This window comes from Gopherus evgoodei, chromosome 2 (genome assembly GCF_007399415.2).
Source record: "Gopherus evgoodei ecotype Sinaloan lineage chromosome 2, rGopEvg1_v1.p, whole genome shotgun sequence".
NCBI classification, from domain to species: domain Eukaryota; kingdom Metazoa; phylum Chordata; order Testudines; family Testudinidae; genus Gopherus; species Gopherus evgoodei.
This window is the reverse complement of record NC_044323.1, coordinates 169,507,092-169,651,270: the sequence shown is the minus strand read 5'-3', so window position 1 is coordinate 169,651,270 and position 144,179 is coordinate 169,507,092. Positions and strand designations below refer to the sequence as shown.

The window sequence follows — 144,179 nt, the reverse complement described above, 5'->3', positions numbered from 1 at the left end:
TGGAAGACTAATTATACAGTACTTACTATGTTTAAAACACCCAATTGTACTTTATAGTCTTTGTAGGAAAGTATCTTGCATTGTACTAAGTTAATGGCAGAATTGGATCTGGCTTATTTCTTCTGCAAGAAACCTCCAAGGAAAACCCAGTACTGCAGAAAATGAATTGGTAAGTTGGTCAATTAGTAAGATGCACTCTTCCTCTAAATCAATCTCTCTCTTCTTCTCTGCCTTTTAAATAATTTCTGAGCCAATGTGCCAGAATGGTATTAGGATGTATAGTACTGCTGGAAGCAGTAGCTTTCAGATGCAATGTAAAACCAAGGTTCTGATCACTTGCTGTCTCTAGGGATCCCTGAGTACTTTTCATGAGGACAGGGGTAATTGTGTAGTATTCTGACAAAATTCTAGCAGGATAAATGAGAGAACTGAGCACATAGAAACATTTTCATAAATGTTTGCTTAAATTCTAAAACAAATTGAGACAATTATGCTCACAATCCCTACAGGTTTGCTTTCCACAAATATTTGTGTGGTTAAGGTTCACTAGCTCAAATACACCTGAAAAGTGAAAATCTTCTGAAAAGCGAAATTTAAGCTTGAGTTTTGCCAATGGCAAATTTTGATTACATTCAATTCTAAAATTTGTGATAGGCTGATTAGTTATGGAAACGAATTAACTGAGGAAGAATAACTATACCACGTGACTCATGTAACGTACCAAAACAGCATGAATTATGAATTTTACAATTTGCAAATAGTAAATGAGCTGCAGGCCAAGAGCTATTCATTGGACATTTGTGTGTGCTTTGCCTAATAAATAAGAGTATTTTGTGATCTGTTCACAGACATTCACAAGCCAAAGGAATCGTGAAGTACATATTTTCTCTTACAAAAAGCATAAGAATGAAACTCAAACACTGGCAGCCATTTCTAACCCTAAACTTTTATGGGGCAGCTGGGGATGGGTGACCCACAAGCAAAGTTTTAACTCCAAAAATGGAGACGTGCCAGAGACTCCATGAAGTCCACTAGAGACTTTGCTGTTGCATAGAAGGTGTTCAGATATTATAGTGATGAGTAGCAGTATAAAACCCAAATATAGATATATTATTTGTTGTTATTCATTTACTCAGTTCTAGTAAGTACATTATTCCTGACTAAATTTGCCTCTAATGGATGTGATACTCCAGACCAATATGGTCTTTTCCATCTCTAAACTGTTGCATAGTGTTTCTGTGTACTGGCAGCACCTCTTGACATTTCTCTCACTATTTTGGTAGTGTGTGCCCACTTTGACACCCTCTCAATCTTCACTTCCTACATTTTCCCAGCATGTGCACTGTTCTCTCTGTGCTTTTCCTCTATCTTGCTGATGTTCACTGAAGATCCAGGTTACTCTGGGACATTAGGAAGGATGGAGTTGTTGGCTGTAGTCATAGTGATCAGTAAGTGATGATTTGGAGATATTTAGTCACTGCTCCTTTCCTCTTACCTTGTGAATAGACTGTTGGAATTTTAAATTCTGTGCTCTGCTTCTCCCTCATCAAAGGCAAAAATCTTCACTCAGATCCACATGGTAAATCTTAAATCCAATATTCTGTTCTCTGTACATTTGGAGAGCACCCCTGGATATCAGTGGGAGATCTATGCATGTAAGGAGGAGCAGAATAACAGAGTCACGATCTGCCTTGTAGCTCTGACAGAAACACATTACTCTCAGTCTCTCTCAAGTGAACTGGGCAGAAAACAAAAGCTATTAACCCTGAGATCTCTCTAGCTGAATATCCTGTTTCATAAACTGCCCCATCTGCTGACCCATGCATAACCCCAGACAGTAAAATTAGGCGAACAGGCTAATATTTGCCTTTGGGGGATTTTCAAGTTCAAGGAATACAATATTGAAGCGATAGGTGAACCTCTGAGTTCAGATCTACCATTTCCCCACTCCTATAAAAATAACCCCCTCCATGTGACTCCCAGGACTCCCCCCCTCCGCAGTGCAACCTTAAAAGAACACTCTTTACTATAAGATGCTGCCCAGTAGTTTGTAGCCTTGCATTCCATGCTCTGAAAACTGAAACTGCACCATGTTCTTATTAAGTGGTGTGTCACACCAGAAGCACTCCATATGCTGAGATCTGCCCGGACTTCCAGGGAGTTTCCAGTGGAGTTTAAGGTTGATTAGAAATTTGTAGGTTGGAAAATTACAAGTAAAAATTTTGAATTACCTGAGAAATCTTCTCTCTGCCTGGTTCAGTGGTGACTCCTAAGGGTTGTTATACACAGGAAGGAGTTGCTTTCAAGGTGTTCCCTGGGAGGAATCCTTGAGTTTGTAATTCACAACCCCATTGGTCTCCTGCAACAAAAATCTGCTAACCTTCTAGACACTCTTCAGAGACCATCTTCTTTCTCAGCCTTTCGGGGAAGTGGTAGATTTGGAGGGAGTAATTTTTGTGTTATTATAGTATTAGCTGGTGGGTATGCATTTTTGTGTCAAGGAGTACCCAGATCGGCGGGTGGTGATTGATCTATCAAGGATCAATTTATTGCATCTAGTGTAGAAGATAAATCAATCCCCAGTCGCTCTGCCATCGACTCCAGAACTCCACCACAGTGGGAGCCGTAAGCGGAGTTTGACAGGGGAGCAGTGGCCGTCTAACCCATGCCGCTGGGATGCGAAGTGATTCTAAGTTGATCTAAGATACGTTGACTTCAGCTATACTATTCTCGTAGCTGAAGTTGAGTATCTTAGATCAATTCCCTCTCATCCCCCCCAGTGTATACTAGGACAAGGTGTGGTAAACAGTTCTTTATTTCGTACTGCATGTTTTGATCTGTAGATTGGATGCCCAGAATGAGCACCTATTGGGAGTTTTATGTACCTAAATATACATATAAATAATTTGCAAATTGGGTATTTAAAAGTTGGATCCTGTAGCTGAATCTGCATGGGCAAGTGCATAGGGATTTATGTGGATGCAGAAGTCCTCATGCCTTGACTCAGCTGTACAATCTGACCCTAATTGTATCACTTCCTTCTTTATGTAGGCAAATCTCTATTTGTATGCTCTGTACTACAGACACAAAAGTAGAGGATGGTTTTGATGCTGGCTGAAAATGAGGGACTGTTTTAAGCCAAATATATAAAGTACACTCTATTCCTCTTTTTCACTTCATTATAATAGAGGGAAATTTGAAGCCAAATAACAGGCTTTTAAATTTACCAGGCAAAGTAGGTTGTTTTTATTACTAGAGTTGGGCCCAAAACAAAATTCTGGCTCTGAACCCTCCCAAACTAGGGAAGGCCCAGATCCAGATCCAAAATTGCAGCAGGCCTCTAGGGATATGTCTACACTGCAATTAACACCCCTGGCTGGCCTGTGTCAGGTGCTTAATTGCATTGTAGACATTTAGGCTCAGGCTAGCCCTCTGGCTCGCATGAGGAGGGAGGGCCCCAGAGCACAGGCTCCAGCCATGATTTCTACACCACAGTTAAAGAGCCCCATAGCCCAAACCCAAGTCAGCTGACATGGACCAGACAGGGGTGTTAATTGCAGTGTAGACATACCCTTGGTCTACAAAGATCAATATGAAAACCCCAGGTACTCCTCCTCCTGAATTTAGGGAGTGATTGCATCCCATTTTGGATCAACAATTCCTAATATAGGTGGTTCTCTAATAATCCCTCAGGAGGACTTTAGTGGTACTTACAGATAATCTGAAGTGTGAAGCATCATTCTTAGCTCCTTTATTGTCCCAACATGATATACTCATGATTTGAAGTGCCAGCAATTTAAAACACTGCTCTCTCTCTCTCGTGTTAAGAGGTTGGTAAAAATGGGTGTTTTGCTGCCACTAACAGGTAGAAATAAATATCTTATAACTAACTCTGTTCTTTTTCAGAGTTTAGGAAGGAACAGTGCATTCCTGAGCAAGTGGTTTGTGAACCATTTCCCAATTATGAATCTGCTAATCTTTGTGTGTGTGAAAGTGAGAGAAAAACTGTTCATTAGGTCAGCTATTGATATGACAGGCTTAGCAAGCAATAGCAAAATTCACACCAGTAATTTATCTGTGTTATAACCTTATTCCCAGATTTGGACCTTAGCGTCCAAAATATGGGGGTTAGCATGAAAACCTCCAAGCTTAGTTACCAGCTTGGACCTGGTACCTGCTGCCACCACCCAAAAAATTAGAGTGTTTTGGGGCACTCTGGTCCCCCTGAAAAACCTTCCCTGGGAACCCCAAGACCCAAATCCCTTGAGTCTCACAACAAAGGGAAATAATCCTTTCCCCTTCCCCCCTCCAGGTGCTCCTGGAGAGATACACAGACACAAGCTCTGTGAAACTACGCAGAGTGATTCCCCCTTTCCGTTCCCAATCCTGGAACAAAAGCACTTTCCTCTTCACCCAGAGGAAATGCAAAATCAGGCTAGCAATCCAACACACAGCTCTCCCCTTGATTTCTTCCTCCCACCAATTCCCTGGTGAGTACAGACTCAATTTCCCTGAAGTAAAGAAAAACTCCAACAGGTCTTAAAAAAAAGCTTTATATAAAAAAAGAAAGAAAAAATACAAATGCTCTCTCTGTATTAAGATGATACAACACAGGGTCAATTGCTTAAAAGAATATTGAATAAACAGCCTTATTCAAAAAGAATACAAATCAAAGCCCTCCAGCACTTACATTCATGCAAATACCAAAGAAAAGAAACCATAGAACTTACTATCTGATCTCTTTGTCCTTACACTTAGAAAACAGAAGACTAGAAAATAGAACTACTTCTCCAAAGCTCAGAGGAAACAGGCAGACAGACAAAAGACTCAGAGACACACTTCCCTCCACCCCAAAGTTGAAAAAATCCGGTTTCCTGATTGGTTCTCTGGTCAGGTGTTTCAGGTGAAAGAGACATTAACCCTTAGCTATCTGTTTATGACACGCCCCCCAAATTGCAGACAGTGGGGAAGCTCACTGGCGGCAATTTTCTTCTAGAACTTGAAAATAAACAGATTAATACAACACATGCACCTTTACATATACTACTAAGTATATAACTAACAGACTTTTACATTTTAAGAACACTTTTTAACTACTGGATTCTGGGAAACTCTCACGGGAGAGTGCATCAGCAACTTTGTTAGAAGCTCCTGTGATGTGTTGAATTTCAAAATCAAAATCTTGGAGAGCTAAACTCCAACGAAGAAGTTTCTTGTTGTTCCCCTTGGCAGTATGAAGCCACTTTAGTGCAGCATGGTCAGTTTGTAGTTGGAACCGCCGTCCCCAAACATATGGGCGTAGCTTTTCCAGGGCGTACACAATGGCATAGCATTCCTTTTCACTGACTGACCAGTGACTTTCCCTGTCAGACAGTTTCTTGCTGAGAAACACGACAGGATGGAAGTTGTGATCTGTTGCTTCCTGCATGAGTACTGCTCCTATACCACGCTCAGATGCATCCGTGGTTACTAGGAATGGCTTGTCAAAGTCCGGGGCCCTGAGCACAGGGTCAGACATGAGTGTTGCCTTAAGTTGGGTAAAGGCCTTTTGACACTCATCAGTCCACTTAACTGCATTTGGCTGGGTCTTTTTGGTCAGGTCGGTCAATGGGGCAGCGATTTGGCTGTAGTGTGGTACAAATCGCCTGTAGTATCCGGCCAAGCCTAAGAAGGATTGGACCTGTTTTTGGACCGTGGGACAGGCCACTTTTGGATAGCATCCACCTTGGCCTGTAGGGGGTTTATGGTTCCTCGACCCACCTGGTGCCCCAGGTAAGTCACTCTGTTTTGGCCTATTTGACACTTTTTGGCCTTAACAGTTAGTCCTGCCTGCCTGATGCGCTCAAAGACCTTTTCCAGGTGGAGTAGGTGTTCGGGCCAGGAGTCTGAAAAAATGGCCACATCATCGAGGTAGGCAACTGCAAATTCTCCCAGTCCAGCTAGTAGACCGTCTACCAGCCTCTGGAAGGTGGCGGGTGCATTTCGAAGGCCGAAAGGAAGGACATTGAATTCATACACCCCCGTATGGGTGACGAATGCTGACCTCTCCTTGGCAGGTTCATCTAGCGGTACTTGCCAGTACCCCTTGGTTAAGTCTATGGTAGAGATGAACTGGGCACGTCCCAACTTTTCCAATAGCTCATCAGTACGTGGCATTGGATAGTTGTCCGGACGAGTTACAGCATTTAGCTTACGGTAGTCCACGCAGAAGCGTATTTCCCCATCTGGTTTGGGTACCAGAACCACTGGAGATGCCCATGCACTGGTAGATGAGCGGATTATACCCATCTGTAGCATGTTCTGGATCTCCCGTTCTATAGCAGCTTGGGCATGAGGAGACACTCGGTAGGGTGGGGTTCTGATTGGGTGAGCATTACCTGTATCAATGGAGTGGTATGCCCGTTTAGTCCGTCCTGGGGTGGCTGAGAACAATGGGGCGAAGCTAGTGCACAGCTCCTTGATTTGTTGCCGCTGCAGACGTTCCAGGGTGGTTGAGAGGTTCACCTCTTCCACGCCACCGTCTTTTTTTCCGTCGTAGTAGACACCGTCAGGCCACTCAGCATCATCTCCCTGGACTGTAAACTGACAAACCTGTAAGTCTCTGGAATAGAAAGGCTTGAGAGAATTAACATGGTACACTTTAGGCTTTAGTGAGGAATTGGGAAATGCTATGAGATAGTTTACAGTTCCCAGGCGCTCTTGGACCGTGAATGGCCCTTCCCATGATGCTTCCATTTTATGGGCCTGTTGCGCCTTCAAGACCATAACCTGGTCTCCTACCTTGAAGGAACGTTCTCTGGCATGTCTGTCATACCAGGCCTTTTGCTCTTCTTGAGCATCCTTTAGGTTCTCTCTAGCAAGGGCTAAAGAGTGTCGGAGGGTGCTTTGTAGGTTGCTTACAAAGTCCAGAATGTTAGTTCCTGGAGAAGGCGTAAACCCCTCCCATTGCTGCTTCACCAACTGTAATGGCCCCTTAACCTCGTGACCATACACAAGTTCAAACGGTGAAAACCCTAAACTGGGATGTGGTACAGCCCTGTAGGCAAACAGCAACTGCTGCAACACTAGGTCCCAATTATTGGAGAATTCGTTGATGAATTTTCTTATCATGGCCCCCAAAGTTCCATTGAACCTTTCCACCAGGCCATTGGTTTGATGGTGGTACGGGGTGGCAACCAAGTGATTCACCCCATGAGTTTCCCACAGTTTTTCCATGGTCCCTGCCAGGAAATTAGACCCTGAATCTGTAAGGATGTCAGAGGGCCAACCTACCCTGGCAAAGATGTCTGTTAGGGCCAGGCACACAGTGTTAGCCCTGGTGTTGCCTAGAGCTACTGCTTCTGGCCATCGGGTAGCAAAGTCCACTAAAGTCAGTACGTACTGCTTTCCTCTGGGCGTCTTTTTTGGGAAAGGGCCCAGAATATCCACAGCTACTCGCTGAAATGGGACCTCAATTATGGGGAGTGGCTGGAGAGGGGCCTTGACCTGGTCTTGAGGCTTTACCCACTCTTTGGCATACCTCACAAGACCGGACATACTTGGCAACGTCCTTGCCCATCCCCTCCAGTGGAAGGACTTCCCCAACCGGTCCTTGGTTCTGTTCACCCCAGCATGGCCACTGGGATGATCATGGGCTAAGCTTAAGAGCTTCTCCCGGTACTTAGTTGGAACCACCAACTGTTTTTGCGGCTGCCATTCTTCCCGGTGTCCACCAGAAAGAATTTCCTTGTATAAAAGTCCTTGGTCTATAACAAACCGGGATCGATTAGAAGAGCTGAGAGGCGGTGGGGTGCTCCGTGCCGCCGCCCAAGCTTTCTGAAGGCTGTCATCTGCTTTCTGCTCAGCCTGGAACTGTTCCCTTGAGGCTGGGGACACCAGTTCTTCCTCAGACTGTGGACTTGGGCTTGGTCCCTCTGGAAGCGATGTAGGTGATGGGGTTGTTTCCGTTGCTGGTGAACCGCTCTCCGCTGGTGCACCTGAGGGTATTTCAGGCTCTGGCTGAGCCTTTTGGGTATGGCTGTCGTGCGCTTCTGCCAGTTCTGGCTCGCTGGCGCCCCCTGGCGTTGAGTTTGAAGATGTGGTTGCACTTGCTGGTGCTGGTTGTTGTTCCAGTTCCGGGCCTGGGACTGGAGATGCTGTGGCTGTTTCAGTGGTAGGCATGGAATCCGGGTCCACTACCTCTGTCTGGGTCTCTGGTAACACAGACGGGGCCTCTGTGGACAGCTCAGGAACAGGAATGGGTCTGGAAGCTTGCCTGGTTTGGCTACGGGTAACCATTCCCACTCTCTTGGCCCGCCTCACCTGGTTGGCCAAGTCTTCCCCCAGTAGCATGGGGATAGGATAATTGTCATAGACTGCAAAAGTCCACATTCCTGACCAGCCTTTGTACTGGACAGGCAGTTGAGCTGTAGGCAAGTGTACAGCTTGTGACATGAAGGGGTAAATTGTAACTTTGGCCTTTGGGTTGATGAATTTGGGGTCAACGAAGGATTGGTGGATAGCTGACACTTGTGCCCCCGTGTCTCTCCACGCAGTAACCTTCTTTCCGCCCACTCTCAAATTTTCCCTTCGCTCCAAGGGTATTTGAGAGGCATCTGGGCCTGGGGATCTTTGGGGTGATGGTGGTGTAATGAATTGCACTCGCATGGTGTTCTTGGGACAGTTGGCCTTGATATGTCCCGGTTCATTACACTTAAAGCATCTTCCATCTGATGGGTCACTGGGCCGAGGTGAGTTACTGGAGACTGGTGAGGTTGAAGAGTAGGGTATCTGTGGCTTTACTTGGGTGGTATGTAGGGTCTTTGGCTGTCCTCGGTTGTAGGGTTTATGGTCTGTGTGCCCCCTGGGGTAATCGTTCCCCTTGACAGTAGCTTTTTTGCTTTCTGCCAGTTCCATCCATTTGGCTCCAATCTCCCCCGCCTCAGCGATAGTTTTGGGATTTCTATCTTGTATGTACCGTGTGATGTCTTCAGGAACACCATCCAAGAACTGCTCCATTTGTATGAGGAGGTTCACTTCTTCCAAGGTTTGAATGTTGTTTCCTGTTAACCAGGCCTCATAGTTTTTTGCAATGTAGTAGGCGTGTTTGGGAAATGACACCTCTGGTTTCCATTTTTGGGTTCTGAAGCGCCGACGGGCATGATCTGGGGTTATCCCCATCCTGTATCTGGCCTTGGTTTGAAAAAGTTTATAGTCATTCATTTGCGGCTTGGGCATTTCAGCTGCCACCTCTGCTAAAGGTCCACTGAGGTGTGGCCTTAATTCTACCATGTACTGGTCTTCGGGGATGCTGTACCCAAGACAGGCTCTTTCAAAATTTTCCAAGAAGGCCTCGGTGTCATCACCTGCCTTGTAGGTGGGAAATTTCCTGTGCTGTGGAGCAATAATTGGCGCCGGGTTGTTAGGGTTGGCTGGCACATGCAGCCCAGCTTTTGCCATCTCCAGTTCATGTTTTCTCTGTTTTTCCTTCTCTTCATTCTCTTTTTGTTGTTTTTCCATTTCTTTTTGTTGTTTTTCCATTTCTCGGCGGTGGGCCACCTCTTCTTCTTCTAGTTTTCTTTTGTGTGCTGCCTCTTGGGCTGCCTGTTCTCTTTGGAAGGCTGCCAGTTTGAGGCTTTCTTCCTTTTCTTTTATCTCCATCTCTTTTTGTTTCATTTCCAGTTGTCGCCTGTGTTCAGCGTCTTTGATTTGTTCTTCGGCGTCAATCCTTGCCTTAGAAGTCATGGTTCCTGTTTTCTTGTGTTGGGGTGCCCTCCGGTGTTTATCTTCTGAACTGCAGGCTCTCTGTTGCCTCCTGAAGTCTGCCTAGCAACAGTGCTTTTTTCCTTTTCTCTCTCTAGCTAATGTTCAATTAAGGGAAACCAGAAAAACCACTTAATTTGCATGCATATAAGTGCTGGTACTTGCCACCTAATGGGAGGGCTATTGCATGACAAAAGACCCTTAACAGTCTTCTCGCTTAATATGCAAACCACAAACTGCTAGAGAGAGCAGAAAAAAAAAAATTCTCTCTGGTTCCCTTTTAAAACCAAACTGTTTCTCTCTGCTAAAAAGCCCTTAGCAAAGAAAAATATAATATTCCTACTGGCTTCTGGATTCTGTCTATATCCCGCCGCTGCACACCATGTTATAACCTTATTCCCAGATTTGGACCTTAGCGTCCAAAATATGGGGGTTAGCATGAAAACCTCCAAGCTTAGTTTCCAGCTTGGACCTGGTACCTGCTGCCACCACCCAAAAAATTAGAGTGTCTTGGGGCACTCTGGTCCCCCTGAAAAACCTTCCCTGGGAACCCCAAGACCCAAATCCCTTGAGTCTCACAACAAAGGGAAATAATCCTTTCCCCTTCCCCCCTCCAGGTGCTCCTGGAGAGATACACAGACACAAGCTCTGTGAAACTACGCAGAGTGATTCCCCCTCTCCGTTCCCAATCCTGGAACAAAAGCACTTTCCTCTTCACCCAGAGGAAATGCAAAATCAGGCTAGCAATCCAACACACAGCTCTCCCCTTGATTTCTTCCTCCCACCAATTCCCTGGTGAGTACAGACTCAATTTCCCTGAAGTAAAGAAAAACTCCAACAGGTCTTAAAAAAAAGCTTTATATAAAAAAAGAAAGAAAAAATACAAATGCTCTCTCTGTATTAAGATGATACAACACAGGGTCAATTGCTTAAAAGAATATTGAATAAACAGCCTTATTCAAAAAGAATACAAATCAAAGCCCTCCAGCACTTACATTCATGCAAATACCAAAGAAAAGAAACCATAGAACTTACTATCTGATCTCTTTGTCCTTACACTTAGAAAACAGAAGACTAGAAAATAGAACTACTTCTCCAAAGCTCAGAGGAAACAGGCAGACAGACAAAAGACTCAGAGACACACTTCCCTCCACCCCAAAGTTGAAAAAATCCGGTTTCCTGATTGGTTCTCTGGTCAGGTGTTTCAGGTGAAAGAGACATTAACCCTTAGCTATCTGTTTATGACAATCTGCATGGGTCAATCACTATTGACTGCTTCAAAAGAAGGATCAATAATAATGATAGATTTCATTGCCATTGCTATGAACATATATTAATAAACACCGCAGAGAAGTAATTTTGACCCTATAGAGCATGGGTAATCAATATTCCTCTGTCCTTGCCCAGACTGAATTCTCTACTTGGATTATGCTAATTAAAGACTAAACAAAGTGCTGATTTTTTTGTATAATTAAGAGATGGAGAATAAGAAGGCAATAAGTGGCTTTTGTGGATGATTTAACGCTGAAGCAAAGCTGAGATGCTTGAGAACTTCAACAAATGCTTTTGGCAAGCATAATCTTCTACCCCATGCATTATTTCTGTTGTAATGTGCTGAACCTGTACAATGTAAACAGAGCTTTAAAATGTTTATTTTTTAGCTTGTGAGAATTTAAAACTTCTGTGTTACTGCTTTCTTCATAGAGGCGGCCCAAGCCTCAAAACTGGACCCAAATCAAATATCCATGTCTGAGCCAACCACTGTTTCTTGGACTTTAGTGGCAACACTTCAGCAATAGGGCAGAGATGAAAATTACACAAAAGTGAGGCTAACAACTGCAGTTTACCATGCTGACCAGTACTGTCTCATTGTTTCCTTGTAGTGCCCCATCTGTCTATATCCATCTGTTATCTTTTGTCTTATACTTAGATAGTAAGCTTTTTGGGACAGAGACTGTCATTGTACAGTATCTAGCACAACAGGGTCCTGGTCCATAATTGAGGCTGCTAGAGCACCACTGCAGTACGAATGATAAATAATACTTTTCTAGGGAATAATCTGTGTTGAAGTTAAATGGTGGGTTACATAATTATATAACTTGCCTCAAGTATTGTGGATGCAATTCATGACCACAATTCAATGTAGGCAGAAAGTGGCAGGAACTATTATTTTCTCCCTCCCTTCCACCCATTTAGATACCTTTTTGATTGGTGGATGAAATTGGGTAGTCAAGCATCTAAAAAGAGGGGCAGGTGCAAATAACTGCATCCACGATTTTGTACCTGCAAATTTTGGAGGCTGTTTTTGAAAAAGGATACTACAATGTAGAATGGTTTTCCAGGAGGTTATCATACAAGACCATATTAGATCTGGAAGAATCCATCAATGCTCTTGGTAAAGGGAACATATTCAGACTACTTCCCTGAACCAACAGACTCATGGTCTTGATTTGCCTACAGCTACCAGAACTGCAATGGAATGCTGTGGAGAGATTTGTGACTATACATGTTTTGGCTATAAGTTTTTCTGCTATTTTCAAAGTAAACTTGCAAATGATAAAAGATCTGATTTTTTTTTTAAAGGACTTGCCTAATTCAATGTCACCTTTTAAGGCCCTTCACAGCTCACTCCCAACCTGCCTATCATCTCTAATACATTAGAGTGCCATCAATATGAACCTCCATCCTGCCAAGGAAGTCAGCCTTCATTGCCAATTAGTCAAATTTTCCCTCAAACTCCTTCATGCTTTCAGTCATGCTGCTCCTTCTGCATGGGAGGAGCTCTTCATTAACATTTGTAAAGCCAGTATCTTTTTCAAATCCCTCTTTTGTACTTTCCCCTTTGGAGCTTGCCAATTCCTTAACAGCACAATTTAGATCATGGTTTTGCAATAGCGGAATCATGTGTTACTATGTTATCACCTTTGGCCCTGATTCAGCAGAGCCTTTAACTGTGCTCTTAGATTTAAGTATGTGTAAGTGTTTTGCTGAAATGCGGCCTTTGTACTTAAAAGAATTTAAAATCTTCAGATGTGGATTTTGTTGTTGCTTGTTTCTTTTTAGATACTACTTTCTTATGACAAGCCCAAGACACCTCTCAAAAGGTAGAATTTTAAAATCTCAGGCAACATTGCTTTTATGCAAGAAACTGCAATGTGTCGTTTGCCATGTAACTACCAGGAGGACGGAGAGAATCCAGGCCTGATTCTCCACAGCCTTTGTCATAAACAGATAGCTAAGGGTTAATGTCTCTTTCACCTGAAGCACCTGACCAGAGGACCAATCAGGAAACCAGATTTTTTCAACTTTGGGTGGAGGGAATTTTGTGTCTGAGGTCTTTGTTTTCTGTCTGCCTGCTTTCTCTGAGCTTTGGAGAAGTAGTTTCTGCTTTCTACTCTTCTGTTTCTAAGTGTAAGGACCAAGAGATCAGATAGTAAGTTATATGGTTTCTTTTCTTTGGTATTTGCATGAATATAAGTGCTGGAGTGCTTTGATTTGTATTCTTTTTGAATAAGGCTGTTTATTCAATATTCTTTTAAGCAATTGACCCTGTATTTTGTCACCTTAATACAGAGAGACCATTTGTATGTATTTTCTTTCTTTTTATATAAAGCTTTCTTTTTGAGACCTGTTGGAGTTTTCTTTACTGGGAAATTTCAGGGAAATTGAGTCTGTACTCACCAGGGAATTGGTGGGAGGAAGAAATCAGGGGGAGATCTGTGTGTGTTGGATTTGCTAGCCTGATTTTGCATTCCCTCTGGGTGAAGAGGAAAGTGCTTTTGTTTCCAGGACTGGAAACAGAGAGGGGGAGTCACTCTGTTTGGATTCACAGAGCTTGTGTCTGTGTATCTCTCCAGGAGCACCTGGAGGGGGGAAGGGAAAAAGGATTATTTCCCTTTGTTGTGAGACTCAAGGGATTTGGGTCTTGGGGTCCCCAGGGAAGGTTTTTCAGGGGGACCAGAGTGCCCCAAAACACTCTAATTTTTTGGGTGATGGCAGCAAGTACCAGGTCCAAGCTGGTAACTAAGCTTGGAGGTTTTCATGCTAACCCCCATATTTTGGACGCTAAGGTCCAAATCTGGGACTAAAGTTATGACAGCCTTGCATGTTGCAGAGTCATTTACATTTGTCCAGAAGGTTACCAAATCAATATTTCCTACTGATTTACCCTGGTGGTACCACTTTATTACTGCTTTGCACATAAGTGTAAATTACTGTGCAAGGTACAGGACAGCAGAGATTTAGGCTCTAAGTGTATTTATTTATTCTTTGTATATCAAATGCTGCTGCAATTTGTGTACAGAGTTAAACAGAAAACCTACCTCTTTAGAAGTTCTTGATACTCTGAAGGATAAACAAGCAGAAAAATGCCAAGAAAATCTAAAGGATAAACCAATTAATATTTACAGTCAGCAACAGGCAAGTTTATTTTTTTTCAAATGTGCTTGGTCACATGGTTGACTGATTACATGGCCAGCAATATGAATAGAGTGTGTGATTTTATCTACATTCTTCTCTTGACAGCTCTAAACCAAATTCTGATTCATTAGCCCCCATTACTAAATTCATAAAAGTGTAATACAAGAATTTAATTTAATAGACATCTGGAGATACAGACGCTCTGGGGAATGTGACTATTATTTTTACTCTCATCCTCATAAAACCTATTTAAGAATTGATTAATTTTTCAGAAGCCGCAACATAGGCCTAGAAACTGGTAGCATGAACTCATGATGAAAGCTTGATCCACAATAACATCACTAAACAATGCAGATTTAATAATCTCTTAATAATCTCCTAACGACAACCAATAACAGTTGAATTAAAAATTACCTAGAGCTGATAGAACAGCTCTCCTGAAATTTCTCATACAAGAAGGTGGAATACACTGAAAGTTGTGATATGAGGCCGTCTATTCTGTACTCCATAGAAAAGAATTTGAAACTACAGAAACAAGATCAGTTTTCCAAATAAAATCTATTAACTGAGAGAATCAAGGAGAAAGCTAATCCGGCTATTGATTGAGAGGCCAATACATGAGCGGAGGCTAACAAAGAAGGCTCACAATGAGAGGTTGAAAAGCTTAATACATTTTTACTCATCAATTTCAGGCTGAAATACAAAACACACACAAGCTATTTACAAACAACTGAAATAAAAAAAATAATTGATTACTATTATACTGCAACTATTTTTTTAAGCAGCATAGTCTGTATTATTGATTTAAGATATATCATGGTATACTTTTTTAAAATGAAATAAAAAGATAAATAATAAAGAATTTCAATATATACATACACACACAATACCAAGCCTATACTTTATGCATCCTTGACATAAGGTATAACCAACAAAACAAGCAAAGTGACCTCCCCTTGATTTGCAATGGGACATAGATTCCTAAGGACTAGATTCTTAAAGGTATTCAGGTGCTTAAAGATGCATATATGCGCCTAGTTGGCATTTCAAAAGAGTCTAGGCATGTAGGGTCAGATTTTTAAAAGGATTTTAGGCACTTAACTCCCAAAATACCTTTAAAAATCTTGCCCTGAACTCCTGTTGATTTCAATGGGAGTCAGGCATCTAGTAGGATTTTCAAAAGCACCTAGGCACCTAAAGATGCAGAAATACCTTTAACAATCTGGCCTAGGAGCTTAAGTCACTTTAGCAATTTAAAAAAATTGAGCCCATAAGCTCTTACTCGTCAAGCATGGCTTCTTGCTATATCACTTCATGCTGCTCCAGCTTCAATCAGATTTAATTTTAGATCTCTTTACTCCCTGCTGGTTAGGGGTTATGCTGCTGTGTTTTCACCCTCTCTTTTATCCGTGGGTGTTAATTATATTTTATGTTGGTATTGAGATTAATAAGTGTATATACTTAACTATGTCGCTCTATGTATTTATATGTCCACTATTGGTGTAGCATCAGAGCATTTCAAGTATTTTAAATTGCTAATGAAATGATCTCTCCATATCTCCCCTAGCCTGTGGGAGAAATAGCTCAATTCACTGTTTGTTTAGTTTCTGTGTGTTCATTGTGCACACATGAGAGAGAACGAGAAGGCTTATAGTGAAAGCTTTAGTCAGAGAGAGGAGTTTGCATAGAATGCTTTCGGATAGTTCATCCTGTGCTCCCCAGTGCAACTGCTATGGTTGACAGTCCAGTGCAGAGGGAGGAATAGGCCATGAATCCATTTCCCCTCTGCTCTTTCTGGGGACAAATGTGTCCCCCACCACATCTCCGGGGCTATAGTTTTCCCTAGTCCTGGCATTGGATTCAAAATCTGAGTGCAGTGATGGAACACTTACTCTGTCTTCCTTCCTGTGTGATCATGCTTGGTCCAAGGCTAGTCTTCCCCACCGGATACAGTGGGATCACACCAGAATAAAAAAGTGTCTTCTGGGAGAAGATAAAGCAAATGTTTAAAAATAGTCAACCATCAGTTGAATGTTTTCAACTCATTACTACAAGTTAACAATGACACTCAAGATTAACAAACAAAAACAAACAAACAAAGGTAGCTCCTCTTGCTAGGTTTTTCCTGGTAGCAGCCTACTTTTCCATTGTGGAAGGTTGGAAACTCCATATGGATCCACTTTGGGATGCTGGTTCAACAAACTCTGGAGTATACTTGTCCTGGAGGAAATTACAAGCCTGAGACATAACAAAAATATGCAATATTTTGCCATCTGGTGACCCTTTATTAATTTCTCTGAGTTTAATAAGCCAACCTGCCTAATGTTCTAATAAGCCAACCTGCCTAACCACCATGGATGTTAACATGCAGTTACACTCTGTTTAAACTTTAAATTATACCATGAAGTTCCATGTTTCCTGAATCCGATGCCTCCTTATAAAGTGTGCTCTCATTATTAGAAAAATGATGCTTTCTTAAATTGTCAGCCATGGTTGCTGAACCTGGGATATGAATCAAACTGGGTTGTTTCTGGGTTGCATTTCATCACTAGTGAGAGAGCTTCTGCAGCCCAAATTTTGCCCGCAGTAACATCTATGTTATCCTGTAATAGTAGCTGCTGGACCCGGTGGACACTGCACATTTGTCACGAGACCCTAATCACAACAAACAAATACGGAACAATTAATTGGATGTATAACTTGCCAACCAAACAGGATGCAAAATATATCCCTAAGAGTTTGATGAGATGTTTAACATACTGGGGTGCATTAAAGGTGTAATACATCATATTGGTATAGATCTCAGTAAGCTGACAAAAATACAAGTGCCTCATAAAGTCTCATTGGCACTAAGAAATAAAGTAAAAGCTGAAGTTGGCCATATGGTAAATTAGACATTATGTATTAAGCACATGCAGATTTCATTATCTGAGGCTATGTCTACAGTGGCAATTGAACGACAAAAGTTTCATCTTTCAGAAGACAAAAGATGAAAGTTTTGCTGCGGCAAGTGCTAGTGTGAACAGCACATTGTCGGCAGGAGCACTTTCCTGCCAACAACGCAAATGTTGGTCATTGCGGGTAGAAGGGTTTTGTCAGCAGGAGAGCAGACAAACAGTGGCAACACTGCACGACTATTAGCATCATGGCTGTGGTGATGCAGCCATGTTGTCAAAAACTCTAATGTAGACATCGCCCTAGATACAGGATATCATCAATTAGAGCAAGTCTGCACAACATGTGGCCCTCGGAGACTCACTGTGCAGCCTGCTGTCAGGAATCAAAGGGCTCTGGGATGCAGAGCTCTTTAAATCTCAGCCACAGCCGGGATTCATAGGGCTCTGGGCTAGCCACAGCCGCGGGGAGCCCAGAGCCCTTTAAATCCCAGCCATGGCCTGGATTCAAAAGGCTCTGAGCTGCCTGCAGCTGCGGGGAGCCCAGAGCCCTTTAAATCCCAGCCGCCAGGGCCGGCTTTAGGCCAATTCAACCAATTCCCCTGAATTGGCCCCACCCCTAAGAGGGCCCCATGCCCAAGCCCCAGTATGGTGTACCGGCAAAAGCCAGTGCGCTGTACCAGGGTGGCCCAGCTTCCCCAGGGGGCAATTTAAAAGGCCTGGGGCTCCCAGCAGGGATTGGAGCCCCAGGCCCTTTAAATTGCCACCAGAGCACCACTGCTGGAGCCCTGGGGTAGGGCTGTGGGGCTCTAGGGGCTATTTAAGAAGTCCAGGGCTCCATTCGCTTCTACTGCCCCAGCCCTTTAAATAGCCACCGGAGCTCCACTGCTTCCCCAGGGTTCCCATGGCTATTTAAAGGGCTGGGGCGGTAGAAGAAGGGAAGCCCCAGGCCCTTTAAATACCCCCAGGGGCTCTGGGGACTATTTAAAGGCCGGGGCTCCAGCTGCCTCTGCTGCCTCGGTCCTTTAAATAGCCGCCGAAGCCACACCACTTCCCCAGGGCTTCCTCAGCTATTTAAAGGGCTGGGGCAGTAGAAGCAGGGGAGCCCCAGGCTCTTTAAATAGCCCCAGAACCCGGGGTAGCAGGGGGTGGGCTCCAGCTGCCTCTGCCACCCCGGTCCTTTAAATAGCCCCTGGAGCCCCGCCACTTCCCCAGGGCTCCCGCAGCTATTTACAGGGCTGGGGCAATGGAAGCAGAGGAGCCCCAGTCCCTTTAAATAGTCCCTGAGCCCCGGGCTGCTGCTGCTACCCTCGTGGGGGAGGAAGGAGGAGGGGACACTCACCATACAGGATGGACTGTACCCCCTGTACCTGCACCAGCTGCCCGCAGCCAACCCCTACTGCATACCCTGCCTGCACCAGCCCTGCACCCCCTGCCCTGCCTGCACTAATTCTTGTCTCCAGCCAGCCCTGCACCCGCTGCCCGGCCCACACCAGCCCATCTCCAGCCAGCCCTGCACCCCCTGCCCTGTCTCCAGCCAGCCCCTGACAGACCCCCCTGCCTGAAGCCAGCCAGCCCCGCACTCCTTTGTCTCCAGCCCTGCCAACCCATGCCACACCCCGCGTGGCCCTGCCTGAAGCCAGCAAGCCCACCCTACACCTGTTGTCTCCAGCCAGCCCCACACCCCTAGCCCAGCCTGCAGCCAGATCTTACCTCCAGTCCCCTCCCCCTCCCACCTCCAGCCAGTCCCATGTCCACTGGTGCCCTGCAGTTCCCAGGGGAGTAACCCTGCACACCTGCTTCAACGAGGTGGGCAGGGAGCAGCTGGGACCCACACATGTGCACTCTAGCACACCCTCAGGGAGTGGCAAAGCTCATTTCTAGTTCAGGCCCATCTTTTTAAAAAAGAACTTTAGGTAAGGTTAACATACATCGGTATTTTCCCGGACATGACAGGCTTTTTGGTTCTTAAATCGCCATCCAGGAGGAAAATACGGATGTATGGTAACCCTATTGGTACAAAAAATACATACTGTGGCAGAACTTTTTATAGGGCGCCAGTTGCTAAGAAATGAAAGGCTTTTTTCTATATGTTTTTTTTTCAGTCATCCCTGCCAGGGCCCCGCCAAAAATGTTCTAATTGGGCCCTGCACTTCCTAAAGCCGCGGCCGGGATTCAAAGGCTCTGGGCTGCCCGCAGCCATGGGGAGCCCAGAGCCCTTTAAATCTCAGCCACGGCCAGGATTCAAAGGGCTCTGGGCTGCCCGCAGAGATTCCTGGTGGTGGCTGAGATTTAAAGGGCTCAGGGCTCCCCGCAGCTGCAGGCAGCCCAGAGCCGTTTGAATCCCGGCCACAGCTCCAGCGGATGTCCTGGGGCTGGGATTTAAAGGGCTTGGGCTCTCCTCAGCAGCAGGAGCTCTGGGCCTTTTAAATCCCTGGCCCAGCCCCGCAAAGCTCCTGGTTCCCCAGCCGCCGGATCCCCAGGCCCTTTAATTTGACCCTGAGGACTCCCAGCCACCTCTTCAGCTGGGAGCCACTCGATTTAAAATCAAGTATCACCTCCCCACCCCCAACCTTCCTTTTTGGCCCACAGTTGTTTTGGTGGGGCGGTGCTGGGGAAGGACGGTTTGTTTCTGCAGGGCTGGGCGGTGCTTGGGTGGGGTGTTTCCACGGGGCGGGAAGGTTTCAGCCCTCAGCTGTTTTCTTTGGAGTAATGTGGCCCTTGCTGCTTTACAAGTTGTGCAGGCCTGAACTAGAGAATCTCCAAAATACGGATTTTTTTTCTCTACCTCTCTTTTCACAGTGTCTCTACTTTCTCCACTTTGTTCCATTTTTTGCTCAAGTTATTGACCTTTCCTTCCCCCTCCATTTTCCTTCTCCCTCCTAGTCTCTGCTAAGTAGAGCATTGGCTCAATGAACTTTGAGTCAAGCATTAAAATTCACAATATTCCAGTAGGTTCAAAATTATGGAAACTTGTTTTCCCATCCATACTTGAGAACCAAAAAGAAAGAATGAAGACCACAAGAGAGCTAATGAAGATGCTCAAGTTAGTGAAAAGAAGGCTGAATGGCATAGTGGCAGATAGGTATCAAATAAGGGGAAACGAAAAGTAATAATGCATACAAAAATTCTGCTCTGAGATGCATGTGATTCTTGTGACTCTATTGATGTAACAGAGCTGAATGTTAAGACCAGTTTGTGTTCCTCCTTGCATGGTATACAAAGAAAGTGGTGAGGGAAAGTGCAGAGAGCCCTTTTTCTTTAGCACACAATGAGGCCACAATTTATTTCCCCAAGTAAAAAGAACCTCAGGGAGATTGGGAAATGCCTTAGAGAGGAAGGGGAAGATTCAGAGAAGAACTCTGTTGCCCTTCTTCTCCAACTGATGCTACACAAAAAGAAAAAAGTTAGATTCAAACATAAAACACTCTTGCCAAAAGGTTGCAACATAACACTACTTTATTTCTTAGAATTCAGAATTATAACACAGAAGACCCAAGAGCAGAGAGAGAGAAAAAACAAGCTGCTCCTAAAGATACAGAAGCACAACTCTCTCCACCTTAGTCTGCAGAAAGCCAGGGTGACTCTGACTGCATTGTGCACCCTTCCCAGGAGAGCCCCCTAATCTGCAGGACCATGAAACCTTTTAGGACTTAAACTGACAGCTTGTAATTTTTACAGAGTTTTCAATACACCACAGAGGTCAGTGGCATAAATGCCCTGATCTAGCCGAAAGTGTGCCACTAAGTACTTTAGAGGAGAAAAGGAAACCAGGTCTGAGTCACAAGGAAGCCGACAGTCTGAATAGAACTATCTTAGCAGATCCAGTTTCTTTTCTTGGTGATCCTTCTCCACATCAGTCCCTTTGTATTGTTGCTGAGGGAGTTAGAGCTGCAAAAGTGGGAATACTTACCTTGAAGAGCAACTTTAGGGAAACGTGCAGTTTAAGACCAGAAGGACCACCAGATTATCTAGTCTGACCGCCTGAATATCACAGACCACTACTTATCACTCAGCCACTCCCTTCCCAAGTCTAACAACCAGAATGAGACCCACAAAACAATTACAGTGCACATTATAACATGTGATACTTGGTTCATGATGTAGTGTGAATACACTATGACACTGCTGCAATGGGACACAGTGGCATCTCCTATTGATAAATCATCATAAGATGAACACAATGCACTGTCAGGAGGTTGTATCTTCATTATTTGGTGGCCTAAAATGGGCTGTCACAGACTCCAGTTATTAAATATTCTTCTCTTCTTTCTCTCCCGACTTGGCTCCTAGAAGAACAGGGATTTCCTCCCCCTCACCTGCCAACCTTTCTTCTCCTCCCTTTCCTGGTTGTTTATAGAAGTGAGAGTCTCTGTTCTTAAAGCTCCTGTTCCTAGTTGCTTTAAGGTTGGGCTATTCTGGTAGAGGGGAAGAATGCACATAGATCAATAAGGCAAGACTAGGTGGAAACAACTATTATTTTAAGTTGGTTAAAAATTAGGGGTGAAATCCTGGCCCCATTAAAGTCAGTGGCAAAACCTCCTGTAGCTTAAGGAACCAGGATTTCAGTCTAGGTGTTATTAAAAATATAAGCAGCAAAGAATCCTGTGGCACCTTATAGACTAACAGACGTTTTGGAGCATGAGCTTTCGTGGGTGAATACCCACTTCTTCAGATGCATGTGGTGGAAATATCCAGGGGCAGGTATATATATGCTAGCAAGCAAGCTAGAGATAACGAGGTCAGTTCAATCAGGGAGGATGAGGCCCTGTTCTAGCAGTTGAGGTGTGAAAACCAAGAGAGGAGAAACTGGTTCTGTAGTTGGCAAGCCATTCACAGTCTTTGTTCAATCCTGAGCTGATGGTGTCAAATTTGCAGATGAACTGAAGCTCAGCAGTTTCTCTTTGAAGTCTGCTCCTGAAGTTTTTTTGCTGCAGGATGGCCACCTTAAGGTCTGCTATAGTGTGGCCAGGGAGGTTGAAGTGCTCTCCTACAGGTTTTTGTATATTGCCATTCCTAATGTCTGATGTGTGTCCATTTATCCTTTTCCGTAGAGACTGTCCAGTTTGGCCGATGTACATAGCAGAGGGGCATTGCTGGCATATGATGGCGTATATTACATTGGTGGATGTGCAGGTGAATGAACCAGTGATGGTGTGGCTGATCTGGTTAGGTCCTGTGATGGTGTCGCTGGTGTAGATATGTGGGCAGAGTTGGCATCGAGGTTTGTTGCATGGATTGGTTCCTGAGCTAGAGTTATTATGGTGCGGTGTGCAGTTACTGGTGAGAATATGTTTCAGATTGTCAGGTTGTCTGTGGGCAAGGACTGGCCTGCCACTCAAGGCCTGTGAAAGTGTGGGATCATTGTCCAGGATGGGTTGTAGATCCTTGATGATGCGTTGGAGGGGTTTTAGCTGGGGGCTGTATGTGATGGCCAGTGGAGTCCTGTTGGTTTCTTTCTTGGGTTTGTCTTGCAGTAGGAGGCTTCTGGGTACACGTCTGGCTCTGTTGATCTGTTTCCTTATTTCCTCGTGCGGGTATTGTAGTTTTGAGAATGCTTGGTGGAGATTTTGTAGGTGTTGGTCTCTGTCTGAGGGGTCAGAGCAGTTGCGGTTGTACCTCAGTGCTTGGCTGTAGACAATGGATCGTGTGATGTGTCCGGGATGGAAGCTGGAGGCATGAAGGTAGGCATAGCGGTTGGTAGGTTTTCGATATAGGGTGGTGTTAATGTGACCATCACTTATTTGCACCGTGGTATCAAGAAAGTGGACCTCCCGTGTAGATTGGTCCAGGCTGAGGTTGATGGTGGGGTGGAGGCAGTTGAAATCATGGTGGAATTTTTCCAGAGTCTCCTTCCCGTGGGTCCAGATGATGAAGATGTCATCAATGTAGCGTAGGTAGAGAAGGGGCATGAGTGGACGAGAGCTGAGGAAGCGTTCCAGGTCGGCCATAAAGATATTGGAATATTGTGGGGCCATGCGGGTTCCCATAGCAGTGCCATTGATCTGGAGACATATATTGTCATCAAATTTGAAAGAGTTGTGTGTAAGTATAAAGGCACAGAGCTCAGCAGCCAGTTCTGCTGTGGCATCATCAGGGATACTGTTCCTGACAGCTTATATTCCATCTGTGTGTGGGATGTTTGTATAGAGAGCCTCTACATCCATGGGTGGCTAGGATGGTGTTTTCTGGGAGGTGACCAATGCATTGTAGTTTCCTCAGGAAATCAGTGGTGTCACGGAGATAGCTGGGAGTGCTGGTGGCATAGGGTCTGAGTAGAAAGTCCATATATCCAGATAGTCCTTCAGTGAGAGTGCCAATGCCCGAGATGATGGGGCGTCCAGAATTTCCGGGTTTGTGGATCTTGGGTAGTAGATAGAATAACCCTGGTTGGGGCTCTAGGGGTATGTTGATTTCTTCTGGTGATACCCCTAGAGCCCCGACCAGGGTTATTCTATCTACTACCCAAGATCCACAAACCCGGAAATCCTGGACGCCCCATCATCTCGGGCATTGGCACTCTCACTGAAGGACTATCTGGATATATGGACTTTCTACTCAGACCCTATGCCACCAGCACTCCCAGCTATCTCCGTGACACCACTGATTTCCTGAGGAAACTACAATGCATTGGTCACCTCCCAGAAAACACCATCCTAGACACCCATGGATGTAGAGGCTCTCTATACAAACATCCCACACACAGATGGAATACAAGCTGTCAGGAACAGTATCCCTGATGATGCCACAGCAGAATTGGCTGCTGAGCTCTGTGCCTTTATACTTACACACAACTCTTTCAAATTTGATGACAATATATGTCTCCAGATCAATGGCACTGCTATGGGAACCCGCATGGCCCCACAATATTCCAATATCTTTATGGCCGACCTGGAACGCTTCCTCAGCTCTCGTCCACTCACGCCCCTTCTCTACCTACGCTACATTGATGACATCTTCATCATCTGGACCCATGGGAAGGAGACTCTGGAAAAATTCCACCATGATTTCAACTGCCTCCACCCCACCATCAACCTCAGCCTGGACCAATCTACACGGGAGGTCCACTTTCTTGATACCACGGTGCAAATAAGTGATGGTCACATTAACACCACCCTATATCGAAAACCTACCAACCGCTATGCCTACCTTCATGCCTCCAGCTTCCATCCCGGACACATCACACGATCCATTGTCTACAGCCAAGCACTGAGGTACAACCGCAACTGCTCTGACCCCTCAGACAGAGACCAACACCTACAAAATCTCCACCAAGCATTCTCAAAACTACAATACCCGCACGAGGAAATAAGGAAACAGATCAACAGAGCCAGACGTGTACCCAGAAGCCTCCTACTGCAAGACAAACCCAAGAAAGAAACCAACAGGACTCCACTGGCCATCACATACAGCCCCCAGCTAAAACCCCTCCAACGCATCATCAAGGATCTACAACCCATCCTGGACAATGATCCCACACTTTCACAGGCCTTGAGTGGCAGGCCAGTCCTTGCCCACAGACAACCTGACAATCTGAAACATATTCTCACCAGTAACTGCACACCGCACCATAATAACTCTAGCTCAGGAACCAATCCATGCAACAAACCTCGATGCCAACTCTGCCCACATATCTACACCAGCGACACCATCACAGGACCTAACCAGATCAGCCACACCATCACTGGTTCATTCACCTGCACATCCACCAATGTAATATACGCCATCATATGCCAGCAATGCCCCTCTGCTATGTACATCGGCCAAACTGGACAGTCTCTACGGAAAAGGATAAATGGACACACATCAGACATTAGGAATGGCAATATACAAAAACCTGTAGGAGAGCACTTCAACCTCCCTGGCCACACTATAGCAGACCTTAAGGTGGCCATCCTGCAGCAAAAAAACTTCAGGAGCAGACTTCAAAGAGAAACTGCTGAGCTTCAGTTCATCTGCAAATTTGACACCATCAGCTCAGGATTGAACAAAGACTGTGAATGGCTTGCCAACTACAGAACCAGTTTCTCCTCTCTTGGTTTTCACACCTCAACTGCTAGAACAGGGCCTCATCCTCCCTGATTGAACTGACCTCGTTATCTCTAGCTTGCTTGCTAGCATATATATACCTGCCCCTGGATATTTCCACCACATGCATCTGAAGAAGTGGGTATTCACCCACGAAAGCTCATGCTCCAAAACGTCTGTTAGTCTATAAGGTGCCACAGGATTCTTTGCTGCTTTTATAGATCCAGACTAACACGGCTACCCCTCTGATAAAAATATAAGGCCTCTTCAGATGCATGGAGGAACTGGAATGTCTACTGCCTCCTCTGTAGACTGGGACTTAGCTCACTCTGCAATCTTTGAGTCACACATTTAGTTATGATGATATTTTTAGTGCCTTGGCCAGTCCTGTTTAACTACTGCCCTTTTAAAAAGTTTTTACTGTGAACTAATGGTGCCATCTTGTGGTAGCTTGGAAGAAATACAGGAATATGTTTGCACGCTATGTTATAGTCTTACAACATCCTTTTTCTTCAAAAGAGATGGGCACTTCTTGAAACACTTGGAGAGTCTGGCTACCTGCCAGGATAATTAAAATACAAGCACACACACTAATTAGAGAGGTAGTTTGCTCTCATCTTACTCCCCGGGTCTATTGGGGTTTACACAATTTCACCACGGAAATATTCTATCCACTCATTGTAAACATTTTATTTACACAGATCTCCTCAACTGTTAGAACTAGGGAGAGAGGGGGAATTCCCAGTTTCACAAGTATGGTGAAAGAACCCCTAAACATCTTGCAGTTTCGTCTGCCTTCCCCTTTATTCTTGTTAATGTTTGCAAGGAAAGGGGAAAAATCTGTTTTTGTAGAAGATTTTTCTGCACAGAAGTGGCAACATTTTGTTTCAGACTGATTTGGAAAAGGTCCTGATAGATTCCAGGGTGACCAAAGTCAGAAATTTGTGAACTTACAACAATAAGTTTTCAGAGGCTGAGAAGGTTGCTAGATTTTATTTTTTTTAAATTGAGAATAATGTTATGATGATTTCATTACAGCAGTTGCAAAGGAGAAAAAGAGACCAAAGGGGAAATACTGGCCCCTTAAAGTCAGGATAATATTCCCATTGATTTCAAACGTACTAGGATTTCATATATCAGCACTTACTATCCCTCGTACTGCCTATTTTTTCCCTTTTCCCCTGTTGCTTGATCAGCCAGTGTGGGTACTCAGACATTTCAGTGAAGTGGTCTTATAAGATTAGATAGATTTGATACAGTTGGCCAAAACCAGTTGAGGGCAACTGACTCTTCCCTCATACAATTATCCCACTGTCCACACACCCTTTGAAACAGCACATTTTTAGAGATGGGACCAAACTGAAACCATGGCTGTTCAAACCTCAAATTTCAAAACTATTAGAAAACCAAACCCAGAGCTGATTTTGCATTGAACCAAAACAATTCCCTGAATCTGAGTACCCTGGACTCTGCAATGTTTGTCATCTGGATCCAGATCTGCATTTTACAACTGGGTCACATCCATGTAAATCTTGAGCAATGCCACTGAATCCATTTTGTGCAAATTACAAAAAAATGGTGCAAAGAACCTGATCCTTCTCTCTTTGGATTAGTTGGGAGGATTCAGTGCTCAAATGCATTAATAAGAGGCAATTTTGCTACTAGAAAATATTCTATGTATGGACCATCTCAGGGCTGAAACTTACCTGTAGCTTTACATTTTGAAACTAGTTCAATAACAGGTTCAGTCAAAGGTACAGCAGAGACAGAAATAGTTCATATGGTGATAGGGGTTATAACGGCTATGCTAAAGGAACTGACCAACCCTCCCTATACAAACTACAACCATAGTTTCTGTCAGGATTTCAGCTCAGGGTTTCTGTCAGGATTTCAGCCCATTTCTAAGGCTAATTACTGGGGACAATTGACTACCACAACAAATTTGCTGAATACAATATTGGCCTCACATTTGTCAGCTGACTATTGTTGACTATCACTCTGAAAATGTTGGGATGCCGGACAGTCTTTTAATCCACCTGTAAGTCTGCTGCTAGGAGCTGTGGTTTGCTGCTATATGCAGCAGAGTGAAGCTAGTGGTTCTAATTAAAAAACAGTTGGATGAAAAAAAAAGGTGGAAATTTGTAATAAAAAAAGTCTGTGAGGTTCTCCACCTATCCCTCAATTTCAAGTTTTCAAAACATCCACCAGATAGATACACCTCTACCCTGACATAACGCAACCAGATATAACATGAATTTGGATATAACACGGTAAAGCAGTGCTCCGGGGGGGGACGGGTCTAAGCATTCCGGTGGATCAAAGCAAGTTCGATATAACACAGTTTCACCTATAACGCTGTAAGATTTTTTGGCTCCCGAGGACAGCATTATATCAAGGTAGAGGGGTATTTTAACCAAAACAGGAGGGAAAAAATGCAGAAAATTCATCAAAGCTAGCCAGAGGATGACAATTACATTTCACAACAATTTATGAGGTGTCAAAATGGCTATTTTCAGACTGAAAAGGACAGGTTTTCAATTAATCTCTGTCTGGTCAGAAGTGACCAGAAAGTTCACTCCAGAAATCTTCCTGTTCAAAACTCTGTTGAAACCAGTATGTCTTCACAAAACCTTCTGGTTTCAAGGAAATAGCATATCTGGGGAAAAAATATTCAAAAATGCTCCGGCCAGCTCTAATAAGAAAAATACTAAATTCCCTAAATTTCAAATGTTATAATTAAAAATTGTGAAAATTGTTGATCAGCTGGACTGATTAGTGTTCTTGGCTCTGCCTGGCAACATAATGAGGGATCAAGAAAAAATAAACTAAAATAAAAAAAGCACTCTGGAGTTCAACTTCTATAGTCAGTCCCATGTAGGACCACTGTGGCCTGGTCTTCCTTCTTGTCCCCTCCTTACCATCCTGAGAAGGGGAAAATACTCCCTCTTGGCACTTCTCCCAAGGGTGAGTGGTGGAGAACAAAAGCCTGTGGTTACCGTGGTAACTATTTCATGTAACCACCCTGCTGATGGGTCTGGTTCCTAGAGAGATTGAGAATTGAAGACTCTCGCCTGTGGTGCCTGACCCCGGCTAGCTCCCAAGAGAGTTGTAAATGCAGGCCTGGGGAGGTGAAATAAAAATGAAATGAGGGGTAATAGTACTTCTTGAGAGAACTCAATGTCTCCAACTCTCACAACAGCAATAGCTTAGGGGACTCAGCCTCAACCAGGCAGCAATCAGAGCCTGGCAGTATGATTAGTATGGTTATTACTGAAATAATGGGCTCTTTCCCACTTGAATTATATGTATTTCCCAAAGCTGAGAGGTGCATGAATACCAATATGTTTGAGCCATAATTATGTCTTAGTTAACCTATGTAATCCTTCTGCCCATCTCAGTTGGCAGCAACAAGGGCCGGGTTCAGTATCTAGAGGTTCCGTTTCAATAACGCAATGATCTGTGACAATTACATACCACCCCCGAGGTGCCTCTAAGAGGCATTACTTCCCCTATCGCAAGCACAGAGTCTGAGTGTAGCAAAATCATTTTAATAATGAAGGAAACAATGCAGCATTATGTTGGGGAAACATAATGGGATTAATAACACAAACCATGAGCAAAAGACTCACCCCTCCCCCCCAAGTAAGTTTGGCAGTGTCCTTTTCCCCTCAGGGTCTTAAGTCCAACAACCCGAAAAGACTCTGTCCCTGGTCAGTGCAGCCCAAGAGTTCAAAAGTTTATTTGTAGAGTTTTACCTCCCAACCTGGGGGGTGGGAGGGAACAGCAGTGTTAAGGGGCACCTTACGTGGTCTGAAGCCCCGACTGCTTCAGCCTTCCCTGCGAGCTGCTCCACTAGCCGCTCCATTCCACCAGCCATCCCGTGCGCCACTCCAGCTGTTCCACAAACTGCTCTGCTAGCTGCTCTGCTCCACCAGCTGTCCTAGAAGCCGCTCCAGTCAGCCCACAAACTGCTCTGCTCCACCAGCTGCTCAACCACATATCTTCAGGAACCCCACAGCACTCAGTGATTTCAGCTTGCAGCAGGGGAGTCTCAGTACTGATGCACCATTAGCACAAACTGAATTCAGCTCAGCAGCCTGTAACTAGATTCCTAAGGGAATTTAAATTAGCTCTGACATTCCAGATTCAAGGGGCAACAGTGCAAGTAGTATTTCAGGCCCTCAAAATAGGCCCACGTCATCAGTTATAAATACCTATCCCCAGCCTCTCTTAATTCACTGGGTATTGGAACCCATGTCCCTTGTCTAGCGAGTGCTACTTAGTTGATGGCGAGTCTCTTTGTCATAAAACATTTTCATTGTCCTTGAGTCACATAATCAGCATAACAACATTTTATTCTTTCTGCCCCAATAACAGAGAAACTGGGGATCCCACAGCAGCCAAAGTGACTATTTGAACTGCTGTGGGCTCATGCTAGGGGTGGGTGTGCCTATGCAAACAAGATCAGCCCCTGAAGTTCTTTTCCACAACTTGCCACAATTCACCACCAGATGTCAGGGTAGAGCTCATCCTGACTCTGCTTACATCTAGATGATATTTAAATAATATTGTTAACCTTCTGCTAAAGTATCTGACTGACCTTCATTTCCTAGCTAGGATTTTCTGTTCAGTATATAAGATGTCTGATCGGCTCCATATATACACAGAGCTTGTAATTAAAATGAGTGCCAATATTCCAGACTAAAACTTTCCCCTTTTATACAGAGTTTTTTAAAAAAATGTAATGGAACTTGTGGGCAGTTGGCAGCTTGCAGTGTGCAGTCAGCATCGTACGGGATTGAGACCTCAAAGCACAATATCCATCATGTGTAGTGATGGCCTGACCCTACACCACTGAACTTAATGGGAGTTTTAGCACTGACTACAATAGGAGCAGAATCAGTCCCTGAGTGAGGTGGGGTTGTGGCACTGCTTTTTAAATAATTTATTAGAAGAGACACTTTGGAGAGATAGTGCAGTCTAATTGATGGGCACTAGGCTAGGAGTCAGGAGACCTGCATTCCACTCCTAGATCTGCTCTGTGACCCTAAGTAAGTCACTCTCTCCTCTGTTTCCTCTCCCTCCTTTTGTCCTGGCTATTTAGATTACAAGCTCCTTCAGGCAAGGCCTGTCTCTGCTATGTGTTTGTACAATGCTTATTGCAACTGGCTGATGCTATAAGTGAAAAACAGTTACACATGGAACAATTGCTCTCTGTCTCCCTTTGTTTTTTATTCTCACTGCTTAATGAGTGCACCCTACCTCATTCACTGCCCACCATTCAAGCTGCTCACAAAGAGGCATTTCTTCCTCCATTATATTAGTGAAATTCAAATTGATGGGTAAATCTAAATTTCTGCTGTTAAAACTGAAAAGAGAATTTGGCCCAGAGATATAGAAAGAGCCCTGCCTTTTTCATTGTTCAGTGACTAATCTGTACACTCATTGTGACAGGCCTCTGCCCGTGTGCAATGGAGCCTGCATGTGCAAAGAGTCTCCTCTTATGCATATTGCAAATGGGCTAATTGAGCACAGTCCCTTTGTTCATCTGAGAACCGGGGCTGCTACCTCTGTATGTCCTGGAGGGTACACTTCACTCCGCAGGAGACGGGAAGGTACAGCTGGGATGTAGTCCTGCTTCCCTTCTGCCCTAGCCTGTAAAGCAGGGGTAGGCAACCTATGGCATGCGTGCCAAAGGCGGCACACAAGCTGATTTTCAGTGGCACTCAGACTGCCCAGGTCCTGGCCACTGGTCCGGGGGACTCTGCATTTTAATTTAATTTTAAATGAAGCTTTTGAAACATTTAAAAAATTTACTTTACATACAACAATAGTTCAGTTATATACTATAGACTTATAGAAAGAGACCTTCTAAAAACATTAAAATATATTACTGGCATGAGAAACCTTAAGTTACAGTGAATAAATGAAGACTCGGCATACCACTTCTGAAAGGTTACTGACCCCTGCTGTAAAATATACTGAAAGGAGATGAGGCCATCCACGAACCAGGGGTTTCAGGGAGAGACAATGCCTCCTTTGAGGTGAGTAGCACCTTAAAGCCTCAGTGTAACTGACGACAAGGCCAGGGTCCTGCAGCAATAGTAGCCTCTGTTGAAAATCAGGACCGCAATGCCTACGAACAAATGGGTGCTTGACTTTGGAATGCTTAATTTTGCAACCTTAAGTTTCTGTTGATGCTGGGTCTTCTATTCTGTTTCCTTGATTTTTTCATTGGGTTTTCTGTTTGTTTGTTTGTTTTTTCAGTTGTGATTCTGAAAAGAGGAAACTAAATCCAAAAACTACAAGTTTCTCCAATATTTGCCTACACCGCATCGGAATTGCAAAAGCAAAGCTGGGTTTGCAGGAGATCATGTTGTATTTGTCCTGTACAGAGAGGGTAAAATCCTTGCCCCATAGAAGTCAATGGGAGTTTTACTGTAGACCACAGTGGGGCCAGGATTTCACCCAGACTTGTCAGTCACAAAAGCTCCTAAATCTGCACATGGAAAAAAATGTCATGTTTTTACCTCTCAACAATCCTCTTAATGGTATGCTCTTACTAATATACTTTGGATAGTTACACTGGGAAGAACTAGTAAAAAGTCTTGTCTCATTTGCTGTGTAGCTACTTGGAGGTGCAGCATACAATAAAGAGTATTCTTACTGCTTCCTAGACTCTGTTTCTTTTACAAGTACTATCCTTATGGCTCAGTAAGTACCTTCCAACTGAAGGTACACAACAGGGTAGGCTACATAAACCTCCTCATTCCTGTAGTTGCTCTCTTGTATAGTTCCAAGCTTTGCGGGAGAGGGAATGCTTTGTATTTGTATATTTCTTTCCTGAATATGTAACCCTTCTATCAAGTGGTGTGAGCAGCAACAAGGGGCAGGTTCAATATCTAGGGTTCCTCTGAACAATACAAAACAGAATCGGCTCAAGCCCCCACGCAGTAATCTGGGAAAACTAAACAACAGCCTTGGGTACCTCTAAGGGACAATATTTCCCCACTCACAAGCACAGAGTCTGCGTATAACAAAGAAAACCATTATTAAAAGTAATCACAGCATTAATTTGAAGAAACATTGCAGCAATGACTTGAAAGTATGCAATCAATCAGTAAAGCGCCTGTCCCACAGTATATTGGGCAATTTCTCACCTGGCCACTTTTTCTCTCCGCTGCATCCCACTCACAGTTTGTTGTCAGCAACATCCTGGGAGTTCAGTGATAGATTTGGGGGATTGGCCTCACACCCTGAGAGGAGAGGATAGTTGAGTGAAGCCTCTGCTCATCAATGTTGCTGCAGTCTCCGCCATTGCTTGTTGCTGTTTGTGCCTCTTCTCACAGCTGCCACCATCACTGCTGCCTCTGGCTGCAACACTGTATTCTGAGGTTCTACCACTTAGCCCAGATCTCAGTGCTGTCAGCTCTTCAGTGATTTCACTGGATAGTGGGGAATCTCTACTGCTGCCTCTTCTGCGTTGTCTTTCCATTGCAACACTGTCTCCATACTACGTTCAGTGTCAGCCTCCTCCGAGCAGCTTCTCAGCAAGTTCAATGCTACACTGCATCGCTGTCTTTAAAAACTAGAGGAGAAGGATCTAATAGTGCCTAGGGCCCTTTAAACAGGTAACCACCACCAGGTAGGACACCTACACACACTACCTCCAATTTTAAGTTGCATTTGGTATCACTATGTCAGGAGTACAGCTCCTGGCACTCTAACGAGTCGGCTAGGCTGCCTGACAGACCACCAGGCCTGATTCTCGAGGAAGATAGCAGGCCAGTTCTTAAGCTCAGCAGTAGCTGTAACTCATTGGCTGCTCAATGCATGTGCTCATGGAGTCTGCCATATCTCTTGCCAAATGCTGCTCCTGCTCTATTCCTCACAGCTCCAGCCTAGATCCTGCCCTGCACCCAGCCTTGTTCCCACCTTGTCTCAGCCTTGCTCCTGCCTCAGAACCAGCCCTGCTCCTAACATTCCCTGACTCCTGGTAATCTGATTCTGATTCCTGACCCTGACTTTGTCTCTGTCTCAATCCTTGGCTCTGGCATTTGGACTCTGAGTCCGCATCTGACCTTTGGTCCTGTTTTCTGGTTCTGACTCTGTCTTGACCTCTGGCTCTAGCAGCTGGACTCCAACCACAAGGCCTGACCGCTGACAACCTAGTCTCCTGACATCTTATCCCCTGCTTAGCAAGTGAGGTTCCAGTTGTGACCACCTCCATCTAGGCATGCTAAGTACAGTTCTGCTGCCCTTTACTCATACAATGTGGATAACAATATTTCATTACCCCCGCATTCAACACTAAAAGCCAAATTTGATTAATATGGCAAGCAGCTCTGCTAAACACCTGGGCAGAATATGTGCGTCTGCAAACAGGCATACTGCTCCTGAAGACTTTTCCCCAATTAATCACTAGATGGCAGGGAAGAGTTCATTCAGATCATCGTGTTACACACACACACACACACACACACACGCACACACCAGAACCCTGTTTATTTGATCTAATTGGGATCAGAGCCAGATCCAGTGGTGAGCTAGAGCCAGTTCCCACAGGTTCCCAAGAACAGGTTGTTAAATTAGACCTCCGTGGAGAACCCATTGTTAAAGGGCCAAGGGATAGGCAAAGAACTCCGGTCCATGGGCCGGACCATCCTGTTGCTCCCAGGATTCCCAGCTGGGGAGGCTGAGGCTCCCGCGGCCCTTCCCCCGCTTCCCCCCAGCTGCGGCATGTCCAGCCGACGGCATCAGCTGAGTTGTCCTGCAAGGTGTGTGAGGGGGTCCTGCTGCAAGCTCCAGGGCTGGCCAGGGGGGAGGGGACAAGTGGGACAATTGGCCCGGGCCCTGCAGGGGCCCCTGACCCCACGAGGATGTCTCCCTCGGGCCCTCTCCCACTTTTCCCACCCCGCAGAGCCACAGCATGGCCAGCAGCTGGGCAGCTCAGCTGAGCTCTGGGCTGCCGGCAAGGTAAGGGGACTGCAAGCTCCAGGGCTATGGGGGGGGGGGGCAGGCGCAAGTGAGGCAATTTGCCCCAGGCCCCTGGCCCCACGAGGATGTCTCCCCCCAAACCCCCTGCAGAGATGCAGCATGGACAGCAGCTGGGCAGCTCAGCTGAGCTCCTGAGTCATCCTGCTGCTTTGAGCTGCCGGCAAGGAAAGGGGGAGGGGGCTGCAAGCTCTAGGGTTGCTGGGAGGGCAAGTGGGACAATTTTCCCCAGGCCCTGCAGGGGCCCCTGGCCCCACGAGTATGTCTCCACCTGCCCCGGCCCCTCCTTGCTCCCCCCCCTTAAATCAGAACTTTTTATAGGGAACCGGTTGTTAAGATTTTGGCAGCTCATCACTGGCCAGATTCAATAGTTAAAAATTTAGATAAATGCTATCTAGTTGGCACACAGGATATTACTTGCTTCTGGACCTGTGTGCACTGGTTGTTTGATTGACATGGAGAGCCAGATAATGGAGGGTCAGAGAAATGGGATTCTACTGGGTATATAAGTATAGACACACACGTACACAGAGAAAGAAAGGTGGAAAAATATGTCAAATAAAGTTACTTTATGGTAATTGTATTGTCTCTGTTTTTTTGTGCTCCCTGTCTGTATCCACTTTTTGTCCTTCCACTTAAATTATAAACTACTGAGGACAGCAACCAGGGCTGGCTTTAGGCCGATTCAGCTGATTCCCAGGAATTGGGTCCCGCGCCGAGAGCTGGAGCCCTGGCCGGAGCTCGGCAAGCAGCCCCACTCTCCCAGCTGGAGCAGCGGCCGGAGCACGGCAAGCCGCCCCGCAGCCCCGCTCTCCTGGCCGGAGCCCTGGCCGGAGCGCGGCAAGCTGCCCCGCAGCCCCGCTCTCCCAGCCGGAGCCCCGGCCGGAGCGCAGCAAGCCACCCTGCAGTCCCGCTGTCCCGGCTGGAGCCCCAGCCAGAGCATGGCAAGCCGCGCTGCAGCCCCACTCTCCCGGCTGGAGCCCTGGCCGGAGCACGGCAAGCTGTCCCGCAGCCCCGCTCTCCCTGCTGGAGCTCCGGGCCCTTTAAATAACCCCCATAGCCTTGGGATAGCGGGGGGCTCCGGGGGCTATTTAAAGGGCCAGGGCTCCAGCTGCCTCTGCCACCTCGTCCTTTAAATAGCCACCGGAGCCCCACCTCCCCCATGTATTCTCCAGGGCTCTTGCCACTATTTAAAAGGTCCGTGGTGGGGTAGAAGCAGGGGAGTCCCGGGCCCTTTAAATAACCCCCAGAGCCCTGGGATAGCTGGAGGCTTGGGGGCTATTTAAAGGGCCGGGGCTCCAGCTGCCTCTGCTGCACCCCCTGCCCTGCCCCCAGCCATCTCTGCCCCCAATCAGCTCTGCACTCCGTGCCCACAGCCAGCCCCTGCCAAACCCCCTGCCCTGTCTCCAGCCACCTCCTGCCATACACTCCTGTGGCCCTGCCCAAAGCCAGCCAGCCCCCACACACCCCTGCCTGCACCAGCCCTGCACACCCTGCCCACACCCAGCCCCAAACCCCCTGCCCTGTCTCCAGCCAACCCTACTGCACTCCCCTGCCTGAAGCCAGCCAGTTCTGCACTCCTCTGTCTCCAGCCCTCTCAACCCCTGCTGCATCCCCCTGCAGCCCTGCCTGAAGCCAGCCCACCCCACACTCCCCTGTCTCCAGCCAGCCCTGCACCCCTTGCCCTGCCTGAAGCTAGACCCTACCTCCAGTCATCCCTGCCCTGCCTCCAACCAGCCCCATGTCCACTGCTGCCCTGCAGTTCCCAGGCCAGTAACCTGCACACCTGCTTCAGTGAGGGGGGCAGGGAGCAGCTGGGACCCTGACATAACCTTATTCCCAGATTCTGGACCTTAGCGTCCAAAGTTTGGGGGTTAGCATGAAAACCTCCAAGCTTAGTTACCAGCTTGGACCTGGTACTGCTGCCACCACCCAAAAAATTAGAGTGTTTTGGGGCACTCTGGTCCCCCTGAAAAAACCTTCCCTGGGGACCACAAGACCCAAATCCCTTGAGTCTCACAACAAAGGGAAATAATCCTGATTCCCTTCCCCCCTCCAGGTGCTCCTGGAGAGATACACAGACACAAGCTCTGTGAAACTACGCAGAGTGAGTCCCCCTCTCCGTTCCCAATCCTGGAACAAAAGCACTTTCCTCTTCACCCAGAGGAAATGCAAAATCAGGCTAGCAATCCAACACACAGCTTTCCCCTGATTTCTTCCTCCCACCAATTCCCTGGTGAGTACAGACTTAATTTCCCTGAAGTAGAGAAAAACTCCAACAGGTCTTAAAAGAAAACTTTATATAAAAAAGAAAGAAAAAATACAAATGTTCTCTCTGTATTAAGATGATACAACACAGGGTCAATTGCTTAAAAGAATATTGAATAAACAGCCTTATTCAAAAAGAATACAAATCAAAGCATTTCCAGCACTTATATTCATGCAAATACCAAAGAAAAGAAACCATAGAACTTACTATCTGATCTCTTTGTCCTTACACTTAGAAACAGAAGACTAGAAAGTAGAGAGTACTTCTCCAAAGCTCAGAGGAAACAGGCAGACAGACAAAAGACTCAGAGACACACTTCCCTCCACCCAAAGTTGAAAAAATCCGGTTTCCTGATTGGTTCTCTGGTCAGGTGTTTCAGGTGAAAGAGACATTAACCCTTAGCTATCTGTTTATGACACGCCCCCCAAATTGCAGACAGTGGGGAAGCTCACTGGCGGCAATTTCCTTCTAGAACTTGAAAATAAACAGATTAATACAACACATGCACCTTTACATATACTACTAAGTATATAACTAACAGACTTTTACATTTTAAGAACACTTTTTAACTACTGGATTCTGGGAAACTCTCACGGGAGAGTGCATCAGCAACTTTGTTAGAAGCTCCTGTGATGTGTTGAATTTCAAAATCAAAATCTTGGAGAGCTAAACTCCAACGAAGAAGTTTCTTGTTGTTCCCCTTGGCAGTATGAAGCCACTTTAGTGCAGCATGGTCAGTTTGTAGTTGGAACCGCCGTCCCCAAACATATGGGCGTAGCTTTTCCAGGGCGTACACAATGGCATAGCATTCCTTTTCACTGACTGACCAGTGACTTTCCCTCTCAGACAGTTTCTTGCTGAGAAACACGACAGGATGGAAGTTGTGATCGGTTGCTTCCTGCATGAGCACTGCTCCTATACCACGCTCAGATGCATCTGTGGTTACTAGGAATGGCTTGTTAAAGTCCGGGGCCCTGAGCACAGGGTCCGACATGAGCGTTGCCTTAAGCTGGGTAAAGGCTTTTTGACACTCATCAGTCCACTTAACGGCATTTGGCTGGGTCTTTTTGGTCAGGTCGGTCAATGGGGCAGCGATTTGGCTGTAGTGTGGTACAAATCGCCTGTAGTATCCGGCCAAGCCTAAGAAGGATTGGACCTGTTTCTTTGACCTTGGGACAGGCCACTTTTGGATAGCATCCACCTTGGCCTGTAGGGGGTTTATGGTTCCTCGACCCACCTGGTGCCCCAGGTAAGTTACTCTGTTTTGGCCTATTTGACACTTTTTGGCCTTAACAGTTAGTCCTGCCTGCCTGATGCGCTCAAAGACCTTTTCCAGGTGGAGTAGGTGTTCGGGCCAGGAGTCTGAAAAAATGGCCACATCATCGAGGTAGGCAACTGCAAATTCTCCCAGTCCAGCTAGTAGACCATCTACCAGCCTCTGGAAGGTGGCGGGTGCATTTCGAAGGCCGAAAGGAAGGACATTGAATTCATACACCCCCGCATGGGTGACGAATGCTGACCTCTCCTTGGCAGGTTCATCTAGCGGTACTTGCCAGTACCCCTTGGTTAAGTCTATTGTAGAGATGAACTGGGCACGTCCCAACTTTTCCAATAGCTCATCAGTACGTGGCATCGGATAGTTGTCCGGACGAGTTACAGCATTTAGCTTACGGTAGTCCACGCAAAAGCGTATTTCCCCATCTGGTTTGGGTACCAGAACCACTGGAGATGCCCATGCACTGGTAGATGAGCGGATTATACCCATCTGTAGCATGTTCTGGATCTCCCGTTCTATAGCAGCTTGGGCATGAGGAGACACCCGGTAGGGTGGGGTTCTGATTGGGTGAGCATTACCTGTATCAATGGAGTGGTATGCCCGTTCAGTCCGTCCTGGGGTGGCTGAGAACAATGGGGCGAAGCTAGTGCACAGCTCCTTGATTTGTTGCCGCTGCAGACGTTCCAGGGTGGTTGAGAGGTTCACCTCTTCCACGCCACCGTCTTTTTTCCCGTCGTAGTAGACACCGTCAGGCCACTCAGCATCATCTCCCTGGACTGTAAACTGACAAACCTGTAAGTCTCTGGAATAGAAAGGCTTGAGAGAATTAACATGGTACACTTTAGGCTTTAGTGAGGAATTGGGAAATGCTATGAGGTAGTTTACAGCTCCCAGGCGCTCTTGGACCGTGAATGGCCCTTCCCATGATGCTTCCATCTTATGGGCCTGTTGCGCCTTCAAGACCATAACCTGGTCTCCTACCTTGAAGGAACGTTCTCTGGCATGTCTGTCATACCAGGCCTTTTGCTCTTCTTGAGCATCCTTTAGGTTCTCTCTAGCAAGGGCTAAAGAGTGTCGGAGGGTGCTTTGTAGGTTGCTTACAAAGTCCAGAATGTTAGTTCCTGGAGAAGGCGTAAACCCCTCCCATTGCTGCTTCACCAACTGTAATGGCCCCTTAACCTCGTGACCATACACAAGTTCAAATGGTGAAAACCCTAAACTGGGATGTGGTACAGCCCTGTAGGCAAACAGCAACTGCTGCAACACTAGGTCCCAATTATTGGAGAATTCGTTGATGAATTTTCGTATCATGGCCCCCAAAGTTCCATTGAACCTTTCCACCAGGCCATTGGTTTGATGGTGGTACGGGGTGGCAACCAAGTGATTCACCCCATGAGTTTCCCACAGTTTTTCCATGGTCCCTGCCAGGAAATTAGACCCTGAATCTGTAAGGATGTCAGAGGGCCAACCTACCCTGGCAAAGATGTCTGTTAGGGCCAGGCACACAGTGTTAGCCCTGGTGTTGCCTAGAGCTACTGCTTCTGGCCATCGGGTAGCAAAGTCCACTAAAGTCAGTACGTACTGCTTTCCTCTGGGCGTCTTTTTTGGGAAAGGGCCCAGAATATCCACAGCTACTCGCTGAAATGGGACCTCAATTATGGGGAGTGGCTGGAGAGGGGCCTTGACCTGGTCTTGAGGCTTTCCCACTCTTTGGCATACCTCACAAGACCGGACATACTTGGCAACGTCCTTGCCCATCCCCTCCCAGTGGAAGGACTTCCCCAACCGGTCCTTGGTTCTGTTCACCCCAGCATGGCCACTGGGATGATCATGGGCTAAGCTTAAGAGCTTCCCCCGGTACTTAGTTGGAACCACCAACTGTTTTTGCGGCTGCCATTCTTCCCGGTGTCCACCAGAAAGAATTTCCTTGTATAAAAGTCCTTGGTCTATAACAAACCGGGATCGATTAGAAGAGCTGAGAGGCGGTGGGGTGCTCCGTGCCGCCGCCCAAGCTTTCTGAAGGCTGTCATCTGCTTCCTGCTCAGCCTGGAACTGTTCCCTTGAGGCTGGGGTCACCAGTTCTTCCTCAGACTGTGGACTTGGGCTTGGTCCCTCTGGAAGCGATGTAGGTGATGGGGTTGTTTCCGTTGCTGGTGAACCACTCTCCGCTGGTGCACCTGAGGGTATTTCAGGCTCTGGCTGAGCCTTTTGGGTATGGCTGTCTGCTGCTTCTGCCAGTTCTGGCTCGCTGGCGCCCTCTGGCGTTGAGTTTGAAGATGTGGTTGCACTTGCTGGTGCTGGTTGCTGTTCCAGTTCCGGGCCTGGGACTGGAGATGCTGTGGCTGTTTCAGTGGTAGGCATGGAATCCGGGTCCACTACCTCTGTCTGGGTCTCTGGTAACACAGACGGGGCCTCTGTGGACGGCTCAGGAACAGGAATGGGTCTGGAAGCTTGCCTGGTTTGGCTACGGGTAACCATTCCCACTCTCTTGGCCCGCCTCACCTGGTTGGCCAAGTCTTCCCCCAGTAGCATGGGGATAGGATAATTGTCATAGACTGCAAAAGTCCACATTCCTGACCAGCCTTTGTACTGGACAGGCAGTTCAGCTGTAGGCAAGTCTACAGCTTGTGACATGAAGGGGTAAATGGTAACTTTGGCCTTTGGGTTGATGAATTTGGGGTCAACGAAGGATTGGTGGATAGCTGACACTTGTGCCCCCGTGTCTCTCCACGCAGTAACCTTCTTTCCGCCCACTCTCAAATTTTCCCTTCGCTCCAAGGGTATTTGAGAGGCATCTGGGCCTGGGGATCTTTGGTGTGATGGTGGTGTAATGAATTGCACTCGCATGGTGTTCTTGGGACAGTTGGCCTTGATATGTCCCGGTTCATTACACTTAAAGCATCTTCCATCTGATGGTTCACTGGGCCGAGGTGAGTTACTGGAGACTGGTGAGGTTGAAGAGTAGGGTATCTGTGGCTTTACTTGGGTGGTATGGAGGGTCTTTGGCTGTCCTCGGTTGTAGGGTTTATGGTCTGTGTGCCCCCTGGGGTAATCGTTCCCCTTGACAGTAGCTTTTTTGCTTTCTGCCAGTTCCATCCATTTGGCTCCAATCTCCCCCGCCTCAGCGATAGTTTTGGGATTTCTATCTTGTATGTACCGTGTGATGTCTTCAGGAACACCATCCAAGAACTGCTCCATTTGTATGAGGAAGTTCACTTCTTCCAAGGTTTGAATGTTGTTTCCTGTTAACCAGGCCTCATAGTTTTTTGCAATGTAGTAGGCGTGTTTGGGAAATGACACCTCTGGTTTCCATTTTTGGGTTCTGAAGCGCCGACGGGCATGATCTGGGGTTATCCCCATCCTGTATCTGGCCTTGGTTTGAAAAAGTTTATAGTCATTCATTTGCGGCTTGGGCATTTCAGCTGCCACCTCTGCTAAAGGTCCACTGAGGTGTGGCCTTAATTCTACCATGTACTGGTCTTCGGGGATGCTGTACCCAAGACAGGCTCTTTCAAAATTTTCCAAGAAGGCCTCGGTGTCATCACCTGCCTTGTAGGTGGGAAATTTCCTGTGCTGGGGAGCAATAATTGGCGCCGGGTTGTTAGGGTTGGCTGGCACATGCAGCCCAGCTTTTGCCATCTCTAGTTCATGTTTTCTCTGTTTTTCCTTCTCTTCATTCTCTTTTTGTTGTTTTTCCATTTCTTTTTGTTGTTTTTCCATTTCTTTTTGGTGCTTTTCCATTTCTTTTTGGTGCTTTTCCATTTCTCGGCGGTGGGCCGCCTCCTCTTCTGCTTGTTTCCTTCGGTAGGCCACCTCTTCTTCTTCTAGTTTTCTTTTGTGTGCTGCCTCTTGGGCTGCCTGTTCTCTTTGGAAGGCTGCCAGTTTGAGGCTTTCTTCCTTTTCTTTCATCTCCATCTGTCGCCTGTGTTCAGCGTCTTTGATTTGTTCTTCGGCGTCAATCCTTGCCTTAGAAGTCATGGTTCCTGTTTTCTTGTGTTGGAGTGCCCTCCGATGTTTATCTTCTGAACTGCAGGCTCTCTGTTGCCTCCTGAAGTCTGCCTAGCAACAGTGCTTTTTTCCTTTTCTCTCTAGCTAATGTTCAATGAAGGGAAACCAGAAAAACCACTTTATTTGCATGCATATAGAGTGCTGGTATGACTCTCAATGGGAGTGCTATTGTGTGACAAAAGACCCTTAACAGTCTTCTCGCTTAATATGCAAACCACAAACTGCTAGAGAGCAGAAAAAAAAAAAATTCTCTCTGGTTCCCTTTTAAAACCAAACTGTTTCTCTCTGCTAAAAAACCCTTAGCAGAGAAAAGAAAAATATAATATTCCTACTGGCTTCTGGATTCTGTCTATCTCCCGCCACTGCCACCATGACATTACCTTATTCCCAGATTCTGGACCTTAGCGTCCAAAGTTTGGGGGTTAGCATGAAAACCTCCAAGCTTAGTTACCAGCTTGGACCTGGTACTGCTGCCACCACCCAAAAAATTAGAGTGTTTTGGGGCACTCTGGTCCCCCTGAAAAAACCTTCCCTGGGGACCACAAGACCCAAATCCCTTGAGTCTCACAACAAAGGGAAATAATCCTGATTCCCTTCCCCCCTCCAGGTGCTCCTGGAGAGATACACAGACACAAGCTCTGTGAAACTACGCAGAGTGAGTCCCCCTCTCCGTTCCCAATCCTGGAACAAAAGCACTTTCCTCTTCACCCAGAGGAAATGCAAAATCAGGCTAGCAATCCAACACACAGCTTTCCCCTGATTTCTTCCTCCCACCAATTCCCTGGTGAGTACAGACTTAATTTCCCTGAAGTAGAGAAAAACTCCAACAGGTCTTAAAAGAAAACTTTATATAAAAAAGAAAGAAAAAATACAAATGTTCTCTCTGTATTAAGATGATACAACACAGGGTCAATTGCTTAAAAGAATATTGAATAAACAGCCTTATTCAAAAAGAATACAAATCAAAGCATTTCCAGCACTTATATTCATGCAAATACCAAAGAAAAGAAACCATAGAACTTACTATCTGATCTCTTTGTCCTTACACTTAGAAACAGAAGACTAGAAAGTAGAGAGTACTTCTCCAAAGCTCAGAGGAAACAGGCAGACAGACAAAAGACTCAGAGACACACTTCCCTCCACCCAAAGTTGAAAAAATCCGGTTTCCTGATTGGTTCTCTGGTCAGGTGTTTCAGGTGAAAGAGACATTAACCCTTAGCTATCTGTTTATGACAGACCCACACATGTGTACACCCACAGGGAGTGGCAGGGACCCACATATGTGAAATGGCAGTCATTAATAAGCAATCTACAGCATATATGATGCAATGTACATAATATATAATTGTATTATTTATATAGTTATGGAAAGTAAATAATACATGGAAGAAGTGAAAGGTTTTTTTAATACATTTTTTCTTTTTTAGTCATCCCTGCCAGGACCCCGCTGAAAATGTTTGAATTGGGCCCCGCACTTCCTAAAGCCAGCCCTGACAGCAACTATGCCTTCTTTTTGTTTTTACAACATTTGGCACAATGGGGTCATGCTCTATGGCTCCTAGACTCTATGGTAATACAAATAATAAATGTACTAAAGATAAAATTCAGTAAACAATGTTTTGCAAAATGTACAAAATATACAGAGATTTTTTAAAGCATTACAATTGAGAAAACAGGCTTCATGGAAATAAAACAATCTTACTAAATAACTCCACTTTTAGGTCCCCTTCCGAGCGGGTAGGATGCATATACAAAACTAGTGACTTGAACAAGAGGAGCTTTCTGTCTCCATTAATGTTTCAATAATATTTACTACTTTACAGTTACATTATTTCAGCTCTTGAGTGCCATATTATGGCACTTTAGAGACTATGCTTCCTAAAGTATTTTAATGATTGTCAAATGTTTATATTACATTACACCAGAACAGTATGATGGCATCAGACTTTATTGCTCATGAACAAGCTGCAGCTAACTACAGAAATTAAATATAGTTCTCTAGAAATCGCTCTTGAAAATCTGTGGAATTTAACTGAGAATTATAGCCTCACCATTCTAAATGCTGTTTTAAAAAAATTCAGGAGAACTTATTATACTCTATTAAATTTTATTACTTTTTCATCAGGGATGATGGGTAAATTTTCCGTAAACCTAAGTGACTTGGGACCCTAAGTCCCAGTGCATTTCAGTGTGGTTTAGGCTCTTAAGTCACTTAGGCCATTTTGAAAATTTTACTTAAAAACATTTGGGCCTAATTTTCCACATGCGGCCACTGAGTTTGAGTGCCAGACTTGAGCCACTCAGGACTTGATTCCCAGAACTACTGAGCACTTGCAACTTCTGAAGTCAGTGGGAGCTACAGGAACTGCATCTCAAGTTGGGCCTTGATGCTCATGAATGGTGCTAATGCACAGTTCCAGAAACGAAAGTCTTCTATTCATCTGGAGGACGTAATGTCAGTTCAAACTTCTCCACAGTTTTGTGCCTCAGCTATGATCATGAACCATGAAAGAGACCACCTTTAGGTGAGAAAAGACCTGCTATGGTATCCTTAACTACTTCAGCACAGGTGAAGGGAAAAAACTGCAAACAAGTTTTCCATCAGTTGCAATTTTTTACAGAGAAAAGGACCAAGACCAGCAGATCCCTTCACACAGCCCATGGGCTGCTCTTATTGATCTATACCAGCATGGAACTAATGACATAGAAGGGAAGAGACTGACTCCCTTATTGATCTCCTTGGCCATCTTTCCATCATTGTTATACTCTAACCTAATTTTATTTGATATGTAATTTTTCATCTATGGCCTGATTTTTATAAGTGCTCAGTCATTCCTATTGAAGCGATTGGGACCTACAGGAATATAAACTTCAGTCAGTTAAAGGTGGTCAGTTATCAGCACAAGCCAAAAATATCCATGTTGAGCTTTTCTTCATGTTTCCTCCCACATGTTCAATAATTGCATAGAGCCAGTACCTCTAAAAAGATACAAAACACAAAGTTTACACAATTTTTGACTTCCTCCGATACCCAGCAGAAGCTTCTTAAGGTGAGGAATGTGAGTGAGATGAACTAGCGCCCTGTGGATATTATGGAATGCTGCAGGATAAATCTAATGAGCAGCTGTTCCACTATAGACCCCACAGATGTCTCACTGGATATTTGAACAAGAATTAATGCTGACCCAAGCAGCAATAATGCCCACTAGGTATGCCATGAGGGATGGATGCAATGCCTGCTAAAGTCAGTGGGGAGACTGGAATGGAATCATGCACTTTGGCCCAGATCCTGAAAGGTATTTAGGCATCTAACTCCTCAGGTTTTCCACCTGAAGGCAATAGGATTTAGGGCCTATCACATACACAAACATACTTAGGTCCTTACTTCCCTAGTATGCAATCAATGGAAGTTAGGAGCCTAAATACCATTATGGATCTGGGCATATGTGCCAAAATATCTTTGAGGATCTGGGCCTTACTCTCCGTGTAAGTGGCAACATATCTCCTGAGAGTGCTGTTTGGGCATGGGGTAAAGGGCTTGGGGAGCTTTGAGGAGGCAGTGGATCTCCGTGGATAGCCTGAAGTTTGTGTGGATCTGCTGGTTTAGGAGGTATATTCCTGTCTTGTCATTGGGGTGCAAACATCCATCTCCTCCCTTCCAATAGAATGAATGGGAGGAAATTCCATGAGCTGACATGGAGAGTTTCCTGCTCCCTGTACTTAGTGGTATAATCATAAATTTTCAAGAGACTAGTGATTCCAGGGGCCTAAACTGAGAAGACCCTTATTTTCAGAAAGTGCTGAGTACTCATCCTCTCATAGTTATCTTAGGATTTCTCAAGTTGCACTTCCAAAATTTGAGGCACCCCAAAATCACTAGTTACTTTTAAAAATGTTGGCCATAATGTAAGTACAATGATCACTACTGCTAACATGAAATGAGACAGCAGCTCTATTTCCACAACTCTGAATATGGAAAGTGCCAATAGCTCAATGTCACATTTTTGTTTCAATAGAATTTTCATTGTAAGTCAGCTGGGAGACTTTTCCTTCTGGTACAGATCAGATGAGCAGAGAAACCTCCTATGAAATCAAGCTACCAATAGAAGTGTAGCAATATGAATTTTTTCCTGTCCCTTTGAGACATGAACTATCAGAGGAATGGAATTAATTTGCCCAAAGGTCACATTGTAACATCTCATGTAAATGACAAAAAAAGAATTATGTTGACACTCCTGATGGTAGACGAAGCCTTTCAGACAATTTCAACAGCATGTAGCTCACCCCAGATCTGGCCCTTTTTTTGTTCTACACTACTGAAATTAATGAGTCTAGCCACAGGCTAGATGAGAGAGAAGCTACATGCTGCCTTCAAATTGCTGTGCAAGCAGAAACAAAATTGCCTCTGATGCTACTTCAAGAAATAAAATAATGGCCTGCCAGCATTTCTCCAGGATTTAAGGATATGTAGTAACACAACGCATCATGGCAATGATGGATGCATTAGGTGAGTTTATTTTTTAAACAGGTAGCTCTATTTTGAGCCTTTCATGTCATCAAGAAGCAGCGAATAAAGTTGCCAAAAGATGAGGTCCAGAGTTACCATATGGAAAGGGCTAATGACCCTGAAAAGCTGTTCAGTGGCAGACTACACATAAGTACCAAGATCAAAAGGAAATTGCAGATGAAGACTAAGAGTTTGCCTACACTGCACTTTTGTCAGTAAAACTTTTGTCATTAAGGGGTGTGAAAAAGACACCTCCTCCCCTGAACAACAAAAGTTTTATGGAAGGAAAGCACCCCTGTGGACAGCACTTTGTTGGCAGGAGAGCTCTCCTGCTGACAGAGCTACCGCCTCTCACTGGGGGTGGATTTATTTTGTCAGCGGGAGAGCTCTCTCCCACTGACAAAAAATGGCTACACTGCTGTCATGGTATAATTCCCCAATCTGAACCTTAGAGTCCAAAAGATGGGGTACCAGCATGAATTCCTCTAAGCTTAATTACCAGCTTAGAACTGATAAACTGCCACCACCCAAAAATATAGTGTTTTGGGGCACTCTGGTCCCTGGGGACCCCAAGACCAAATTCCTTGAGTCTCACAACAAAGGGGAATAAACCATTTCCCCTCCTTTCTTCCTCCCAGATCTTTCCCGCCCTGGGTACACTAGGAGATCACTGTGATTCAAACTCCTTGAATCACAGCACCGAGAAATCAGGTTTTTGCTCCTCCTTCTCTCCCCCTCCCAGGCTTTCCCTACCTGGGCTATCCTGGAGAGATAGACAGATTCAAGCTCCGTGAATCTAAAACAACGGGATTCCACCTTCCCCCCCTCCTTTCTCTTTCCCTGTCTACCACCAATTCCCTAGTAAGTACAGACTCAATTCCCTTGAGCCTCAACAAGGGGAAAAAATCAAACAGGTCTTAAAAAGCAAAACTTTTAATAAAAAGAAAGAAAGAAAAGTAAAAGTTGTCTCTGTAATTTAGATGGTAAAGGTTACAGGGTCTTTCAGCTTAAGACACTAGAGAGAAGCCTCCCCCCAGCAAAATACAATTTAAAATACTTCCAGCAAAATACACATTTGCAAATACAGAAAACAATCAAAAGACTATAACCACCTTTTCTACTTAATACTCAGTATTTTGAATATATAAGAGACTATAGCAGGGAGATTGGCAGAAACCTGGTTGCACGTCTAGTCCCTTTCAGGACCGAGCGAGAACAAAGCAAAACCCAAAAAACACAAACAAAGGCTTCCCTCCACCGAGATTTGAAAGTATCTTGTTTCCTGATTGGTCCTCTGGTCAGGTGTGTCCGGTTCACTGTTTGTTAACCCTTTACAGGTAAAAGAGACATTAACCCTTAACTATCTGTTTATGACAACTGCAGCACAGCTGTGTCACTAAAAGGTGCATAGTGTAGACATAGCCTAAGGCCTGGTCTACGCTAGAAAATTAGGCTGGTTTAACTGCATCCATCAAGTGTTTGAAAAATCCACACCCCTGAGCAGTGCAGTTAAGCTGACCTAAGTCTACATGTAGATAACACTAGCTACCACCACTCAGGGAGGTCGATTACCCTTCCCCTCAGCGTAGGTAGTGTCTACACTGAACCCTTACAGCAGCAGAGCTGCAGTGGTGCATCTGTGTGCTGCTGTAGCATTTTAAGTCTAGCAAAGCCCTAAGAGGAGGAGATAAAGCAAGTAGAAAAAGAAGACAGAAACAGCTGAGCCTATCTTTGAAAACCAGAAAAAAACTAGAATTTAGAAGTCAATCTGATCTGCTGTGAATACCCGAGGGAAGAAAAACATTGACTACAAAAAAGGAGATTACAGGGTTGCTGACAGAAAAGATCATATTTCTGGAGAAATGTATGGGATTTAAAGACATTTTTAGTACATTTTTAATGAGGCAATCAATACATATTTCATACCTGCCAACATGCCAAATATTTCCTGGGGAATGACCTGTTTTATTTTTTTCAGATTCCCTTTCATTTGCCAGAGGCTACAAAGACCTTTACATCTTGCCTCAAACTGAATGATGGAAAAACTTCAAAGGCTCCTTGCCTCACCTTTTTAATGGTATTTCAAGCATCTGTGGGTGAGTGAAGGTGATGTTGTGATTATAATAAAGCCAGGCACAGGTCTTTATCACCAAGATTTTTTTCATTTTTTATAGTTCAGCCATCAGCACTCAATACGTTACATCAAGCTACAATGTCACAGTCTGCTGACAGACATAAATAGACTCAGAATTAGGGTGGCTGCAAGTTGGATTATTAAAGAACCAGACTAATAGAATCACAATGCAGGGATTCTAGACAAATAATTTGCTATTCTGTCCTGAGTGTGGCTGTTCAGTTAGTTGGAATTTTCCTGGCTTGGCTTCTGACATTATATCAGTTGCTTCCCCTCTCAATGCCTCTGTTTTCTCTTTCACCATTTGTCTGTCTTGTCTAAGTCACTTTTCCCTTTTTGAGCCTCTGTTTCTGCTCTCGTCCTCTGACTGTTTTGTTTATATAGACTGTAAAGTCATTGGGCCAGTGACAGTCATTCATTGTGTGTTTGTACAGTGTGATGGAGCTCCAGTCTCTGTTGGATCCTCTGAGTGTTGCTGTAATACAAATAATAATAAATAACTACAACAACTCATCCTGAGCAAACTCTGAATTTGAATAGCTAACCACCCGTTACCTCCTCCCCACAAAAAAGCTGATGTGTGTGGCTTGGTGAAGCTCACTCTGAGGCAGGTGAGTGTGACAAGGCTCTGGGGTCCCTGGCATGGGATACTGGAAGTCCTGTGCACCCCCTAACTGATGGACATTGAAGATGGTGCAGGACATAGCTGTGCAGGGGACCATGGCTGGACACAGAGGGTGGAACAGCAGGGACGAAAAGTCATGGGTTGGAGATGGAAGGAATCAGTGGAAGCATGTATATGTGTGTCTGGAGGGGAAGGTTCTAGGTACCAGAAAGATAAGGACGTATAGTATGGGGCACTGACAGACATCAGGCTGGGATAAAAAAAGTGGGAAAACTTGAACATATTTACAATTTTATCAATCTTAAATTATAAGCACTTAAAGTTTGCCATGTGGATAAAAGTCTCCCCTGCTTTCCTTCTCAATATTCACCGAGACCCATATCTAACACCTGCTATGAACTTACTAAAAGCTTCAGGATGGGAGTTCTACTTTGGTGGGCTTCATAAGATGCATCAGGGCAGGGCTGTCCTACTTTTGACCTTGTATACCACCTTGATTTTAAAAGTGGGTGCTCATTCAAAAGACAGGGAAGTTCTTTAAACAACAACAACTTTTTTAAAGAGGTAAGACTGAAAGTATGCTGTAAAGAAATGCATCTAGTATCCCTCCTTCCCCCAAAATATTACATTTCTTTACAAAATATCTACATTTTCCTAAAAAACCCCAACCCAATAACCTCCCAAAAAATAAAAACAAAATTTGGAACATTTGGAAATCAGCAGCTAAAGAATTCAGCAGCCTCTTCTTTGTTGTCTTGTAATGCTCTATCACTCTTCCTTGCCCCCCTCTAACTCAGGTTACAACACATTGTTTTCATTTTCTTTTCTATATTCAATCACCCATATTCACGAGGGGGAAAAGAAAACTTGTAAAGTTCCTTCCCACCTTTGTAAGTTTGGGAGTTTTGTCTGAGTAAGGAATTGAGGATAGGGCCCAGGACCAGTGTAGTGCAGAAAAGCCCTCCTAGAAAACTAGTTTAGGGAATGTGTGCTGTTTGTAAGTTTCAACATTTTAAAGATTTCATCAGTTTTCTCCAGGCTGTGAGTGATCTGTTCCCTCCAGCTGGCATTTTCTATTGGGAAACTAAATGTAATTAACCTTAAAACACAAGGTTTGTTGTTCTGGCTAATTTCACTAAATTTAATTTGTTCTCTTATTGTTCAAACACAAATAACTAGGTTAGTAAAAAAAAAAGTGCCTGGCAGTGTTAAGGATATTGAGTTTACAGTTACCTTGGTGCTGTAGCAGTCACACAACAAGATCAGGAGAAATATCCTATAAATGAGGCCTATTAGATGCTAGCAGAGTGTCCCAAGGGAAGAAGTATAAATGCATCAATTTGCTAAATGCATCAATTCGCTAAATTTAAAACAGACTGGCAAATATGCTTGTAGGACACAATGATATACAACCCCTAGGGACCAGAGTAGATAATTCCAGGTCAAATGTCTACTATTCATTATCAGAGTTCAAAAGATTTAACAAACACATTTACTGCACTTATACACACCTAGTTTAGGTTACAAAATATACTTCTTCTAAAAGGATGGTATATTAGTCTCTGAAACAGCCTTTCATGGGAAATAGTGGAAGCTCTGTCCCTTCTGATAGACTCATAGACTCATAGACTTTAAGGTCAGAAGGAACTATTATGATCATCTAGTCCAGGGGTAGGCAACCTATGGCACGCGTGCCGAAGGCGGCACACAAATTGATTTTCAGTGGCACTCATACTGCCCAGGTCCTGGCCACTGGTCTGGGGGACTCTGCATTTTAATTTAATTTTAAATGAAGCTTCTTAAACATTTTAAAAACCTTATTTACTTTACATACAACAATAGTTTAGTTATATATTATAGACTTATAGAAAGAGACCTTCTAAAAATGTTAAAATGTATTACTGGCACGCAAAACCTTAAATTAGAGTGATTAAATGACGACTCGGCACACCACTTCTGAAAGGTTGCCGACTCCTGATCTAGTCTGACCTCCTGCACAATGCAGGCCACATAATCTCATCCACCCACTCCTGTAACAAACCCCTAACCTATATCTGAGTTACTGAAGTCCTCAAATTGTGGTTTAAAGACCTCAAGCTGCAGAAAATCCTCCAGCAAGTGACCCGGGCCCCATGCTGCAGAGGAAGGTGAAAAACTTCCAGGGCCTCAGGCAAACTGCCCTGGAGGAAAATTCCTTCCCGACCCCAAATCAGTTAAACCCTGAGCATGTGGGCAAGACTCACCAGGCAGCACAATGAGGCATAGCACTAAAAAACCTTATCCTCTATTTCTACACTTTTTTTTTAAAAGAAGACCATAGAGTTCTCTCTGACATCTCATATAACCTTGTCCATCTACCTGTATGTCATGGGAACTGGCAGCTGCTGCCCCCCTTTTTTGGTGTTAGTATTGCTGTGGGATACCCAAGATGATCCAGCAGTGCTGCCACAGCTTTGCTGAGGTGAGACTGCAGTAGTGAGGCACTGGGGACTTTGCAGAGGGTTTTAAGAAGTGACAACAGCTGTTACTGGGGCATAGGACTCAACCCGCCTTTCCCACACCTTTGCTACAGTATTCCCAGTCTGAATAGGACAAGGGTTTTACTGCCTGTGCCTGCTAGTGTCCCACTCAATAAAATGCACTCTCCAAAATTCCCCACAACCAAGCACTAATGACTGCTCCCAATTAACCCCCCAAAATAAACCAATCAAATCCCCATAATGAATTAAACACTGCCCCCTCCCAACAAAAGTCAAATCAACATCCCTCCCCAATGCTAAATATGTCCTCCTCCCATGCTCCTTTACAAGTTCTTCTTTACAGAGTGCCTGCTGCTCAGCTTCCAGAACTCAGTGCTAACTGCAGGGGCAGACTCCTTTTCACTGCCACCAGCGATCTGCCTATCTACCAGATACCTGTCTGTCCAGCAAAGGCAGTAGCTTGTTGTCATTGCCCCTGCTCACCTCCTCAGTCCTTTACTAAGACCCATATGGCTCAGCACTGCTGGCATCAGCAAAGGGAGTCAAGTAGCTGCCAGTTCCTATGCCACACAGGTAGATGTGGGATGTACCTGCCATATGACAGGATATAAGCATTTGTTAGGTAGGCCCTGAGGAGTTTATTAAGGGGCCATATAAACATGGGGGGCTGACTTATTTCAGTGGAGTTACACCAGCATGAAATCAGAAATCCTCTTTGTTTTGGGAGGAGTCTATCTTTTTAATGGCACAGGTCAGCAACTGTAGGCTTTGCAGATATCCTGAGTCCTGAGACAGGAGTTGGAAGTAAGGAAGGGAGGTGTCTGGCACACTGCAGGAAAGAGGGGTTCCCAGGAGTACTGAAGAAGTAAGTAGCAAACTGTGATTCTAGTAACTGAAAAAGCAAAAGAAAGAGACTTATATCATGATTAAAAGTACTGAAGCACTGTGTATGGTTCCTATTGTGGACTGTACCAAAATGAAGGACACTTTCACACAGTAGACTGAACATAAGTGCAGTGAATTAGGGCTTTATTCAGTGTTAGTCTAGACAGTTGAAGTTTTGATGTAGCTTCATTGCAATGTACAGTGTACAGTAGATCTCCCTTTCTCACACACATGCACAGCCCAGTGTTTTAACCCACCTTTTTCTCTTCTTACCAAAGGGAGCAATTCTCAAAGTTATATACACATTCCAGCTACAAATCTGATCTCATATCATGCTTCATTGTTTAGTGGATTCCCTATTCATGTGCATACTTGAAATGCCTAATACCATAGGGCTAAAAAACCAAAACAATACAGCACACAGGTAAATAAATATGGAACAAATGCCACAGACCTTAAAATAGAAAATGTAAAAAATATATCCTTCATAAAAAAGCCTTTAGAAAAGTTGTCTAAATAACTGAACTTATTACCAATACAATGTACACTGTGTTAACTTTAGTGTTATCTGTAATGTAAAATGAGAATAAAAATTAGATAGGAATTAAAAAAAACCTGTTAGGTCATTTATTCCACCCAGTGCAGGATAGTTCTCTACAGTATATTCTCCAGAGCCTTGTTCAGTTATTTCTAAGTGATCCACATGTTGATCCATGCACCCAAATGTTCTCAGGAATACACACAGTGGAAGAAATAAATAAATCTGTAGCATTCCTTTATATTCACTTGTGGCAGAGTCAGAAGGAAGTATGGCTGAATAAATCATAATCACTAAGGGCTAGGCTGTGACTTTGCCACGAGCCCTGCATTATTAGCAGTGTGTAGTTATCTGGTGCCTAGTTGCCACTTGTTCTAGACAGTGAGCAGGGAGTAATCTGTGCCAGTCCTATACTTCCCTCTTTGCACCAGCTCAGCTGTGCTGGCTCAGTGGGTAGCAAGGCAGTGGAAGGGGGAGTCCAGGCCAAGGCTCTACCCATTTGCACCAGAGGGAGAGTAGGGGCTCCACAGAACAGTCAACACTATTATAGTAACCAGTACCGGAGAGTAATGCCCTTCATGTTCTTTTACTCCACTGTGTGGACACACTGGATGAGTTACACTGTTGTGCTAAACTTGAGATGTAAAATGCAATGTAAAAGGGGGAGAGTGAAGGGAAGCCTGCACAGATGTGTTTACTGAAGCCATCAAAACCGAAGCGAGTGATAGAAACCAATAGAAGTGCAAGCATCGAAACAACACTTCCTGCTAAGTACTAACGTGGCTGAACAGAAAACAAAAAAAAGCTGTATTCTAGGATAATTTGACTGCCATGAGTAGTTACAAAGTTTCACACACACTGTGATGAAGAAAGCTTTGAGCCAAAGGCTCTTCTGGAGTTCCTGCTTCTGTATTCTGCTCTCTTTAACTAATGACAAAAAAAGTGCTATATTTATAGGGCCTGAGACTCATCAAAGGAGCCTATGAAAACAAAGGTAAACCTTAATCTTGGTCCACTGTGCTGCAGCCCAGAAGGCATATGAAGCCCCAACACCGCTCTGCTAGAAAACAAACCAGGGGGCGGAGAGGAAAAAGATAGTTAAGAAGGATGCATACAATGACTCTCAAGCCCTGTGAAGTGATGAGATCTCATGTCTAAAGGGAGTTCCATTAAAAAAAGTTGAGCAACTGCAGTATCTTCCTATCCTTAGAACAGGAGGTGCCACAATAAATTAAACTAACATGGAGGAGCAAATGTAACATTTTTAATGGTGCCCATTATACCAGAACAAAAATGAGCCCATTTCAAAGTGCAGCATCAGTTATCACAAATCCTTGCCAAGCCTTTCAATTTCTTCAAGGAGGAAGTCAACGTCTGATTTCCTAGTAGCTGGGTTGGAAAAGACCATTCTGAAAAAATTCACTTTGTCCCCATGTGGCTGGTAGCTAACCATCGTCATTCCTTCTTCTATCATCCGTGCTTTTATTTTTGGAGCAACCTGTATACAAAAAGTCAGCCATTGAAATTATTTTCCTTTTATATTTGGAAACTTCTCCCCCTCTCATTACAGCCAGATTTTGCAAGTCACAATATAACAAAAAAGCTAGCATGATCAATACTTCTTAAGACTGTTGCCATTGACATCAGTGAGAGTTCTGCATGAGTAAGAAGACAGAATTTTAGGATTTGTCCTTCTGTGTGCAATGTTAATATCATATCTTATGTTAAATTAAAACCAGAAGGACAAATCTTAAGACACGATATTAACATTACACACAGAAGGACAAATCCTGAAGTCCTTACTCAGCTTTTACTCACTCCCTATACAGGCAAACCTCTCATTGATTTCAGTGACAACATTCTTATAAAGTTGCAGTCATGCTAGTTCATTTGTTTTCCCTAATTTTGCGCACTTAAAATTTTAGGTGCTTCTATTCTGGGGCTTGTAGATTTTGGTTGGTAATATGTCCAAGATAATGGATGAACAAAATTTTTAATTTGCACACAAACATGTAGCATAGTGTTGCCTTGTTACTTGCTTGATTTGCGGATGTTATCACAGATTCTCAGCACCCAAATTGTGGGAACTCAAAATCAAAGGATAGATTACATTGAAAAAATCAGGCCCCTTCAGCAAAGTTTCAATTTGCAATAAATAGTGAGTTGTACATGTGAGCTATTCTATATCACTTTTTATACCTTAAGTAGAGTTAACTAAGTTGTGTCCTACTCCTTTTTCCTTAACAACTTTAATTCCTTTTTAAATATGTTGTGATGAGAATCAAGGTGGGCTTTTTTCTGCATCTTCATTATAGTTGGCTGTCTAGTTTATGAGTTCCAATTTTCTTCTGTTTGCCATCATTGCAGAACTCCTATCATAATACTGGGAAGGCAAAACAACTTTTCAAGGCCACTACCTGTGGCACTTCCTGGAAATCCTGAGTATCTAGGGCAGCTGAGCCCTGCACACTAACCTTGGATGCTAACATGCCCCCTTCTTATTATAATACATGTGATCTCCGGAGTGGGAATTCTGACTCCAAGTCATATTTTGCATGGCACCCTGCTGCTGCCACATGGTAAAGTGTTATTTTAGTTGTATGTAATATACAAATATATGCTACACTGTGCATTTTTATGAAGAGGTTTTCTGTTGGTAGATTGTACATTTACAGAATTGAAAGCAAAGATATAGAATCCTCCCACTTATCACCTGGACATTTCTGAACAGCCCTGCAGCCCAAATCAATGAGATTTGAAAACTGGAATTTGGTATGAAAATAATCCTTACTGAGGAAGAGTGCACAGCCTTGTTTTGGAAGACTGTTTGATTTGACCAAGATATGAGCATTTTAAAATCATGTAATGATTGTGCACTGTAGATTTTTTTTCCCTTTTACATGTTCACCTAGGTCAAGTTGTCCTGTGTATCTAGGTACAATAAAGTTAGCTTTGCTGTCATTAAACACCATAAAATAGGTCAATCACCCTATACTATTGCCTCAACTTCCATGAATTCTGTAAGCTAAGCAAGGTCAGAGGAGGCCTGATTGACTAGACCTAGGTAAACTATGTATAGTGAATACTTCTTCATACATCCGAAGAAGTGGTTTTTTACCCCTGAAAGCTTATGCCCAAATAAATCTGTTAGTCTTTAAGGTGCCACCGGACTCCTTGTTGTTTTGGTGGATACAGACTAACACGGCTACCACTCTGATAAAGTGAGCAAGTTATTCAATTAATGTAGCCCCTTTCTCTGCTTACAAAGGGACTTGAGCCAAGATTTTCAAGAGTGATAAGTCACTTTGGTGCTTTTGAACCTGCCCTCTGAAAAGTGAGGGTCCTTACATTGTCTCAGGTTGGGCACCAAAATATTTAGGTCCACTAGATTATTAGTCATTTAAAAAAAATCTCGGCCTTCTATTTTTGCATATTTGAAATTATCTGATGAATGGTTTATGCAAACATTTTGGACTGGGGATTCTTTGAAAACTATTCACTACAACTATTGATTTAGGTACCATAATTTAATATTAGTGCTCTATGATTGGTCACTTAAGTCTCATGTCCTTGTTTCTGTTTCCTGATTGAGTGATTTCAAAGCACAAAGAGAACATTTAAGGGGGCTGCAGGTACACTTGGAATAATGGTCTGTAATCATTCTTGTGTGTGGTGAGTCACTCCTACAAATGGTCAGAGAAAACTTTTCTCAAACACATTCAAAGGACTCTTTATCTGAATGAATGTTCATAATTTTTTAAGAGCTTGCTGTGCTCTAATTCTGACACTAAGGATGTGTCTGGGACATTATGGTTTTTCTTCTTTAGATGTCACACAAACTTTAGCATTTGAATCCTGATTAAACAACAAGGTTGTATGAAAGTACAGGATGTATGAAGACTGAGAACTATCAATAGAGGCCTTATTAGTCACAACACCTCTGAATGTCAATATTAGAAATCTTACCTGATGAAGTAATTTCTCTCGTTCTGGCCCATTTGGTATTCTTCTAAGATTTGGTGGAATGTACCAGAAACACACATTGGTGAGTTCAGGCTTTAAAACAAAGATGTTTATTTCTCAGTAAACAATAATCATGATTATGCTATTAGGTCTAAGGTCAACAAGAGTTTAATACCAACAGTATATAAATGACATAGGCATAAGTCCATTGAACATCACTCCAATGTTTCTAAGTCACTTTTGAAAATCCTACCTTACTTTTAGGTCACTTCTTCAAAACTGGCCCAGATTGATAATTACCACAAAAGTTATTACTCTTGTGATGATTGTCTAGCAGTCTATGTGATATAGGGTTCACTCCTGCAAGGTGTTGAGCACCCTGGCCTTGATCTAGCAGAGCACTAATTCATGTGCTTAACGGTATGTACATGAATAGTTCCATGATTAAGTATAGTATTGCCACTCTCACAATTTTTGGTGAGTGCCAGGATTTCAGGGAGGACTGGAGTGCATATCGTGATGACATGAGAAGTCTAGATCCCTCATGAAATTAAGTGCCCCAGGAAGCCAGCAGAGTTTCCCCCTCTAATCACTTTTCCTCACAGGAGGGGAAAGGACAGAGCAAAAAGCTCAGCAGACCAGTGTAGCTCCACTTCCTCCTCCCAAGTCTCCTCCTGTGCCCAAGGGAGCAGGATGGGGCCTCTGCTCCTTTTCCTTTCCCCTGCATTATATGGCCTGGGAAAGGAGAGTGAGGGGTGAAGAGCTCTTGGAACTGCATCTCCCACCCCAATCCTGGAAAAGGGGAAAGCCCTGCTGCAGCCCTCCAAGAGAGGGACAGATGTGAGGCGGGGGGGGAGGGAGGAGGAGAGGAGCTGAAATGATGGAGGTGGGGCTGATGGGGAGTATTGGGGACAAGATTAATTGCTGGGCAGGGGATAGGCAGATGTGGGGGTGAGAACTCTTGGAGCAAGGCTAAAATGTCCTTAGCCAACACATTTTGGAGAGCGGGCAACACTAACTGGTCACAAAACACTGTGGGTGGGCAGAGGCAGGGCTGACTCCAGCTTTTTTGCTGCCCCAAGTGGTGAAGAAAAAAAAAACCTGGTTGAGCTGCTGCGAATTGCCGCCGAAGAGAAAGAGAGGGAGTGAGAGACCCCCCACCGAACTGCTGCCGAAGACCCAGACGTGCTGCCCCAACAACAAACGGATGTGACGCCCCTTTCTATTGGCCTCCCCAGGCACCTGCTTCCTTCGCTGGTGCCTGGAGCTGGCCCTCGGCAGAGGGAGGTTAAAACTCAAGAGAAAGACTAAAAAAAATCTCCAGTGAAAAAAAACTGTTCAGTCAATGCAGCCACAAATTTACAGCCAGCTCTACTCTGTACCTTGCAGAATCAAGTCCTTAATTGCCCAGTTAATTGTTTACAACTGTCCATGTTATTGCAAAAGAAAACCATCACCTAAATTTGGTTTGCCACCTTTGTTTGTAATCCGAGAGGCTGGATGAGCAACACAGAGAATTTAAAAATACTCTGTTCATTCAGGAAATGGATATTATGGCGAGACTCATTTCTACTGTGCAAAATGAATATATCCTATCTATGAAGAGCCTATTTCAATTAGACAGGGAAAGTGACAACAGGAAAATAAGTTAGCTTTTTATATGGAAATTAAATCACATGTAAAGTAGATGAGAATACATACTGAAAAAGAGAACGGAGGAATATTTTGATACTTACTTCAGCATCAAATACAAGCTCAAAGTTCTCTCTTGAATTCAGTTTCTTGTAAAGATATTCAGCAAGTTCAAGGGATTTGTTGATAAGAATCTCAAAGCCTCGAGTGCCCTGTAGAATATCAATGCAAAACATATAGAAAGTGAGCTCCAAGAGTGGTTTGAGCCATGTTAGGAAAAACAAACAATAATTTTATTGTACAGGAATGAGCTTGAAGGAGAGAATGGAGGGTACTGTCCTGAGGAACTGTATTTTATTGTTTTGCAGCATATAACTTATTGATGCTCATTCTATATAACATACAGAACCTCATTCTAAAAAGGTTAGCTTTTAGAAGAAATATGGATCTACATAAAAATTGAGCTTAAACTAAAACCACAACAAATGAAGTCTAATCTGTCTGAGATTTTGAATGCATGGTAGGGATTGAACTTTGACAGATCTCTATAACCAATTTAGTTGATAAATTATGCTCCCCTCCTTTTTTTTCTTTACCTTGCCATTGAGAACATATTTCCTATTTAGGGGAAAGTGGGGTTTACTCCAGTAGCTAATATAGCACTGTTTTAACGGATTCAGAATTTGGCTATGCTTCTTGTCCTAATCTTTGTTCCATTATTGTTGCAATTTTAACTCGTTTTTGTAAATTATAAATCAGGGGTTAGCAATCTTTTGAAAGTAGTGTGCCGAGTCTTCATTTATTCACTCTAATTTAAGGTTTTGCAGGCCAGTAACACATTTTAACATTTTCAGAAGGTCTCTTTCTATAAATCTATAATATATAACTGAACTATTGCTGTATGTAAAGCAAATACGCTTTTTAAAATGTTTAAGAAGCTTCACTTAAAATTAAATTAAATTGCAGAGCCCCCTGGCCCAGTGGCCAGGATCCGGGCAATGTGAGTGACACCGAAAATCAGCTCACATGCAGCCTTCGGCACGTGTGCCATAGGTTGTCTACCCCTGTTATAAATAAATCATAAAGTCAGAATTGTATATCACATTACACTATCGTTGAATGTCTCTTCTACACAAAAAAGACTGAGCATTAGGCAGTGATGCTCCTATTTATCATTTAATATTTACTTTGCTTGGAATAACAGCTATTGTTTATGTGCTTTGTTTTTGATGCTGCAAAACTTTAAGACTAGGTATGCACTTTTTCTTCTGTCCATGCAACATCTGTTTTCTCATGCAATATTTATCTTATTTCTGATTAACGCTATAATATCCTCCCCAACTCAAGGAAACAGTTCAGTTTTACATATAAAGTAAAAAATTCACACCTTTTCTGAAATATACAGAGCAAAGCCCCTCACGACAGGAGTCTTACCATTTTTATTGCAAAGCTCTTTGACAGGTTTCAAAAATAAAGCACCCCAGAAATGAAATTGGTTATTACAAATCTTTAGGGGCCTAATTCTGAGAGGGAATGAAATCAACGGCAGCTTAGAGCAATCAGCCCCTTCCCGAATAGGGTTCTAGATAGGGGGAGGTGGAAACAGATTTTAAATAGCAATAGGTGAGCCTAAAAGAGATTTGGAGCTTCAGATAAGTACCCAGAAGACCACAAGCCTGAGTCTGTTCACAGTTACAGGGTATAAATAAACAATAACTTCATTGACTTCAATGGATTTATAGATTGTTTATCAGGCAGTATATACCTGTGTCTCCTGAGTCTGCAAAACTGAACTGGCAATGTCATAAGCATTTGCCTCCTAATGAATTGTTCAGTATGTATAAGTCAGAAACAATGCAAGAACAATCTTTTAGGTGATATTTTGGAATTTACAGTTATGTCAACGGGGTTGACATTGCTCGATATCTCGCAGTATCAGAGCTCTTGTCTAATGTAACCATGAAGTACATATGTTAATAAAAATGAAAGTTAGTCTTTTTGGGACCTTAAAAACAGTTTAGATTATGGATGAAAGATCATTTTAGTTCCTGTATTGTTATGTATGCATTTCCTTAGTTCTCATCACAATAGTATCTATTCACCGCATGCTTAGATTAAATCAATATCAGTAGTTTATAAAGAGAAGGATCCAATTCTCCATAGTCTGTCAGTTATTTACCAGTAAATAAGAATAAGAAAAGCTATACCGAGTCAGACCAAAGGTCCATCTAGCCCAGTATCCTATCTTCCAACAGCAGCCAATGCCAGGCGCCCCAGAGAGAATTAACAGAACAGGTTATCATCAAGTGATCCAGCCCCTGTCGCCCATTCCCAGCTTCTGGCAAACAAAGGCTAGGGACACCATCTCTGCCCATCCTGGCTAATAGCCATTGATGAACCATGTTGTAAAGTGTACATGTTGGTCCTGGGAATATGTTGCTGGAGCTATGTAGCTGCCCAATGCAAATGAAAGAAGAGTTTAAAGCTGATCTAAAGCTTAGAAGGTTTGAACTCAGTGTGATTTCTACAGTTTCACAGATGGGAGTGCTCCACTAAGAACTTCCTGTTACCACTTCCTCTCAACTAAACCATACATTTAAAGTTTGATTTTAAGCTTTAACTTTCATTCCACCTATGCATCAGTTTGAGTGGCTAAAGAACATTTATTTTTCTGGTTAAAGCTGCATTTCTGTAGACCTTTCCTACCTTAGCTTTCCACATTAGCCAAAGTTTGAAGACATCAACATGCCGGCCACACTGAATGGTCTTGTCCCCTGTGTCATAAGTTGTATCATACTGTTTGTCTGGTTGGAACAGATACCCAGCACACATCTGATTACAGGCTTGCAGAAGACCCTAGAGCAGGAATACAATCATAAATATGCATGCTATATTTATGAACAAGATTCATTCCAGAATGTCCATTCAACTACTGAACTTGGGCTAGAAATGAGCAAGTGGTAGGATAATTACACTGAAATACAAACACATTCCCATTGAGAACAGTGTTACATTTAGGGCTTGTTTATATGAACAGTAAGTGCGCAGCAATCGGGAGGGTAAATCTCTCTCTCTCTCTAGCCTGCCATGCACTAATCGTCCATATGGACCCTACTGCTGGGCACTAAAAGTTCGCAGGGCACTTTGATCCACTCTTGTGTCAAAGTGAGGTAGATCAAAGTGACCTAGGGAATTTTTAGTATAATGTTGCAAGATCCACACAGACAACTAGTGTATATCAGGATAGCGCAAGGTAGATTGACACCTCTGCTTGCCCTGCACAGTTTGTATAAACAAATTCTTAGTCTTTGTTGTGTATTTGGTTGTCGTGGTAACAGAATCTTGTTCTTGTTATGGCAATGGAGTTAGATTATTAAGGGATAGCCCTGTCAGTTTTGGCTGGTTTTTGTTTAGTTCGTCTTGATCTGTAGAATTTATTAAATAGGACCTTCATCAGGCATATGACACTGAGCCCCATATCATGCATATATACAAAAAAATGCAGAATGAAATCTTGAGTATGTAAAATTTTATCTAATTGCCCCCTTTATTATGCTAGAGTCATAATATTTGTGTGTTTTATGGATACTGTGTGAGTTACCAATGGTTATAACCATTGTTCATAGCTTATGGAGTAAGCAAGGATATTGATAGCCTTACGTTCATCTGAAGGGGAGAGATCGTTTAAGTCTTGGTAATATACACTCATATAATAATAATGATTTCTCCATAAGACATCAAGTCCATTTTCCACATATTTTTCTTAAACAAATAAAATAAAATAAAAAAAGTCTTTCATTTTTTTTTAAAGCACTTAACAGTTTCTTTGGACTTTGTGGTAAAGATCTCTGCACAAAGCACTACAGAATTTGATCTGTGTGTCTCTGATGAAGCAATACATTTTATTCTCAACCTGAATTTGCAAGCGGACAGCTCACGGTGCTGCTGAAAGCTATTTCTGCTATGAAAAGAGAATCTACTACAGACTGAGGAGATAAAAGAAACATAATGAAGAAAAATATAATAAGGACCTATAGTCTTAGAATGATGGTATCTTACCAAATACCAACCAAATAAATGCTTAGGAAACCATGTGTAAATTGCACAGTGGTCTATGTTAAACATTTACTTTTCCATGGTATTTGATTTTACTGATTAAATCATGGGGTTTCCTAAGTTGCCACAGAATGGGAAATAAGGTATATGGTAAATTTAACTGCCAGTTGATAAATGCTGGCTTTTTTGTAATAGCTTCCAATGTGTGTCTGTGTTTGTACATACCATGGAAAAAACTTTATTAACACAATGTTAAGATTATAAAAAGGTAAAACTCAAGACCAAGAAAACTCAGTGGTTAAGGGTCTCACAATAATATCAACTCAGACACATTGCATAGTATTGTATGCTGTATTAGAGTATACATTTAAAACAAATGGTAATCTCATATTCTATTTATTTGCAAAGATACATTCCACTTGTCAGTCATTAGTGTGACAGATAAGCTTTGATATCAAAAGATGGGTTGCCTCCAGAGAAGATATGTTTATGGCAAACAGGAATCAGTGAATTGTCTGCTATTCTGATTCAAATATCTAGACAGAGGATATTCAGAGGAATGGCTTACCAAGGGATGTGATGTGGTAGGTTCTCCATTGCTTGAAATCTTTAAATTCAATACTTTCTTTCTAAAAAGCTATGCTCTAGCTCAACAAGAAGTTCAGGGCTTACCAAAGAAATGACTGAATATAATGTTATGACCTGTGTTATGCAGGGGTTCCAATGAGACTGTAAGAATGTCCCCTTCTGCCTTTAAAAACTATGACTATATATTTAGAAATCCAGATCTAGATATCAGCCAGACTTACCCTTCCCAAAGGGCTATATATTCTTTTCTGAACTGCAGGAAATCCTTTTCCAAAGCTGGCCCAGATCCCTCTCTTACTTGTGAAGGTGTTTACATGACTACCAGCCAAATCAATACTTAAGATTATGAGCATTATTTTTAAAAAAATCCTTACTATCCCCTGCTGTCTTTGGGCCTGGCTGACCATTAGCCATCTCCTGACATCTTTAGGAGTGGTGGTGGTGTGGCCACTTTCTTCCCATATTTGGCCTCTTTAGAGTGTATATTCCTGGAAGTCATACTGTCACGTTATCTTGAAGAGGTTTTATGGGAGTCTGTTTCCTCACTAAGCACTAACAGCATAGGAAAGGTCTTCTTCTGGTGGTTCCATGATTCTGCGGTCTTAGGATGTGACTTAAAACTACCTGACTGGTAGCTGGGAAACACAGATCCCACAACACAGGGCAAATCAGGGTTTTTGGATCAGAAAATTCAAAGGTAAGAGGGGTACAGCGACTGTTGAGGATTGCTGTGCTCTGAGGTTTCTGCTCTTTGCCTTTGTCAACTTTCACGAACACATTAGTTGGCCTTCATGCTAGCACTTTAAACCATTACCTAAAGACAGTTTTGATATATGAAAGACATAATTTATGGTACCTTTTCACAGACCAGGAAGGCAGAACACTGAAGTGGAACACCCATCAATTTGTGTGGATTCCAGGTGACAGAATTGGCCCTAGGTGATAAACCAAACTATAATATAAGAAACATGCCAAGTGTTAAATGTAATAGGTATCAGTCTCCCCAAAGACCCCTGCACACACATATATAGCACTTTCCAGACATATTGTGTGTGTCTACCTCTGCTGCTCAAAAGAGCTTACGTTCTTACAGGATAAGGGTAGGAAAAAGGTTCAGGGTAGGAAAAGCGAAGGAATTATTAATAAAAAGGAGAGGAGAGATTTTAAGGAAAGATTTAGAGGAAGGAAGAGAAGCAGGGAGGAAAGGAAGGCTGTTCCTTGTGAAGAGAGCACTGTGATAAAGGAATGAAGCTCAGAGAGAGAAAAGGAAATTCAGGAGGAGGAAGGCAAAAAGAAATGGTGAGTGTATAAAGTAAAGGAGTAGATGAGATCAGAAATGGAGGTGATGGGGCAAGATTATTTAGAGATTTGTAGATGAGGCTTTGTGTTGTGTGCTAATGGAGGGATTCAAGGTATTTGGGGGTAACATGGCGAGAACAACAGAGAGGGGAGGGAGATGACTTACTCTGAATAAAAACACCATGCATCACGCTCACCTTTCAATGCCATTAAGTTTAAAGGAATGTTTCCTAGACATCAGCAGCCCACCTCCCCATGCTGCCTGTAAGAAATGAGGTGTTAACATTATAAAATAAAAACAAGAGAAGAAAAAGTTCCATCCTTTATAAGATAGTTACTAAAGTATTTTTCTTCTAAAAGATACAAACTGTTAAATAAACAACTCAGGCATTAAATATTACAAGAAATCCAATCTATAAAGGAAAAAACAAACAGAGCAACACCCAGCCACACCACACAGGCAATAAGGGAACAAAGTGCATATATTCAAGAAGATTTTTAGCTCATTTGTTGGCATGTAACAGAGTATTGTAAAGTGCTGTGCCACAGATATAGTTTTATATAGCATTCTGCAGATAATAAGTATAGATAAAAATAAGCCACATTCATTGTGCCTTATTAAACAAATAGTCCATTGGCTTTAATGTGATTTCATGCATGAATAAGACAATCACAGCATTAATAAGGAAGAAGGGTGAATTCTGTCACACTGAAGTCAATTTGAACTGCTGGGTGGCAGTTGGGACCTGAGCACTACCTGTGGGCCCAGGTTCAAGGTCTGTGATCCATCACATTTAATTCATTGCATGCTCTTTTAAGTGCCTTGACCAGCTTCTTTCTTTAGACTAGCAAACTGAAGCCATCAGTTATCTTGACCCACAGTGCACAGTAACTCCAAGAAGAATTTATATGAAAATCCTCTTTATGTTTACCAAAGATTAGACTGCATGGGTAAGGTTAAATACACTGAAATGACTTCATTTATGTTTAACTTGGTTATGGTGGCACAGCATTGTATCTACTGAAAAAGAAACACTTCAACATTCAACTTATTTTTAACCCAAAATTTCCAATAAAGGTTGTCTAAAATCAGGTCTAAATCAATATTTAGGCATCTAAATAGAACTGGTTTGATTTCAGGAAGTGCTAAGACCTTACAGCTCTGAACAATTTAAAAATCAGAATATCAGGCCACCAATATAGAGATCTAAATATGCACTTAGATGTCAAACTAAAGTTAGGTAACCACTACTGAGAATTTTGGCTAAAATTCACACATTTTACTTCAGAGTAAAAAAATAATATGACTAGCTACTATTCATTCAACTGTATCAGAAAGAAGAATATGGCCTAGTGATTTAAATTCAGCTTATCGTGCCAGGAACTGTATTTATCCCAGTGACTCTGTACTACTAAGGTGGTATTATATGCAGAAGAAAGGATTAGTCATAAAAAGAATAATAATCATCAAAATGACAATTCATTGTATGCCAGAGAGGTGTATTATGGTATTTTGAGTTGCTCTGGTCTGACACAAAGAGAATGCATTTTGAAGCAGTATTTGTTGTATTATTCCAAGACCTGAATGAATGCCAACAAATGCTATTTACTTAATTTCCTTTCTAAACAAGCACACCCTTCACTGCAAGATGGTATCTTGTTCAAGTATGTCTATTCATCACAATCCATTCATACACATTAGTTGTATTGGAACCCTTCAAAGCAGATGCTCTTTTCTGTGGTAAAGAAACAAGTTCCAGACTTTAATCCTATAAAAGAATAATTGTGAGCAATAGTTCTGAAAAGCATTACATCCACATGCATCCAGAGTCCATACTTCTCGCAGATGTCAGCAATGTTGTCAAGAGGATCAAAAGCTCCATACACTGTTGTACCAGCTGTGGCACTGACATACAGTGGGATATGGCCCTGAAAATAATACAAGATAATTCAGGCAATATTAGCTGAAGGGATAGCTCAGATAATGTGTTCTTCTTTCATCTCATATCAGTCATCAGTAGCTATTTCTATAATTAATGTTGCAATACATTTCCATCATCACTCCTTTTCTTCACATTAACAACTTTCCCCAAATTCCCATTTGAGACTGAAATTTTCCATTTTTTGTTTCTGCCTGAATGTGGTGAATGTTATGGAAAGTTTGGTCAGTACCATAATAATGAAACCAGAGAAGATATACCTTTAGGAGGAGATGGGAGCCACCTGACAAAAAAGGAGAATATCATCTCTGTTCACTGATTCACAAACCTAGTGAAAAGGGATTTGAACGACGTTCAAAAGGAGCAGGTGACACAAGCCCACAGGTAAGTAAAAAAAAAGTTACCTTAATAGAAGTCTAAATGTTGGAGGAAGGCGAGGGGTACAGAATGGAAAATCATAATAGACTCATAGGAACAAGAGGAAAATCAGTGGGGGGATTTGCTCAACATGTCTATACTCGGATGCAAGGCATATGGGGAATAAACAGGAAGAACTGAAAGTATTAGTATATAAGATAAATTATGACTTAATTGGTGTCACAGAGACTTGATAGAATAAATATTATGACTGGAATATTGGTATGGGGATACAGCTTGTTCAGGAAGAACAGGCAGGGCAGAAAGGAAGTAGGTGTTGCATACTACATCAAGATTATATATACTTGTTTTGAGGTCCTGAAGAGGTAAAAAGCAGACCAGTTGAAAGCCTCCGGATAATATGTAAGGGGTAATGTCAGGATAAGGATCTAGTATAGACCACCAAATCAATAAAAGGAGGTAGAGGATGCATTTCTAGAACATAAAAGAGAAATATCCAAAAAACAAGACCTGGTAGTAATGGGGGTCTTTAGCTACACAGACATCTTTTAGAAAAGTAATACAGCAAAACACAAAATTTCCAATACGTTCTTGGAATGTATTGGGAATAACTTCTTGTTTCAAAAAGTGGAACACTTAGCCAGGGGACAGCCATATTAAACCTGATTCTGACTAACAGGGAGGAATTGACAGCAATTCTGAAAGTGGAAGGCAATTTGAGTGAAAGTGACCATGAAATGATAGATTTCATGAGTCTAAGAAAAGGAAAGCATGAGAGTAGAAGAATAAAGACAATGGACTTCAAGAAATACAGACTTCAGCAGTCTCAGAGAACTGATAGATAAGGTCGATGGGAAGAAAATCAAAGGGAAAAGGGAGTTCAGAGGAGCTTTAAGTTTCTCAAGGAGATAATATCAAAGGCACAACTGCAAACTATCCCAGTTGCAAAGGAAAGATAGGAAAAATAGGAAGAGGCCAATACAGCTCCATCGAGAGCTCTCTGATGACCTGAGAGTCAAAAAGGAATCCTACAAAAAGTGAAAACAAATTGCTAAGGACGAGTGTAACACCGGCCGACCCCTGTTGTCAGTGGGCGAGATTGAACTTGGGACCTCTGGAGCTTAGTGCATGAGCCTCTACCACCTTAGCCAAAAACCAAGGGGGCGTTAGCTAAGGCTGTAGAGCAGACGCACTTTCTCTAAGTCGTCTTGGTGCCACTAAATGGGACACAATACCACACCCAGAAGGTGTGTGGGTTACACAAGCACAAAGGACTAGCCCAAGCATGTAGGGACAAAATCAGAAAGGCTAAGGCACAAAGTGAGGCACAAGGGACATAAAAAGTAATAAGAAGAGATTCTCTAAATATATTAGGAGCAAGAGAAAGACAAAGGAAAATATAGGTCCTCTATACAGCAGGGAAGGAGAGCTAATAACTGATGACATCTAGAAGGCTGAAGTGTTTAATACTTATTTTGCTTCAGTCTTCACTAAAATAGTTAATAGTGACCAGACATTCAATACAATTAATATTAACAATAATGGCGAAGGAAACCAAGCCAAAACAGGGAAATAATAGGTTCAAGAGTATTTAAATAACTTAGATGTATTCAAGTTGGCAGGACATGATGAAATTAATTCCACGGTACTTAGAAAACTAGTTGGATCTTTGAGAACTCACTTGGTAAGGACAGGTGAGGTCCCAGAGGACTGGAAAAGGGCAAACTTAAGTATGGGCAAACATAGTACCTTTCTTTAACAAGGGGAACAAAGAGGACACAGGGAATTATAAATCAGTCAGCCTGGAAACTTACTGAAAGAAATTATTAAACAATCAGTTTGTAAGCACCTAGAGGGTACTAGGGTTGTAAGGAATAGCCAGCTTGCATTTGTCAAAAAAAAGTCATGCGAAACCAATCTAATTTCTTTCCTTGACAGGATTACTGGCCTGATGGATGGTGGGGAAGCATCTTGATTTTAGTAAGTCTTTTGATACATTCTCATATGACAGTCTCTTAAGCAAACTAGGGAAAAATGGATTAGATGAAATTATTCTAATGCAGATGCACAACTGATTGAAAGATGATACTCAAAGTAATTATCAATGATTCACTGACAAATTGGGAGACTGTATCTAGTGGGGTCTGTTGTGGAAAATCGACTACACGGTTGATTTTAGATCAGACATCCTGAGGCACCTTTATTTCATACAAGCATATATGCAGGGAGAGACAGCATAGACCCCACGCAAGAGGCTGGCTGCTCTAGATATTACAAATTTTACCAAGCTTATAAAGGTTAAAACCGCAAAACGTAGCACGCTGGTTATACATGTTATTTGCCTTATTTGGAATATAATGTTGATGATAAGCAAGCTGACCAATTAATTCTCCATCTATGGCTTTTCCTGTTATTGTCTTTGCTAGTCAAGTCTGTGGTTTGAGAGTTCTAGCACCTTTTCTGTAGTCCTGACAGAGGCTCAGCTGTTGTAACTTAACAGATCTTCTGGTTCCCCTTTATCCAATTCTAGTTCCTGTTTTTGGGGCCCTGACCACATCTTTCTGCCTCAGCATGCCCTTTGTACAGAAAAACAAGTTTAGCAAAAGTTAAAACTCTTGCTCTTAGCTAAAGGCTTTTGGGTCTACTCTTACTTTATTCTCAGCAGACAGCCTGGGGCCTTGGGTAAGGTAGGGTCAAGGGGGGTGGGTTTTCCCTATCAGGTCCCACAGAGGCCAGTACTGGATCAGATACTATTCAATATTTTCATGAATGACTTGGATAATGGAGTGGAGAGCATCCTTATAAAATTTGAAGATTACACCAAGTTGGGAAAGGTTGCAAGCATTTTGGAGGATAGGATTAGAATTCATTACAATCTCAACAAATCAGAGAATTGATCTGAAATCAACAAAATGAAATTCAATAAAGACGAGTGCAAAATACTATACTTGGGGAAAAATTAAATGCACAACTACAAAATGGGGAATAACTGGCTGGCTGATAGTACTGTTGAAAAGGATCTGCGCGTTATAGTGGATCACAAATTGCGTATGAATGAATTAATGTGATGTAGCTGGGGAAAAAGGCTAATGTCATTCTGGAGTTTATTAACAGGAATGTTGCATGTAAGACATGGGAGGTAATTGTCCAGTTCTACTTGGCACTGACGAGGCCTCCGATGGAGTAACATGTCCAACTGTGAGCACTGTACTTTAGGAAAGAGGTGGATAAATTAGAGGGAGTCCAGAGAAGAGCAACAAAAATGATAAGAGATTTAGAAAACTTGACCTATGAGCAAAGGTTAAAAAAACTGTGCATGTTCAGCCTTAAGAAAAGAAGACTGAAGGGGGACCAGATAGCCATCTTCAAATATGTGAAAGGCTGTTACAAAGAAGACAGGGGCCAATTGTTCTCCATGTCCACTGAATGTAGGACAAGAAGTGATGGGCTTAATCTGAAGCAAGGAAGATTTAGGTTAGATATTAGGAAATGCTTTCTAACTTTAAGGTCAGTTAAGCACTGGAATAGGCTTCCAAGGAAGGTTGAGGAATTCTCATCACTGGAGGTTTCTAAGAACAGGTTGGACAAACACCTGTCAGGGATAGTTTAGGTTTACTTGGGTCCACCTCAGTGCAGGGGACTGGATTTAATGACCATTCAAGGTTCCTTTCAGCCCTACATGTCCATGATACTATGACTCTCTACTTTTAATTGTAAGACAATTTTGTAACTTAAAAAATGTCTTCTATGTAATCCAGGCAAATACTACAGTCCTCTCTCTGCCAAAACTGCCATTAATTTAAATAGATTGCATTTGGATCTCTGAGTGTTAAATACTTTTGAAAATGTGGTTCCTACTATTAACTTCCTTGGCAATGAGTGAGGATTGCTGGATTTAGCTCAATATTAATATCACAAGGTTATAAATAATAAACAAACCGACCAACCTGTCTCTTGACTTTGAGTATTTTTGCCTCCAAATCTGATGGAATCATCTTCCCTCTAGATGATTGTAGAATGTTGGGAGGGAGAAAAGCAAATTTAAGTTATTTGTCCTGCTATTCTTGAGAATATGCAGTAAATCAAAGCCCGGTTGGGGGGAGCAGTCCTTCCTTGACATTTACCATACTATTCAGTTGACTCTGTCTGGTGATGTTTACTTATATTTTGTGGCAACATATTTTCAGCCTATATAAAACAGTGGCAAAAAGACAAGAAGCCTGATTTTCCACTACCCTGAATCTTTGTAAGGTGTGTGTAAAGTGGGTGTAAAGCCTTGCCAAATGAGAATGGTAGCATTTTAGACCTACTTTGCACAAGAATAAATGGCTGCATAAGGTGCACTCCCAATGGTCTATCTGGTGCATTTGTGATCTTTATCACATCTAAATAAAGAGACCATTAATGTAAACAAACTAATTGAAAATTAATATTTTGTTATGATACGGAGCCCTGGGGAAGAAAACTGACTATAGCAGTTTCTACCCACTTTTCACCATGTGTCTGATGGCAGGATTTGGCCCATAACATTTAGAAAATTTCAGTAATACACATATTTGTATGTGAGCATAATACATTCTAATTTTAATCTGTAAATAGTTTTTTTCTCCTCACATACTAGCCATATTTCTAATATCAGTGCTGCTAGTGTGTTATCCTCTTTGGTATCCATCTTATTATGGCATACTAATATACTGACCTTTTCTATCTGAATTGTTGCAAACTTTTCTCTTCCTATACTGCAAAATATTTTCTTTTACTCTTGCAGATTTTGCATTTCAAGTCTGCAGAAATTAAACAATTCTTTGTAATATTGTACTCCATGAAAGAATTAGAATCCATTTTCAAACTTGGGTACCCACTGTTAGGCTTTTAAATGCATACTTGTTATTATGGAGAATTCTTTCCTGGGAGTCTGGCTGGTGAGTCTTGCCCACATGCTCAGGGTTTAACTGATCGCCATATTTGAGGTAGGGAAGGAATTTGCCTCCAGGGCAGATTGGCAAAGGCCCTGGGTTTTTTTTGCTTTCCTCTGCAGCATGGGGCCCGGGTCACTTGATTTGAGGACTTCCATAGCTCAGACATAGGTTAGGGGTTTGTTACAGGAGTGGGTGGGTGAGATTCTGTGGCCTGCGTTGTGCAGTAAGTCAGACTAGACGATCTTAATGGTCTCTTCTGACCTTAAAGTCTATGAATCTATACTTATGTTCCTAAATACAAATGGCCTGATATGCAGAGGTAAGGAGTAGATCAGGTCAGGAAATAGGGAATTTTCCCTTACAAAATTGTGACCCACCTGGCAATGGAGTTACAAGAATAACCCTATCCTGGTATGTACATTCTGGTTCACCGAAGAATGTCACATGAGTTTTTACATAAAAGCTAGAGTCCCAACATTAATATTGTTGATTATGTAAAGAGTTATCTGAAGTCTGTATCAAGACAGACTTGGCAAACAGGTTTTTTTCCAGACAAATGATATTTATTCACCTGCATCTCTGTCAGCAAGTAATTAAGCATTGTAAGCCAACACAATAGAATCCTCATTTTCATATGCAGTCAACAGGGTGGGGAAAGTGAAATCATCAAACTACAAGAGAATAAGCTATAGGGGCAGAGTGTGTTTTCCTGGGTACAAACAAAGTACTTTGGGATATTAAGGAGAAGGCGAGGAAGACACCCCTTTATCCTGCACTTAGGAATTGATTGGTCAGTGCGATTACATTCATGACAATGGATCACAACCTGCCCTGGTTGAAATGCTGGAAAGGACATTTGGGCTAAGATGATCTTCTTTAGACAGGAGGCTAGCCAGTTAAGTTATGTTTAGTCTCTAGAAATCATGTTATGATTTTATGTGTAATCCTGTTGTTTCCATTATCCTCTCTCTTGAGGATATCCTAACCTCTTGAATCTTTGATAATAAAATGGTTGTTTTCACTACAAATCTATCTAAGTGCCATAGTTGAATCATTCAAGCAGAAGTGTACACTGTTCCTTGGGGGACTGCAGACCTGGTATTTCTATGAGTGTTCAGTGACAAAGGGGCTGACACTACAGTGGGATGCTTCAAAGTGGCTTTGAGCCTGGGGCTTACCTATTGTTAACCTGCAAGGGCCTCTTGACAAGAATGTATCTGATACAGAATTGCAGAAATGCCCTAAAACATGTCTTCATATAGTCCCAGAGCAAAAAATGGAAGAGAAACATAACCACAAACTCCTACATAGTCCCCTTCCCAAACACTTGCAAAAAGAAATTCAGCAGCCTTGCTCCCAAAGTAAACATATAAAATGAAAGCTATTCAGGTGAAGAGAAGATGGCTTTAGAAAGTGTAAGTTTAAAGGTGGACCAAACTGTGGTCTGGGCCAGGGATTCTCAAACTTCTTCTCTCTGAGGGGCCCCTCAACATACTATAAAAACTCCAGGGCCCAGTGGGGGCAGAGGGGCCTTGGGGCAGTGGCCTTTGGCATAGGCATTGTTTGACTTCTATTTTGTGGGGGCAGGGGCCAGTAGGGCTCAAGCCAACTCCACATGGCAAGGTCCAGGGAGGGAATGCCACCTCCACCCCATGTCTCACCTCAGCAGGTCACCCAGCCTGTCTCGGTTGGGGGTGGAAGGGGTGCAACCAAAAATTATAACTTAGAGGTGAGGGGCTTAGCTCAAAAAGTTTAAAAATAGCTCAGGGTGCAGAGAGGGGGAGCTGGGGCTGTGTGCAGGCAGGGGAGTAGCTCAAGGTGCAGGAAGGGGGGTACCTGCAGCTTTGTGTGGACAGGGAGGTAGCTCAGGATGCAGGGAAGGGGGTAGCTGGGGCTGTGTGCAGGCAGGTGGTAGCTCAGGGTACAGGGAGAAGGTATTAGGATCTGTGTGCTGGGAGAACTCCCCTGTGATCCCTGTTCCCCTGCCAGCCATGGAACCAGGTCTCCCCATGCAGGGGGCTCTTACCAGCTTCCTTTGCGGGAGCAAAGGGGTGGGGAGCTGAGGAGCATCTTCAACCTGGGGCACCAGCAGGAGATGAGAGAACACTGCTGCTGCTGCTGCTGCTGCTAATTGCTCCATGGCACCATCCACCTGCGATCTGGCCACAGGGCAGGGAGAGCAAATGGGGCGGTGAGGGAGCTTCCCCCAGGAGTGTCATGATCTTGTGCCACAGTTTGGGGGGGGGCAATGCCCTCCATGTCCCCAACTCTGCCCATGGGCTCAGGCCTTCTGCCCCACAGGGAGCACCAGGGCCAATTTCCTTCCCTGCAAGGTTTTTGGGATGGCTCGGGATGTCTTGCTTCTTACATAGAGTTACTAGTAAAAGCTCAGTCTAACACTATATGTGGGCCCCATGCTGAAATTTTTACTTAGAGACAGGTTCAGCCACCTTTACTCATGTTAAATGGTACGTTACTTGACAACTAGTCAAGTGGTATTACTATTGGAATAATGTTTGTAGAAAAAATGGTTACCCACCTTTTAGTAACTGTTGTTCTTCGAGATGTGTTGTTCATGTCCATTCAAAGTAGGTGTGCATGCGCTGTGTGCATGCCAGCCAGAAGATTTCCCCCTAGCAGCGTCCATAGGGTCGGCTCAGGCACCCCGTGGAATGGCGCCACCACGGTGTCCTATAAAGGGGCCCGTCGACCCTCCTCCCCTCAGTTCCTTCTTGCCTGCACTCCGACAGAGAGGCAGGATGGTGGGTGTTGGAATGGACATGAACAAAACATCTCGAAGAACAACAGTTACTAAAAGGTGCGTAACCTTTTTTTCCTCTTTGAGTGGTTGTTCATGTCCATTCAAAGTAGGTGACTCACAAGCCTAACCTTAGGAGGTGGGGTCAGAGATCACTGCTGACTGGAGTACTGCGCGACCAAAGGCTGCATCATCCCTAGCCTGGTGCGTGATGGCATAGTGAGACGAGAACGTGTGGATGGAGGACCACGTGGCTGCTCTACAAATCTCCTGAGTCAGAACCTGAGCCAGAAACACCGCAGAGAAGGCCTGTGCCCTAGTGGAGAGGGCCATGACTGGAGGGACAGGCGTCTTAGCTATACGGTAGCATTCCCAGATGCAAGTCGTGATCCATGAAGAGATTCGCTGAGAGGAGAGCGGGAGCCCCTTCATCCTTTCTGCCACTGCGACGAAGAGCTGGGTTGAGCATCTGAATGGCTTAGTACGCTCTATGTAAAAGGCCAAGGCCCTGTGGACATCCAGGGAGTGTAGCCTCCGCTCTTCGCTGGAGGCGCATGGTTTTGGATAAAACATTGGGAGAAAGATATCTTGGCCCATGTGGAACTGTGAAATGACCTTGGGTAGGAAAGCCGGATAAGGTTTCAGATGGACCTTGTCCTTGTAAAAGACTGTGTACGAGGGCTCAGATGTTAATGCTCAAAGCTCCGACACCCGTCAGGCCGAGTTTATCGCCACCAGGAAGGCGGTCTTGTACGACAGGTACAGCAGGGAGCACGAAGCCAGAGACTCGAACAGAGGCCCCGAGAGGATGGAGAGGACCAGATTTGGGTCCCAAGCAGGGATCAGCTGATGCACATGCGGGAAGAGCGTGTCCATACCCTTGAGGAAACTCCCAACCAGCGGTTTGCAAACACTGAGGTATCCCTCTCTCCTGGATGAAGGGCGGATATGGCAGCCAAGTGAACGTGAATAGAGGAAAGGGAGAGGTCCAGTTGTTGTAGGTGAAGCAAATAGTCAAGGACAACGGGAATTGGAACCCCCAGCAGGTTGTGACCTCTCTGACTCGACCAGATGGAGAAGCGCTTCCATTTAGCCAGGTAGTTGGCCCTAGTTTCCTGCTACCCAGCAGCACCTGCCTGACCTGCTGGGAACACTGCAATTCCACCGGGTTCAGCCATGGAGCATCCAGGCTGTGAGGTGAAGGGACTCGAGGTTCGGATGGCGGAGGTAGCCCTGGTCCTGCGTGATCAGGTCTGGGAGAAGGGGCAGCGTCAGGGGCGCCTGAACAGATATGTGCAGGAGTGACATGTACCAATGCTGGCGTGGCCACGCCGGAGCTAGCAGGATTACCCTGACGCAATCCCTGCGAATCTTTAAAAGCACCCTGTGTATCAGGGGGATCGGAGGGAAGGCATAGAGCAGGCCGTCCTCCCATGGCTGAAGGAAGGTGTCTGACAGAGACCCCTGACTGCGGCCCAGAAGGGATCAAAACCATCGGCACTTCCTTTTTTCCCTGGAGGCAAACAGGTCTAGCTGGAGAAAGCCCCAAAGCTGGAAAATTGAGCACACAACGTCCCATCAGAGGGACCACTTGTGACCCTGGAATGAGTGACTGAGGGTGTCCGCCAACCTGTTCTGCTCCCCCAGAAGATAGAATGCTGTCAGGTGGGTGGCATTGTGGACGCAGAAATCCCACAGTGCAAGGGCTTCCCTGCAGAGGGGAGAGGAGCGTGCACTCTCCTATTTGTTGAGATAAAAGACTGCAGCCATGTTGTCCGAAAGGACTGAAACACATCTGCCGGCCAGGTGGGACAGGAAGGTGAAACACGCCAGGCGGACCGCTCTCAACTCCCTGACATTGATATGCAACTCGAGGTTCTCCGGCGACCACAAGCCCTGCATCCTGAGGCATCCCAGGTGTGCTCCCCAACATCGATCCGAGGCGTCCGTCACCAAGGAGAGGGAGGGCTGTGGGGCAGCAAAGGGAACGCCCACGCAGACTTCCCGCAGGTTGAGCCATCACTGAAGCGAGCGCAGCACCAAGCGGGGAATGGACACCACTGAGTCCAGGGGGTCCCTGACCGGGCGATAAACTGTCGCCAACCAGGACTGCAGTGGGTGAAGCCGGAGTCTGGCGTGGGTCACCACATAGGTGCATGCACCCATGGGGCCCAACAGCCAGAGGCAAACTCACGCCGTGGTGACTGGGGTGCGGCGCAGTCCGAGGATGAGCTCGGAAATTGCACGGCACCTGGACTCTGGCAGATACGCTTTGGCGTGTGTGTGGAGTCCAGAACCGCTCCTATGAACTCTATGCGTTGCATTGGAGACAGAGTGGATTTGGCATCATTAAAGAGGAGGCCCAGATCGAGAAAGGTCCGCCTGATGAACAGCACCTGGGTCTCTACCTGCTCCATGGAGTGGCCCTTTATGAGCCAGTTATCCAGGTAGGGGAATACTTGGATGCCATGCCTGCGCAGGAAGGCCGCCACAACCGCCATGCACTTCGTGAAGACCAGGGGAGCAGCTGACAGGCCAAACGGGATCACCATGAACTGCAGATGGACGCTGGACATGACGAACCTGAGGTACCGGCGGTGCCGTGGAATTTTGGGGATGTGGAAATCGGCGTCCTTTAAGTAGAGGGCAGCATACCAATCTCCTGGATCCAGGGAGGGGATGATCGAGGACAGGGAGACCATGCGGAACTTGACCTTCCGTACAAACTTGTTCAGCCGCAACAAGTCTAGGATGGCTCTCAAGTCCCTTTTTGCTTTTCGTATGAGGAAGTACCGGGAGTAGAAGCCTTTGCCCCTGAGCTCCCGCGGGACTTCCTCCACTGCCCCTGTCTCTGTGAGGGACTTCACATCTTGAACCAGAAGTTGCTCGTGAGAAGGGTCCCTGAAGAGGGACGGGGAGGGGGGTTAGTGGGGCGGGAGAGAGGAAAACTAGATAGAATATCCCCACTCTACCATCTGGAGAACCCATTTGTCCGATGTAATTCTGGACCAGGCACGGTAGAAGTGGGACAGACGTGACCCAAAGGTAGGGGTGGGGGGATCCAGAGTCTCGATCGGTACGTTGTCCTCGACCGTACCATCAAATAGGGGGTCTAGGCCCAGATGGTGGTTTCAATTGGCTAGACACTTGGCAGGAGGGGTGACATTGATGACGCCTCCTGCCATTTCTACCCTGCCTGCGCCCCAGCTCCTGGCGAGCCTGTGGCTGGTATGGGTGAGGAGCCGCCTGCGGCCTAAATTGTCTGCGCTGGGTCGCCGGGGTATGCAAGACCAGCAAGCGAAGCGTGGCCCTCGAGTCCTTTAAACTATGGAGATGTTTGTCCATTTTCTCTGAAAACAACGTCTGCCCTTTGAAGGGGAGGTCTTGGATCGTCTGCTGGACCTCATAGGGCAGGCCCGAGACCTGGAGCCAGGTGCCCCATTGCATGACCAATCCCGTGGCCAGGGTGCGTGAGGCTGAGTCTGCCGCATCTAAGGCGGCCTGGAGGGAGGCTCAAGAGATCAGTTTGCCCTCCTCCACTAGGGCCGAAAATTCTGATCTCGAGTCCTGGGGAAGGAGCTCCGCGAACTTCAACATGGCCGAACACATGTTGTGGCCATTTCAGCTTACTATTGCCTGTTGATTGGCAATGCAGAATTGGAGTCCCTCCTTGGAGTACACCTTCCTGCCAAAGAGCTCAAGTCTTTTTGTGTCTCTGCTCTTTGGTGTTGACCCCTGGAACCCTTGACTCTCCCGCTGGTTAGCTGCATCTACTACCAGTGAGTCTGGGGGAGGATGGGTGTACAGGTGTTCGTGCCCTTTAGAGGGGACAAAGTAGCGCCGCTCCATTATCTTGGCAGTAGGGGCCAATGAGGCTGGTGTCTGCCATAGGGTGCGGGATGTATCCACTATTGTCTTTATCAGCAGAAGGGCCACCCTGGATGGCCCTGAGGAGGCCAGAATGTCCACTACAGGGTCCGCGTCCACCTTGATCTCCTCCACTTGGATTGCGAGGCTTTGAGCTGCTCGCCTGAGCAATTGCTGGAGAATTCGCGTGTCCTCGAGGGCCGGAGCTCCAGCCGTGCCCGAGACCGCCTCGTCCGGGGAGGACGACGAAGAGATTACATGGAGCGGCCCTTCCTCTGGTGCATGCAGCCCCTCGAGGTCCTGCGGCACACAGTATTGAGGTTGCAGTGCCGGTTCTGTGTCCAAATGCGGCACCGCGGCCGGTACTGGGGTTGCCAGTGAGCAACTTGGTGTATCATGCGGTGCCGAAGGATCCCAAACTAAAGCCGCTGCTGGTGCCGCTGCCTGGTTAGGGGGTGCTGAACTTGATGAAGGCATACCCCTGCTCGGCGACGGTGCCGATGGGGGAGGCAGCTGCGCCGGGGCCACCAACGTTGAGGACACCGAAGTCGATTATGACCGAGGGCCAAACGCGATAGGAGCCTGCCTCTGAGTCTGAGGTCTCTGAGTATGAAGACCTGGGAGGATCAGCGCCCGGTGCCGAAGGTGAGCAGTGCTGAGGTGGCGGGGAGCGTTTCTTCTGGTCCAAGGCTGGCTTCGCAGCTCTGTGCGGGGAGGGAGGCGATAGTATGGCTGGCTTGCCTCTAGATTGTACTGGTGGGCGGACCACAGTAGACAACTCCCTACGAAGCGGGGAGGTCGGTGCCAGGAGACCCATCAGGTCTGATGCTGCCTCAAACGCCTCTGGCGTCGACGGGGGGCGTATGTCTCCGCTGAGGCCTGGAGAATTGGGCTGGTCCAGACTTGACTGCCCTCTCTGTGGTGCGGGAGTTGACGGAACCTTGGGGGGCTGTAGCCCAGCCTGTCCACTTAGCCCCACTGGCGGAGTCGGCCTCGGGTCCTGGTGGGGAGAACGATCCCTCACCAGCTTCTTTCTCTTGGCGGACACCAGTGAAGGTGAGCGGTGCCGCACTGAGGCAGACTTCCTATGACCCCCGACTCCACCCAGTGCCGGGTCTTGGACGACTTGGGCTGGGCCCTAAGACCTGATGCCAGTGCCGGGGCACTCCGCACCGAGGATGATGTCCTGGGGTCCGCCTCAGCCGGCTCTGGGTCTGAGGGGGGTTGCAGGGCCGCCTCCATCAGGAGGACTCTAGGTTTTTGAGCCCTGTCCTTAAGACTTTGCGGGCGGAAGCCTCTACAGTAGATCACTGGTCCTTTTGGTGGCACTCTCCAAGGCACCTCAAGCACGCAGAGTGCGGGTCACTCTACGGCATGAATTTCTCACAGTCCTTGCAGGGTTTGAACCCGGGGGACCCGGGCATGCCCCAGCAGGAGACGAAGCCTGGGGGGGGACCCCCCAACTACGAAAACTATATACAAAGATCTATCTAACTAACTATCTATATAACTGAATACACGAACTAAACGGTACGGATAGGACACTGCCAGATTGCTATGCAAGAGAAGTTCCAGCTAGCCGTCACCGGCAGTAAGAAGGAACTGAGGGGATGGAGTGTCGGCGGGCCCCTTTATAGGGCGCAGTGGTGGCGCCACTCCAGGAAGCGCCTGGGCAGACCCTACGGACGTTGCTAAGGGAAAATCTTCCGGCTGGCATGCACGCGGCATGCGCACACATACTTTGAATGGACATGAACAACCACTCGAAGAAGAACTGGCCCTATAGTTTTACTCCATCCTTACTCAGGCGCAACTCCCACTGACTTCAGGAGAGTTTTGTCTAAATAGGGACTGAGTAAATACTGAATAAGGACTTAAAAATTTGACTCTGTATTCATAAGTGACCCATTGTTTTGCATTTAATCAATTCTGCTTTAGCTGTAGCTCAAGATCATTTTATAAAGTACAATTCACCTTAAGAAATAGACACAACACCAAGTGGCACAAGAGAAGGTTAAATTCAGAAAAAAAAAAATTACTGGAAGACATTAAGGGGCTTACCTTTCATCACACTTTACTGCAATTACATTATCTGTCCCAATTCCAAGGACTGCTGCAGCTTTCTTTACTGAATAATGGCTCTTAAAACATAAAAAAGAAAAAGTTTATAAGGGAGTTTTGTTAGATACATGTGTGTATACAAAGAACATACCATATATGGATGGCCCCATTATTTTTTCTGCCCTAGAGAAATATTAAGTATGTTATGGCTTAGCTGTTGTGATGACACATAAGAGTATAATAATGGGCATGCTGAAATCTGCCAAGAGTCCATCAAATCCTGACTAACAATGGTCAAAACCAGTTGTTTCAGAAAGAGGCTTACTCCTCCCATAATGCTCCTAATTGTGCAATACGGTGCTAAGATGTATAGGGAGTTTACTTCCTGATCCCATGTGGAGATAATTTTTTGCCCTGATGACTGATAGTCTGCACATTTTTATATCCTAGCCAGTGTCATTAGACTAAGCACCTATTCTTGGTAAGACAAAGAAAGCAAAAAACTTTAGGAATGTGTACAATATGCTTGAGATTATTTATTAGATTTATGGCAATTATGTTAATCAGTAGGAGATTCATGTGCTTATGTGATCATTGATTATTTAAGTTATGGGTTGCGTGGTAAATATACTTAATTACAGGGTAAATAGTGGGTTATTTTTGCACTATTTTGCAGCCTGACCTCAAGTTTACTATTACAAAGGAACCACAAATCTGCACCAACATGCAATTACAATGATAAATAGCATTTGGAAGTTCACATGTCCCATTTTTTGCATAATATTTCTGCATTATTAAATAAAGGTTTAAAAATAATCTAGACTGTCCTCTGTTAACATCCATGTAACAGATTATTTTTATGAGAAAAATAAATGAGATTTTAAAAAACACTGAAAGCTCTACTGATTTCACTCTGTATCTCCAGCAGAGTGAACAACTTTTGCAACTGTGGAACACTCCACCGTGAAATAACACAAAGCCACACCTGAGTAACCAACATCAATATTCTGCTTTTACTTTATGCCTCAGTTCCATAAGCAATCGTATAAATATTAATTTAGTTGAAGTTTCATACTTTGCATGTGCAATGACAATATTCAAACTCTTATTTTTAAATTGTATGTATGCACATTTGTCTGCAGACTAATGAGGGAAGTGTAGGCACCTGAGGCCTGATTCACTGAGGTTCATGGAAACACTTCCATTGACATCAATCACATCAATCATCAGACCCCTAGAAAGTTTCACTGAGTTATATGCATGAGGTGGGGGTGGGGGATTCCAAGGGCCAGACTGTGACTTGTATAATGCACCTGCAAATAGAGTAGGAAGGAGTGAACTTCTTCCAGATACTGCTTGGGTGTGAAATCTGAACCTTGTGTATGCACACAGCAGTGAATGGGTGCTGTTTATCCAGTTACTTGCCCATCCTCACACCAAAAGCAGTGGATTGGAATAGGTAAGGCCGTGGCTCCATGACCCCAAAGCACCAGTGGAGGGAGTGTGATAACTTACTGCTGATGCAGGTCAGCAGGAAATTACTATCCCTTCCTCTAAAGCTAGAGGATAACAGGGGAGGAACTGTGACTCAGAGATACATTTCTGAGTAACAATGGCTATGTTCACATTGCAATTAGATGCCCACAGCTGGCCCAAACCAAATGACAAGGGCTTGAAGGGCTTTTTAATTGCAGTGTAGATATTTGGGCTCGGGCTGCAGCTCGAACTCTGGGACTCTCCCATCACACATGAGCCAACTGAGGGGGAGGGGCTAATTTCTGTGTAGACATATCCAGTGATTTCCAGTCCTGGTGCAGCTCACACCATACCACTTAGTCAGGGCTATGCCTAAAGTCACAAGAGTGGATTTTCAAAAGAGCCTGTGTGACTTAGAACATAAAATCAAGCACTAGTGATGTGCAATGACAGGTGTTCCTAAATCATGTAGACACTTTTGAAAATCTCACTCAAACTTTCTCCAGAAGTATTTCATTTCATTTTCAGCTCATTTATTTCAGTACTCTGATTTTCAAGATTCAGTACTGAATCTAGCAGAGACAAGTTATTTACTATAATTTTGTACTTACATGTTCCGAAACAAACAGTGCAATGTGTGGAAGTGCTGCCATGCCTTTGGTTTTAATCTCAGGAAACCGCTTATAACGAGCCACTAGAACACTGTAGAGGTTTGATATGGTCCCACCTAACAGCATGGAAGGGAAACAAATATTTCTATTTTGGTTTGAATAGCTTATTCCTACTGGGAATTTAAATTTTACATCATTGCATCAGAGGGCCAGATTCTCAACTGTTATAAATTAGCATACCTCCATTGGCTTAATTTTGATTCCTTAATGACCCAACAATTTGCAATTCACCATCTGACTGCCCATTTTGACTGCAGGATATATATACAGATTACCAGTCAAATCTTGGCCACAGAATTTTCTCCCCACCATTTAATCCCTTGTGCACTTCTCCAGGCTTCCACAGATTAGATAAGATTTGCCATTGGGAGTCCTAGTTTGATGGACCTCTTAAAGTTTGTGCTTGTCAGGCAAATTTGATTGCAAGTCTCCTTTCCTTTCTCCAACCCACCATGTCCCAGTCCCTAATAGAAACAGAAAGAATTAAGGAGCTTGATTCAAAATTATCAAATTCTGATTTCTGAGAGGTTCATTTCTTTCTTTATTCTTATTGTATCATTGTACCAGAAGGTGCTTTCTGAGAATTAGCTTGATGTAAAATTGAATTCTGAGAAGCTTTGTGGATTTTTATTCTTTTCATTGCAGTAACTTTCTTTTCTTTATCCTGTCATTTTTTATTTAGATGATTGCTATTAACAATATTTTGAAATTATAAATGATGTTTTAAATAATTTAACCATATTATTTCAAACTGCAAAAAAGTTCAATTCAAGTTTGCTTTTAGATTAAAGGGAAGGTTCAAGTTGCTGCCTATTTTATTTTACTTAAGCTACTTTGCTCATCCGTAAAACAAACCTAATGCAGTTTTCATACAGAGCTTGATCCCAAAGTGAGTGAACTAAGGGAAAGACTCTCACTGATTTGCTTGGGCTTCAGATCAGGCAAATAGCAAAGGTAATTTCCTGTCTACTTACCAGGAGAAAATATACCATCTGCTTCCATTTCTCCCCATCCAACCATTTCATGCATTTTCTTGAGAAGGATCTCCTCCATGACAACAAACACTGGAGCTATTTCATATGTAAACCTAAAATATGTTTTAAAAAAATAGCAACAGGCTGTTTTCAGAAATGCATTTCTATTACACAAAAGAGGCACAAAAGGAATTAAGACAACTTGATTTAGGAATGATATAAGGGGTGAGACCTTTCCTTTTTTCTTACCCATTACCTTCTTCTTTCTCATCCCATATAATATCCATTATCTGACTATACATTTAGAATGTGAAAATATTACTGTAGATACCTGAGGTGGTGAAAGTAGACTCTTTAATTGTGCCCACTGAATCTAGAAATGGTGTTCTAGATTCTCATTTACATCTGTGTAACTATTGACTTCACTGGATTTATTTGTTGTTTGCACTGGGATGGCCCAAAAAACACAGCTCAGCTGATTAAAATAGTCCAACATTTCAGGGTCATTCCTCAAGTGAAGTTTGCTTGAAATTATAACATGAGACAATGTTACACTGTCTGTTTATTGCTACAGCACTTCTCAGGTGTGCTTTCTAATGTGATGTCCTGGGCACTGAGTGAGGCAAAGCATTTAGAAGATTCCCACAGAACCATGTATAGATGGCCCTATTAGATACTGGGGAGCTGCTGAGGTGGAGAGCTAAAGGAAGGTATTTGTAGATGAAGTTGGAGAAGGCTCTCAAACCAAAGTGACCCGATTGTGTGCAGACAGACAAGAAACCAGTGTTACAAGTGTAGACAAAGGACTAGAGAGAGACACAAAGTTCGCTTATTACACACATACTCTTACCCTAATTCACAATATCTACATGACTCCAAACCAATTTAAAAGAACTTTTCAGTCACTCATATGAGCATTTATATGGACTCTTAAAAATACAAAGGAAAGGAGGAAGATCTAAAATTGACTAAATTTAGGAGTGATGCAGTGATTTTTACCTGTAAAAACTGAAATACCTACCAAGCTAAAAAAAACCCAAACACTGTACTGTTTGCTGACTGACATATTAGTCATTGGTTTTGTGTGGCTAATGCTGCTCTGTAATACAAAGGGAAAGATATCAATGTTTACTAGGCACTTAGTGAATGAAGGTGACTATATCAGAACATGACATTATGACTGTATCGTAGCATACAGCTTGAAGGTGTAGCTATTTCCTGTTCTCTCTTTGACTGAAACTACTTATAATTGTGCTGCTCTCCAGACACATATTTTTATGTTCTATTTTTTCTTAGAATTGTATTTAGTTAAAAAACATAGTTATAGCTAATCTGGTGGTGTACCTACACTATTCACTATAGACCTATTAGACCTCCAGTTAAAAGAGAAACAATTTTGATTGAGCCAAAAAAACTATACCAAGAAAACTCTTAAATTTAGTTCAAAATGTCCAAGTGAAAGACTATAATCTGCAGTAACCAGCCAGGATAATTTTACTAAACAACTCACAGCTGTCTATTCAGTTTCCATCTCAATAAACACCCCAGCTTTTTTGTTATAGAAAACAATAGCAGGAATTTACTTTGGTTGAAAGAAATCTGGGGCTTACATTTTCAAAAAAAAACCACAAATAAAACTGAACCTGCAGCCAGAGTTCAGCATGCCTATTTTTAACGTGTGCAATACATGAACAAGTTTGATTGAAGTACAAAAATTTAGGCTAATAAATGTAAATTACATTTGCATGCCAGACTGTCAAAGTGACAAGCCAGTTAATAATACATTAGTGCTTGTCTAGGCCCTGATCCAGCAAAACACTTGAGCACATATTTAACCACATACTTAGTACCCTTCCCGTTGAGCTACTCACACAGGTAACATTAAGGAAAGGTAAGTGTTTACTGGATTGTGTTCATAGTGTTTTCCTAAGTAGATCTGAAAGTAGTTTCCAAAGACGGGTAAGCATTATCATCCCCATTTTTAGACTATCAGATACATAAATTCTGCTGTATGTGTATACATCTGTATATATATCTGTAAGCTGCAAAGGGTTAAGATGTTACTGTACACTGACATTCTGCACACTTTCTCCAGCTAATCTTTCCTATGGGGTTATACAATGCATGTTTTTCTGAAATGTCTCCAAAAAAATGTGTTCCAATGTTCTTGTGGATAGTAAAAATCACTAGGACATTTTAATTGGGAAATAGGGACAGAAATACAGTGTGGCTGAAAGCTGCTTAGGTGCAGCATTGTTCATCTCTGTGAACACTAGTTTCTGTTCCAGTGTCTTTAATTATGTTGTCCTTTCAGAAAAGAAAAGTTTTATTATTTTCCCACATTACATTATAAACCGCAATGAGCTGCATCCCATAGAATGTATGACTGGAAATTATGGATGTAAAATACTTGGTTTTAGGTACATAGAAGGTACATTGGCTAACTCTACTACCTCCATTCTTCCTTTCTAACCTCCCTACAGTCAGTCTCTATGAGGTGCTCCCACCTTTGGCTTTGTGATGTCTTTTCAGTAAATACATGCACTTCATGGCTTAAACCTAGTACTTTTTAACTTCTCCTGCCTACCAAGACCACACAGTCTACTCCACATATTCTCCACAGACAATGCATCCTCAATAATCCCTTCAAGGCCTCTGCTTTCACCTCCCTCTCAAAAATTGTCCACTAGGTCCCAGAGCTCAACAAAACTTTTCCGTAAAAACTTTTTTTTTTTTTTTACAGAAAAATGATTATTCAAACTACATGAATTTTCATTTTGGTCCAATTTTTTGTAAAAAGAAATAGAAACTGATTTTTTTATATGCTGAAAACTGGTGTTTTTTAAAACCAAAATAGTTTAACAGATTTTTATTTGAGGGAAATGATTTTTTATTGAAAAAAACTAAACTTCCTCCATCCACACAAAATTTGTGGGGGCAGGGGATAGAATTTTTCAAAATTCATTGTGGAAAATATATATTTCAGTTAACTCCACTAGATCCTTTATCCCTTCCAGGAAGCATCCAGTTCTCAAATTCACTTTCTTAGCCAAGTCTCTCTCTTTCTCCCTTTCCTTATCTCAAACACCCGCCCTTAATCATTTACACTCCTTGGAGAGTAATATACAAAATTCTTACTAAGATTATTAAATGCTATCAACAAAAATAAAACAAATTAGAGTTTTAAAAGTTCAGTATAATTGTTACAAAGTCTTATTTTACTGGAAAACATGTGGCCAAATCTCCAAGATGAAAGCCTTGAAAGTATATGGATCGAATGTTCCAAAAACCGCTTCTTAGTTTGCAGCTGCAACTTGATGCACTAAAAGTTTTGTCCATGCAGTTCTTCCACTCCCAACATTTAGCATGCTCAATCCTTGATTTGCATTTATAAATCAGAGAGTTGAGCATCTAATTACCCATTATGCATGTGCCAATTTAAGGTTTTGTGTTCACTAAGATGTCTTGGGTGTATCAAAAGTATTTGAGGGTGCAGAATTGCGCATGCCAATCCAGAAATCTAGTTTGAGGTTCCTTGAAAATATGGCAGCATGTGCCAAAATGTTCATTTTGGCCATTCAGTCCTACAAGTTTCACAAAAAAAGGAAGATTTTGCTGTGTTATGGTTATGATGAACATTTTGTATATACTTAATTTCTTTGTGTTTTATTTCAGAAATTCTTCTAGTGAGAATGACAGCTCTGACATTTTGTTATATTTTATGTTTAATTATAATAGAATCAATTAGCTTTAAGTTGCGGTTGGGATTTCCTGGGAACCCCTCTGATAGAGGCTATGGCAGTGAATCAGTCCATCCTTTGGTTGACCTAGCCATGTTCTCTTCTCAGCAGTCATTTTCAGGCTATATTGGTCAGCTATGAACTCTCTAGTGGAGCAGGGGATGTGTGCAGTCTGTGTCCTGCAGTCCCTCTCCAGGAATTTTCCAACATCAGGGGCCTTGGTCATGTGGATGTAACTTGGGACTGAGTCTAGTCCTGTAACATTAACAGGGATGTTAGTGATTTTGAGTTTCCATTGTTCGGTGCTGATGTGTTTTGCAAGCGAATCCTGTTATTCCCTCTACTCAGTACATCTGTGTACATTTTGCCCCAAAATAAGCCTGGATCATTATTAGCTGCTCTTAAGTTAAAATAATTGGCTGATAGTTTTAAGACTGCTGTCTGGAGTATGTTTTGCTTGAAAACAACCAGTGAGTTTACATCCAGTGCAGGCTCCTTAACAGCCATTGTCACTTTGCTGTACAACATGGTTTATCTACCTCAGTTGTCCGTGGTGCACAGATTCCTGCTACCTAGCCAACACTATTTATGCAAGTGTTCACACATTTGTTTAAAAGATGGGAAGTCTGAGCTTGCTTGTTTTCAAATATGTACTTTGCATTCCAGAAAAGTAGAAAAAAGTGGCTGGCTTTTGTTAGTATTTAACTTGTAAGGAAAGACTGGGATTTAGAGTACATACATGTTTGTATTTGCAGTAGCTGACAGCCATTCGCCAGCTAGTCCAACAATGTCAAGGCCACTGGAGAGTTGGTTGAAGTAGCGAGGATGTCCTAAAATGAAACAAAAATAAACCAGAATCTGTGTAAGAGATACAAATACATTGTTCTTTAGCTCAGTCCCCAGTTAACTTGTGTTGATAAGGACAGTGAAATCAGTATGGAGAATAAGAAAGCGTTGCTTTAGGTTAATGTTGAGGAAAGAAGCCTTCCTTAAAAAGAGGTATGAAGTGGAGGGAGGGATAGCTCAGTGGTTTGAGCATTTACCTCCTAAAGCCAAGGTTGTAAGCTCAATCCTTAAGCAGGCCATTTAGGGAACAGAGGTAAAAATCTGCCTGGGGATTGGTCCTGCTTTGAGCAGGGAGTTGGACTAGATGATCTCTTGACATCCCTTCCAACCCTGATATTCTACATAAAGCCTAGGACATTCAAGTCTTTATTGAGCAAATTAAAACTACATTTTCCAATTAAGTAGCTTACTTTCTACTAATACCAGAATTCAAATCATTCAAGACAACTTGTCCCTTATATTGGAATGTGGGTAATATTTTCAAAAGCATTTAGGTCAATAAGATTTGTGATTAAGAGTATTTTTCCATTTGTGATCAAAACCCTTGTACTATTCTGAACCAACTGTCTCTAAATCTAAGGATATTTTTGAACCCAATGTGCTATCCCTTAAACCTGTGTACATGCCAAGTCAATTCATATCTAAAAAGGCGTTAAAAATAAATCTACACAGTTGGAAAAATTGTCTAAATATTTTAGAAACCTTCCTAGTGTCATGCACTGCAAAGGCGAAAGAGAACAGAAAAACAAACAAAAACTCAGCCCTGTCTAAAATGTTGTCAGTTCCTGTATCTAACCCTCTTTAATGAATAATTACATTAAATTATTTAAATAAAGAATTACGTTAGTGAATAATTCATGAAAGTGTTAACTAGTTCTCTTGAGGAAGTGACTTCTCACTCCCTTGTTTCTTACTGTATCAAAACAAGTTGAGAGCAGAACAACACGCACACCACCCACTGGAAATACAAGATAAGGAAAAAAATATTTAAGGAGTTACATGAATCTGGCAAAACTAAGAGTCCTGGACAAATTGATTCCAGTATGGAGAAATGTCAGATCTCTAAACAATGATATATGTGCCTGTGAAGATATGAGAGATACATTTTTGCTGTGGGGGACGCTATGTTACCTGTTTTAACTCCATATTTTAAGGTATCCCTACAGTCAACAAGTATCTGTTCCAAAGGCTCTGGCTGATCATGCAACTCCAAGCTGAACCCTTCCAAGCCTTCCAGAAGCTGATGGGGGTGATGAAAGTCCAGAACTTTACTCTTCCCATCATAGGCTTTTTTAATGTAATTCAGGAGAATTTCTACCACTTCAAGCAGGAACTGGTCTGTTAATTCCTCACCATTCCTAGTAGGCAACAAGTCTAGGAAGAAATCAAGGGAACATCAGTGTAATGTTAACAAGTACTCAGGAGTCGGGTTGGTTGGAGACAAGGCACACTGCTTTTATTGACTTCCCAAATGCTCTGTTCAGTCTCACCCTGCACAGGCTTCTGGGAATATCCAGTTTTCACTGAACATGCTCAGAAGTTTACTCTAGTTGCTTCCATCGTTGTAACACATTGTGGTGTTCAGTGAGCATTCAGACCCAGATCCTCCAAGGTATTTAAGAGCCTAATTGCCACTGAAATTATGGAAGTCTTAACTGTTCATTTTGAGGAACTGAATCCTCACTGCACTGGAAAATCAATGGGAGTTAAGCTCCTAAATTCCTTTGAGGGTGTGGGCTTAAGTGCATAAGGTGCTTGGAAAAGATCTGCTTTATTCGGTGACCAGTTCCAACTGACTGTGCATAACAACAATAACATGAACTTCTGCAGCGTCCCGCCCAGACTCTTTTCACAGGAACCTCAGCCCTTAAGGGCACAGTCTCCATTACCATATTGCTTATCCCTACTATCATCATGTAAGGGCTTGGCATGTTAACCCTTTTGTAGCATTCACGATATTTTGCACTTCTATAGCATCTTTCATGTGCGGAGCTCAGAACATAGATGCAGATAATGGGAAAACAGAAATTTTGCTCAGTGACCTAACTCTCTAACAGGGTGTTCAAGGGCCAATTCAGACTGGAAAAGGATAGAAGGGCAGGGATAATTTCCTGCTAGTACAGAAAGGAGATTTACTATGCTACTATTTTCAGTTTGATTCACAGATCCAGAAGACCACAGCTCCCTCTCAGTCTACTAGTGACAATGCAATTGATAGGATCAACATTTCCCTCATCCTCTTCCCCCTAGAAAGGAGGGGCAAGATCATCCATAAATCCATGAGTCTCTGCTGCCTCACCACCATGATGAAAATACCCCTTGAACCCATTCCCTTGTACTCAGTGGCCTGTGAAGTAGGAAGAGAGAAACTCCTAGGTCTTCATTGAGCATAGGCAAAAATCCTAATGGCTTAGCTACCCCTCCTCTGATCTATGGGTACAGGCTACAGGAACCCTTGGTTCCTCCTCAGGGTGCATATGTGTGTGTGGTAGGGTTGCCAGGCATCTAGTTTTCGATCGGAACACCAGGTCGAAAAGTGACCCTGGCGGCTCTGGTCAGCACCACCAATCAGGCTGTTACAAGTCCAGTTAGCAGTGCTGTGGGTCTAAAGGAGGCTAGTCCCTACCTGTCCTGGCATCATGTGCTGTCCCCAGCCCGAGCACCGTCTCTGTACTTCCATTGGCTGGGAACCACAATGAATGGGAGCTGGGGTGGGGGGGGCGATACCTGCAGGAGAGAGCAGTGCATGGAGCTCCCTGTTCTCCCCCCCTCGGCCAAGGAGTCAGACCTGCTGGCCACTTCCAGGGCCCAGCGCAGAGTCAGGATAGGCAGGGAGCCTGCCTTAGCCCCACTGTGCCACTGACCGGGAGCTGCCCGAGATAAACCCATGCCCCAACACAGAGCCCCAACCCGCTGCCCCAGCCCTGAGTCCCCCCAAACCCCCTCCTGCACCACAAACCCCTCATCCCTAGCCCCACCCCAGAACCTGCACCCCCAGCCCAGAGCCCATACCCCCTCCTGCACCCCAAACTCCTGCCTCAACATGCAGCCCTTTCTTGCACTCCAAATGCCTCAGCCCCACCCTCAGCCTGGACCCACCTCCTGCACCCCAAACCCCTCATCCCCAACCCTACCCCAGAATCCTCACCCTCAACCCCCGTTCCTCAACCCGCAGCCCCCTCCCACACTCTGAATCCCTTGGCCCCACCCCCTAGCCTGAAGCCCCCCCTTCCTGCACTCCAAACCTCTCATCCCCAGCTCCACCTGGAGCCCTTACCCTCTCCTGCACCCCAACTCCCTGCCCCAGTCTGGACACCCCTCCCATACCCTGAACCCCTAATTTCTGGCCCCACCCCAGAGTATGTATCCCTAGTTAGAGCCCTAACCCTCTCCTGCACCCCAACCCCCTGCCCCAGCCCCGTGAAAGTGAGTGAGAGTGGGGGAGAGTTAGCCACCAAGGGAGGGGGAGTGAGTGGGGGGCAGGGCCTAAGGGAAGGGGCGGGGTGGGCCTCAGGGAAGGATCAAGGCTAGAGTGTTCAGTTTTGTGCAATTAGAAAATTGGCAAACCTAGTGTGTGTGTGTGTGGTGGGGGGAACTGCTGGTTCTTGGCCTATCAATCTATGGAGGGTGGGAAAATATGTGGGGGGACTTCTACTACCAGTTTCGCCTGCTGGCTTTATTTAGGAGATTTGTTACCAGATTTACAAAGATTAGAGAGAATAAGGAGTAGAGAGGGAGAGACTGGGAACAGAGAAGAGAGGACACTTCATCTTCATTGTCCTCCACCTTTCCCCATTGGTCTTATAAAATGTAGTCATCAAGCTGAACCATGACACGTCTCCACAACAGGCTGTTTAGAAACAAGGAATCTTCCTAAGAGAAATACCAGACAGAATTTGTTGGCAACAAAAAGGAACAATTAAATAAAGGGTTGGTTGTTTTGTTGTTTTGTTTTTTTTATGTCACACTTACCCGATGCATAGATATTTGAAAAATTAGCCACAAGGATCTCAGAGTTAGTGTCCTTTTCCTTCTCTTCACTTTCTCCCTGAAAGCTAGAGATATGTTTCTCTCTCAGCTGGGAAGATTCTTGATGGACCCGTTCATCTGGGAAAATGCCACCAGATTGAAAAAAGAAAATGGCTTTAAATGATTATTTGCAATATAGGAATTTCCAGACCAGATCAGATGACAGTCCATCCACTAGTCCGGTATTCAGTCTGTGACAGTTGCCAGAGTCACAGTTTCAGGGTAACTGCACCTGTATCCCCACTCCAAGGTCCACTCAAGGAGTGTCTAGTCAGTCATCATCAGCCCAGTAGGGGCCCTAGTAGTTTACTCTTCCTTCCAAATCACCCTAGCTGCTTATCTTTTGGGGTCGACTTTGATATAATGGGATGGCTTGTGGGATAATGTGCTAATCAACATGAGAAATGATCAAAATGTGGCCTCTAGCTATTTACCTACTATTGTTTAAAACATTTAACAAACATTTAACTTCCTTTGACAAATGTTTCATACAGCCCTTCAAGCTATTACTTCTGGTCACCATAATTTCAAATTCTGACAGATGCCTACCTAACACATTTCCCATATTTATGAGGTTTTCTGAAAGGAATCTCTAAAAAGCATTGCCAAAGTATCTATATCCTTACGATGCATCCCACAGGTAAGATTCATGTCAGAAGATCTGCCAGTGCAAGCCAAACAAAATAGTTGACTTCTGAAGGAATTTGCCTGGGGAAAAAAAAGGAGGCCCACATGATTTAACCTGTTATCTGACTATAAAGCTAACTTTTCTTTTGACTTCTGCCTGCACACACTCTGGAAAGAATTTGGACTTGGAGATGGATTTTAAAAATCTCTGTTTGCCAATGAAGTGCGTCACAGGAGTTAATTTGACACATTTAACATTTTACTCAGATAAATTGCCACCATATCTTAACAAATTTGGGGGGACATGGCTGTAGCATAAGTAACAATTGTCACTGGGTTAAGGCACTTATTTATTTATTTATTTATTTTAAGTACAATAGCTAAATCCTAGACTCTGTTTCATTATCACACCGAGCTAATGCTTAAAACAGCTATCCAAAGAGGCAATTACATTAGAACAAACCTTATATTCATCAGATAACCATCTGTTTAGTTTAATAAAAGAAGGTGCTTTCCTATTTTGGTTGTTGGATGGAAATGACTGATTTACCTAGGCTTTTAATTTTCTTTGATGTGATTCTTTTCATTAATTTTCTTTGATGTGATTTTGGGTTAATAATTGGAGGGAGCACAAAATATAAGGATCCATGTTTTGGGGGATTTTGAAGATGGAAATAATTGAAGCAAATACACCTTCTTTTCACTCATTGCCCTAGTGCAGTATGGTAGAGGCATGATGGGCACCACAGCTCTTGCTCACAGATGTTGGATCTCCTTTGCTCTCGGTGTTCTCTGGTTATGTGTTTCAAACAACAACATTAATACTAATAACCAGACATTTGCTTAAGCAGAACAGCAAAATCAAGGCAAGAAATACAACTTTGAAATGCTGTTGTTTACATGCAAAAAGAGGTCAACGGGTGTAGTCCTTGGAAACCCATACACACAGTGTCCCTAAAATGGATATGGGAATCTCCTCCACTCACAAAGGCAATACAGATTAGTCATGGGGACTGCAGGGAACAAATTAATATGAGCTGGACTGCATATAGTCACTGACTGGACAACCATCAGACAATAATTTACAGTCATGCTGGAGGGAATTTTTAATTCTTGTTTTTCCTTTTCAGTTCATAAGCAGACTCTCGTTACTATTTTAATTCCATGTTTCATAATTAAACAAAGAAATTTACTTGCATCAAATACAGTTATAAGACTTGATATTTGAACAACAGCTTCTAATTTTGCAGTGCTGTTTTGTAGGCACAAATAACAGTCACATGTCTAACTGCACTATTGTGCCTAAAATTAGATAATACCAGGTAAACAGCTAACAATTTAAGTGTTCAAAATGCACCTGCAAAACTAGAGGCTGGGATAAGGCCTCTATTAAGGTTGTGCCCTGTACTGTACTCCTTACTCCGTTACTACCAATGCCTTATGATGTCAAAAGGGGGGGGGGTTACCTGAGTGAAAACTCGTAAAATATAAACCTATCTGTATTTTGGCAAGTATTTTTTCACTTAAACCACAGCCTAAAACCTAAAAGTAGCAGACATAATTGACTGCTAAGTAACTATGCAGTGTTATTCTAGCCACCTCAACCCCAGGATATTAGTGAAACTAGGTCAGTGGGTAATATCTTTTATTTGACCAACTTCTGTTTGTGAGAGAGACAAGCCTTCGAGCTTACACAGAGCTCTTCAGGTCTGGAAAACTTACTCGGAGTGCCACAGATAAATACAAACTGGAATAGATAGTTCAGGATAAGTAAATAAGCACATTTCAAGGTGAAGTTGGCATAATTAAACCACCCCCAACAAGCAGCAGTAGCTATATCAGCGAGAGAGAATCTTCTGCCAAAAAAACCCTGTCACACCAGCATTTCTGTTGGTGAAGCTTATGTCAGTCAGAAGTTATTTTTTTCACATCCTTGACTGACAGATGTTTTACCAACAAAAGTGCTAGTGTAGATGTAGCCTCAGTTTCCAAGACCTGAAGTTGAGCTCTGTGTAATCTCAAAAGCCTGTCTCTCTCACCAGCAGAAGCTGTTCCAATGAAAGATATTACCTCACCAACTTTGTCTTGCTAAGTAACTACAAAGATGACATCTTTTCCAGTGGGTGTCTAACAATGTGCCAATTTTACTTATGAGGGAAATGCACCAACTGTTCTAGTTAAACTAAAATAAGTATTAGCAATTGTATAACTTCAATATCTGTAGTATTCCCTTGATAATTCATATATGTACAATATTTTAGGTGATCCCAGGACTCCAATAATTGCAGAATTTGCAGTGTTCAAACAGCAAATATTAGACACAATGAGAAAACAGAGTGTGTATTTTCAGTCTGAATAACTGTTTCAACACAGTTAAAATCAAATCTTCGTTTTAACTCAATTGAATAATATAACACCCTCTTGTTTTTCTGTTTATACTAATGTAGAATGATAAAAGGCCACTGTGTTCTGTTACTGAAATCCTCCACAGGACTCAACTGTTCTCTCTAATGAATAAGAAAATATGATTAGGATTCCATTAGCTTTAAACTATGACTGTCCTCTTGATACAAGTCAAAGCAAAGCAGTTCAAAATTCTGATCCATTTGCTTTTCTGTGTTTAACCAAATATCTCTCCATCGTTTATACCAATACTGGAGAAAGTACTGTCTTTTTGTTTTGGTAATAGAGGATTAAGCTTTATATACTTTATATGTATTTTGAGAAGATAGCTTTCTTCTTATACCCATTTTATACCAATGCAACTACCCTGATTTCACAGAAGCTACTCCCAATTTGAACTGGTGCAAATAACATCAGAATCAGTTGCAGCAACTTTGACTCTGAATTTACTGGATATTTTCTCATACATATTTTGAATGTGATCATTAGTGTGAAATGGGCTGCTGTAGGGCATTATCTTCAGAAACACACCTGATTTTTTCTTTTAAATATGATTAACAGCTAGACAACTAAAGAGAATGAATGTCAGGAGAGAAAGCAAAGATGCAGAGTGTAAGCAGAGACTTAATCCTGATTTGTTTTCTTCTATAAGCAGTGAAGTTTAACATCCTAATGAACTGAACACTACTTTGGGAAGGAGTGGTGGAAATTGTTTGGTTTTACACTGTTTTGCCTCAACATACCAAGCATGTAATAGCTTTCCAAAAAACACCTCTCATTTTCACTACCCTTTCTTCAGACACAAAGACACTGCTAGTTACCATCTTGCCCCTTCTCCCCCTTTTTTGGCATGAACAAGTAATATATCAGACTCTATCACCAAAATGTAATCATCCCTCTTCAACATTCTCTTCTTCCTCATCATTTCATTATATCACGTCAGACAGCTATAAATCAGACAATTAAAGGCATGATTCTAACTCACTGAAGTCAGCTGGAGTCTTAACATAGACCGCTAAGGGGTATGAAACAGACTCATATTTGTATTCTTTCCTAGGACAGACCATGCAGTGATAGTACCATATACCTGTGTATAGTTAAAGTCATATCAAAGACCGTCTCACTTTTTTAAATTGGTTACATAAACAAACTTTATTTTGATTTTTTAGATGTATATATATAATTTCATACAAAGTCTTTCAGTGAAGAGATTATTTAATGTAATCTTTGAACTTACTTGTCTTGTTAGTACCTGTCTGGAAATCCATGTCTATGATTCTCTGAAGAACAGCACCGCACAGGAAAATGCCCTGAGTAATAAAAAGTACAATTTTGCAAACAAACAAAACAAAAGATTGTGTTCATCAAGCCTATGTGCAGCTGAACTGATTTGTCACAGATACAGATTTATCTAATGTTTATATTCTTTCTATGTATTGCTCAGAGTTTCTGGGCGTTCCTACAGTTAAACTAAATGGGAGGGGAGGTACAATTTTTTTCTCGCTCTCTTTTTTTAAGCGGCTAGCACCAGTTTGTTTTTAAAGTAATAAACACCTTTTTCAAGGCTTCCTTAGAAACCTCTAATATAATTAAAGTAGTTTGCATGCCTACCAAAATTTCCCTTTAACATTTTCAACTACTTTGTGTATCTGTGGCCCAATCTTGAAAGGTGCTAAGTACCCCTAGCTTCCATTGACTTCAGTAGGAATCAGGGGTGTTCAGGAACTTGCAGGATCAATTCCTTGCTCTGGTGGATTTATGCAACTCTCTCATTGATTTTGTTGTGGGGGGCGGGGAAGAGAAACAGAAGCAATGTGTGTGCAGTCCAGTATTAGAGCTGCCATTGAAGATGGAATCTTTTTTTTTTATTTTGTTTTCACCTGAAAATACTAATCTGTTACTCAGATATGACCCTTCTCACCAAACATTTGCACTTCCTCCTCGTGATTTCCTCTTTCTTCAATTCAAAAGCTTAGAGCATGAGTTTCTCTTTTAAAACGGAGCAGAGAGAGACAGGACTTACTATTAATCTTATTTGAAAGTGCTCTTGGTGCTTTGAAAAGCCTTTAATCTGACATAATTGAGGGCTTAAATCTTGCATTAATCTAGTCAAGCTCCATCCCATTTTACTCACCCGTAGGCTTGTGAAACTGTGGTGTGTCTCTCCTTAGTTTTCTTTATGGCTAGCCACTTTCTCTTCTTGCCAGGATAGAACTTCTCTGAGAACAAGCTGCCTGCTTAATTGGGAATGGTTTTTGTAGGGTATAACTCTGCTTGCTAGTAGAGGTTTGTACCACAATGAGTCCTGCAGCAGAGGGACTCTATCATCAGGTGATGGAGGTAAGTGGGTCTCCAAGTTTGGAGGCTCCAAAAATTACAAGAGATTTGATGCAGAGGGAGAAGAGTTGATGCATGCTCAGGCTGCAGAGCCAAAGTCTCTTCCCCTGACGTTTTGCTTATTGGAAACTGAGACTCAATTCCTGGTAGGTGGAGCCTATGTTGAGACCACTAACTGAACGGTTGCAGGCAGGCTGTTCAAATAATAAAATAAAACACTTCTTTTAAAATGAAAAATGCTGGAGTTGTCCATCTCAGAGCAGATCCGATCTACTATCTCTCATGGTTCTACATGTGGCTCTCTTGTCATTGTCATGGTGGATTGCCCAGGCAATTGTGGATATTGGTAATGTACAGTATCCTACCAAACTCATGGCCATGAAAAACATGGCACGGACCGTGAAATTTGGTCTCTTCCCGTGAATTCTGGTCTTTTGTGCGCTTTTACCCTATACTATACAGATTTCACAGGGGCAATCAGTGTTTTTCAAATTGGGGGTCCTGATCCAAAAGGGATTTGAAGGGGAGATTGCAAGGTTATTTTAGGGGGTCAAAGTATTGCCACCCTTACTTCTGGGCTGCCATCAGATCTGGGTGGCCAGCCAACAGCCGCCGCTCTCTGCCAGGGGCCCAGATCTAAAGGCAGTGCCCCGCCAGCAGCACTGCTGAAGTAAAAGTGGCAATACCATACTATACCATCCTTACTGCTGAGCTTCTGCCTTCAGAGATGGGCAGCTGGAGAGTGGTAGCTGCTGACCAAGGGCCCAGCTCTGAAGGCAGCAGCACAGAAGTAAAAGTTCTGCAGCCACTGCCCGTCATCCCAGACGTGCATAACTATGTGATCCCACCACTCAGTGTTTGTTTCCTGAGACCAAAAGCAGTATTCCACTATGGTCAGCACCTCCGTGAATGCCACAAGCAATCTTGTGTCGTAGATACTACATGTGGTGAGATCAATGTCACACTCCTCTTGCCTTTGTAGTTTAAGGAACAACTCCACTGCCACTTGTGACGTGTTGGTCAGAGTGAGCAGCATACTGGTCAGCAGTTTGGGATCCATTCCTGCTGCCCAAAAGAGGCAGGGCACACAGTACAGAAACCGCAGAAAGATGGCGCCATATGCAGATGGAAGCACAGCAATTGCTTGCATCATGGGGCATTGGGACAGGACCCAGGATGCCCCACAGTACCCTTCCCCACCGTCCTCCCACAACTGTTAGTGGCAGAAGAGGAAGAGATGCTCTGTGGGATAGCTACCCAGAGTGCATTGCTCCAAATACCACTGCAAGTGCCACAAGTATGAACACGCTATTGTGCAGGCAGCTGTCAGTGTGATCACACAACAATGGTTTTCCTTCTGCGCGCTCTGAGTGATGCTGTAAATGCTGGCGCTGTAACTTTGCCAGTATAGATGTGCCATAAGTCTCCCCATAATAGCTGGATGATGATAATCCATACTTCATGGGGAATTGTGAGGATAAATACCTTAAAGATTGCTAGGCCCTCAGGTAATCAGAGTTGCATAAGTACCTAAGATAGATACCATCACCAAGCACCATCAAAACTTTTTGGGTTTGTTCCATATGGTTATACTTTCCTACCTTCCAAACAATAACAAATTTCACTCCAAGTTATGGTTGCAAACTAACCAGAAATCTCTAGCCGAAACTGGTCCACTTACATGCAAAACCACAGAGCTTGCTTGGCTTGGGAGTAAAGCTATCAGTCAGTCCAAGTGTGCCAGAAATATTCTTTAACTTTTCAACTGAAGTGTTTTGAGTTTCAAATTTGTAATGAAATCTGAAACTGGGTGGAATTTGCAGGCCCTCATTGCCTGGTGCAAACATTTTCCAGAGCTCTAGTGTCAACCAATTTAAGAACAGACTTATTTTAAAAGGCCTTTTTAAAACTTAGATTTGTTACTGACACTGTAAAACTGTTATAATATCATTGCCCCCTTTTGACCCAGAATAGTAAAGACACAAAGAACAAAGATCCCCAAGTAATACATTGTTGTAAGAGAAACATATCACTTACTTGTGAAAAGTATCAGAGGGGTAGCCATGTTAGTCTGGATCTGTAAAAGCAGCAAAGAAACCTGTGGCACCTTACAGACTAACAAACGTACTGGAGCATGAGCTTTCATGGGTGAATTTCATGGATGCATCTGATGAAGTGGATATTCACCCACGAAGGCTCATGCACCTATACGTCTGTTAGTCCATAAGGTACCACAGGACTCTTTGCTGCTTTTACTTGTGAAAGGTTCTGGGAGGGATATTTTGGGGTGTGTGCAGGAACTGCAAGTCTCCCATTACTATTAAGTGTAGGAAATACAAGAATTCTTGCCAATAATCCATAAATATTCTCACAAGTTGTTTCTGGTTTGCAACAGACAAACAGTACAGTAAACTTCCTAATAATAGTGTACTCTTACTCAAAGATGAAAGTAGAGCATCCACTCAGCAATTAAAGCTTGTTCGTGAACAGCTCCCATTGACTTCAGTGGGATTTGTGGGTACTCACCACTTCTGAAAAGTGGGCCATTTTTATTTAGATATCTAAATGTGGCTTTCAGAGCCTAATGTTTAGATACCCAAGTTTATAAACTCGGGCTATTGGGCTCATAGATAGCTTATTTTGGAGATGGGAGATTGTCTTCCATGATGTGCTTAATCCACCTGGGGCTCAGAGAGGCAGTCAAACTACAGCACCCACAAATTTTCATTTTGTTGTTGAAAACCAAATTTTGTATGAAAAAAAGAGTTAAAGTGTTTAAAATATTTAACCAGCGCTGCTGAGGATGACATAGATTATGTGACTGTGGCATCTGCTGAATACAGCGCTGTTTGTACCAGTACGGGTACGCTCGCAGAAGTTGGCACTGAACCAGCCACTGAGGGTTTGATGGGAAGTTCAAAGTTGAAAACAAGCAAAAAATGCTTCCACCCAAAGGGTCCAACTTACCTCACTCTGAAAATTACCTGGCAGCTCCCCAAAAGGCAGTTGGGGAGAGGCCCTCCGTCACTTGCTGAGGATGCTGGGAAGGGGTGCAATGTCCCATCATGGCATTCTTCAAATGTATGTAAGATAAAGTAGTGCCAACAGTCTAGTCATAATCTAGATGCTAGGAACAGCATGGGATGTGCCTATTGGAAAGGTGTTTGTATATGTTTCTTGGGCTAGGATTTGGTGAAATGCATCACTTCAGGTTTGGAACCTTTTTCCAAACTGGAGTGAAGGTTCCCATATTAATTAAACCCATCTTAAATTTTGGTGAGTTTGGTTTTGTATGAACCTATTGCACCACCATGGATGTATTAGATCTCTCTCTGCTAACTAGATTAATATATTTAGTGCCACATTTGAGTGAGAGAACCACATACAAAAATGCACATGAATTAAACTTCTACAGTTACATAAATTACTATTTCATCTTCTAATTATACATTTTCACATGCATTTGCATCAATTTTACCCCCAAATGAAGATATGTAAGTGTGTGTATATTTTTGCACATAATTTAGCATCTTTTGTCCATAATTTGACTCAAGAGGCTACATTTTCATCATGTATAAAACGTGACTGCAGTTATGACAACGCACCGCAATTGCACATAGATATTAGTTTTAAGATGTTCACATATTTGCTTATGCACATACCATAGTAAATGTATGTGCATTTGCAGAAAGGGTGCATGCAATTGCAAGCCTATATATTGTAGACATGCTGATTTTTACAGATTTATTGTTTTTCCAACTTCCATTACCATCCATAGGAGTTATGCTTATTTATCTGAATATGGAATTTTGCCATTATTGTCTGTACGAAATGTGTGAAACTAAAAACATGAATATTTACTAACCTCTAGAATTAAACCGTTAATCACTTATTTCACTAACTTGACTCACAGCTACTCCACCTTCTAATGCTAGCTTTATATTAGGAAAGTACAGCTAGGTCAGTCTGAACCCCACATTTACATTTGTTGTGTGAAAAGGCAAAGTGAAAAACCAGCTCTCCTTGAGTAAGAAAACTGGCATTTGGATTCCAACTGCCAATTTTGGTTTTAAAATGGATGGATGCTGAGGGCAAATATCAGCAAGAGGAGATCTTGGACACATTTTGAAAAGTATCAGATTTTAGCCAGCTAAATTATAAAATACATATATTTTATAATTTGTTAATTATGAGTGTATTGGTGAAATAACATTATAGGTTATTAACAGTTGATGGTTATGTCTTATCTCATCAGAAGGGCAATTAATTTTCCACTAAATCTGCAATAAATCTAAGATTTTATCTGTCACTTTTAAGTTTTGATAAACAGCTTCAAAAGATTAGGCTTGAACATCCCAAACCACCAGGAGCTGAAAGTCATGCCATCTCTCTTTGTAAAATTAGTTTTCCCTAGATTTGTATTTTTAATCCACTTTTTTCTCAACCAGGTGCCTCTGCTAGTCTATAGCCAATACAGCTGAACCAAAGATGCCCAGCCCAGCATGAGTGTATGTCGTTGCACACCCACTTCCTTAGAGACTCTGCAACGGTGATGCAGTAGCCATATTTCTATAGGCCCCAGAAGGTTTTGTGTTACTACTATGCACTACTCGAAGCTTCCAATGGATTTATGACTCTACAGCACCATAAACTTGGTACTCTTGAGGAAAATCATTAGTAGTGTGTCAGACTTTGCTCAAATAATAGGCTATACTTCTGGCAGATAAATGAAGCAACTGTGAAGCCAAGAGGTCAAATTTTGCCCTCACTTAAACCCATACAACCCCACTGAAGTCAGTGAGGTTGAAGAGGTGAAATTTTTGATGTGATTATAGATCATTCCTGAAGTACAAACTGACATACCATTAATGTTAGCACTATGATATAGAAAAAGTCAGAAAGGTTCTTAAAGGAGCTGCTTGCATTCTGTCCTTTCATGGAGGGAATTCAAGATGAGGACCATAATAAAGCCTGCCACAACAATTCTGGAAGCTGTAAAAGCTTTTTTTGCCTTTCAACCAACTCTTTGGGCATTGCATGTTCTCCAGAAATATAATTTGAACACAAAATTAATCTTACACAGTTTCTAAATTGGTCAGCTGTATATATAGATTAAGGACAGTGACACGGTGAATCCCAGCCTCCCTTGAACTGCAGCCAGTCAGAAGGTAGTAAATCAATAAGAAGTGCTCTTCTGTTCTTATTAATTCTTAAAGCAGATTGTCTCAGAGGGGCTAATTGAGATAAGTATTTATCTACTTTAACAATCATTGGTAAGTTATTTTATGAATGGTTAACATTCTGTCTCAATGTCTCCACTGTAGTGTAGCAATCTAGTGCTGTACCATAAGCTGAATTGATGACATAAAATTAACATAGCCGACTGCAGGAGGAACCCACCATAGAAAAATCCTCTGATTGTGTGACAGTCATGAGGGCACTTATGACAGCCCCTTCCTGGATCTGAAATTAGGGGTCATGGGTTGGTGGGGAGAAGTGAGAGGGAAGGGAGCATGGCTGGGACTGTTAACAGAGTGCCATATAAAAAGATATAAGTATGTTCATACATACACGTGTGCACGCACACAGTGCAGATGGTTATGATTTACAGAGCAAAAATAATAGAAGGGAAAAAAAATTGGATCTCACATGAGGAGTCAGAGTAACTGAATTTGGACAATGTGTGCTGTGCCCTATAGACTAGACCTTCTAATCTGGCATTTGAGTTATCGCTGGCAAGAGGCTGAATTCTTTGCAGCTTAAATAAAATTAAATTAGAAGCTGAGATACATGGAAAAATTATGTGATAATGTTTGTGTCGAAATATGAAAGTATTAGATTAATAAATCTAACCATTTGTGTAATTTGAATGAGTATGATTTTTTAGTTCATTTATTAGTAATGATGAAATGTTACAAAGAGGGAAAAAGGTCAGATATCTGTATGTATATGTATATATAGATAATTAAGGGTGCCATCCACTGGCATATCAGAAAATGTTCATAAATCTGAAGGTTCCAGTTGTTGTTGGGCTGCACTGCAAATAGTTTCTGGGTTAGGAAGCTCTTAACAAGGGCTTGTGTTATGTTCTTACATTCTTATGACTTTACTCCACTAGAGCCAGTGGAAAATTTTCAGTTACAACTTTTTATTGGAGAATGTCTTTTCAAACGAAGGAAAATGTTTGATTTTTTTCCTTTTGTACAATTTTTAATTTCTGATGAAAAAAACTGAAATGAAAATGTTGATGTTTGGGGGGATTTTATTTTTTAATTTCTTTTTAAAAAATTCTTTCTCCTTTTCCCAGAGGGAGGAAAAAACTCAAAAAAAGTGAAAGTAGTTTTTTCCTCCCAAAACAAAATTATTTTATTTTATCTTATCTTATTTGGTAAAAAATAAAATTAAAAAATGAATCATTTTGAATAAAATGATACATTTTCACTTTCATTTTCTCTGTGTGTGTGTGTGAGTGTGAGTGAGGGAGACAGATTTTTGTGACCAGCTCTGCCAGGTGCTTTGATGATTCCCAGGTGCGCTAGAAAGGTCTTATCCAAAGCCCATGGAAGTCAACAGAAAGACTCCCATTCATTTCGGACTTTGGATCAAAGCCTAAAGCTCTTGGGGAAGCTGTACTTTGTACTTGTATGGGGGGAACTGGCCTACACACAATTCTCCTAGGATCAGGACAGTACAAGGAAGGCTTAAAAGTGAAAACCAGACTTTGCAAATCCTTCCATAAACCTCCTGATTTGCATGATACACTTCTCATCCTTAGCTTATGGATGCATTTCGTAACACTGACAGAGGAATATTATTCAGTTCAACACCCGCAGGAAGTTGTTTTATCTGCAGTGTTTCCATGCCTGCACAAAAATGTCTGATTTACTTATTAATGAGCTTCTATTTGCTGATAACCGTGTGACAGCTGCAGCGGCACAGCAGCCAGCAAACAGCTGTAAACAAGGGAGTTTCAGAGGGAGTTCTCTTGGAGGAGCATGTTCTTTTATTTTGTGTATTGTATTGTGTAGTTTGTATGTGTGGAGGCTGCTGGGGCAGTGTGCTGGGAGAGAAGCTGAGTCCTGTTTAGTGAACGGGGCTTACCTGCTTAGGGGTCCTATAAAAGTAGCCAGCCAGTCAGGCAGCGGCACAGACCGCTGCAGCGGCACAGCAGCCAGCAAAAAGAGCTGTAAACATGGGAATTTCAGAGGGAGTTTACAGCGGGAGGTTGTGGGGGAGACTAAGACCTAGGCAGAGGAACTGACAGGCTAGTTAAGGGAGTTGGTGGTGGTCTGCCAGTGTTCTGAGGCCTGTTGGGGGTTTGTTTTGTTTTGTGTTTCTTGGACTACCAGGTTTTAGGTGGGAAGGCTATGACCGATACAGAGGCAGCAGTGAAAGACACAATGAGGATGACTGGATGTGGAAGCTGCAGCATGTACATGATCCTGGAGGGGGTACCTGAAAAGAGTTTTGTCTGCATGAAGTGCCACCTGATAGAGATGATGGAAGAAAAGATCCGAGGGCTGGAGATGCAGGTGGAAACTCTGGTTGAGTTTAGAAGGGGGTTCGAGCAGATGATGGAGCAAAGACATGAGGAGGCTGAAGGGAAAAGCTCAGACTTGCAGATGGAAGCAGGACCAAAGAATTCTGAGGAGAGACTGCTAGGTGAGGAAAGTGGACGGTGGAAGCATGTGACTAAGAGAAACAGGCAGAGGAAAAGACGGGCCAGTGAAGGAGAAATAGAACTCAGGAACAGGTTTGCAGAGTTGGAAAATGAAGAAGGGGCACAGCAGGTGGTCACTGAAGGAGAGAGGGCAAGGAAAAAGAGAAGAGCTGATAGTCCTACAGGAAGAGGGGAGGAGTCAATGGAGGCAACACCAAATATGAGCCCCAGGAGGATTGCAAGGGTGAATAGGAATCGAGAGGACTTGCAGCCAGTGGGTGCAGGGGATAGACCGGAGAATCACACTGTCACCAGGAAAAGGCAGGTCTACGTGATTGGGGACTCCTTACTGAGAAGAATAGACAGGCCTGTAACTAGAGCTGATCCAGAGAACAGAAAGGTGTGCTGTCTGCCGGGTGCTAAGATATGGGATATGGACCTCAGGCTGAAAAGGATCCTAATGGGAGTGAGAAAGAATCCATTGATTGTCCTTCATGTGGGAAAGAATGATACGGCTAGATTCTCGCTGGAACATATCAAGGGAGACTATGCCAGACTGGGGAAGATGCTTAAGGAAATCGAGGCTCAGATAATCTTCAGTGGGATTCTGCCGGTTCCTAGAGAAGGGCAACAAAGGCGTGACAAGATTATGGTGATCAACAGATGGCTCAGGCAGTGGTGCTATAAGGAGGGCTTTGGGATGTACGGCCACTGGGAAGCATTTCTGGACAGAAGACTGTTCTCTCGGGATGGACTTCACCTGAGCAAGGAGGGAAATAGACTTCTAGGATGGAGGCTAGCCCAACTGATTAAGAGAGCTTTAAATTAGGAATTTGGGGGAGATGGTTGGGAGATGTCCAGGTGATCTCCATGCCGGAATTTAACCTTGAGAGGGAAGAAAACAAAGTAAGAGGGGATAGAGACATGGACAGAGGAATTGACATAAGGAGGAAGGGTAGTGTAGATACCAGTCTAACAGGTGATGTTGGTGGTAGAATGTCTGTGCCTAACAGGGTACAGAATGTGAGTGAAGCCAAACGGCAAAAATTAAGATGTCTGTACACTAATGCGAGGAGCCTAGGGAACAAAATGGAGGAACTAGAGCTATTGGTGCAGGAAGTGAAACCGGATATTATAGGGATAATAGAAACATGGTGGAATAGTAGTCACGACTGGAGTACAGGTATTGAAGGCTATGTGCTGTTTAGGAAAGACAGAAATAAAGGCAAAGGTGGTGGAGTAGCATTATATATCAATGATGAGGTTAACTGTAAAGAAATAAGAAGTGATGGAATGGATAAGACAGAGTCTGTCTGGGTAAAAATCACACTGGGAAAGAAAGCTACTAGAGCCTCCCCGATATAGTGCTTGGGGTGTGCTACAGACCACCGGGATCTGATTTGGATATGGATAGAGACCTCTGTAATGTTTTTAATGAAGTAAACACTAATGGGAATTGTGTGATCATGGGAGTCTTTAACTTCCCAGATATAGACTGGAGGACAAGCGCTAGTAAGAATAATAGGGCTCAGATTTTTCTGGATGTGATAGCTGATGGATTTCTTCACCAAGTAGTTGAAGAACCAACAAGAGGGGATGCCATTTTAGATTTGGTTTTGGTGAGTAGTGAGGACCTTATAGAAGAAATGGTTGTAGGGGACAACCTTGGTTCGAGTGATCATGAGCTAATTCAGTTCAAACTAGATGGAAGGATATACAAAAATAGATCTGGGACTAGGGTTTTTTACTTAAAAAAGGCTAACTTTAAAGAATTAAGGAAATTAGTTAGGGAAGTGGATTGGACTGAAGAACTTGTGGATCTAAATGCGGAGGAGGCCTGGAATTACTTTAATTCAAAGCTGCAGAAACTATCAGAAGCCTGCATCCCAAGAAAGGGGGAAAGAACCATAGGCAGGAGTTGTAGACCAAGCTGGATGAGCAAACATCTCAGAGAGTTGATTAAGAGAAAACAGAAAGCCTACAAGGAGTGGAAGATGGGTGGGATCAGCAAGGAAAGCTACCTTAGTGAGGTCAGAACATGTAGGGATAAAGTGAGAAAGGCTAAAAGCCATGTAGAGTTGGACCTTGCAAAAGGAATTAAAACCAATAGTAAAAGGTTCTATAGCCATATATATAAGAAGAAAACAAAGAAAGAAGTGGGACCGCTAAACACTGAGGATGGAATGGAGGTTAAGGATAACCTAGGCATGGTCCAATATCTAAATAAATACTTTGCCTCAGACTTTAATAAGGCTAATGAGGAGCTTAGGGATAATGGAAGGATGACAAATGGGAATGAGGATATGGAGGTAGCTATTACCACATCTGAAGTAGAAGCCAAACTTGAACAGCTTAATGAGACAAAATCGGAGGGCCCAGATAATCTTCATCCAAGAATATTAAAGGAACTGGAACATGAAATTGCAAGCCCATTAGCAAGAATTTTTAATGAATCGGTAAACTCAGGGGTTGTACCGTACGACTGGAGAATTGCTAACATAGTTCCTATCTTTAAGAAAGGGAAAAAAAAGTGATCCGAGTAACTATAGGTCTGTTAGTTTGACAGCTGTAGTATGTAAGGTCTTGGAAAAACTTTTGAAGGAGAAAGTAGTTAAGGACATTGAGGTCAATGGTAATTGGGACAAATTACACGATGGTTTTACAAAGGGTAGATCGTGCCAAACCAACCTGATCTCCTTCTTAGAGAAGGTGACAGATTATTTAGACAAAGGAAATGCAGTAGATCTAATTTACCTCGATTTCAGTAAGGCATTTGACACGGTTCCACATGGGGAATTATTCGTTAAATTGGAAAAGATGGGTATCAATATGAAAACTGAAAGGTGGATAAGGAAGTGGTTAAAGGGGAGACTACAACGGGTCTTACTGAAGGGTGAACTGTCAGGCTGGAAGGAGGTAACTAGTGGAGTTCCTCAAGGATCAGTTTTGGGACCAATCTTGTTTAACCTTTTTATTACTGACCTTGGCACAAAGTGGGAATGTGCTAATAAAGTTTGCAGATGACACAAAGCTGGGTGGTATTACTAACATAGAGAAGGATCTGGATATCATACAGGAAGATCTGGATGACCTTGTAAACTGGAGTAATAGTAATAGGATGAAATTTAATAGTGAAAAGTGCAAGGTCATGCATTTAGAGATTAATAATAAGATTTTTAGTTATAAATTGGGGATGCATCAGTTGGAAGTAACAGAGGAGGAGAAGGACCTTGGAGTATTGGTTGATCACAGGATGACTATGAGCCGTCAATGTGATATGGCCGTTAAAAAAGCTAATGCAGTTTTAGGATGCATCAGGCGAGGTATTTCCAGCAAAGATAAGGAGGTGTTAATACCGTTATATAAGGCACTGGTGAGACCTCATCTGGAATACTGTGTGCAGTTTTGGTTTCCCATGTTTAAGAAGAATAAATTCAAACTGGAACAGGCTCAGAGACGGGCTACTAGGATGATCCGAGGAATGGAAAACCTGTCTTATGAAAGGAGACTCAAAGAGCTTGGCTTGTTTAGCCTAACTAAAAGAAGGTTGAGGGGGGGATATGATTGCTCTTTATAAATATATCAGAGGGATTAATATTAGGGAGGGAGAGGAATTATTTAAGCTTAGTACCAATGTAGACACAAGAACAAATGGATATAAACTGGACACTAGGAAGTTTAGATTTAAAATTAGACGAAGGTTTCTAACCATTAGAGGAGTGAAGTTCTGGAACAGCCTTCCAAGGGGAGTAGTGGGGGCAAAAGACATATCTGGCTTTAAGACTAAGCTTGATAAGTTTATGGAAGGGATGGTATGATGGGATAGCTTAATTTTGGTAATTGATCATTGGTTATCAGCAGGTAAGTATGCCCAGTGGTCTGTGATGGGATGTTAGATGGGATGGGATCTGAGTTACTGCAGAGAATTCTTTCCTGAGTGTTGGCTGGTGAGTCTTGCCCACATGCTCAGGGTTTAGCTGATCGCCATATTTGCGGTCAGGAAGGAATTTTCCTGCAGGGCAGATTGGCAGAGGCCCTGGAGGTTTTTCGCCTTCCTCTGCAGCGTGGAGCATGGGTCACTTGCTGGAGGATTCTCTGTAGCTTGAAGTCTTCAAACCACAATTTGAGGACATCAGTAACTCAGACATAGGTTATGGGTTTGTTATAGAAGTGGATGGGTAGGATTCTGTGGCCTGCCTTGTGCAGGAGGTCAGACTAGATGATCATATTGGTCCCTTCTGACCCTAAAGTCTATGAGTCTATAACACTAGTCTACAATTTTTGAGAAGTCATCTGCTTCAGAGATAAAGTGTGCTATTTATTATGTATTTTGATGTGCTGAATTCAAATATGACAATTAAAACAACTGATTGGCTACTGTTTCTAAGATATTTAAGTTTTTATATTTTATGTCTATGTATATTGTGTAGAGAGTAGAGTTTTAATCATAAATTGTAAACCTAGGTCGTTTCATGTGTTTATGGTTGCTTTACATGATAATATTTCACCTGTCCTGTTTATGGAACACTTTAAAAATCAGCAAAAGAGTTATATAAATAAAATTTATTATGAAACAAAAGGCAAAAAACTATTCTGTACATAGTTTAGTCCTATTCAGTGTCTACTCGGCGCTTCTTGACTTGTCTCTTGTATTCATTAAATGGAGCATCTCCTGTCACTGTCCAGCAATAGTCTGCAAGCATTGATGGGCTCCATTTGCCCTGATAGCCTGCCAGGAGATTCCACTGCTGTAGTCTGGAGCCCAACAGCTCTGCCTTACTCTTGGGTAGTTCCAAATCCCTGACAAGGTCATTCAGTTCACCTTGTGTTATGAGGTGTGGTTCAGAGGAGGAGGATGGGAGAAAATGTGGGTCCTGTGACATTGATGGTTCAGGACCAGAAGTTTCATCCTCTTCCTCTTCCTCATCTGACTCAAGCAAGAATGATTCTGGTGCATCAGGAACCGGCAGTCCTTCTCCGTGGGGTACTGGGCGTATAGCTGATAGAATGTTTGGATAATGCACAGTCCACTTTTTCTTCTTTGACACACCTTTCCCAGCTGGAGGCACCATGCAGAAGTAACAATTGCTGGTATGATCTATTGGCTCTCTCCAAATCATTGGCACTGCAAAAGGCATAGATTTCCTTTTCTTGTTCAACCACTGGCAAAGATTTGTTGCACAAGTGTTGCAGCATATGTGTGGGGCCCACCTCTTGTCCTGATCTCCAATTTTGCAGTCAAAATAAAGGTGATAGGCTTTCTTAACCATAGTGGTTATACTGCGCTTTTGTGATGTGAAGGGTATGGTTGTGTTTATTTTAAATAAAATGTGGTTTACAGGATGCTTATGCATAGGGAAGCATGCTGTGGCTCACCGGCCTAGCAACATTCTGGAGAAGGCCATGGGGAGGGGTGTGAGCTCGGCATGTGGACTGGAGCACAATGAGCATGTGATAAACAAACCCATATATGGGTTTGTTTAATTCTGATTGGTTAAGGTTCATGTTATGTAAGTTGTTATATAACTTGTTATATAAGCACCATGTGCTATAAAGTAGCGAGGGGAGGGGCTCCTTGCTGGAGGGACTCTGCCTGATTCTTTGTACCAGGGGCTCTCTTTGTGCACATGTTGAATAAAGCTTTATTGAATTGAATTGAATCGCCTTGGATTGAAGTCCCATGATTTCTACCCAGCATCAGACTCACTGGGAACCACCAAATCCCAACAGATGCAAAAGTCACTTCACCACAAACATAGCAGAAGTTATCTGCACTGTTTACACAAGTATGAGGCATCTCTGCTCACTTTGGCTAAACAGAAATGTGTCCCTTTGCAAAATCAAACACTGACAAATAAGAGAGCACGACACTGTATGATTTCTAGAGCTGATATAGGGTAATTTGTTCAGCAGAGTGATGTAAGCTTCGTTATGATTGTATCATCCATGACTTCTAGGAATAACATGATGCAATTCATATCATGTATGATGCAATACCAGCTTCATATTGCATCATTCATTGTTTTGCCTCAAAAGCAAGTACTGTCCAAACCCAGTCATAGATTTATTCATAGATCCAGTCAAAGATGTATTTTAGTCATTTAGATCCCTTCCCTTTATAACTCACTTATCCTCCGCCATTCCCAAGTCAAGGGTCGTATATACTGACCCAATAGCATATCTTGAAAACTAGAGCCAATCAACAATTTTAAGCATCATTTTCGTTCTCAGTGACCCAGAATTAGTAAAGTTGGACTACATTTATTTCAGAAGCATTTTGGCTGTAGAGCAGTGTAATTGATCAATAACATTATTCAATTTATAACTAATCACTTTGTGAAACTAAAACGGTTAACTACACAAGCAATTACCCTAAAGAAAACTGAAATATTGTACCATCCTCTGCCAGGCGATGCACACGTCCACCCAATTATTAAGATCAACAATGTTCCACTCAAGTCCGTCGAGAAGTTTTGCTATCTAGGGAGCATGCTCTCACAGAATGCCACAACTGATGATACCAAGGCGAGTTCTGCATTTGGAATGTTGCCCACTGCCTCTGGAATGATAGGGGTGTCAAAATAAACACTCTGTTAAAGGTCTATTGGGCAGCTATGGTAACAACACTTCTATATGGATGTGAGACATGGACAACACATCGTCCCCATATCAGGAAACATCATCAGTTGCATATGTGAGGTTTCACAGCATTTTGTACAGTCAAATGTTGGGACAAGATTCCTAATATCAAAATCCTTAATTGTTGGATGTCTGCACTCAAAGCATACTCATAAAAGTTCAGCTGCATTGGTCTGGTCCCTTCATTCATCTGCAGACTCGAGACCATTCAGTGCCATATTTTACAGTCAGTTAAAACAAGGCATCGAATCTCATCATGGTCAGTACAAATTACATAAAGACACAATGAAGTCAAATGTGAAAGCATGTCAGGTCAATCCAAGTAACTGGGAAACAACAGCCCATGACAGAGCAAAGTGACAGCAGATTTGTCCTGTTGCTATTAACACCTATGAAGCAAGGCACACATCAACACCTTATGCAAAAAACATGAATTCCACAAAGCAAAGATACAACAGACTGCGATGATCATGGACAGTTTGTCTGTCCCTCTGGCAGTTGTGGTTGCAGTTCTCGCGTTGGTCTCTTCTCCCATATAAATATTCATTCATAGTGTCTGCTGAAGTCTCCTACCTGCACACCATTGTGAGACTCTATTCATCCTCCTTAGCCAAGGATCGGGGCCTTTATTTTTAACTGGGGAATTATGGCCAACTTTCCAGCAAACTAATTGTCTGATCCAAAATTCTATTTGGTAAAATATTATCTTTAGAAATTGTGACGACATTGGCAAAGCCATCCTCATTCAAATGGTCTGAAAAACTCACATGTACTTCAAGACCCACAAGATGACCTAAATGCTGAATATATCATGATATTCTCTCCTCTGTCTTTTTAGATTTTTAGCTCTGTGGGGCAGAAACCTCTTATGTCTCTTTTCCAAGGCTTATCTGTCATCACTTAACAACTAATTGATAAGAATTAAATATTCAGGGCCAATTTTTTTTTTTGAAAAAAACCTCTAATTTGTGATATTCACTCTCCCAACACACAACAGATGCAATTTTGTGGACACAATAATTTAGGAGTGAAATAAAATTTAGACAACTACCTGAATTGTGGGCACAAACACCATTTGTATCTGCAAATAGCAGACACTTCACTATGGTCTAATTAAGCTTACATTTACTAGTGCTCACAGAAGTGTACAGTTGATGTCCAGTGAAAAAAGTAGAGAATAGATGGAGACCCCTTTCAAAAGTCTGGTCCTGAAGGGTTTATGAAGACACCAGAACCTCTCCGTGTGAGTCCTCATGAGTCTAATTTTTAATCAGCATTTTACACTGATACTGGACATGCCTTTACAGCAATCTCAGAAGTGAACTCCTACTTGTTTATTCTGATAAACTATTTTCCAAATAAAAAACAAATGTTCAAAGGTTGAAATAAGATAATCAAAAGCAGGAAATGAAAGTTCAGGGCCAGCTACAGTTATTGACGCCTTAATAACTCCCTCCTATCATCCGGTAGCCACCCAAACAGAAATAGCTAATGAACATTTAGCAGTCCCTAATATTTTGCTGTCCTAGGCAACTGCCTGTCTTTTCTATGTGACAGACCAAATCTATAAAAGATAACCACTTATCTCAGCTCAACATTAAAATGGCTTTTGTAATAATCATTAGATAATGTTTCAGACACAAATACAATTTTAATGGAAACATTATCCTCAAAAAATTTTAGACAAAGCTCAACATTCCAGGAGCAACAGCAACAAATGAGCAACTGCAATCAAAGTGGATAAGAAAGTGAGCGATAAAAGCAGGACACAATGTAGAGTAATAGGAGCTAGAAATGAATAATAAAGGAACAAGAGTGCAGTGAACAATAAGTAAAATCATAGGCTTTATAGAAACAGGAGGACTAAGATCTGTAAAGGCTCAATAGTGAACAAATATTTCAAAGTATTAGTAGGTAAATAATGGTGAGACTATTATATGAAAAGAAGAATATCCAAGACAAATATTTATGCATTATAAAGATTATGCCAAGCCTGAATTTGGTAGCTAACCATAAGCAGCTCCCACTGAAGCCCACTTACACCAGGTCTGAATCTGACCTGAGAAGTTGATGGCATGCGATACACTATGAATCCTTAAGAGAAGTAAAAAACACAAGAGTACTCATTCTCTCTCTCTCTGATGCACTGAACTGTGAAAAGGTACACATTCCTAGCCTTTTAAATCACATTAGCTAATCATTTTCCATATCATTCACTTAGGTGTGACAGAAGCAACCCACTTTCAGGAGCCCATCAGGAGGTATTGCAGCTAAACACTGTAGTTCTGAAGTCTGGCAATGTTCAGCAGTGGAAAGTGGGCTAGGCTACAGTTTATGATACAATTAAATGCTTGCAAGCAGCTAGAGGCAACAAAAAATGAACTAATTATGCATTTTAAATTAATAAGCTGGCTCATTTTACACCCATTACAGGTTAGCTATGACCTCAGCCAGCAATAAGAAGCTGAACAACAAATGAATACAGCATGTCTTCCGGGGCAACTCGGCACATTTTTAGATTTTGCTTATAGTTACAGTTCTCAGATATTATAATAAACCCTGACAAGTTTTTTAAAAGGAATAAATTACTTTAGGTACAAGGATGCTTATTTGTTGTAATAATCCATTTTGTTTTGCAATCACTGAAATACAGACACAATACATGTAATTGCAAATCTTCTTTTTAAAGCCCAAAGTAGTGCTGTGAAGCATTTTTGAAAATTGTTTTACCACAAAATAATCTGGAAGTTATTTTTCCATAGAAAGTTCTGAATCAGATGTAGAACAAAAGTTGTTTGTTTTTCCCCCCAGGCATACAATTTAATCCACTATGACTTTGCTATGACACACCCACAGACTTTACAGTCAGAAGGGATCATCATGATCATCTAGTCTGAGCTCCTGCACATTGTAGCCCACAAAACCTCACCCACCCACTTCTGTAATAGACCCTTAACCTCTGACTGAGTTACTGAAGTCCTCAAATCATGGTTTAAAAACTTCAAGTTATGGAGAATTCTCCATTTATACTTGTTTAAACCTGCAAGTGACCCATGCCCCAGGCTGCAGAGGAAGGTGATCTTCCCCTCCAAGATCTCTACCAATCTGACCCAGGAGAAAATTCCCTCCTGACCCCAAATATGATGATCAGTTAGACTCTGAGCATGTGGGCAAGACCCACCAGGCAGAAGCTGGGAACGAATTGTCCATAATAACTCAGAGCATTCCCAATCTAGTGTTCCATCACAGTTCGTTGGGAATTTTTGCTACTGGCAGTTGCTGATGGGCACATGCTGTTGTAGGCAGTCCCATCATACCAACCCCTCCATAAACTTATCAAGCTCAGCCTTGAAGCCAGTTAGATTTTTTGCCCCCACTGCTCCCCTTGGAAGGCTGTTCCAGAACTTCATTCCTCTGAGGGTTAGAAACCTTCACCTAATTTAAAGCCAAAACTTGTCGATGGCCAGTATGTTCTTGTGTCCACACTGACATTTAAAATAATTAACTCCTCCTCCTCCTCGGTAATTTTCCCTCTGATATATTTATAGAGAGCAGCCATATCTCCCCTCAGCCTTCTTTTTGTTAAGACTAAACAAGTGAAGCTCTTTGAGTCTCCTCTCATAAGGCAGGTTTTCCATTTCTTGGATCATCCTAGTGGCTCTTCTCTGCACCTGTTCCAGTTTGAATTGATCTTTCTTAAACATGGGAGGTCAGAACTGCACACAGTATTGCAGATGAAGTCTCATCAATGCCTTGTCTAACAGTAATAACACTTCCTTGTCTCTACTGGAAATACCTTGACGGATGTATTCTAGGACTGCACTAGACTTTTTCACAGCCACATCACATTGGCAGCTCTTAGTTGTAGTAGAAAGAGCCTGAAGCATGATCCTGGTGCAAGGCCTGAGGTCTGAACCAAAGTCAGCAAAAGTTATGCTAAGGGCAACAGTCAGACCCTGTCAAAGACAGATACTTGCCTGCAAGCCAGTGTCTGGTACATAACCTCGGCACCAGTATTGCTAGCTAAAACATACTGAATATGTAAACACATTTCAGCAGGCCAGCACAAGAACACCCCAACCTAGCACATGATAAAATGGTTTGACAAAAGTGATGAATAGTTGATATTTTGTCTGACACATCAGGAGTAAAAGTACAAAGACAGGTGGGGAATAGGAATGTTTAGTCTGAAACATCAGAAGGAAAGTTCAAGGGGAAGTAATAAACATTTCATGAAATATGTAAGGTGATACATAAATTGTTTAACCCAGATTGTTTGTCTCAGTCTATAAATGTTGGGATTCCTCACTTTTACCCTTCGTCAAGTCTAAGGAGCCGTGGAAAGTCCCAACACTGATTGAGCTGCATCCACTGTCATGGCATACGTGTGTTAGTTTACCTGTAACCATTGAGCTGGGGCATTAGCACCATGCTTTGTCAGCAATAATCCTGGCCAGACGCCTTCATTACTAAATCAAGTCTAGTGGTCTTATTGGGCAGTTCGATCGGAGCCTGCTGTATGGGCTATCTGGTCAGAGCCAGTGCAGCACGCAGAGAGAACAAATGCATGCAGCCAAACATCTGACAACAATAGTCATCCCATGATCAACCAATACACCCAGGTCTTCCAACTGATCAGTCCTCAGTTTATAGCAAAAATTCTTCTTGTTAGTCCCTAAATGCATGACCTTGCACTTTGCACTATTAAATTTAATCCCATTTCTATTACTCCAGTTTACAAGGAGATCCAGATCTTTTCATGTGATTTTCTGGTCCTCCTCTGTATTGGCAATATCTCACAATTTTGTGTAATCCACAAATTTTACTGAGCACATTCCCACTTTTTAATAGAAATGTTAAATAAGATTGGTCCCGAGACCGATCCCTGATGAACTCTACAGTAACGTCCCTCCAGCCTGACAGTTCATCTTTCAGTATGACACTTTGTAGTCTCCCCTTTAACTAGTTCCTTATCCACCTTTCTGTTCTCATATTAATCCTCATCTTCTCCAATTTAACTAATATTTTCCCATGTGTAACTGTATTAAATGCCTTATGGAAATCCAGTAGGTTAGATCAACCTGTATTTCCTTTGTCTAAAAAATCAGTTATCTTCTCAAAGAAGATCAGGCTTGTCTGGTACAATCTACCTTTTTAAAAACCATGTTGTATTTTATCCCAATGACTGTTTATCCCTATGTCCGTAACTACTTTCTCTTTCACAATTGGTTCCAAGATCTTGCATACTACTGAGGTCAAAGTAGCAGGCCTGTAGTTTAGCAGATCACCTTTTTCCTCTTCCTTATAAATAGGAACTAGATTAGCAATTCCCTGGAGTTTACAGATTCATTACAAATCCTTGTTATTGGACTAGTAACTTCATGTGCCAGTTCCTTTAATATTCCCTGGATGGAGATTATCCAGGCCCCCTGATTTAGTCACATTAAGCTATTTGAGTTGACTTCCACCTTGGATGTAGTAATTTCTACCTCCATATACCCATTCCCATTAGCCACCCTGTCATTACCCCTAAGATCTTCAGTAGGCAAACACCAGTCCAGGATGGTCTAGATAATACTTAGTCCTGCCATGAGTGCAGGGGACTGGGCTAGATGACCTCTTGAGGTCCCTTCCAGTCCTATATTTCTCTGATTCTATGATTAGCCCCATTAAAACTGAGGCAAAGTATTTGTTTAGGTGCTGGGCCAGGCTTAGATTATCTTTAATCTCCACCCCTTCCTCAGTGTTTAGCAGTCTCACCTCTTCTTTCCATCTTATTTATATGGCTGTAGAACTTTTTACTACTGGTTTTAATTCCTTCTGCAAGGTACAACACTGCTTGGCTTTTGGCAGGTCTCACTTTATCTCTATGCTTTCTGACCTCCAAGAGGTAACTTTCTTCGCTGATCTCTTCTATCTTCCATTCCTTATAAGTTGTCTGCTTTCTCTTAATCACCTGGCTTGATTTGCAAGCCTTCCCTATAAAATTTTCCCCCTTGCTTGGGATGTAGGTTTCAGATAGATTCTGAAACTTTCAAAGTAATTCCAAGCCTCCTCCATATTCAGATCCTTGAGTTCTTCAGTCCTGTCCATGTCCCTAATTCCCTTAATTTTTTTTTAAAGTTAGTTCTTTTGATATCAAGTACCTTTTTTTGCAGATTTATTTATTTTTTGGTCCCTGCATTTAGTTTAAACTGAATGAGCTCATGATCCCTCAAACCAACGCTGTCTCTTACAATCAGTTCTCTTATGAGGTCCTCACTACTCACCAATACCAAACCTAAAATGCTTTCCCCTCATTTATTCAGCAACTGTTTGGTGAAGAAATCTGTCAGCTATCACATCCAAGAAAATCTGGACCCTACTATTATTAGTAGCACTTGTCCTCCAATCTGTATCTGTCTGTAGCATACCTCAAGCACTAGCCTAGGGAAAACTCTATTTCCTTTCTTTCCCAAAGTGATTCTGGCCCAGACTCTGTCTTATCCATTCCATCACTTTTAATTTTTTTACAGTCCACCTCATTAGTATTCAATACTATCCCACCATGCTTGCCTTTATTTCTATCTTTCCTGCATAGCATATACCCTTGAACACCTGTACTCTAGTCATGACTACTATCCCACCATGTTTCTGTTATCCCTATAATATCTGGTTTCACTTCCTGCACTGGTAGTTCTAGTTCCTCCATTTTGTTGCTCAGCTCTTTGCATTCAGTATACACAGCTTAATTGCTGCTGCTTGGCTTTTCCCACATTCCTCGCCCGATTGGGTACAGTTATTCTACTGCCAGTATCACGTATGACTTGTATCAGCACTGTCCTTCCCCTTAATGTCCGTTCTCCTACCCACTGCTGTTCCTTTCTCCATTGCTGTATCCACTCTTATTTGATTTTCTTCCCTCTGAATGTTAAAATCAGGTGTGGCGATTACATGAGCACCTACCTACTGTCTCTCCTGAGTTCCTAGTTTAAAGCTCTTAATGAGTTGTGCCTACCTCCATCACAGAAGTCTATTTCCCTCCCTATTCATGAGGAGTCCATCTCATGAGAACAGTCTTCTGCCCATGAATGCCTCCCAATGGTCAAACATACCAAAGCCCTCTTTATAGCACCACTGCTTGAGCCATCTGTTAATCATCAAAATCTTGTCTTGCCTTCCTTCACCTTCTCTAGGAACAGGCAGAATCCCACTGGAGATACCTGACCATTCATTTCATTGAGCATCTTCCCCAGTCTCACAGTCTCCCTTGAAACATTCCAGCAAGAATCTAGCTGTGCCAGGACAAACAGTGGAGTCTTTCCTGCTCTCATTAGGATCCTCTTCAGCCTCAGATCCACATCTGTATCTTAGCTCCCGGCACACAGCACATTCTTCTGTTCTCCAAATTAGCTCCAGTGACAGGCCTGTCTGTTCTTCTTAGTGGAGAGTGCCCAGTCACATACACCTGCCTTTTCCTGGTGGTCGTGTGAATCTCAGGCCTTCCTTCTCTTCTTTCTGGCTGCAAGTCTTTTTGTCTTTTATTCTCTCTTGCAATCATCTGCAAGTCATCCTGTATCCTCCTGGGGCTCTGAACTCTGGCTTTTGCCCTCTTCTTACAGGACTACGCTCTTCTCTTCCTTGCCCTGCCACCTTCAGTTACTGCCTGCTGTGCCCCTTCTTCATTTTCCAACTCAGCAAACCTGTCCCTGAGCTTTGTTTTTCCTTCATTAACCAGTCTTTTCTCCTAGTCACATGCTTCCATTGACCACTTTCCTCATCCAGCCATCTCCCCTTCATGTTGTTCAGTGCAGCTTGCATCTGCAAGTCTTAACCAAGGGTGCCAGAACCTTCGTAGAAGTGAGGGGAAGGGGCGGCAACACATCTTCAGTGGTGCACAGTTCATAAGAAATAATGAACATAACAAGGTTATTTGTTTAGCTGTCTGAAGAGGTGAATTTTATGGGACATCTCAACTCTAAATGAGATTTTTCTGAAGATAACTGTTGTCCTGAATGACAATTTAAATCATGGGTCCTATGGTTATTTCTTCAAGAAGCATTCCCTGCTGAAAACTGGGTCCTGAGCCTTAAACATCAACCTTATTTTGGTAAGGCCAGTTTTCTTTGTCTCATTATAAGCAGTTTATCATCCAGTTCATGCAGTAAAAGGTTCCTTTATTTTAATATTTGGATTTGTGTTTGAAGGTATACCCCTATACAGTATATGTTCCATGACTTTAAAAATCATGTCCCATAGTCCTCTCAGTTGTTACAAAGAATTTATGTATTACTCTTATTCTGTATTTTGTGCTGGCACAATATTTTTCTAAGCAGTATCAGATCAAAAAGCATCCATATTTTTTATTCTGCAAATCTCCAGTGTTATCAGATTATATTTGCTTTTTCTAAAAGCATAACAACCTACCCTTGATGAGAACAGAATGTTCCTTTAGGACCTTTCATCTTACTTCAATGACAAAAATTAGATCAAGAGTGAGTTATCATAGCCTAAAGTAAAGATCATTTCTTTAGTTTTTTTAATTACTCTGTCTAGTCATTCAAAGCCAAATTGTTGTATTTGGTGACTGGCCGAAGTAAGAGGCAGAGCACAACTGAACTTTATTATGGCCCCATCTCTTCCCCGTTTGCCCTCCTCAGGATGATCCTATGTTCCCAGGAGCAGTCTCCCAAGTACAGGCATTGTAGTTGTGATAGGTTCTTGAGTGAGCCATGCCAGGACACAGGGGGAGGAGAGGGTTGTGTGAGGAACTACATAGACATTGAGGTGGTGCAATGGAGTGGGACTTGGTGGGCAAAACTGCAACTCAGAATCATAAGGGGCAGCTTTGCAGCTCCTCCATGCCCACATTTTTATCCCTTGAGCTGAAATACCAGCCCTGACTCCTCCATACAAGCTGTGTGGGAGTTTGTGGTTATTTGATATCCACTGATCTATCCCTCATTTTCCAATAACATTCCCTTCCACACCAGTATTCAGAACCAGCTCATAAATTGTCTTCCCAGTGCACAGAAGTGTATATGTTCTTCCTGTGTAACTAATCTAACTGCCCACTCCTTCATGCAGAAGTACCATGGGGAATCATTGGCATAGAGAATATTTTATGGGCTTTCTGAAATAGAGCCCTGGTTCTGAAAAGCATACCTAGTCAGGAGAGCATTTGAGCTTAAGTCCCCCAAGGCCAATCTATCCTGAATAGGAATAAAGTTCAGTGCTTTCCTGAATAGTGGCAAAGGTTAAGTTTACTTGACATCACTATTTGAAAGGATGGATAATTAGCTGCATTTTTTTAAAATTAAGAATAAATTAAAATGGAACCCAGTTTCTCTCTCTCTCTCTCTCTTTTTTTTTTTTTTTTAGTTCATGTTCTTAGTGAATAGACATATGGCCTACAGGAAATATTCTGAGATGAGATTCTATTTAAAACCAGTGACTTACCCTTCATCAATAGAAAAAAAGAGAGTTACTGATAATACTTTAATGCAGTACAATCTGCATGTCTGCCAGGGAATGTACAGAAGCTTCTGTCCTAGAAGGTGGTTTGTTCATCATAATTAGTTTCTTCAGTAACTGCAGGGCACTTTAATACGTTACTCCAAAACTGCTCTTTCATTTTGTTGACAGATAAAAAATTAACGAACCCAGGGGCTGTTCTAAAAATATTCCAAGCACAATTTTCCTCTTGCTATGTTTAGATAACAAGCTACAGTTACATTCAAATGTGTGAAGGGTTTTATTATTATTATTAGCAATATTATTTATTTACACCACCTGGGTGAATTCCTAGCTTATGATAGTTCAGCAAAATAAAAATAAAAGATTTCTCCAGATTTTAAATCATGACTGGTTTGTCTTTCCTCCCTTTTCTTCACTTATTAAAAAAAATGAGAATGAGGGTCTGCTATCTACCAATATTGATCAATTTCTCTTTGATTAAAAATAGTCTATTATTATGAGAGAGGAGGAAGGGTGTTTGTGTGGGTCAGACACTAGCTTGAGAGTGGGACTCAGAAAACACTAAGGGAAAATAGTTGGCACAAAAACCAGGAAGATCAAGGGTTTTGTGGGAGAAAAGATGCAAAATTATAGCAATTCAGCTGGGTGTGTGTGTGGAAACCAGATAGCAAGAAAGAAAGGATGCAGAAACATATGAATTTGTTGCATTGCACTAGATCAACTGCCCTCATTTTTATTTTGAAATCTGGTAGGTGTGCAAGTGCTCCAGGCACCTCATAATCATTTGCTTCCTCTTCTCCTTCTATACTGGACCCACCACTGTTCATTTCTCTTCTGACTCTTTATCTTTAAAACTACCTTTCTTTAGCTTTTGCATTTCTTGCTTTTTTCCACTTTACAATCTTAAAACCACCTGAATATAAGGTCTTTGTTTTCATTTTAATTAATTATTCAATGCAGGCAGGGTCCAGGAAAGGACGTAGCACTTGTGAGCAAGTCTTGGCCTTAACCACCTTTACCAAAAACGGTTATCAACAAAATCTAAAGACAGGAGCTGTCTTCCTACATTTGACCACCACTTATGACACAGTTTGGCACAAAGGCCTTCTGTGTAAACTCTCAAGTTGCCCTGCATTGGGTGGTCAAAATAGTAGAGCCCTGCTTCTAAAATGGGTAACCGTTGTGGTTCCTGGAAGTGTCAGAGTAACAGTCTTCCTCAAGGTTCAGTTCTTTCAATACTGTTCAATGTGTACATCAATGACTTGCCAGCAACACTCTTGGCACAAGTTTATCTATGTTGATGACATCTGCTGCACCTATCAAGCTCAGCCCTTCTAAGAAATTAACAAGAACCTGAATGATGATATGAAGCTCATGGCAGACCACTGTAGTCAATGGCACCTGCAGCTGAGCTTCTCCAAGACAGTTTCTAGTATATTGCATCACATTATGCAAGTGCAAGCCACAAGTTATTTTTTTCTTAAATGGACAATGCCTGCAGCAAGACCCAAACTTAGTTTACCTCAACATGACTCTGGAAAGTTCACTGACATATTGCAGCCACTTGAAGAACAGATCAGCCAAAGTTATCACTTAAAACAACTTCCTCAAAAAACTGTCCTGCTCAACCTGGAGTGAGAGTACCTGTATGCTTAGAACATTAGCCCTTGCCCTCTGTTATTCAACAGCAGAGTATTGTGTTCCTGTCTGGTGTCACTCATCTCACATGAGCTACATCAATGTAGAACTTAAAGCTCTGAGCATTGTTCCCTGGATTTTACGTGCAACTCTGCTGCCATGGATGCCTATACTTAGTAACCCAGCACCACCTCATGTTCACTGTGAACGGGCCTCCATCATGGCCAAGAACTGTGACCTGCCTCTGTACTCAGACCTCTTCAGCCACTTGCCAGTTCGCCTGTCTTCTAGATGAGCTTTATGGTCATTTATGGTCCCACAGAACAGGATAGTGAAATCTGCTTGATGAAACAAGTGCTCAGTGACAACAATTGTTAATCACTCTCTCGTCACTGACCCAACTATCTGGTCACCAGGTTTTGACATGCCAAGGCACCTGTGTTCATCCCTGATCTAGTTTCAAACAGGACAGCGCAATTGTGTAGCCATTCTCTTCATATGGGGTTTCTGTAATGACCTGTGATGTAGATGCTGTCAACTTTAGACTACGTCACATATCCTTGATGAATACCCATGGACTAACTTTGATGGTGGGCTATCGGCTCTTCACCTGGCTGATGATCATGCTATTAAATGGTTAGGCACATGGCGCATATGCTGAGACAGCGAGATTCAATGTTATCCCTCTGTTAAGCAGTAACAGATGTCCAGGGCCTCTCAGGTCAGCTTCCCAGTAGAGGAGAAATCTGTGACATGGAGACTAGGTGTATGCTAAGTGTAACATGTTTTATTTACATGTATACACCAATCCTGGAACACAGATGGTCAAACAGCAAGCAGGCAATCCCTTCTGTCAGGAATCTGAGTCCAACACCAATGTCTGGTTCTAAGGGTACCAACAGCACCTCCTGCTGACACCTGTCAACACAATAATCTACAAAAGAGCCCTAAAGATGCAATGGAAAGCACACTGATCAGATTCAGACAGCATACAACTGAAATATGGCAATGACTGTGAAGGATAGATTAAAAGCACATAAACATGAGAAGTGTGTTGATATCAACAAAATGAGATTCAAAGAGTATAAATGTCAAAGAGGTTAACAGAAAGAGGAAGAATCAAATACTAATGTATTGAACAGGCTAGGTAATGATCCTAATCACTAAAAAATGAATCTACAGGTGGACTTTAGTAAAGGCTGTATCATTAGAACTTCTGAGCTCCTGCTGACTTCACCAGGAGTTGATGGTGATCAAAAACTTGAAAGATCAGTCCCCCATATAGAAAAAAGGGTTTCAGTTCTGGAATAAAATGACTATTATGATATCAGCTTCCTGGTCACATCTGCTACCTTGCACTCAGCATACAACACAAAGAACATGTCAGTTTCTGAGGCTGACAAACAAGGAAGACATAAAAAATGAGAAATGGGGAGGGTATTAAGGCCTGGTTTATACACAGTTTTTGAACTCACAAATTATTCTTATGATTTTCTGCTGATAATTGGTACAACTCCTAATGTGGACACACTTATACTAGAAAAAAGTGCCTTAAACCAGGATACCTTATTCCCTTTCTATTCCGGGAACAAACTAGATAAGTACGACACCTTTACACTAATGTAATTGCTTCCATGCTGGATGGGGGTGGAGGTGTTGTACCCTTTAACTGTAGTATAATTTGTGTGTGTGTAGACAAGCTCAACGACTCAAGCAAAGATAGCAGTTAATCTTGTATAACTGGGTTGCCTCTTTATGATATACACATTCTTTGCCTTTGTTATCCATTTTAATATCGGAATACAATGTAATTCCAGTTATCCAAATTCCCTTTTCTGAACATCCTAATTATCTAAATCCAGTGTCCCCACAATGTAGCCCTACGTTAGTTAATAGCACTTCCAGTTATCCAAATACTAAGTTATCCAAAATGTTCACATGTCCCCACGTCATTTGGCTAAACAGGAATGGAATGTATTGCAGCACAAAACAAGGAACAATTATATTAGTACGTTTGCTAAAGGAAGAAAAAGGAGTTGGGGAGTGGTTACTGTGATTATCCATATCTCTATGTCCACTCCTTTTTCAAGACTGTGATAAATGTTGTACAAACTATACCTTGTAAGGTATTGTCTGAAAACTCATGATTTGCTGATCATTATTGCCCTGGTAAAATATATGTGGCAACATTGTATGTAAAGTTACAAAATTCTACTGTATGCTGTTACTAAGAAAACTCTGAATCTGGAGAAGCCGCTACAAACTAGTTCCTCGGAGACAAAAGACAAATTGGCACCTCAGCCAGGTATCAATGAAATGAAATGGACCATCCCCTCATTAAGTGGCCATTCTTTGTCAGGAAAAAGAGTATGAGCGAGAAATTTATATTTTGGCAAAGAAATAGCTGGAGGTTCCTGTCCCTACAGGCTTTCTGTCTTCTGAACCCCAGCAGGAGATGATCCTCAAAGAAGAGGAAAAGGCATAAGAATGGGAAACAGACTCACCAAGATACTCCTCCATTTCTCTCTACCCACAGCAGTACCTGAGTGTAGGGGACTGCAGAAGACTGTGTCACAGCCTAGCTAGGGTACTTCCGCTTTCCCGGTGGCCTTGTGGAAAGCCCTTGCTTGCTAAGTGGCCGGTCGTTGTAGGACACGGCATGCCAGTTATAACTTGCTTTTAACTGGTTGAAACTAGCTTGTATGGCCTTAGGCCAAAGGGCGTACACCACCCATAGACAGTCCCTGGCCTTTGGCCAAGGAGCGGACGTAGCCTGTGGAAAGTCCCTTTTTGCATATGTATAAGTTGCTTTTGTATTGTGTCTATATAGCTGTATGCTCCCGGTCCCGCCTTTGGACTCCAACCCAGGCCAAGCTGAGCTTCGGTGCTGGGTTCCCCGCCAAAGTAACAGCAACGCTCGGGGTCCCCGTTGCGAATGTGTCACTTTACCTTCATTAAAGCCAAATAACTCACAGTGTGTGTGGGCTCGTTCTTGCAGAGCATCCAAGCATGTTACACTGAGGAACAAAGAAATAGCTTTGGACTGAGAGAGGGATCCTGTCTGAAAGGAATTCAGTAAAACTGCTGAAGCAAGTAGTGAGAGATACTTTTGCTTTGAATTTATTTAGCTTGTTATGTTAGGTGTTAGTTGCTTTTTACCTTTTATTTCTTTGTAACCAATTCTGATTTTATGCCTTTTTACTGAGATTGTAAGTGATCACATCTTTCTGTAGTTGTTAAACTTGTTTTATCTAAACCAGTGTGCCTGATTTGAAGTGTTTGAGAAACTCCATTTAAGAGAAAAGGATTTGTACTTATCATTTTCTATTAATAAAATGACAGATTTAAATGAGCTTGTGTTGTCCAGGAGAGAGCTGGGCAGTAGAAGAGGTACATTTCTGGGACTGGGAATTTGCTGGTGTTGATGTGCAGTGTAATTCAAGAGTGATTGGTCATAGCATTCTTACCATGTAGCTGGGAGTGATTTACATGTTGGAGACTGTGTGTGAGCTGGTTGCTCCCACAGCGAAGTGTTGTAAAAGGCTGGAGAAATAAAGAGGACGCAGCTGTTCAAACAGTCTGGATTATATCCTGAGGAATGTCAGTTACTAGTGCAGCTGTTCTGCTCGAAGGTTCCTTCTGTTACCTGATGATGAGGACCGGGGTGAAAGTAACTTAAGGGACTTACCAGTACACAAAGCGAGCGGGGTCCTGAGCAACCAGAAGGGGTGGGGCTGGGGCCAGACTCCCCCAGCCAGCCCTTCAGCACAGCCTGTCTCAATTTAAAGGGCCCAGGGCCAGGAGTGGTGCCAGGGTTTTTGGCGCCCTAGGCGGCGGTCCTTCCGCGCTCCCGGTCATTGGCGGCAATTCTGCGGCGGTGGGTTGTCCTTCCGCGCTCCTGGTCTTCAGGGCACTTCGGCGGTGGGTCCCGGAGTGAGTGAAGGACCCGCTGCAGAATTGCCGACGACGACCCAGAGTGCGGAAGGACCCCCCGCCGCCGAATTGCCGCCAAGGGCAGCAAAATGCCACCCCCCCAAATCCTGGTGCCCTAGGCGACCGCCTAGGTTGCCTAAATGGAAGCATCGGCCCTGCCCAGGGTGCCCCGCGACCTCTAGCACTACCCAGAGGCTCCAGCAGCAATTTAAAGGGCCGGGGCTCCAGCTACTGGTGCCATAATGGTAGTGGTGGCCAAGAGCCCTGGGCCCTTTAAATTGCTACCGGAGCCCTGGGACTTCCAGCTGGTACGGTCAGCTGTGAACTGGATCTTACCGGTACACCGTACCGTACCGGTTTAGTTTCAGTTCTGATGAAGACAGAGATGCAGATTGAAAGTTCCATGATTTTCCTGCTCTCGCTGGTGCTTGGCTTCTGGGTGTGGCAGTCTGTTTTGTACTCCAATCTACATATACAAAAAGTATTGGACTATTGTACCAAAATGAGTAAGAAATATAAATCCTATGATCTGAGATTGATGGTGTTATCAGTTTACTCACATAAATTATAGGGTCAAATCCAGAGTCCCACACTCTTTTTACTCACTCTTTATGCAAGCAATCTCCCACTGAGATCAAAAGAGAGTTGCCTTAATTAAAAAAAAATAGATTTAAGGATGTGACTCTCCAATAACTCATTCTAAATGTGATGGTTGATTTAAATATGAAGATTCAGATGATATAAGATACAGTAATTGAAGTGGACAACTATTTTTATAAACCAAATTTCTTTTTGTGTAGATAATGCACCAAAAACTTTGTCACCCTGTAAAAAAATTTTTATTCCAAGTTCATCAGAGTTTTAAAAATACATTGTTAGATGTGCTTGAATTGATGAGATGTAGAGGGCACTGTTGCACTCACTAATCTTAGACACTGTCTGATTTGAGGTCTGAAATCAGCTATTATCCATTTATTTTGTCTTGTGTCTCATATTGGATATTTATTATTATTTGCCAGAAAACAAGGATTCTTTAAAAAAAATCATAACTGGCTTTCTATCTCACCAATGAAAGGATGTTCTAAAGCAGTTTCGTGAATGATCTTAGCAGCACATGGTTTATATTTTATAGGCTTTTGGCTGACACATTGATTTCACTCTTGGCTGTAAAGTTTTACGTGTGTTGCACCGGGAGTTATGATACCAACTCTTTCTGTGAAAAGTGAGGTGGTAAGGGGAGTTTTTGTTCCACATTTTATCCTGAAGTACAAAAAACAAAGTTCAGGGTTGTGTGTTCCTCTTCAAGGGTTGATGGCATTACTAACATCTTAATCAGCACAGAGAACAGTTGCATGGGAAACCTGGCAGTCTCTAGGGAAATTACTGAAAGTCAGAGGTGATTTTCAATTATTTTCTTTTAATGGGTTTATTATTTTGGGGCCAAGTTTTCAAGGAAGCTGAATGCCAGCCTCAGCTGTGTGTAAATGAGTCATTTTTTCAACCCCAGCTCTCCTGCCATATAGATCAGTGATAGGGGGAGGGCAGTTTATGAGGAGGTGGATTATCTGCTTCCACCAGCAAAGAAGTTCCTTGACCATGGGGGAATTCTCCAGGATCCATTTCTATTTTCAAGTATTACAAAGTGGACCTTTGTTGTCACGTTGTATCATTACAGCATTTCCTGACCTAACCCATGCACACTAGTCTCTGACCTATGCTCACCGAATGGGGATACCAAACACATTTCCTGTAACATTCAATGTGGAAACAAAAAACAAATTCACCCTCAGTATTAAATAACATATTTGCAAGCTTCAACTATGTTAAATAATACATACAAGGAACCTGGTTACATGACAGACTATAACTCTTCCTGTGTAATATCTTCATTGTCGTAATCAGAGGCTCCTGAGCTAACAGCAGGTTTAAAAGAATGATGGTGGCAGAGCATCTTCCACATAGGTCCATAACTCAAACCTTCCCCCCCTGCCACCTGCTCAACATCCTGTCCAATCCAGAAATATGGTGATTTCCTGGGCACACTGCAAGGCAGCTTGGTTCAGTGGCTTAGGCACTGGGTGCATGAGTCTCAGAAGCTCTGGCTCGGTCACTAGGGTGACCAGATGTCCCAATTTTATAGGAACAGTCCCAATTTTGGGGTCTTTTTCTTATATAGGCTCCTATTACCTCCCACCCTCATCCCAATTTTTCACACTTGCTGAAAAGCCTGGGAAGCTAAGGAAAAGCACTTTAAAGCAAATAAATAATAGTGCCCTGTATTGAGCAAAAATCATATTTTGGGGCTTGGTTAATTAGTTTCCCATTTGGGATGTGGAGTCCAGTATTTTCTTAGGGTAGTTTATGTACAAGGTGTACACATGTCCGGTTTCCTTGGAGAACACAGGGAACAAACTGCATAGAGGTGGTTTTGTAGAAATCTCATAAGGTCCCATTGCCATTTTAGGGATTGAAAATTTAAATTTAACAGATTACAGTCCTTATCTACAGCAGCTTCTCATCCTGCAAGCCTTTCTGCAGAGCTGGCTGGTTTTCTGTCAGGATCCAAATGATCACAGATCACCTGCCTCCACCAAGGTTGTTCCTCAGTGAAATGGATAATGAGAAGTTGTCCTTGAACAGTCTGTTATAATCCAGAAGACCTTTGAAATGCAGGGTGTTGTATATTCTCTACTCTACTTCTCCTAGGTTGCCTTCTCATCCCCATGTTAACTTGCTTTTCCAGATTACATGCCATGCAAACGTAACTCCCCTTGGTTTTGGCTCACAATGATTAATTTAAGTAGGACAGAAAGATAACTATCTTCCTTCCGGACTTGCAGATACCTGTTTCTCACTTTGTTTGGTTACAGACTTTAAAGTACAATATCAGCAGTATACATAATTTCTCAGAAAGTGTGAATACATACATTTCACGATGACATTAATGGCTAATGTATCACTAGCTTTCATTTGATACCTTACAGGACACTTTTTGAATAAATACTATGAAAAGAGGTTGAGGAGGTCGACAAATATTTACCTGTGTCAGCACCTGAGCAGAGACAACTCATTCGAAGGGAAATGCTGTAGGAGGAGAAAGGTGGGGTGGGCAAGTTTCAACAAAATAAAGACATCTCTAAAGGATGATGAACTGCCCATGAGGAAAAGGAAAGAACTATTTAATTCCACCATTCTGCCAGCAATGATATACGGAGTGGAAAACTGGTCAACAATGAAAGCGGAGGAAGAACAATTCATTGTCACCTAGACAATGTGAATGTGTAAGATATTGCTCTGTGATCACATACTGAATGAGATCAGAGGTCGTACAGAGGTGATCGATGTAGTGCAGACAATGTATGATGCAAAGCGGAGATGGGCGGGTCATGTAGTCTGCAGGCAAGACAATAGGTGGATAACCCGCATCAGTGACTGGATCCCCAGTGACCACAAGCGACCACTGGGCAGACAAAAGCATGCTGGGCTGATCCCATGACAAAACTCTTTGGCAAGATATGGAAAGAATGTGTACGCAAAAAAAAGGAATGGTGTGGTGTCGACTTGTGTTTGTGGAGAGCCAGATGAGGACAAGGTGGACAAAGATGACTATGAAAGCAGTGTGTTAGGTGCAGTGAGTATGTCAGACCTGTCAGGAAGTGCTGTTACAGAACAAACGCTTTGCCAGTTGGCATTGAGGAATTCTTAGGGTCAGAGTACCCATTTTCACTTTTAAGCCCCTGCCTCTTTACATCTGGGAAACTCTTAGTTTGAGCTTTTCCTTGGAATGCATGGTCCGGAAAAGCAGTGCCCATTACCTCTCCTTTTGTGCAACTGCTCTGCAATAGTAAGAAACTTAGGTCTAAAGTCCCTGGTGAAAGGAGAGTGCTTTAACCCACACACTGCTCTTCATGACTTTCTGGATGCAATTACTGCATGGCATCTTTAATATGGGGAGTTTCATCCTGGGTGCTTCAACATCCATGAACCCTACATGTGTGAGCCATTTGTACCTTTCACCATACAAATAATGTAGCTTTAACTCCTATTTCATCTTAGGGTGCTAAGGGATACAGATAAAGTCAGATATTAATTTGGTCTATACGGTCAATGGCAGTACTGGCTATTGGCTTCATTGCTCTCCTTTGGTTGTGGCTATTGTGCCACTAGTGGTGGTCCAGGAAGTCCCAGTGAAGAGACTGAAATCCTATAGTCTAAGGACGGAAAAGATAGTTACAGAATGAAGATAATTAAGGTCACTGAAGAAGAGGCTGTTAGAGAAGGGAAGGGTGCTAGTCATCTCCAAGAAAAGAAGTCTAAATTTATAAATCCAAGGACAGAGAAGGGTCCATGTTTGTTCTGCAGTTTTATTCTGATGCCACTTCAGGAACATGCTTTTAATTTTTATGTTGAAGGTTCACAGTGTGCTAAATAATGACCAGCCACATGAATTCAGATGGGAGTAAGTAAAGATTGAACGTATACAGTATTGCTCCTAGCCATTGCTAGCTGAGTTAATAACTCAGCGTGGAAAGAAAGGGTAATATTCCATTCTAATAACCTGACACTTGTTGAAAGTGTCAGCAAACAGCCAGCATGCCCTACATCCATTATGATGAATTATTGTGTTAAGATTCCTGCTGGTTAAAATCATTTTTTAAATATATGCTATATTTCTGTTAGGAAAAAAACACAAACATTTAGCTGCTTTATTTACTTCTAAGTGACAGTTCCATTTTCTCTTCTCTGTTGGAGTAAAGAGAATTAACAGCAGCAACAAATAGCTCTGGCTCCTTAACAGTGGTTTGCTGAAGTGTTCTGTTTCATCTGAGGCTTGGAGACTTTAGAAACTAGAGCCTGACTGCCCTTCTGCAATAGGGCAGGATGATGAAGGGGAATTTTATTTCCTCAGCCACCTATATCCACTACTTGTCTCTGGCCTAATATTTAGATTGTAAGCTCTTTTTGGGTAGGGACTGTGTTTCTGTTCTGTCTTGTACAGCACCTAGCACAATGAGGTTATGGTCCATGACTGGGCTCCTAGACACTACCAGAATACAGTAAATAAAGGGTAAAGGAAGTGTGGAGCATGATCCTATAGTGGATTTGTTATTATCTACTACAGTAAGAAAAAACAGAAAGTTAGATTTACTGCCATTACTAGAAAATTCACAAGTTTTCAATTTGATAGATACCAGCAATGTGCTCACTGTGGTACAAGATTCAAAATGAAGACTATTAGAGGGGTAGCCGTGTTAGTCTGGATCTGTAAAAACCGACAGAGTCCTGTGGCACCTTACAGACCAGGGGTTCTCAGACTTTTGTACTGGTGACCCCTTTCACTCAGCAAGTCTCCGAGTGTGACCCCCCTTATACATTAAAAACACTTTTATATATTTAACACCATTATAAATGCTGGAGGCACAGCGGGGCTTGGGCTGGCTGACAGCTCACGACCGCCCCATGTAATAAGCTCATGACCCCCTGAGGGGTCCCAACCCCCAGTTTGAGAACCCCTGTTATAGACTAACAGAAATATTAGAGCATAAGCTTTCGTGCGTGAATACCCACTTCATCAGACGAAGTGGGTATTCACGCACGAAAGCTTATCTCCAATATTTCTGTTAGTCTATAAGGTGCCACAGGACTCTGTCACTTTTTACAAAACAAAGACTGTCCTTCCAGTTCAAAGTTCCCTACAGTGTGCAAATATATGGTAGTGTTTGCGATAGCACTATGGAGTGGGAGGAATTAGGGATTTAGAAGTGTTGATTGGGAATAAGGGAGTGATGGGGGGGAAATGTCCCCATTCTAGAAAATTGAATTGGTTGATCATTAGTTTACATTGGAAAACTGAACAACTGAGTCACGGACAGTAGAATAGAAAATGGAACGTCGTCCATCAAGGCAACAGACACTTGGCATGATGACAGGTGTAGGGAAGGGAAGTATGGGAGACTGTTTGGTAATATTTTGTTAGAATGGCAATGAAACACATTTTAAATAGCAGTTCCAGGCTTTTCCCATAACAATTTTAACTCAAATTCAGCTTATAGCAGAATGACTCAGTAGCAGGGGTATGATTTCACATCAAACAGATTGGAAGTCTGAGTCAGATTGATATAGGTTCTGGAATGCTTAAAAGCACACGAGGGAGCTGTATTATAGTGTTTTCTTATTAACAAGAACTAGAGTTAAGCTTGCCAAACAGTTTCAGTTATAACTATCATTTTCCATTCAAAGCTTTACCATAACCAGTTCTCTTTTGGGTCTGGAATCACTTATACCCAGGTAACTTTGCAAACTTCTCTTCAGTTCTTTCTGGTTTGCACCTGAGAAAGTGAGATCAAAATCAAGCAATTAGTTTCTGCCTTGTTGTGAAGAACCTGATTCTTCTCTACCTTTAATCTCATGTGGTTATTACTCCTGTGCAGTGAGCATTTTCCTATCAATATTTCTACATATTTTTTTTTACTTTAAACCAGGAAATTAAATTAAATGCAATATATATAAATTAATTGCAATTAAATTGCATCCTGTGTGAATTGGTTGTTTGCTCTGATCCCCTTATCCCCTTTCCCTGGACATCCTTCCACTTACCTCCTTCCTCTCTCTGCCCTCCATGCTCCACCTGTTCCTCTCACTATCTCTCCTTTCCTTTCCTTTTTTTCCTGATATCCAGACTAGTCGCTGCAATTAATCTTAACTTTATGGATGAGCTTAATCTTGAGAATATTTACATTGTCCATGCAGATAATAAGGGATGTGGAGGCTTAGAGCAAGATGCTAAGAGGCATGCACACTGAGATCAGCCCGAATATACTTGTGCTCAAGATTATTTCAAGGTATGTTCCCTGAGCTGTCTTCAGATAAGGGGGAAACAATTGTATCTCCTTCTGCAGCTGTGAAAGATACACCTATTTCTAATGATGGAAGCACCAATGAGGATAATGCTATATAAAGGCTGTTCACTCAAATATTTATGCCAGAGCTATTAGGAAATGCAATAGAAGACCTTGTACATACCAGAGTGAAGACTACTCCTTGAGGGCTTGACAGACTCCTCCAGCACAAGCCTGCAGTGAAGGTGCTGCAGAGCTGCACTGCATCTGCAAAGCACAATGCTTCCCCAGGCCCTCCAAGGAAGTAAGTAGTAACCACTCTTTAGGAGGCTATAGCACTGTCTTCCACCTAGTCAGCACTGTTGGCTGGCACTAAAGGGTAGCAGGGCAATGGTCTCATCCTCTCCACTGGGTGGCTAGTACTCCCAGGGACACTAACAGGGTGAAGTCCCTACACTCGACTCTTTATCACTAATAAATTAGAAAGAGAGGGGAAGGATAGCTCAGTGGTTTGAGCATTAGCCTGTTAAACCCAGGGCTGTGAGTTCAATCCTTGAGGGGAGCCATCTAGGGATCTGGGGCAAAAATCTGCCTGGGGATTAGCCCTCCTTTGAGCAGGGGGTTGGACTAGATGACCTCCTGAGGTCCCTTCCAACCCTGATATTCTATCCTGTATCTAGGAGACATATTCATTCCAGATAGCTAATAAAACATGAAATGCTTCAGGAAAATAGTACAGATGACTAGTACCACATACTGGTGATTCTTAGATGGTAGGACCTCTGTGAGCATCTAGTCTGACTTGCTGCTTAACACAAACTGTAGAATTTCACCCAGTTAGTCCTGCACTGACTTCAATAAATTGTAGCTGAGCTCCAGTGTACTCTTTAGAAAGACATCATCAAGTCCTTCATTTAAAGACCAAATGATGGAAAATTTAAGTAGGATCAGGATTGTTCTCATGCAGGAGCAGTGTATACTAAACTCTGCAAGAAATGCATTCTTTGTGCAAAAGACTTGACCTCAGATCAGAGCTGTAAATGTATGTGCTTCATGGAGTTTACCCAGAGGTACATCCCACAATGAAAGTTCCCAAAGACCTTGTGCCTGATACAAGTACATGCACGGTGCTTAAAGGACTGCTACACTTTTGAAAGTCCACAGCCCCCATACTGTGCTTGGCCAGCTCAACTGGCTGGTGCAGAGGAAGGAGGAGAAGCATGGCCATATGTTTATACCATTTTATTGTTTTTTATATACATACACATATATATACATACACATATATACACACACACACACACACAGGAGCCCAGGACCGTGACTCTCCCATCTCGGGTCAAAAGACTCAGGTTCATGTTACTGGACTAAATGAAATGTGTAGATTTTGCAGCTCAGGCTGGACCTTGGGCTCAGAAGCCCATCCCCTTCCAAGACTTTAGAGCCTAAGTTGCAATGTCTATATAGCTATTTTTAATGCAGTAGCACAAGCCCTGTGAGCCCAAGTCTGTCAACCCAGGCTCCGAGGCTCACTGCTGCAGGCTGCATAGGTATATCCCGACAGGAAAGACTATACACAGTCCAAAGAGCAGCAAATAGCCTGATAACATTGTAAATATTGGGGATGCACAGGAATGGAGTGTGACAGGGTGCACTCACCTCTCATGAATGCCTCCTGGATGCAAACCTGCATTTGCTCTTTCTGCTTGAAGTGTCCCCTGTTGCCCTCAGCAGGTGGGTCTTCAGGGGCTCAGCCCTCCAACCAAGTCACTCAGTCAATAGGTGAAAAGATGGATGAACCACTTTCAGGGTAAAAGGCCCAACAGGGCTTGTCCCTGTGCCCTTATTAATATCTTTAGCCCTGTCTCTGGGCTCACTCCTCAGCCCCTTTTAGGCTAGTTTTAAGTCGGTGCCTGCCCCAGTATTAAGTTGTGCCCTCCCGACCCACCCCCCAGCTTGCTCCCTGGAGACTTTGTCCTCAGCGGTTGTCTTGTGTCATGTTCAAATTCTATCACCTTTCTCAGGTTTTTGGTACGGAGTCTTATCCTCTTCTTGGGGCTTAGGCCACTTTCCCAGCATCTAGTGGGGGTGGGGAGGAACCCAGGCCTGCCCACTATTTCGGGTTCCACATGCTGCTGTAGTTGCTGCTGCTGCTGCCTTCCCTGGGATGCTTCTCACATAGGCTCTTCCTCTTCACCCTTACCTCAGAACTGAATTTCTCAACTCCTCCTCTTCCTCACTGAATGCCAATGCTACCAGAACCCATCCTCTGGTTCTCCCTTGAGCTCGAGCAAGAAGTACCCTTCCTTACTCTTATGGTCCCAACCAAGAACTGAGCAGTTCAACCCCTGCAGCTCCTTTTAATTTAGCCTGCTGCACTCTGATTGGCTGCTTCCCTGCAGCTTTTCTAGGAAGTCCTGGAGGACCCACCTTTATGGCTTCTTTCCTGGGGAAGGGTGTGGTAGGACCATGAGGTCTCCAGCAGGGGGCCTCAATGGGCCTGGTACACTCCATCATATGTAGTACACCAAATAACTATGGTGCCAGTAGAATGCCAGGGGTACCACAACCTGCAGGCAAGCACTATAGATGCTTCAGCAGTTAGATCTGGTAGGTTTTAGCCCTGGTGGGATCCAATAACAACTCAGACATGTGACTAAGAGAAAGGGTATTTTACTAGGGCTCGCAGAAGAGAAAAGGTTGCAAATACCCTAGGTACAGAGGCTTAAACCACGACAGTTCAAGGTAAGCAATAACCATTCTTATTCTGGGCCCCTGGGGCAGTCCAGTTGAGAGACAGGGCTCTTTACGTTTAACGCCTGGGGTGATCTCTCCAGTCCGGTCTCTAATTCAACAAATAGGGACTTGCAGGTTTCCAGGCCAGAAAGTCACGAAGAGCAGTGTGTGGGTTAAAGCACTCTCCTTTCTCCAGGGACTTTAGACCTCTCTAAGTTTCTTTACTATTGCAGAGCAGTTGCACAAAAGGAGGGGTAATGGGCTCCGCTTTTCCAGACCATGTATTCCAAGGAAAAGCTCAGACTAAGAGTTTCCCAGATGTAAAGGGGCAGGGGCTTAAAAGTGAAAATGGGCACTCTGACCCTAAGATCATACTCTTTTCCTCCTTGAAATTTATCCACTGTTTCTTTCTGAGGTTGTGGTTGCTTTATTAAAGTTCAGAGTGACTAAAGTTGCTGGAAGCAATTGTAGTTGCCTCTGGGGGGAAAGGGCAACATTCTAACTATGATCATAGTGTCCAAGATTATTAAATTTATTAATCACACCACCTATAGAGATACTAGGCTCTATGTTTTTCTTTAGAAAGGTAACTATAAAAGTCAAATTACTTAGCGATAAGATTGTGCCTAAGGAAACCCCAGTAATATCGATCGGAATCAGGGGTGCTGGAACTAGGGGAGCTGGGGGTGCAGCAGAAACCCGTGGCTTGAAGTAGTAACAACCAAATACATGGTTTTGACTTTCAGCACCCCCCACTATAAAAATTGTTCCAGCACCCCTGATGGGAGCTTTCAGAGCAGGATATGACTAATAGTTCTGCTTAGTTTCTTATTCTAATTATTGTAGGATCAATTAGCACAAGCAATTAAAACGTATCTCAGAGATGTATTCATTTCATTCTGGCTTTTTGTCTCACTAGTTTCTTATAAAACCTAATAATTCTGATCCATCTGATCTGATTCAATCCACTGACATGTTTATTTGTTAAACTGTACGTACACACACAGAGGGAAGCAAAAGAGTAGTCCTCCCATGTTTTCAAGTATTCGTCTATGTAGTTTATAAAAAGCAATCAGAGAGAGGCAGCAGGAACACTATAGTCAGCCAGCAGCACTATTCATCAAGCAAACGTGTGCTGTGCATGCTCAAGAGGAAAACACTGCAGCGCATGCATTCAGTTACAGAAATGAAAATTCTGCCAAGTGCTTCAGACTTGCTCTCAGTTCTGGGAAGATAAAGCATGAGCATAAATAGATTTTCAGTGGAACAAGTTAATGAGCAAAATCCTGCACTACTTTCCCTTCTGATTTAATAGCAACCAGAGTGCAGCTGTGTCTGAGGGATAACACTTTATTTTAAAGGCCACTGTAACCGTTAAGAGTACTTCATGCACTGGATTTATTCATAAATATCTCGCCAATGTCATCCACATTTTTCTGTTATGGTACAGGACTGTTTCCATTAGCTAACATTATTAATGGGTAGAAAGGGCACTTTATAAAGTTCTTATTATGGACCAGTCATTTACCAATAAAGTTTTGTAAAACCTGCCATAAGTGACTGAGAAAGATTCCCCCCATGCAAAAAGCAGAGACTGGTTTAGACCCAGAAAAGATGCAGCTAGTACCTCCATGATTCATTAGCTGCCAGGGGCAGATTTGTCCTCTAGCACAGGCTAGGGAACCCCTCAAGGACATTCTAACTTGTGTACCTGGTGCAATGGCCCCTATGAGCCACTCTACAGGCACATAACTGACGGGGAACAGTTCTGTTTTGGCTATTTCCACTCCCCACCATAGTATGACCCTCTGGTTTGAGCATTGGCCTGCTAAACCCAGGGTTGTGAGTTCAATCCTTGAGGGGGCCATTTGGGGATTGGTCCTGCTTTGAGCAGGGGGTTGGACTAGATGATCTCCTGAGGTCCCTTCCAACCCTAATAATCTATGATTCTATCTCAAACCCACTCCAGAATGGATAGAAAGGGCACTTTCTGAGCCATTGTGGACCTAGCTTTACCTCTGGAGTAGGAGCCTCCTGTGCAAGGGACTTTGTCTCTTTTCTATGGTTCTTTTCCCCTAGCCTAGAACAAGAAAAGAATTGATAAAAAGTATTTAATGTCATTAACTTCTCTCTCTTCCTTCTAATCTCCCCACAATGCAGTTTCTTATATTCCATCAGCACATTCATTTAACATGAGCTGCATTTTATTATTTGGACCACATGTAAAGCAGATACCACATCCTCTTCATGTGAATGAAACAAGATGTCCATTTTACTTCCTTCAGAAATTATTCAAAACCCTCTCTTACTTTCAAGGGTCAGATCATTTAGACATGACTTTGCAAAGTTTTCACTTGATTCTATATCTTAAATAATGAGAAGAAGTCAGCAAATAATATTTCCTTAGTAGGGAATTATTTTTCAAAGCACGAGGACCTAATTTTGGTTGAAATAAGGAAATCAGAGGCTAGTTTATGCTTTTATCATTGACCTCTCAGAGCACACTTTTAAATAAAGTATAAAAGTCATAATTCTTTAATAAGTAGAAAATACATGATTAAAATTTTACTAGGCCTAAACTTTACTTTTGGTGCATTACATCATTAAACTTCCATAGTAATATAAAATGTGAAATCCACATAAAGCATTTGTATGATTTTTATATAAAGAAAACCTTGCACTTGTTAATAGAACTCTATCAAATACTTTTATGTAATATATAAATACGTCTTATCCTGCTAATATCATTGGAGGTGACTTTCCCTCTGTGTAGAGCATTGGTGAGGCCAATAGTGGAATTCTGTGATCAAGTCTGGTGACCACATATTACTATAAAGGATATTGAAAAATTGGAAATGATGCACAGAACGGCCACAAAAATAATTTTAGGGCTAGAAAAAGTGCTTGCCAGTAAAATACTTAAGGAGTTCAACGGGTTCTTGTGCAGGCATAATTTCTGTCAAAAATGCACCCACAGATTGTCACCAATCTTAACCCTGGTCTACACTTAACATTTAGATCGACCTAGCAACATCATTCAGGAATGTGAAGAATCCACACCTCTGAATGCTATAATTAACCCAACCTAATTCCCAGTGTAGCACTTCAACAAGTAATACCACTGAAGCCATAGGAATTAGATGGGTAAGTGCTGAACAGGTGAGTAGAGTTAACAAAATCTAGCCCATGAGGGTCTGTTTTTCCTTGAAATATAGCCACATGTTTTTAAATAGTTTATATGGTAGAATATACATGCTACTATAGACAAGCAGCTGACAAGTCCCATGAGCAAAGCCAGTTAATCATTGGCACTCTATCTGGCAGAGTTGAGCAGCAACATGATATTGTCCAGTGATACGGGCGCTCACCTGGAATATGGGAAACCCAGGTTCCACTGCCTGCTTTGCCTGACTACACAAAAACAATAAAATATCAATGTAGTGAGGAGTGGTCAGAGATATTTGATCTATCTTCATGATATTGATAATTAGTCCATGCTTAATAAAAAAATCATAATTGTGTTCTTAAGGTGGGATTTTTGAAAAGGGCTCATTCTTAGTCTAATTCTGCATGTGCTGAAGTCGACAGGAATTTTACCATTGACTTCAGCGGGAACAGAGTTAGGTCAATGCTAAATGCTTTTGAAAAGACCATCTTTTCTTGCTTATCATTTGGGACCAAATTTTCTATTGGTGTAAATTGATACAGTTTCATTTAATTCAGTGGTGCATCTTCCATTTAAACCAGCACAACATTTGGTCATTTATGTCCAGAAATATCTGAGGTAGATATCAATATAGTTACAGTAAACATATAGATTGTGGGTGAAATTGTGGATTTATGCCTTTCAAGACAGTAGCATGATAGCAGGAATGAACAGAGCCCTTTTTGTTTATTTTCTTCTTTGTGTTTACCTTTGTTTTCTGTTGCTTTGTCTACATGAGCTGTATTTTAATTTAGCAGAACAATAAAAAGAAGCTAAGGATTTTTTAATCCAGATACTCACTGGACTACATACCTAGATTCATAGACTTAAGGTCAGAAGGGACCATTATGGTCATCTAGTCTGACCTCCTGCACAATGCAGGCCACAGAATCTCACCCACCCACTCCTGGAACAAACCCCTAACCTATGTCTGAGTTATTGAAGTCCTCAAAGCATGGTTTAAAGACCTCAAGATGCAGAGAATCCTCCAGCAAGTGACCTGTGCCCCATGCTGCAGAGGAAGCCAAAAAACATCCAGGGCCTCTGCCAATCTTCTCTGGAGGAAAATTCCTTCCTGACCCCAAATATGGTGATCAGTTAAACCCTGAGCATGTGGGCAAGACTCACCAGCCAGAACTCAGGAAATAATTTTCTGTAGTAATACAGATCCCAATCCATCTAACATCCCATCACAGACCACTGGGCATATTTACCTGCTAATAATCAAAGATTAATTAATTGCCAAAATTAGGCTATCCCATCATACCATCCCCTCCATGAACTTATCAAGTTTAGTCTTGAAGATAGATATGTCTTTTGCCCACACTACTCCCCTTGGAAGGCTGTTCCAGAACTTTACTCCTCTAATGATTAGAAAACTTTGTCTAATTTCAAGTCTAAACTTCCTAGTGTTCAGTTTATATCCATTCGTTCTTGTGTCCACATTGATACTAAGCTTAAATAATTCCTCTCCCTCCCTGATATTTATCCTTCTGATATATTTATAAAGAGCAATCATATCTCCTCTCAGCCTTCTTTTGGTTAGGCTAAACAAGCCCAGCTCTTTGAGTCTCCTTTCATAAGACAGGTTTTCCATTCCTCGGATCATCCTAGTAGCCCTTCACTGTACCTGTTCCAGTTTGAATTCATCCTTCTTAAACATGGGAGACCAGAAATGCATACAGTATTCCAGATGAGGTCTCACCAGTGCCTTATATAATGATACTAACACCTCCTTATCTTTACTGGAAATACCTCATCTAATGCATCCTAAAACCACATAGTATCAGAGGGTAGCCGTGTTAGTCTGGATCTGTAAAAGCAGCAAAGAATCCTGTGGCACCTTATAGACTAACAGACGTTTTGGAGCATGAGCTTTCGTGGGTGAATACCCACTTCCTCAGATGCATGTAATGGAAATATCCAGGGGCAGGTATATATATGTGTGCTAGCAAGCAAGCTAGAGATAACGAGGTCAGTTCAATCAGGGAGGATGAGGCCCTGTTCTAGCAGTTGAGGTGTGAAAACCAAGAGAGGAGAAACTGGTTCTGTAATTGGCAAGCCATTCACAGTCTTTGTTCAATCCTGAGCTGATGGTGTCAAATTTGCAGATGAACTGAAGCTCAGCAGTTTCTCTTTGAAGTCTGGTCCTGAAGTTTTTTTGCTGCAGGATGGCCACCTAATGTCTGATTTGTGTCCATTTATCCTTTTCCTTAGAGACTGTCCACACCATAATAACTCTAGCTCAGGAACCAATCCATGCAACAAACCTCGATGCCAACTCTGCCCACATATCTACACCAGCGACACCATCACAGGACCTAACCAGATCAGCCACACCATCACTGGTTCATTCACCTGCACATCCACCAATGTAATATACGCCATCATATGCCAGCAATGCCCCTCTGCTATGTACATCGGCCAAACTGGACAGTCTCTAAGGAAAAGGATAAATGGACACAAATCAGACATTAGGAAAGGCAATATACAAAAACCTGTAGGAGAGCACTTCAACCTCCCTGGCCACACTATAGCAGACCTTAAGGTGGCCATCCTGCAGCCAAAAAACTTCAGGACCAGACTTCAAAGAGAAACTGCTGAGCTTCAGTTCATCTGCAAATTTGACACCATCAGCTCAGGATTGAACAAAGACTGTGAATGGCTTGCCAATTACAGAACCAGTTTCTCCTCTCTTGGTTTTCACACCTCAACTGCTAGAACAGGGCCTCATCCTCCCTGATTGAACTGACCTCGTTATCTCTAGCTTGCTTGCTAGCACACATATATACCTGCCCCTGGATATTTCCATTACATGCATCTGAGGAAGTGGGTATTCACCCACGAAAGCTCATGCTCCAAAACGTCTGTTAGTCTATAAGGTGCCACAGGATTCTTTACTGCTAAAACCACATAGGCTTTTTTAACGGCCATATCACATTGGTGGCTCATAGTCATCCTGTGATCAACCAATACTCCAAGGTCCTTCTCCTCCTCTGTTACTTCCAACTGATGCGTCCCCAACTTATAACCAAAATTCTTGTTATTGATCCCTAAATGCATGACCTTGCACTTTTCATTATTAAATTTCATCCTATTACTATTACTCCAGTTTACAAGGTCATCCAGATTTTCCTGTATGATATCCCGGTCCTTCTCTGTGTTAGCAATACCTCCCAGCTTTGTGTCATCTGCAAATTTTATTAGCACATTCCCACTTTTTGTGCCAAGGTCAGTAATAAAAAGATTAAATAAGATTGTTCCAAAAACCAATCTCTGAGGGACTCCACTAGTAACCTCCATCCAGCCTGACAGTTCACCTTTCAGTATGACCCGTTGTAGTCTCCCCTTTAACCTGTTTCTTATCCACCTTTCAATTTTCATAGTGATCCCCATCTTTTCCAATTTAACTAATAATTCCCCATGTGGAACCGTATCAAATGCCTTACTGAAATCAAGGTAAATTAGATCCACATACAAACTACAGTGTTTCCAAACATACTTTGGAACTACGCTGTGATATCAAATTTATGTTTCAATTAAATAGAAGCAAACTGATATAATTCATAGATTCCCATAAACTTTTTATATCTCAGTCATTTCTAGGTGTGAGAAAATCAGGAGCACTTAATCACTTTAGTCCTGTGGAAACCAATGGGCCAACTCACTTGAGTAAATGTTACTCATTGTAATAGTTGAAGAAACAGGCACTAAATTGAAATATGAGTAGAAGTTGAACTACTACCAAAAGAGGGAAATAATTCTTTAGTTTTAGAAACAGTGAGATACACCAGTTTTCACTCTGCTACAGGATTTTTGGCAGCTATACAACTTTCAAAGGACAAGAGCATCTATGGGGGGGAAAATTCCCTGCTATTATCAGTAATTTATTAAACAGAGGGGAAGAAAAGTATATTCCTCTCAATAAACAGTTTTAAGCTGAGTAATATTTGTAACTATATATTTACACACACACAAAAATCCAAATTTACTTCCTACTTAAACTACAATAATTAGATCCTACTCCTGCCTCACTGAAATGAAAAGGAGTTTTCACTATTGACTTCAGTGGAAGTAGAATGGAGCCTTTAATTAGCACGATTGCTCTTTGATACTGATAAATGAACAAAGTCCAGATGGCAGCAGTTTGGAAGCATTAAGACTATTTTTAGTAGGCAAATTTGCATCACACTAAGTTATTGTGCTCTTACCTTATATATTAGATGTTTTTGGAATGCAATTACCTTGACTTTAATTATATGTATGGATTCAAACACCTCTAGGAGCAGTTTTTGCTTAAAATTATGCTAGCTTATACACGTGATGATGTGACTAGAAATTGGAGATGAAACTGTGTTTTACTGGAGTCCAATTAGCATTCAGAACAACAATACACTTTTACAAAAGTCTAACTACACCTTTAAAAAAATTGGGCTATGTATTTAACACATAAAAATGGACAGTAAAGAGCTCCAGCCCATTCCTCCCTGACATATACTCATTCTCACTAACTATCAACCCTTCCAATTTACACCCCCAACCCATTCTTAACTCTTTACCCTAGAACAAGGATCGGCAACCTTTCAAAAGTGGTGGGCCGAGTCTTCATTTAGTCACTCTAATTTAAGGTTTCACGTGCCAGTAATACATTTTAACATTTTTAGAAGGTCTCTTTCTATGTCTATAATATATAACTAAACTATTGTTCTAT

At 42.7% G+C, this 144,179-nt stretch overlaps 1 protein-coding gene across 2 annotated transcripts; it reads right to left on the bottom strand.

The window, feature by feature from the left end:
- Nucleotides 1-52,437: 52,437 nt before the first annotated feature.
- On the bottom strand, nucleotides 52,438-125,388 carry LOC115646429 (glutamate decarboxylase 1-like). Of its 2 annotated transcripts, XM_030552233.1 has the most exons (17): nucleotides 125,260-125,388; nucleotides 111,419-111,581; nucleotides 96,263-96,335; nucleotides 91,939-92,073; nucleotides 89,098-89,340; nucleotides 87,860-87,950; nucleotides 83,381-83,493; nucleotides 82,347-82,462; nucleotides 80,260-80,339; nucleotides 70,602-70,656; nucleotides 66,149-66,265; nucleotides 64,534-64,598; nucleotides 63,894-63,972; nucleotides 61,100-61,249; nucleotides 58,498-58,605; nucleotides 56,765-56,854; nucleotides 52,438-54,296 (listed from the first exon to the last, which is right to left on the bottom strand). In XM_030552233.1, exons 2-17 carry the CDS (start codon nucleotides 111,419-111,421, stop codon nucleotides 54,123-54,125), a joined length of 1,692 nt encoding a protein of 563 aa, XP_030408093.1. In that variant the 5' UTR covers nucleotides 111,422-111,581; nucleotides 125,260-125,388; the 3' UTR covers nucleotides 52,438-54,122. The 2 variants fall into 2 exon arrangements, with proteins under 2 accessions (XP_030408093.1, XP_030408094.1); XM_030552234.1 differs by lacking the exons at nucleotides 111,419-111,581; nucleotides 125,260-125,388 and having other exon boundaries at nucleotides 96,263-96,347.
- Between the last annotated feature and the right edge of the window lie 18,791 nt (nucleotides 125,389-144,179).

Excerpts from the sequence above, each read along its gene's own strand:
- LOC115646429 (XM_030552233.1), bottom strand. Across the intron at positions 92,074-96,262 it reads GACAGGTACTAACAAGACAA|ATGAACGGGTCCATCAAGAA; the intron begins GTAAGTTCAAAG and ends GCATTTTCCCAG. Across the intron at positions 89,341-91,938 it reads TTCAAATATCTATGCATCGG|ACTTGTTGCCTACTAGGAAT; the intron begins GTAAGTGTGACA and ends ATTTCTTCCTAG.